Source organism: Trichosurus vulpecula, chromosome 3 (assembly GCF_011100635.1).
Source record: "Trichosurus vulpecula isolate mTriVul1 chromosome 3, mTriVul1.pri, whole genome shotgun sequence".
Taxonomy (NCBI): Eukaryota; Metazoa; Chordata; class Mammalia; order Diprotodontia; family Phalangeridae; genus Trichosurus; species Trichosurus vulpecula.
In genome coordinates this window covers 385145586-385289764 of record NC_050575.1, presented here as the reverse complement: position 1 = coordinate 385289764, position 144179 = coordinate 385145586, and positions in this window count along the sequence as shown.

Sequence of the window (144179 nt, the reverse complement as noted above, 5' to 3'; positions counted from 1 at the left end):
TTCCTGAATTCTTTTATTATTCAGTTGAAATGCTATCTTCTGTATGAAACCTTTCCTAGTCTTCCCAGATCATAGAACCTTCTCCTATAGGTTACCTGAAATCCACTTTGTATGTATCATATGTATTTATGCACTCATTGTCTCCTTCATTAGAATGTAAGCTCCTTGAAGGCTGGGACTGTTATTATTTTTTTTTGCATCCTCCGAGCTTAGTATGGTGGCTGCCATGTAGAAGAGATTATCAATAAATTTGTTGATTGATGTGCTATTTGCTATATATGTGACCTTTGGCACTTCCCCTCTCTTAGTTTTGGTTTCCTCACCTGCAAAATGGGGTGAAGAGTTAAAACTAGATCTCTAAGAATACCTAGTTTCCTTCCAGGATCAATTCAAATGCCATGTCCCAATTCCCCTAAGATCATCTTGCATGTATTTCAAATATAACTATATATGTGTATCTGAGGGGACCAGCCAATGAGCTGCCCCCCATTATACATGAACATGTTGTTTCCCCAATAGAATGTAATCTCCTTGAAGGTAGAGTATGTTTCATTTTTGTCTTCGTATCTCTAGCACCTGGCACATAGTAGGTGCTTAATAAATTCTTGTTGTTGTTGGTCATTCTCAAAGACAGCCAATGACATCAATTAAGGTTCCTAAATCCCGTTGTTATAGAATAACTTAAATTTCCCTCTTTTTTTAGGTTTCTTGAGATATTTTCTCACAAAAATCCTGTGGGGGAGGTGGTAAAAGTATTATTAATTTCATTTTTCAGATGAGGAAAGGGAGTCCACTCAGAAACTTATGTGACTTGCCTAAAGTCACACTGGTAGTATGTGTTAGTGACAGGACTCAAGCCCAAGGTTTTCCTGACTTTTGATCCAGCAGATTTTGGGTAATAATAACCTATTTCCTCTTCAACTTGCTCTGGGAAATTGAACAACTCATTTCTCTGGGCCTCAGTTTCCCTACATATATGAATATGTGTGTGTATATATATATACATATATTCATATATACATACATATACACACAATGATGGAATCAGATTGGATGATTGATCTCCAAGTATCCTCTCTGTTTGATGACTCCATGGCTGGCACTTGTAAACTACCCCCAACAATTTCCCAAGCAAATAGGAAATCAGTTCTGTGGTCCTCAGTTTGCGGGGCGGGCTGTCCCTGAGGACAATGAGTCTTCCTCTTCATCCATTCACCTGCCATTACTGCTGTCCACAGGGCATGAGGGCATGAGTCAGCAGGAAATGAGCAGCCCAATTCTGTTCTCCTAAGCTTACAGAACTGATGAAAGTATTTCATTTAAACCTCACAATGATTGACTTAATCATGAAAACTGCAATTAGCTCTTAGATTTTTCATGAAAATTTTTTAATAAAAAAGGCCTAAAAAGAAATGTCTGTTTTTCATAATTGTGGAATACTCCCAAGGCAGCCATTCAGCCATCTTGAAAATCAATGTTTTGATGACCTTCGAACCCTCTTTTCCTGTTGAGTGTCTCTCCTACAGGTTTGCTCTCCAGGATGAAAACAATAAAAGCAAATATATAACAGTAGAGGCCTGAGGTTAATGTCTTTAACAAGATAATGTTACTTAAGGGAACTGTAAACCACATCATTTTGAAATTCCATTTGTCCATTACAGGCGGGGATGTATGATGAAACCATATGTGTATGCAGGCTGTGTGTCTTACCATGATTGTATTGAATTTACTTGGTGCTTATTTTGATCATGTGTCAGATTGTTAGTTTAATTCTGTAATCATTCAAAATCCCTAAAAGATATACGGAAGAGGGTTTGAGGCAGCAGTCAGGGCTTTGCACATTGTACTGTGCTCTCTGCCCAAGCTAGAATGATCACTACCCTCGAATCAGTGAGCAGAATTCTCCTCAGGGCAGGGTATGGATAGATCTCCTTCCTTGCATACAGAGCAGCATGACAGAGACACCACCCCCTTTATATATACGGCACCAAATGCATGGATGGCAATAGAGAGATTCAGCCAGGCATCCAGATGTTTTGTCTGCCCGATGCCAAACATCTGGCTGTTTGGAAACGTGGGGAGGTATGATGGGCTTTTGGGGGCTTAAGCTGGATTTTGGCATCAGGTAAACAGTCTTGTACTCCTGTAGGTAAACTGAACCTTCATTTACCTTAAAACTGCTTGAAGTTTAATGTGCTTACCTCCAAAATATTTTCATCAAATCTGAAGCTTCTGAGTTGTTTTTGTTGATCATATGGAATGCACAGGCAATCTATCTGTATATGACACATATATGTGTATATATGCATAGTTCAAAGATGTTCTTTCCCAGTGTCCCTTTATAGCATGGAGATGGTTATGAGTTCTTCAGGCTCTTTCAAGTGGAATATTGGCAGTAGCAGATGGTGGTGCAGTGGATAGAGTGTTGAATTTCGAGTCAGCAAGACCTGTGTTCAAATCTTGACAGATACTATTAGCTGTGTGTCCTGGGCAAATCACCCACCTTTTCTGTACCTCAGCTTCTTCATCTGTAAAATGGGGATAATAATGGCACCTACCTCTCAAAACTGTTGTGAAGATCAAATGTGATAACATGTAAAGCACTTTGCAAATCTTAAAACTCTACATAAATACTAGGCATCATTTTTCCTCAATGGCAAAAGCTTCGAATACTGTATTTTCTAATGATACCCAATGGCAGACTGTATCTATCACCTGAAGACCAGCCCAGCTAAGTGCAGAGAGACCCCTTAGCAGAGGGCCAAGCACGACTAGTTGGTGCCTTTTTTCAGCTACCAGAAGACATAAAGATAATCTACTCAAGAACTGCTGTCCATGCTAGTGGAGGGACCGTCAGCTCTAAGTGGTAAAGACGATGGTAACAGTAGCTAGTATTTATATAGCACTTTAAGGTTTGCAAAACATTTTACACACATGATCTCATGAATCCTTGAAGTAAGACCAGAAGACCCTGAGTTTAAGTTAGAAGCTTCCTCAGAGGCTGTCTAGGCCAAGCCCCTTCCTTCCCCCTCCCCATTTGACAAATAAAAAAAAAGCTAAGGCCCAGGGAAGTAAACCCCATAGTTGGTAAACATCAGAGGTGTGATTTAAAGCCAGGGCTGAGGCAGTCGATGTTCTTTCCATTGCATCTCATCTCGAAGTATGGGAAAGGAATGTGCAATCAAAAGATCTTTGTGCCAGAAATCCCATATGATTCATTCATCCCTTCATTCATTGAACATTTATTAAGAATGTTGTATGCTCAAAATCTTGTACTAGGTGTCATTGGGGTGACAAAAATGAATAGGATTCAATTCCGTGGTAGAAATTAATCTTGAAGTCAAGCAGTGTTTTGTGCCAGTGCCTGGCATGTAGTAGGTGCTTAACAAATGCTTGTTGAACTGAAATTAAAAAGTATATTGTCCTAGCTTCCATGGAACTCAGAGCCTATGAGGTGTATTCAAGGATGCCTATACTGTAAGGCAGAGTGTGATATGTTCCATATGACAGGTTTGTTGCTTCAGAGGCTTTGGGAGTTCTGAGCCAAAAGAGATCACTTCTCTCTGGGAGGGAGATGCAAACATCAGGGAAGGCTTTCGTGGAGGAGGTATCCCTTGAGCTATTCTTCGAAGGGTGGGGAGGATTTTGACAGGTGTCTGTTTTATGGCGATTCTTGAATTAAGTAGGTGCTAATCTCAGTTGGTTCCTCAAACAGAAGGTAGGGTGATTTAATCAAAAGAGTCAGAGTCAGAACTAGGGGGAAGAGACCAGAGTTTTGCCCTGCTTTATGAGTGGCTGTTTTATGGAGAGGTAGAAGGGCATTTAAGGTATAGGAAACAGAGTGAGCGAAGGCACTTGCATGTCAAGTTATTTTTTCCCATATTTGGGCTTAATCACAGGATTTTAGAGCTGAATGTGAACTTAAAAACCTAGACTAGATTTTAGTCCAATCTTCTTGTTTGACGAATGATGAAACCAAGGCTCAGAGAATGGAAGAGATTTGCCTAAGGTCAAAGTAAGAAGAAGAGCCAGAACCAGGACCCAAGTTTTTTTGTTCAAAATTCAGCTTTATATCCAGAGCTATACCTAGGAATTTATGAGCCACAGACAAGTAACAGGAACCACATCCAGGGCAAATGACTCAAAGTTCTGTAATGGGTTGAGGAGATGTCATCCCATGACAGGGAAATGGAGAACCTGGGGTATAATCATTGTAGCCATTGTCTGGGTTGTGTGGGAGGAAGCAAGTTAGCACAGATGAAGCGCTCACCTCAGCTGCCAGGTGGTAGCCTCCTACTTTTACTCACTCTTCTCACTAACTAGTGGCTAAATTTTATTGTTTCCATTGAAATTAATCTCTACTAAATTTGTTTCTCTAGGGCAGGGGTGGGGAACCTGTGGCCCCAAGGTCACATGTGACCCTCTAGGTCCTCAAGTATGGTCCTTTGACTGAATCTAGGGCAAAGTTCTGGTCTCTTTACCCTAGCTCTGATTCTGACCCTTTCTACTATATCACCCTCCCCTCTGTTTTAGGGCCCAACTGAGATTAGCTCCTACTTAATTCAAGAGTCTACCCAACATGATCATATTTGCCAAGCTCACCCAAGAAGCTGTTGAACATCCGGCAGGTGCCTTGGCAGAAGAAACAAGTGTGCTGGCTGGATTTTGGGGTTTCTGGAGAGTATTTCATGTGGTTCCCATTTCATCAGCATAACCCTTCATGGCAAAGAGGCCTCTGGCTCCCCAAGGGCTATGGCTTTGAACACAATTATGGGGAAATTCCTGTTTCTCAAAGGAAATGTTTTCACTGAAATGGTCTCTTTCCCAGATGAGATATTTTCAATCCAAGGCCCTTTAGCCTGTTTTGGGGACAGGTAGTTAAAGCAATTCTTAACTGATGTTGAGATATAAAAGCCAAAAATTAAGGTGGTTAATTAAAAAGAGCTGAAATTTAACAATAATAAAAACAATAAAAATAACAAGCTTATGTAATGTTTACTGTGTGCCAGGCATAGGTCGGAGTGCTTTACAGGTTTTATCTCAGTTGATTTATCTAGCAAGGAAAGATTTAATAATAGTTCTCCCAGAATAATTGAAGGCAGCATGGGGTGATAGAAACAAAATGACTGTGGGAGTTAGGAGGTCTGTATTTAATCCCAGTCTTACCACTGACTAGCTGTGTGTTTCCCTACTTAACTTCCTTCCACACTATTTTCTGTCCCTCGCACATTTTCTTGGCTCTATCTCTTTGCATTGGTAGCCCATACTTGGAACGCTTTCCCTGCATACCTGTGCCTCATTGAGTTCTGGGCTTCCTTCAAGATACTCTTCAAAGCCTGCCTCCTGCAGGAGCCCTATCTGAACCCCACTTACCCTTAGTACCTTCCCTCTGAGAGCACACTCCACTTACGCTTCATATATCTTGTATATACATAATTGTCTTCAGGTTGTTGTCCTCAGATGTGAGCTCCTGGAGGGCAGGGATGTTTTTAACTTTTTTTTTTTGTTTTGCGTCTCTGGTGCTTAACCCAGTACCCGATGCATCATGCCTAGTAATACTTAATAGTGTTTGATAAATGTTTATTGACTGACTGACTGTGACCTTGGGCAGATCAGCTCTCTTCTCTGGGTCTCTGTTTCCTTATCTATTTAAAATGAGAGACTTGATGTAGTGGGAAGCACACATGAATTGAAGTCAGGAAATCTGGGTTTGAATCTCTATCATATCCTTAAAAGCTAGGGGAACTTAGGAGAGCACCTCTTCTCTGAGACAGCTGCTTCTTCTGTAAGAGGGATGACAGCACTGGCACCGCCTTCTTTACAGAGATTATGTGAAAAGATTGTCTTATAAGACTGGAAGGACTATAGAAATGAGAACTGGATGGCCTCCCTTCCAGTTCTGACATTCTGTGTTCTAAGGTTCCTCCCAGCTCTGACATTCTATGTTCTAAGGTCCCTCCCAGCTCTGATATTCTGTGTGCTAAGGTCCCTCCCAGCTCTGACATTCTGTGTCCTAAGGTCCCTCCCAGTTCTGACATTCTGTGTTCTAAAGTCCTTCCCAGCTCTGATATTCTGTATTTCTGGGTACCTCCTAGATCTGACAATTCTCTGTTCCAAGGCCCCTCCTAGCTCTGATATTCTATCTTCTAAGGTCCCTCCCAGTTCTGACATTCTGTGTCCTAAGGTCCCTCCCAGCTCTGACATATTATATAATGCAGAATCTACATTATACCCCAAACCAGGTCACTCATGTTATTCATTTATTTATTTTTTTCTGGTCTTGTATTGCCCTGGAATAGGAGCAAAATTTCTATGGTATACAGCTTAATATCTTCGTAGCAGTTTATGGTCTTATAGACAGTTGCCTGGGGCACAGAGCGGTTAAGTTACCCTATACACAGCCAGTACCCATCAGAGGTAGTATTTGAACTCAGGTCTTCCTGACTTTAGGCTGACTTTTTCTATCCACCAAGCCACATTGCCAATAATTAGAGAGCAAAACTCAACAATCACCTTTAGATATTATCTTAAAAGTAAGCCTGGGTAAAACCAGAGGGTTTTTCCTTGCTAAGAATAATTTCTATCTTTCATATGTGAAATATTTTTATCTTCTGTATTCTATACCCAAAGAATTTCTACTTTGGAAAAACTGAATTTTAAGCAAATTTTGTTTACTTTCCCCCAACTCCCCTCCCTCCCCTTTCCTCAATGTTTCTGTCTAGTACCTGAGGGAGAGAAATGCATTTATAACAGGAAACTTTTGACTTGGGAGGTTTTCTGCTTTTGGAGAGCCTGGGGCAAGCTTGCAATGCTGTTTTACCTTAAAAGTACAATCCAGAAGCGGGCTTTTATGTCAAGAAATGGCACATTCATGCCATGTGTGGGATCAGGTTTTTTTTAATGACAAAGAATGCATATTTGTGCTTATGAAAGTGAGGAAATTCCCCCCCGACTGAAGGAAGTGGCTGTCTTTATTTGTTTTAGCTTTGCCAGAATCCATTCACAGAGCCCTATCTCACTTCTCCACTGCCCCGGCTGCCATTTGAATTTAGCCTCCCAGAATCTTACCATCATCCTGAAACCCGAGACCTGGAAGGGTCCTCAGAAAACATTTAGCCTAACCCACTTCCTGATGCTAGAATCTCCTTTACCACAAACCGATAATAAGAGGCTCCATTTAGAAGGGGCCTTAAGGTTTACGAGGCACTTTTCCTATGTTGTCTCACTTGATGAAACTAAGGTTCAGAGTGGTAGTGACTTGGCCTGGGTAAAGCAACAAGTAAGTGTCAGAAGCAGGATTTGAACCCGGGTCTGGCCGATTGTGAGTCCAGCCCTCTCATCACTATATGACTTTGCTTAGTGGCTGTGCAGCCTCTGCTTGAATCCCTCCACTGATAGGGAACTTACTCTTTCCTGGGAGCCATCTCCAGTCATCCTGATTCATATCTGGCCACTGGACCCAGATGGCTCTGGAGGAGAAAATGAGGCTGGTGACTTTGCACAGTCCTGCCTCACTTAAATCCAATCCACTTGCAAGTCATGGTATCATCTCCCTGATGTCATGATCCTCTTTGAGAACGAAGGACGAATAACAACAACTCTTCCCAAGGTAGCCCTTGTGAGCAGTTCTCATTGTTAGGGAGTTTTTCCTTACATTGCATTGAAACCTGTTTCTTTGTAGATTTTAACCACTGGTCTTAGTTCTGTCCTTGAGGGCCATGTAGATTCTGTTCATTGCTTCATCCATCTGAGAGTCCTTCAGATATTTGAAGACAGATGTCATGTTTCCTTCTGGGTAGTTATCAACCTCTGGTGATTGGATTCTTTGGGTTCATTTATTCATTCTTCTATTCATCAAACAATTTATTAAGCACCTGCTGTGTGCAAAACCCTCTGCTATGTATTGGAGGGCATGGAAAGATTAGAGATGACCCTGATTTCATGGAGCTAAGAGCCTGGTATGAAGATAAGACACAACATCAGTAACTAAATAGGAAATATCATATAGTTGCATTGAAGAGTTATGGAGCAAAGTATTATGTGAAGTCCCAGGGAAAAGCTCTTTACTGATGGAGGAGGTCAAGGAAGGCTTCTTGGAGGAAGTGACATTTAAATTGGACTTTTAGGGTTGGGTAGGAATTCATCAGGTGAAGAGAAAGAAAGACATTTCAAATACATGTCCTGATATGATCAAAAGGCGAAACTGGGAAAATCTGGACTATGTTTTAGGTGCTAGTACTGTGTCTTAGGGACTAAAATTTTCAGATTCAGTGTTGTCTTTGCCAAACAGCTGGACCACAGCTGGGTGATCCAGTGAGTAGAATCACTCTAATAATGTCTGTATCAAAGAAAAAATATTCTGGCTATAGTATATCCAAATGAGTTGAGGTTGTGCCCACAAAATCCAGTCTTTTCCTTCTCTTTGCCAACTAATGGGTTACTTCAGTCTAAGAATCCATTGGTTTACTAAAATGATTGCTTATCTCTTCCTTACCCACCACTTTCTATCTCCCAGTGAGGAAATATAGATCATCATCTTCATTTCCAAGATGTAAAAAGGAGGCACTGAGATTTGTACAAAGTTGACCAGCCAACCAACATCCCAAAAGGATATCCAGTTGAGAACTTCCATCACTTCATCAAGGGAGTGAGCTATGATTACTCTGTGCTGTCAGGGCTGAAGTCATAAAATTTGTGTTGGAATGGATCTGAGACATCCCCTAGTCCAATTCTCTGTCTGATGGATGAATCCTCTTTTATGGCATCCCAATATCTCCCAGCCTGTGTTTGAAGAAAAACAGTGATGGTAGTGATGGGGGTGAGGGGGAGGGAGACTCACTGTCCCTTGCTCCTTCATTTGGTTACTTCTTCCAGACTCATTTGGAGCCTCAAAAAAATCTTCATCACAGTCATGTAGGAAACCTGACCAAGTACCTTTTCCTTTTGCTTTCTAGGCAAAGTATATAACTGTCAATATTTATATTTGCCCCATGACTGTTTAATCTAAGCATGTGGGAGATTTGATGGGCTCAGTACAACAACAGCACATTAAAATTTTCAATTATTTTTCTTGGAGGATCTTCATTGCTTTTGAGATGTCTGTGGCTCAGAGACTGAAAACTGTTTTTAAAACATCAAACTAGGAAGCATGAAGCCTTCTTACACTACTGGACTATTGCCAGCGATCATAGTCCTTTCTCCTTTAATGTGGAATTTCTTTCACATGGTGGAAAAGTGCCTTGGGCCCAAGGCTGTTCCTGCGGGTTTAGAACCTAGGAAAAAATACACTATGTTCCCCACTCCCACCCCAGTATTTGTATCAAGTTGAAATTAGGTTGCAATGGTCCTCAAGGGAGGTGAAAATAAGTCATGAAAAAGCAAAATATAGTCTGGAGAGGAGAGGGAATTAGGGGTAGAAGTAGGAAAAAAGATCAATTTCCTGATTTCTAGAATGGATGGGATGGATTATTTAATCTCTAAGGTAATTCCAGTTCTAATATTTTGTATTCTCTGGTCTTTTCTGGCAATGATTATTCTCCTTCCTAAGATTCCTTTTAACTCCAGCATTCTGTGTTCAAAGGTCCCTCTCAGCTCTAACATTCTATGTTCTAAGGTTCTTTTTAGCTCTAACATTCTGTGTTCTAAGGTTTCTTTTAGCTCTAATATTCTATGTTCTAAGGTTCCTTTTAGCTCTAACATTCTATGTTCTAAGGTTCCTTTTAGCTCTAACATTCTATGTTCTAAGTTTCCTTTCATAGCTAATATTCCATGTCCTAAGGTTTCTTCCAGCTCTGACATTCTTTATGTTCTAATTACCTTTCATCTCTAACATTCTATGATTCTAAGATCTAGCTCCTTTTCTTAGTAATTTGGGGTTGGAATGAGGATGTTTTGTGCTAATTATGCACATGTGAGCCTGAGGATGTTTTTTAAGCATCCATTGGCAGATCCATCTCCTTCTCTCTGACTTCCTGTCTTCCTGAGTCACTGCCCAGGAATTTGCCTAGGGATGATCCCCACCCATTGTACCTCGAGAGTAATTCCATTTGTGTCAAGTGCACATCCAACAGTAGGATGATCAGTAAGAAGGAATGACCCACTGCCTACAGTAATGACTTGCACAACCGTTCCAAGCATGGAAATTGGAGGTAACACCAATGATGCATTTCCTGAAAGGGTAAATGCCTGGAAAACAGGAAAGTTAGTTTCTATGTATTTTATAGGGGTCCAGAAGGAGATTCTGGAGGCTGGCAAACTGAATGCTGAACAATACATGTAGGAAGGAAATCACACTATTAATGTGTACCCTCAGAGTCTAGTGAGATGTAACATTGAATTTTACTCCTTAAGGAGTCCCATTTGGGCAGAAAAATTAAGAAAAATATACCAAATTCCAGAGTTTTCTCCATACTTAGCAAATCTAGTGATGCCAAAAAGGATATGATGGCCATTGAGTCTAGACTCAAAGATCTGGTGGAACCTCAAGAGACTGTTACATCTAGCTCCTAACCTTCAGGGAAGTAAAATACTTAACATGGATTTGCTGTCTATTGCCAAGACCTGTCAATTTTGCTTTTGTAGCATCTCCCCTGTATTGGCCCCCTTCTTTCCTCTGACAGTAACAACCACTCCAGTGCAAGCCCTCTTCACCTTAGGCCTGCATTATTGAAATAGCCTGCCAGTTGGTCTCCTTTCCACAGGTATTTCCACCCTCCAGTCAGCTGTCAAAATGACTTTGATAAGGCACAGGTCTGACTTTGTCATATTCCCCACCCCCACTTAATAAACTCTAGAAGCATCAATTATAAAATCTTCTGTTTAGTATTCAAAGCCCTTCACATCATCCTCCTCCTTCCCAGTCTCCATCTTTCTGGTGTTTGTGTTACCTTATTCCTCAAGATGTACTCTTCAATCCAGTGACTCTGGTTTCCTGGCTGTTCCTGGGACAAGACACTCCATCTCTGAGCTCTGGGTATTTTCTCAGGCTGTTTCCCATGCCTAGGATTCTTTCCCTTCTCATTGCCACCCCCTAGCTTCTTTGAATTCCTTTAAGTCCCAGCTAAAGTCTCATCTTTCCCTAGCCCTCTAATTCTAGTGCTTTCCCTCTGCTAATTATTTCCAATTTATTCTGTATATCTCTTGTTTATACAGAGTTCCTTGCAAGTTGTCACCCCCATTAGATTTGAACACCATGAGATCAGGTCTTTTACCTTTTCTTGTTCTCTAGTGCTTATCATGCAACGTCTGGCACATAGGAGATACTTAATATTTATTAACTGATAATCAAGTCACTCTACTTCAGTGGGTCTGTGAAGTGTTTTAATGACATAAGCTATTGAGGTGTCAGATTTTTAAAAATGAAAATACCACAGAAGTATGAGGCACAGTAGATGGAGGGATGATTGTGGACTCAGGAACAACTGGTTTCAAGTCACACCACATGCACGCACACACACATATATATGCATATCTACGTATAAATGTATATATTTACATATATGTGTATATGTATATATGTATATTCATCCATCCATCCATCCATCCATCAATCCATATGCCTATCCATCCATTCATCTGTTCATCTATTCATCTATCTATCTATCTATCTATCTATCTATCTATCTATCTATCTATCTATCTATCTATCTATCTATCTCTACCGATCTACATGTGTGTGTGATCCTGGTTTGAAGCCTAGTTGGCTGCATTGCAATGTCACAAGGTAGTAAATAGCAAGGTTGAGATTCCAGCCTAGTCTGTTGGACTTCAAATCCTCTTCTATTTGCTATTTTCTTTAGTTTCTTTCAGTATTTGAACAGATACAGCCCATCTAGCCCAATCTCCTCATTCAAAAGAAGATGGAACTGCAGGTTAGAGAGTGGCAGGGGCAGGCCTTGAGACTCTCAGGTCAGTAACCTGTTGAGGTTACTTTCTTTTTTTTAAAATTTAGTTGGATTTTTTCAATGAGCAAGCATCTATTTTCTCTTTGTCCCTTCCTATTAGCGGGAAAAAGATAAACAAAGGTTTTGTAACAAATACGCATTGTCAGGAAAAAACAGATTCTTCCATATCCAAAAAGCAAGTCTCATACCTTATTTGAGTACTTCTTCATTACTGCTGCCCTGTGTCCTCCGTTTTCCTGCCCTCGGTCTGAAATTCCTCTGCTTACTTTGGTTAAGGCATTGGATTCAAAAGGTCCCTGTTAGATGCACCTATATTATTTAGAAATTGTTCACTATTCATTACCACTTTTTATGAAATTAATAGATGAGTCAATGGATGAGTCTAGCTAGAAAGAGGACTGGAGGTAAATTATGTCTTTATATATGAGAAAGATCTGGAAAATTGGCAGGAGTATCATCCATACCATTCAACAAGCATTTTTAAAAAATGCCTATCTGTGCCAGGTACTAAATGCTAAGCAGTGGGCGTACAAAGATGAAAATGAAACAGTTCTCACCCTCAAAGAACTTCCATTCTATTTGGGTAAAACAACATGAATACAGAAAAGTTAATATAAAATCATACAAGGTAAATAAAAAGTAATTTGATCCCTATGCCTCCCAGAATCAAATACAAAATCCTCTGGTATTCAAAGCCCTTCCTAACCTGTCCCCCTCCTCCTTTTCTAGTCTTCTTATACCTTACTCCCCATCATGCACTCTTCAATCCAATAACATTAGTCTTCTTCTGTTCAGTGAATGAGACACTAGATCTCAAAGCTCCAGACCTTCCTTTTGACTGTCCCCATGACTGGAATGCTCTACCTCCTCATCCCTACCTCCTAGCTTCCCTTTCATGTTGTTCAGTTGTTTTCCAGTCATGCCTGGCTCTTCATGACCCCATTTGGGGTTTTCTTGGCAAAGATACTGGAGTGGTTTGCCATTTCCTTCTCCAGCTCATTTCACAAATGAGGAAACTGAGACAAGCAGGGTTAAGTGACTTGTCCAGGGTCACATAGCTATTAAATATCTGAGGCCAGATTTAACTCAAGAAGATAAGTCTCGCTGACCCCAGACCCAGTGATTTGTGCATTATGATACCTCCTAGCTGCCTTGAGAGATGCATAGCTTTCAGCAATATGGAGGTGATAGTCCAATAGTACTCGACTCTGCCCTTGTCATACCTCACCTGAATACTGTGTCTAGTTCTGGTCACCACACTTTAGGAAGAGTATTGATAAATTGGAGAGTATCCAGAGGAGAATGACCAGCATGATGAAGAACTTTGAGGTTCATGTCATATGAACATTGGTGGAAGATACCAAGGAAGAGAAGACTCAGGGCAGTGGTGTGCTGGTAAATGTTTAATGACAGCCCTATGGGAAAAAATATGTACCCGTGGCATACTTGGAAATTTAATCATCATCATTCACATTTTATTAATCACTTTCATAAATCTAGGCAGTTAATAAAACAATAAATTGAGCCTTGATTTGTCATGTTTGCTGATTTTTGAGGCACAAATGTTTATATTGAAAATTTAACCATTGGCTTTCTGGAACCTGTTTGAGCTAATTTCAGCATTCCCCTGACCCAAGGAGACATAATGTCAGTCTCCAAGAATTTGAAAGTCTTTCTCATGGAGGAGATATTAGACTCATCCTGTGTATCCCCAGAGGAGAGAACCAGGATGTCAGGAAGTTAACTTAGGCTCAATGTCAGAAAAAATTCACCAATGACTGGAGCTATCCCAAAGTGGATTGGGCCTCCTTGAGAAATGGTGGGCTCTCTCTCCTTGAGAGTCTTCACACAGATGTTAAAGGATTCCTAGTCAGGCATGTTGTAGATGGCTGGTCCCTCCCAACTGTTCAATTATGTGGTTCTGTTCTGGTTGTTATGAGGAAAGTGTTTTGTAAACCTTAAAGCCCTATAGACATGGGAACTCTTTGGAGTAGCCTAGTGATCAAAAAACCCACCCACTCTCACTTTCACAAGAAAATTGTTGGGCTGGAAAGCTGACTGGCAGAAATTAGGTCTTGCCTAACACCTTACAGCCTGTCCCTTCAGATTTGTGAATAGGGAAGGTGTTAATGACAAAACAAGAGACAGGCAGAATACAGAGGATAAAACTGACAGGATAGGAACAAGCAGTTTTCAAAGGAAGAAATCTTAACAATTAATATGAATCCAAATAATTACTTATTAAAGGAATGTACAGTAAGATAACTCTGAGGATCTACTTCACATCTGTCGGGTGAGCAAAGATGACAAGAGGAAAATGACAAATGTTGAGAAACCTGAGGGAAAACAAACACATTAATACCCTATTGGTGGAGTTATGATTGGTCCAATTATTCTGGAAAGCAAGTGACAACCATGCTTGAAAAGTCACTATACTGTCTACACTCTTTGGCTCAGCAATGTATCTATTAGGTCTACATCCCAAAGAGTTTTAAAGAAGAGGAAAAGGTACTATATGTTCCACAAAATTTATAGCAGCTCCTTTTGTGGTGGCAAAGAACTTAGGGTGAGGTGCCCATCAATTTAAGGATGGTTGAAAATACATGAAATCTAATGGAGTGTGATTATGCTATAAGAAATAGTGAGGGTAGAAATGGGGAGAAAATTTGTAATTCAAACTCTTGTGAAAATCAATGTTGAAAACTAAATAAGTAAATAAAAAATTTAAAAAAGAAAAAAAAGAAATAGTGAATGGGGATGGTTTCAGAGAAACCTAGGAAGATTTATATGAACTGATTTAGAGTGAAATGAGCAGAACCAGGAGAACAATCTATACCACAACACTGCAAAGACTAACAACTTTGAAAGATTTAAGAACTCTGATAAATATAATGACCAATACTAATTCCAGAGGACTAATGATGTAACTCACTTTCTGACAGAGAAATGATGGATTGAGGGTACAAATTGAGACATATATTTTTGTATATATGTGAGAATTTATTTTTTGGAGGGACAAATGTGGGGTTTTTAAATTTTAACTATGCATGTTTGTTTCCAACGTGGGGTGTGGAGAAAAATACAAATTATGGTATATAAATGAACTGATGCAGAAGTAAGGAGAACTGGGAGAATAATGCATACAGTGACAACAATATCCTAAAGGAAAACAATTTTGGAAGACTTTAGAACTCTCATCAATACAATGATAAAACACAATGCCAGAAGACAGAAGATAAATGAAGCCTGCTACTCACTGGCTGCCAGAGAAATGATGGACTTAAAGTGCAGAATAAGGAATGCATTTTTGGACATGGCCATTGTGGGAATTTGTTTTGCTGGACTGTGTATGTTTGTTATGAGGATCTTACTTTTATTTTATTGTTCAATTTGGTGGCAGTAAAAGTAGAAGGGATGGGTACATTTAAATTACAAAAGGATATTCCTGGGTAGTATTTAATGACACACACCTAGTGGGTCCACCCAATCTACTTTTCAATAGGACTTCTTCCATCGCTGAGGTTTTTGTCTACTAGGAAGCAAGAAAGGTCAAGAAGAGGAGGGATATTTTTAAAGTATACTAGATTTAGAGTCAGAAGACTTGAATCTAAGTCCTGCTTCTGACTTGGTTTCCTCATCTGTGAAATGATAATAATACTATCAGCCATTCGTAACATACAAAGGTGTCACAATGATCAAATATGGTAAGGTGAGTAAAATTCGATATAGCCATTTGTGTTGGCAACCAAAAATGGGCTCCTTAGCACTTAGTCAACAAGTGTCCTTGACTAGTTTGGCTTTTTCCCCTGAACTGAATGCTGTCTGTATGTTGGACTGGAGTAAGCTTGTCAGCCCCTTCACCTTGCTTCCCTTGCTTAAGCTGATGGAAAGAACCTGTGCTTTCCTGGTCAACCCCTTCACCTTGCTTAAGCTGATGGAAAGAACCTGTGCTTTCCTGGTCAACCCCTTCACCTTGCTTAAGCAGATTGAAAGAACCTGTGCTTTCCCCAGCATACCTTACACCCCCGCAGAAGCTGGATGGTTAAAAGCAGCTCCCGTTGGAGCCAGAGGCCGCTATAGCCACGGCCACAGCCACAGCCACAGCCACAGCCACAGCCACGGCCACGGCCACGGCCACAGCCACAGCCACAGCCACAGCCACAGCCACAGCCGAAGCAGGAGCTGCCAGTGGCAGAGCTGACCTATGGGAGGAAGCTGAACAAGGACTTCAGGCCAGGGGGTAATCTTTTTACCATAGAGGGGGAAGCATGATTTTGCTTTACGCAATCATGCTTCTCTGTAGCCTCCTGGTTACTCTTTCAAGGCGTACTTATTGGGCCTGGAAGCTTTTGATCAATATATCAAAATGGGGTTGCTGGTTCATGGGTTGGTTACTGTGGAGCCTAAATATATGTTTTGATTCTTCTGCCTTCTACTTTGAGAGTTTCTTATATCCGGCGGTTCCGAACCTTTCAGACATGTATATGATCCTCTTTGAGATTATAAACTCTGCCCTCCTAATACATTTGGCGATGAGGATGGGATCGCTAGGTATAAGATCTCTATTTAGAAGCAGAACAATTTCAGAGGAAGAGATGAATATCCCAGGATGGGAGGATCCATTTTATTCCTCCCTAGCAAAAGAATTGGCTAAAAAAGCTGGACCCTGTGAAAACTGGGAACCAAGGCTACGGAGAGGAGATCCTAGGGATTTGGAAAAGTGTTTACAAGAAGTTGGGATTCAGTCAGGGGCATCACTATCTAGGCAAAGCTGGATAGTGTTATCAGCCTACCGGCTAGTATACGAAAGATTGAGATGAAGTGAAAGACATGGGGGCGCTCCTACCCCACAGCAAGAAGGGGAATCTCAGATAGCAGGAGACAAAACTGGCTCAAATGAGAACTTTTCTATTAATGTGGCTAGGAGCAACAGGAGACCAAATAAGCCAAGAGTGCATTCCAACCCAGCCCAGAAAGAGCCTGACTGCCTGCTTCGTCCTAGCCATGGTGGCAGAGGAAGTGAGTGGGGGGAAAATGAGACAACGTTAGGGGCTGAGGCATAAAACACTACTGGGGTTCAGGATGTCCCTCACACAGAGAATAGGAGATGGTTAAATGATCAGACAAGGGCTCGACCCATACAAAGGAGGAAGACAGAAACCCGACGTGAAGATTCAGTTACAAGGGAAATTCAGGAAGATTTCTCACTGCAAGAGGTCACAGATATTTTGAGTAGATTCAGAACCATTAATATCTTGGATGGTAAGACTCAGTGATCAAGGGGCCAGTGGAATATCAGTAGATAGGACAGACTGTATGAGATTCATAGGTATCAGCCATGATCCTCTAGTTCAACAAGCTTTTAGGGAACATCATCAGCAAGGAGATGGTGATAGCAGGACTACTCTGTTGGCGTTAGCCGCTGTGGGATGCAATAAGAGATATGCTACTGATTCTATGTGGCCCACTGAGCACAGACCCTGGTATTCACTTAGAGATTGTATCATGAGACTAAAGGAGGAGGTGATGAAGACTGCCGTTATGATAGGAACCGCAGACAAATATTACAATGATCCAATGGGACTGCCTCATAGGAATTTAATAATTAGGACAGCTCCCCCTGCTTATAAACAACTAATTTTGAATTTATTAATTGGAGAAGTAGGGAGCCATCTTACAACAGTGATAAATAAGATTTTACAGTTACATGACTTAGGTGACTGGGGAAGGGATAGATCTCCTCGAGAGAGAAGGGTGAATAACCAGCAAACTTGGCGCCAAAGGAGAGTAACAAGGAAAGAAATGTTTACTGCTCTATTGAGAGCAGGGGTAGGTTTTGAAATGATAGATGGCATTCCAACCAATGAATTATACAGAATGTATAGAGATAAAGGACTGGATAACAGGAGAGATAGGGAAATAAGAACTGCTCCTGCAAATGCTACAGATGTTGAACCTTCAAACCCAAGTGAATCACATGAAAGGGAATACTAGGGAACAGGCCGAGACCCAGTCCAAATTAAGGAAATACACAGGCTGGATTGCAGACCTCACATTAACTTGACCATATATTGGAAAAATGGGTCAAGTACGGTAACTGAGGCATTAATAGATACTGGGGCCGAGGCCACCCTTATTTATGGAAATCCAGACAAGTTCAGCCATGGAACTCCTATTACCATTACAGGACTAGGAGGGACTGAAATATCAGCCAGGCAAGTTAAATTAATGATGAAAATTGGACAGTTGCCCAAGAAAGAATATAGTGTGGTTATTGTGCCTATTCCTGAATACATCATTGGAATAGACATATTGAAGGGTAAGACCTTAAATTTACCCGAAGGGAAATACCAATTTGCTGTGAGAAAAATGGGCATTAATGCAGTCTTAGTGGGGAAAATCAAGATGGATTCAATCACTTTGCCCGAACCTTCTAAAATAATTACTTTGAGGCAATATTGTGTGCCAGGTGGGCAAGATGAAATTGCCAACACACCATTATGGCACTACATGTATATACATAGACGCACACGGACACGCACACGGACACGCACACGGACACGCACACGGACACGCACACGGACACGCACACGGACACGCACACGGACACAGATGCACACAGACGCACGCACACACACACACACACACACACATATATATATATATATATATATATATATATATATATATATATATATATATCAGCTATTCTTATACTTAAATGCCAGCTTTTTTTCTATGGCTTGTTTTGATTCTTTGCCTTGGACAGGTCCCAGAAAACCATATGCAGATGGGATAGATCCCTCTCAAATTTTCAATGACTTCGCTATTTTTTTTAAAATAAAGATTTTAATATGGATATTCCTGGGACTGGCTCAAGTAGTTTCAGGATCCCTGCTTCTGAATTTGTACCCTTTGGGTAGGGACTTCCTGGAATCTAGGAACTCCATTTTGACAGCCCATTCTGGCCAATGTAGCTAAAGAAACTGGCTTCATTTTATAAGAGCCACCTGGGATGAGGTTTGGTTTGTGGGTTAGTCTATGACTACCAAGGGATGTTAGCTTGTTCCAGTCTTTAATTTTATAACTTAAGCTCCGCTCAGATAGATGTATGAATCTTGTAAACTCCCTTAACACAACTTCCTCTATAAAACCATCGGCCAACATGCTTTGCATAGGTGACCTTATTCCCCCACAGTGCTAAGGAAGAAAGAGATGCTTAGGTTAACTATGTAGTGATGGGCAAGAATTTAAGAGTCTCTGGGACTTTCAGACTATGAAGTCAAATTATCATATCAACTTTCATTTGCCTGAAATCCTTGACCACAGCCTTTAAATCTCACCACTTGGTTTGAAAAACCTCAGAACTAGACAGTCTATTAGAGATGCCTGCCAGGTGGATAGGTGTTTAGTAAGGAGTCCATTCACTCACTCAGTCCACACACAAACCTACTTGCTTTACAGGGGAGATGGAAAATTGAAATAAAATACATATCATTGCTTTAAGCCCATGTCCCCAGTCTTAGTAGAAGGATAAAACCCAAACACTGAAAGCTCTAATAGACAATTTGAGGGGCTCAAATTCATTATTTCATTGGTCTAGAGAACTCCCAATGAGTAAATTCCCCTTATCAATGTAGATCAGCAACTATTTTGCTGATTCAATTCTCATAGAGTTGCTTGAGGACACTCTGGGTTGCTCTGGGTCATTCAACCAATATTTGTCAGAGGAAGGTCTTGAAGTCAAGTCTACCTGACCTTTCTGAGGTTGGCTTTACCAGCTGTGTGACATTATATCTCATAATACAACATAAAATAATAATATATTTTAAATACCTTAGGATCAAGACAGGGATTGGTACTGAGGTTTCATCAGAACTCCCAGGTGATCAAACTTTCTCTGCCTATTTCAGGTTGGCACTTCTAGTCGTAGCTGCCTAGATAATGATAGGTTAAGTGATTTGCCCAGGGTCACACACCCATCCTCTGTCAGAGATGAGACTTGGACTTGCTTTGGTTTCAAGACCACCTCTCTATTTTCTATGCCCATTAGAGAGATGCTAAATAAAATGCTATGTAAGGTCCCTGGGATAAGTCATTAATTATAAGGGAAATTAAGCCATAGATTTAGATAGAGTTGGAAGGGACCTTAGAAGGTTTCTAGTCCAACCTTTACAAAGATTAAGAACTCAGGCCAAGAGAGGTTAAGAGACTTCTTTGAAGTCACATACCTGGTCAATGTCTGAGGCAAGATTTGAACTCATGTCTTCCTTACTGCAAGTCTAGCACTCAATCCACTACTTGAAGGACACATAGGAATTCACCATGTAAAGGGCAATACAGGTTAAGGAAAATATCCTAACAAATATGGAGGAAGGAAAGCAGCAGGTCTATTTTTTTTTGGATGGGGGGGATGGAACACAGTAGATCAATTTAGCTGGAGTGCAGGGTACATTGAAAAGTGTAATATGTGATAAGCTGAGTAGGTACAGTGGCTCCTAATTGTAGAGGACCCTGAATGTCCAGGAGAGGAGTTTGGATTTTTCTCTATTGATGATAGGAAGAAACTGAAAATTTTTAACAGGGGAGACAAGGCCAAATCTATTAATAAGAGAGATTATTCTGGCAATAGAATAAAATGCAGGGGGAGGAAGGAGAGAGTAGGGGGTGGGAAAGTCTGTTAGAAGGCCATTGCAGGAATTTGGAAGGGTGGGAATACCGGTCTAGACTCGAGTGAGTCGGTGGGAAGAGAAGAAGAGGAGAGATGTTTAAGAATTAGAATCGACTGAAATTGATCACTAATTGTAAAGAGAGGTGGGATTAAGGGAAGGGTCAAAGAAAAAGTTATGAACATAAGAGATAGGGTAAATTATTGTTCAGCCTTCATTTTCATATAGGACCAGTGACATCATAAGGTGATGTCTTGACTTGCTCATGAATTAGATTTAAATGGGCAGAGTTGCACAGAGTTGTCAGCCTCACTTTTTCTGCCTGAGTCATCAAAGTCCATGGCAAGACAAAAGTCAAGATGAGTGGTGATGGCCTAGGATGCAGTGGATGACTTGGTGTCTTCCACGTTTGACCATTCTTAAGCACTCCACAGTCCCTGCTTCAGCCTCCTTCATGGCAGTTGGAACAAATTACTCTCATCCACCCATTACACCAGTGGGGAGTCTTCACTTCCTTGGGCGAGACATCCCTCTTCCTCACTGATAGGTTTGAGGCCTCTTGGTTAACCTCAGCCTGATTTAACCCATCTTCCAAGGGAGTTTTCTCATGGTGTGGCCGTTGCACATGCTACAGCTTCATGGAGCACCAGTGAGAGGTGAGTGCCAGGTAAACACCAAAGGTGGATGAGCAGGTCTGAAAAGGGCTTGGCAAGCCCTTACACCAGAGGTGCTAGTTCTCCTGAATACCCCATATACCCCAATAGGGTAGATAGTGGTGCCAAAGATAGATGGAGTGAAGGAAGAAGGAGGAGATAATTTTTGGGACAGATAATCTCTTTTTTAGACATGGTGAGTTTGAGGTATTATTGGGATATTAAGTAAAGATATAATAAAAGACAGGGATGTTGGTCTGGAGCTGAGAAGAAAGGTGAACAATAGAGCTACGGATTTGAGAGTCATCTGCTTAGAGATGATGAAGCCCTAAGAATGAATGAGATGGTCAAGGGAGAAAAGTCAAATGATAGACCTTTGAAGGACATCTGCATTCAAGGGTTGGTAGAAGATGAAGAACCAGTGAAGAAGATAAGGAGCAAATTAGAGAGGCCAGAGAACCAAGAGAATATAGTATCTCTGAGGCCAACAGAACTAAGTATCCCCAGTGCTAAGCACACTGCTTGGCATATAGTAAGAGCTTAATAAATGCTTGTTGCTTGATGGATTGATTAATCTAGTATCCAAGTGATGCTGAACAGTTTAAAGGCTTCAGAGAAATCATGGCTCACTGTCCATTAAGGCACTTTAAAGCAACAGACCCAAGGTCAGGAAGATTGCCCTTAGTCACCCAGATGAACTTAGTAAGAGCAAAGACTTGATTTTCCCTTGTCTTCCCTAGGCTCTCTTTTTCTAATGTCCAAGTCCCCATAGAGAAACAAGTGACTTCTCCTTTTTCCAGGTGCTGCAGTAACAGTCCAATAATCAGAAGAGAGAATGCCTGGCTGGCCTCAAGGCTCCCATCCAGGAACATCCAAATCATTTCACTATGAAACTGAAATGCTCTTTTCTTCTTCCAGTAGGGGCCAATAACCTGTCCTTATCCCATAAATCCATCATTGGCACAATGGTTCATCTGCTCTGGAAGGTTTGGGTTGGCCTTTCTGGTAATTATAAAGTATGACTGTTGAGCAGACAGAAGACTGAATTTATGGCTAAAAGGTAAGTTCTCAGCCAACTGTTTCCTCCAAAGGCCAAGGTCCCACGTGGTCTGTTAGGTTTTCTTCTTTATTAGAGCAATGACCATGGAATCAAAGAATTTTAGAGACTAAAGGAACATTAGAAATCCTCTGATTCAGGGGTTCTTAACCTTGTTTGGGTCCTGGACCCCTTTGGCAGACTAATAAAGCTCATGATGTCCTTTGTCAGAGTAATGCTTTTAAATGTATTTTTCAAAAATACAAAGAATTGTAAAGGAAACCAATTATTTTGAAATTAAAATGTAAATTTCCCCCCAATCCAAGTGCATGGACACAGTGAAATCTTTCCAGACCCTAAAGATTTCATGGACCTCAGGTTAAGAGCCCCTGATCTTGAGTAATTGGCTTATTTTACAGGCCCAGAGAAGGGAAATATTTTACTCAGAGTTTCTTGGGGAATTAGTAATAAGCCCGAGATTAGAATTTGGGTCTTTTGACCATTAGGCCTATGCTTTTCTCCCCCCACAGTGATATGTTGTTTCTTTCCTGTTTAAAGCTCTTACCACCGTGACCCTGGGCTCTAACTGGTGAGCATTCATTTTATCTTGTACTGATCAGGCCCACCCTACCACTTCCAAGCCATCTCCATGCCATGTAACTCATTCTGCTTTCCCATCCTTCATCTCCCCCTTCTAACTTTAGTTCTGAGAACAATAATCAAATTGATACTCTTAAACCTGAAAAAAAAAACTTGTCAATATATTTTCCTATTACTCAGCTCACCATTCTGATTTTCCTAACCAGCATACTTTCCCCCTCTATGCAATATCTTTTCATATTAGAACAAAATCAAGCAAAAAAGTGCCTGCCCTCAGAGAGCTTTTGTTTTCATTATATCAAGCCTTAATTTATCTCTTTGTGATGTCCATTCATTGTTCCTAGTTATGACACTTGGAGACAAATAGAACAAGCCTGTTTCATCTTCCATGTTCTAACCTTTCAATTACTTGAAAATATCAGTCATATTCTTCTAGATCTTTTCTTCTTCAGGCTACAAACTCCCATTTCCTTCAATCAGTCCTCACATATTATGGACCCAAGGCTCCTTGCCATCTGACTGGTTTCTTTTGGATGCGCTTCATCTTGTTAATACCCTTCCTAAAATATGGCACTCAAACACAGAATAAAGGACTCTAGATGTGGTATGACCAGGGCAGAATAAAGAGTACAATTACCTCCTCCTCATTCCTGGAAGTGAAGACTCAGTTATTGTAGCTAAAGTTCAAATTACTTTTTTTTGACTACCATATTACACTGCTGGTTCATATGGAGACTGTAGTCCACTCAGACCTCCAGATCCTCTTCAGTTAAATTACTGTTGGATCAACTTCGTCCATCTTCTATTTGTAAAGTGGATTTTTGAAACCAAGGGCAAGCTTTTACTTAATGCCTATTAAACATCATATTTAATTTGACTCCTTGTTCTGCCCTCTTGGGATCCTGAGTCTGTCATCAATGTGTCAGCTACTCTTCCCAGATTTGTGCCATCTGCAAATTTCGTGAGTATGCCAGGTACAGCTTTATCCAAGCTATTGATAAAAATGTTCATTCGCACAAATTCCTGGAGCTCTCTACTGGAGCCATTACCAGGTGACATAAACCCATTAATGGCTCCTCTTTTAGTCTGGTTATTCTGGCTCCAAATTTGCCTCTCTACTATCATTTAGCCCAAATTTCTAACCTTTCAACCACCCTTTTATAGATTTCAGATCACAGAGTCAGAGCTCTTTCTGGCAGGAAAAAGAGAAGATACTAACCCAACAGACAGCCCACAACATCTTTAGAATCACCACCACAGCTTATTCTGTGTGTGGGCCTCCTCCCAGCCTCCCACCTTTCTGACCTCAAAGCCAGTACCTGTCCAAGTATTTCACCCAATTAATCAACACAGTGACTGAATGCTGAGGATGATGCTGTTTCCTCCTTTTAAGGCCACATTGAACAACCCTTAGGGAAGACCAGACTTAATCCTTTGGCCCTAGAGTTTCTTTGTTAAAGAATGAGATTATCATTCCTGAGTCCTGGGGTAGGGAGGAAGGGAGAGAGGGAGGGAGGGAGGGAGGGAGGAAGGGGGAGAGGGAGGGGGGAGGGGGAGAGAGATATGCAGAGAAAGAGGGAGGGGAGAGGGGAAAGGGAGAGGAAGAGGGCGAGGAGGAGGAAGAGGAGGAGAGACAGAAAAAGAGAGAGAATAGAAACAGAGAGACAGAGACAGGCAGAGAAGAAACAGAATGAGAAGGCTAGAAGTGGGAGGAAGAGGAAAGAGACAAATAGAGAAACAGAAAGATAGAGAGACAGGCAGAGGAAGGAGGGGAAGGGGAAAAGGAGAAGAGGAAGGGAAGGAGGAGGAAGAGTAGAGAGAGAAATAAAGAGAAACAGAGACAGGCAATGAAGGAGGTAAGGGAAGGGGAGAAGGGAGGAAGAGGGGGAGGGGGAAGAATATAAAGAAAAGGAGAGAAAGAAAAAAGAGAGAAGAGAAAAAGGGAAAGGGAGAGGGAGAAAGGAGAGAGAGAGGGAGAAAGAGAGACAGGGAGAGAGAGAAACAGAGAGAAAGAAAAACACATGGAGAGAAACAGAGAGAAGGAGAGAAGGAGGAAGAGGAAAGAGAAATAGAGAGACAGAAAGATAGAGAGACAGAGAAAGGCAGAGGAAAGAGGGGAAGGGGAAAGGAAGAAGAGGAAGGGGAGGAGGGGGAAGGGAGGAAGAGAAAGAAAAGGAGAAAAAAGAGAATAAAGGGAGAGGGAGAAGGAGAGAGAGAAAGAAATGTTCCTCTCTGTTTAAAGTAGAGATAGTAGGTTTTTTGATTTTCAATAGTATTTTATTTTTTCCCAATTACACGTCAAGAAAATTTTTAGTATTCATTATTACAAGATTTTGTGTTCCAAATTTTCCTCTCTTTTCCCCTCCCCTCCCTTCTTCCTAAAATGATAGGCAATTTAATATAGGCTATACGTGTAAAATATATTTCCATATTAGTCACAGTTGTGAAAGAAGAAACATCAAAAGAAAAAAAATAAAGTGAAAATGCATGCTTCAATCTGCATTCAAAGTCCATCAGTTCTTTACCTGTATATGGATAGCATTTTCCTTCATGAGTCTTGTCTAGGATCATTGTGTTACTGAGAAGAGCTGAGTTATTCATAGCTGATCATCACACAACATTGCTGATACTGTGTATATTTTCTTGGTTCTGCTCATTTCACTTTGCATCAGTTCATACAAATCTTTCCAGTTTTTCTGAAATATGCCTGTTTATCATTATTTATTGCACAATAGTATTCCATTACATTCATATACCAGAACTTGATCAGCCATTCCCCAACTGATGGACATCCTCTTAATTTCCAATATTTTGCCACCATGAAAAGGGCTGCTATAAACATTTTTGCACATACATGTCCTTTTTACCTTTTTATGATCTTTTTTTGGGATATAGACCTAGTAGTTATATTGCTTTATCAAAAGGTATGCACAGTTTGACTGCGCTTTGGGCATAGTTCCAAATTACTCACCAGAATGTTTGGATCAGTTCATAACTCCACCAACAATGCATTAGTGTCCCAAATTTCCCACATCTTCTCCAACATTTATCACTTTCTTTTTTTGTCATATTAGACAATCTGATAGGTGGAAAGTGGTACCTCAAAGTTGTTTTAATTTGTATTTCTCTATTCAAAAGTGATTTAGAGCATTTCTTCATATGCTTTGATTTCTTCCTCTGAAAACTGCCTGTTCATATCCTTTGACCGTTTATCATTTGGGGAACAGCTTGTATTCTTCTAAATTTGACTCAGTTCTCCATCTATTTGAAAAATGAGGCATTTATTAGGGACACTTGCTGTAAAGATTGTTTCCCAGATTTCTGCTTTCCTGCTAATCGTGGTTGCCTTGGTTTTGTTTGTGCAAGCGCATTTTAATTTAATACAATCAAAATTACCTATTCTACATTTTGTAATGCTTTCTATCTCTTGTTTGGTCAGGAATTCTTTCCTTCTCCATAGATCTGATGGGTAGATTATTCCTTGCTCTTCTAATTTGCTTATGGCATCACCCTTTATGTCTAAATCATGCACTATTTTTGACATTATCTTGGTATGTGTTGTGATATGTTGTTCTATGCCTAGTTTGTGCCCTCTTGTTTTCCGGTTTTCCCAGCAGTTTTTGTTAGATAGTGAGTTCTTATCCCAAAGACTGGGGTCTTTGGGTTTATCAAATATTAGTTCACTATGGTAATTTACTACTATGTCTTGAGTACCTAATCTATCTCACTGATTCACCACCCTATTTCTTAGTCAGTACCAGATAGTTTTGATGATTACTGCTTTATAGTACAGTTTGAGATCTAGTATTGCTAGTCACCTTCCTTTGTATGTTTTTCCATTAATTTCCTTGATATTCTTGACCTTTTGTTCTTCCAGATGAATTTTGTTGTTATTTTTTTCTAGCTCTACAAAATACTTTTGGCAGTTTGATTGGTATGGCACTGAATAAATAAATTAACTTAGAATTGTCATTTTTATTATGTTGGCTCAGCTTACCCATGAGCAATTGATATTTTCCCAATTGTTTAGACCTAACTCAATTTATGTGAAAAGCTTTTTGTAATTGTGTTCATATAGCTCTGGGTTTGTCTTGGCAAAAAGTATTGTTTACAGTTATTTTCAATGGAATTTCTCTTTCTATTTCTTATTGCTGGGCTTTGTTGGTCAGATAAAGAAACATTGATGAGTTATGTGGGTTATATATCCTACAACTTTGCTTAAGTTATTAATTATTTAAATAGTTTTTAATTGTTTCTCTAGGGTTCTCTAATTATACCATCATATCATCTGCAAAGAGTGATAGTTTTGTTTCTTCATTGCCTATTCTAATTCCTTTTATTTCATTTCTTCTCTTATTGCTCTATCTCACATTTCTAGTTGTATATTTTTTTCCCATAAATTAACTTATTTTTAGTTTTCAACATTCACTTCTATAAGTTTTAAATTTTCTCCATCTCTCTCCTCTCATCCTTCCCAAGATGGCATGCAATCTGATATAAACTCTACATACACATTCTTATTAAACATATTTTCACATTAGTCATGTTGTATTGAAGAATTAGAACAAATGGGAGGAACCATGACAAAGAAAAAACAAAACAAAAAAAGAGCAAATAGTTTTGATTTGCATTCAGAATCCATATTTCTTTCTCTGAATGTGGATGGCACTTTTCATCATGAGTCTTTTGGAGTTGTTTTAGGTCCTTGCATTGCTGAGAAGAGCCAAGTCTACCAAAGTCAGTCATCTCATAATGTGGCTGCTACTGTATACAATGTTCTCCTGGTTCTGCTCACTTCACTCAGCATCAGTTCATATAAGTCTTTCTAGGTTTTTCTGAGAGCATCCTGCTCATCATTTCTTATAGCACAATAGTATTCCATTACATTCATATACCACAACTTGTTCAGACGTTCTCCAATTGATGGGAATCCCCTTAATTTCTAGTTCTTGGCCACCACAAAAAGAGCTGTTATAAATATTTTTGTACATATGAGTCTAGTACTTTATTGAGTGATAGTGGTGATAATGAACATCCTTGCTGCACCTCTGATATTATTGGGAAAGCGTCTAGCTTATCCCCATTATGGATAATGCTTGCTGATTGTTTGGTATGTATAGCTTTTCATTTTAAGGAGCACTTTATTCCTATATTCTCTAGTGTTTTTAATAGGTATGGGTGCTACATTTTGTCAAACACCTTTTTTTAGTGTCCATTGATAATCATATAATTTCTGTTGGTTTTGTTAGGGATATGGTCACTTATGTTGACAGTTTTCCCAATATTGAACCAACCCTGCTTTCCTGGTATAAATCCCACCTGGTCGTAATGTATAATCTTTGTGATATATTTCTGTAACCACCTTGCTAGTATTTTGTTCAAAATTTTTGCATTGATATTCATTAAGGAAATTGGTCTATAATTTTCTTTCTCTGTTTTAACTCTTCCTGGTTTAGGTATCGGTAGTTTGTCATATTTGTGTCATAAAAGGAATTCACTAATATTCCTTTTTTCCCTATTTTTCCACATAGTTTACATAGTATTGGAATTGATTGTTCTTTAAATGTTTGGTAGAATTCGCTTGTGATCCTATCTGGCCCTGAGGATTTTTTCTTAGGGAGCTCATTAATGGCTTGCTCAATTTCTTTGTCTAAGATAGGATTATTTGTGCATTCTATTTCCTGATCTGTTGAGTCAGGTAATTTATATTTTCACAAATATTCATTGATTTTGCTCAGATTGGGATATTTATTGACATATAATTGGGCAAAATAATTCCTAATGATTGCTTTAATTCCTTCTTCATTAATGTTGATTTCACCCTTTTCATTTTTGATACTGGATATTTGGTTCTCTTCTTTCTTTTTTTCTTTCTTTCTTAAATCAAATTAACCAATGGCTTATCTATCTTATTGGGTTTTTTCTTAAAATTAGCTCCTAGTTTTATTTATTAGCTCAATAGTTTTTTTTATTTTATTAAACTCACCTTTGATTTTTAGGATTTCCAATTTTGTGCTCAATTGGGGGATTTTTAATTTGTTATTTTTCTAGTTTATTTTGTTGCATGCTCAATTCATTGATCTACTCTTTTTCCATTTTGTTGATGTAAGAATTTAGAGAAATACATGTTTATTCCCTTTTGTTCTGATTCTTCTTTCCACAACAATGTGGAAACATGTTTAATATGATTTTACATGTATAACCTATATCAGATTGCATGCCATTTTAGGGAGGGGGGAAGAGAAGGAGAGGGAAAAATTCAGAACTCAAAATCTTACAAAAATGAATGTTGAAAAATAAAAAAATAAATATTTTTTTAAAAAGAAGAAACTTTTTAAAAAGGCAATGGAACTTTATAAATATAGTAAATATTTCTGAAGAAAATAGAAAAACAAATTTTATTTTAAAAAAGAATTTAGAGAAATGAAATTTCCCCTAAGTATTGTTTTGATCACATCTCATAAATTTTGGGGTATTGTTTCATTGTTGTTATTCTCTCTAACAAAATTATTGATTATTCCTATGATTTGTTCTTTGACCTACTTATTCTTTAGGGTTAGATTATCTAGTTTCCAATTAATTTTCAATCTATCTTTCCACTGCCTTTTGCTGCATGTAATTTTTGTTGCATTATGATCTGGAAAGAACACATTTAATATTTCTGCCTTTCTACATTTGATTTTGAGATTTTTATGTCCTAACACAAGGTCAATTTTTGCATAGGTCCCATGTGCTGCTGAGAAAAAATCGTATATTTCTTTCTGTTTCCATTCAGTTTTCTCCAAAGGTCTGTTACATCTACCTTTTCTAATATTCTATTCACTTCCTTGGTTTCTTTCTTATTTAATTTTTGGTTGGATTTATCAAGTTCTGAGGGGGGACGGTTGAGGCCTCCCACTACTATAGTTTTTTTCTCTATTTCTTCCTGTATTAGCGTTATAATTTTTCAGAATTACAAGTATTATCTTCCCATCCCATCCTCCCATCTTCCCATTCCCCCCAGCTTCCCATCTTCCCTTTTTCCCTTCTTAGGCTTTTCTGGGGTCTTGATATTGGAGAGCAAATTTTTTGTTCAGTTCTTGTCCTCTCCTTATGAAAGCTTGGAATCCCTCTATCTCATTGAATGACCATCTTCCCCCTTGAAGTATTATGCTTAATTTCTCCAGATAGGTGATTGTTGGTTGTAGTCCTCTCTCCTTTGCCTTCAGGAATATGTTCCATGACCTCCAATCCTTTAATATTACAGCTTCAAAGTCCTATGTAATCCTGATTGTGGCTCCTTGATATTTGGACTGTTTCTTTTGGGCCACTTGCAGTATTTTTTCCTTTACCTGACAGTTCTGTAATTTGGCTATAATGTTTCTTGGAGTTTTTATTTTGGGATCTCTTTCCCAATGTGATCAGTGGATTCTTTCAATGCCTATTTTACTTTGTGGTTCTAGGATATGGGGCAGTTTTCTTAGATAATTTCTTGAAAGATGTTGTCCAGATCTTCCCTTCAATTATGGCTTTCAGGTAGACCCATGATTCTGATGTTATCTCTCCTGGATCTATTTTCCAGGTCAGTTGTTTTTCCAATGAGGTATTTTACATTTTCTATTTTTTTCATTCTTTTGAATTTCTTTGATTGATTTTTAATGTCTCATAGAGTTATTAGTTTCCACTTGCCGAATTTTAACTTTTAAGGAGTTGTTTTCTTCAGTTAGCTTTTGTAATTTCTTTTCCATTTGGCAAATTATACTTTTTGAGGAGTTGCTTTCTTCAGGGGATTTTTGTATCTCCTTTCCCATTTGGCCAATTTTACTTTTTAAACCATTTTTCTCCCCAAGCTGTTAACTCTTTTTTCATAATTCTCTTGTATTACTCTCATTTCTTTCCCCAATTTTTCTTCTATGTCTTGTATATGATTTCAAACTTCTTTTTGAGCTCTTTCTGGGATTGAGATCACTTCCCATTTTTGTTTGGGGCTTTGCCCATAGGTGTTTTGACATTGTTGTCCTTTTCTGAGTTTGTGTCTTGATCTTCTCTGTCACCATAACTTTCTATGGTTAAATTCTTTTTTGTTGGTTTTTTTTTGTGCTCATTTTGTTGTTTTCTGGCCTTTTCCCCTTCTTTTAAATTTGAGCCCTGCTCCTGCAATGGAATGGGCACCATCTCAGGCTTCTTGTGCCAGGGACTCCAGGCTCTGGCTGTTTACCTATTGCTGCACTGATGTTGCCCTGAGGCCCACGGGGGACCCTTGTGTCTGGTGCTGTGCTGAGGGGGTAGGGTGGGGAGTGGCTGGCACTGCTGGAGGGTATAGAAGTCTGGCAGCTTGCTGGTGCTGAGCTGGGGTCCTACTGTTGGTCTCTGGCATATGTTGAGGCTGGTGGAGCATTTCTGCATTTCCCAGGGGCTACACTGAAGCTCATAGCAGTCTGGCCACTGGGGCTTTCATTTATTTTCCTTTTTTTCCTTAAGTACTATCTCTACTTTCTATAAGCATTTTAAACTTTTTTAACTTCTTGATTCATCTCTCTCAGAAATTCTAGTTGAGTTTGTGCCCAAGCTGTATTTATCTCTGAAGCATTGCTTGTAGATGTTTCAGAGTAATTTTCTTCTGTGTTTGTGTCTTGAGTGTCACTGTCACCATAATAGCTCAGTATTTGGGGTCTCTTTTTTGTTTGTCCATTCTTCCAGCCTACTTCTTGACTCCAGCCTAGATGTTAGGGCTGGGCTCTGCCACTCTTGAGGGAAGGTCTGGGCTGGTTCTGTTTCTACTTTCTTTAAGTATTGAGTGTTGTGTTATTCCAGGATCTCAGGGATAGGTTGTGGACCTGAAAATTTTCCATATTCCCAAAGGGGTATGATCCAGGGAAATATCTGTTTGTGGCTTCCATTATTTGTGCTCTGCAAGTTCCTTACCTAAACTTGGGTCTGTGCAAGAGTAGATGCTGCTGGACTCAGTCCCTATCAACCAGCTGGAAAGCTCTGTCAGTTCAGGCCACCCTGTGGTTTGAGATTCTTGCCCTGGTTATTCTTCTGTGATTTGGGCTAAATGCTGAAAGTGAGACCCTGCTCTGAGTCTGGGTTCTGAGCCAAACTGATACTGCTTGCTTCAGAACTTCCTCTGTTTTCAGCAAACCTTCTAGGGCCTCCCCACACAGGCTTCATACCACCTTATACAGTTTTCCTCCAGTTCACCCTGAATCTGTGATGTGAAACTGAGTGGTGAATGACAAAGCTGCCAATTCCTGTCTGTCTCCATTGCAGTGGCACAGTATATGTGTAGAGGTGCCAGCCTGGGTTTGGGACCTCCTCTTACACTGGTGCTCAGTCCCTCCCAGGGCACTAGAGTGCTCCCCATTCAGCATGCTCCCGGCCCAATTCATCCCCAATGTCTACAGATATCCTGTTTGTCTCCCTAAGCCAAGATAGGTTGGACCAAGGACTCTCTGTGACCTTTTCTGGATTCCACCATCCGGATTTGCTCTGGTACATTTTCTAGATCTTTTTGGAAGAGTTTATGGACAGAAGTTCCTATCACGCCTCCATCTTGGCTCCACCTCCTCTGCATGTCTTTTCTTAAGTGAACCATGCTGCTTAGGTAAGTGAGTATGCCTGTATCAATGAATCCCCTAGGCAGGACAATGATTGTCCTTTCACACAAACTTACTTACCAGTTCGCAGAAATATCATATGCACAAAGCTGAGGAGGTTTTTTTTTTTTTCTGCACTGTATTTGACCTTGAAAAGTACTTCATCCTTCCCTGGAAACATATACACACAAACACATCAACCAACCAACTTGGACAATCCTGTTGCCCCGTCATACCTCACCATGATGAGCACTTAAATCAAAGTAAATAAAAACAGTTTTCTCTTGCAGGATCATTCTAACTAGGCCTAGTTATAATCCCAGGGATTTCTAAAGCTTTTAACTAAGTAATTTGTAAGACTGCCTGAGATGCTGCCAAATGTGTGGTAACTTGGCTTTGCTAAGTTCCCAATGATCTAATTAAAGCCACAGGCTGGAATGATTCAATTTAGGTGAATGGTTTTGTTGATCAAGAAAATACAATCCTTTGAACCTCAGGTTCTTGAGGGGAGGTCTCAAAATGGCTCTTGGGAAGATCCAAAGATGGTGCTATCTCATCACTTGGTATGGCAGAAGATATCTGGAGCATTTGTTCATTCATTCATTCGTCACATATCAAGCTCCTATTTAGTGTAGGGCACTGGACTGGATGTTAGAGTAAGGCAAAGTTTAGTTGTGACATGGACCCTGCCCTCACGGAGCTTACAGCCCACCAGGAGGATGTGACAATTTAATAAATAAATTTTAACATTTATTAAGCTCCAGAATGCTGTGTTGAGGGATGTATGAAATATCAAGCTTAGATAAGGCATGGCTCCTGCTTTCCTGGAGCTTATAGTTTATAGGAGATAAGACATAAGCACAGATAAAGTCAACATGATAAGTGTCATCAAAGACATTTTAAAAATGCTCTGTGAGGTATGAAAGGTAAAGTTATTAAAACAGGGAAAGCAACATAGAGAGATGGCAGTTAAGTTATCCTTGAAGGGAAGGGAAGGGAACTGGACAGAAAAGAGGGAGGAGAAGACACTCCAGGCTTATTAGTCATTAAGTAACCTTAATTTTCCTATCCATGAGATTAAGATACTTGAATTAAATGAGGGATTCTTAACTTGGGGTCCATGAATTCAAAGTAAACTTAAAACTATTTCAATATAATTATCTTTTCTTTGTAATCCTTTGTTTTATTTCATGCATTTTTAAACATCTTTTTGAGAAAGGGTCCATAGGCCTCCCCAGACCTACACTGGATCAAAGGGGTCTTGAACACAAGAAAGGTTATGAACCTAGGCATTAAATGATCTTTAAGGTCCCTTGCCATTTTCATATTTTATGTTCTGAAGTTGTTACAGTGGAATGAAATCAGGGGAACTAGGTTAAAATCTGTTTTATTATTTTTTAAAGAACTTAGGTATCCCCTCTCCTTCCTAGGCTGGAATTACAGCAATAACTTATGGACCCCACCCCCATTGACGGAGAAACATTGAAGTGCTCCCATCTCCAACTTTGGCTGATTCATCTCACCTTAGACAGGTTGGGTGCTCCTTACTCCTGGGGGTTGCCATCTTGGCACTGAACAGAGTGTGGACACCCAATCAGCTTTAGCCCTACTGAAGGTCAGAATTCCTTAATTCAAGTGATGGATCAGTCTCAGGCTTCTTAGTAGCAGAGATTGCCTCCAGCCCTGCCCCTGCCCCATCTTTTACCAGCTATGTGACTTTCAACAAGTCAGTTAACCTTTTTAGTCCTTCTTTTCTCATCTGTAAAATAAGGGGAATGGATATATTAGATGGCCTCTGAGATTCTTTCAAGCTCTAGGCCTGAGGTCCAGTTGCTCCTATGAGTTGACATTTTATAAGGTCCCTCCCAGCTCTGCCATTCAATGCTCTAAGGTCCCTCTCATACCTAACATTCTGTGTTCTAAGGTCCCTTCCAGCTCTGACATTCTAGGTTCTAAGGTCCCTCCCAGCTCTGACATCCTATGTTCTAAAGTTCCTCTCAGCTCTGACATTTTATGTCTAAATGTCCCTCCCAGCTTTGAGATTCACGTTTTAAGGTCCCTCCCAGTTCTGACATTCTATAGATGAAGAAATTAGTGTTTCTAAAATAGGTGTTTCATTACCAGACCAGGATTACTAACTGTACTCTGCCTGGAAACTAAGGCAGTCTTTAGCCAGATTAGGACAGATTTTATATAATTACCAGAATCAACTGAACAAGGAGCATACACATGTTTCCTAGGATGAAGGAGATTCCAGGAGGCTGGGAAGTTTGACAGGCCTTCATCAAGCCCATTAGAAGCTGCAGCTTTCCTGATATAAGTGTTCTTGGTTCCTCTGTAGCAGCAAGAAAATTGGGGATAAAATTACCAACAACTTGAGTCATAAATACTTTCTCCTTTAACATTTTTACAATGATATTCCCTCCTTTTAGATGTTAAACCAATGTGTTTCCCCCACAGAAAAAAAAATTTTTAAATCTGACATCTGTTTAAACATATGGGCAACAGGTTAAGTGTAAATCAGACTTATCTGATTATATATATATTTTGTCTGACCACGTATTCCTTCACTTATAGCACTTTGACACATGGATCCAAATACTGTAGAAACCAAACTTCATTCTTTGTGTTATCTTGAAGGATGAGATGTAAACTAAAAAAAAATTTAAAAAACCAAAAAATGGGCTATGCAGGAAAGCATTCAAAATGCCTTTGAACTGGGCTTGATGACTGCCCTGCATCTCCTGGCTTCCCATTCAGGGTATGTATGGAGGAGCAGGAATCTGAGAGGGCTGGGTTTGAATCCTGCTTCTTGATGTCACTAATCACATAACTTTCTTTGGTCTGAATTTCCTTACCTGTAAAATAGGAATGATCATATCCCTGCTGCCTACCTCAAAGAATCATTGTGTAAGTTCAATAATAGAATGTATAAAGAATTTTGTTAGCTTTAAAGAGCTACATAAGTGTTGGCTACCATTAGCATGTTACCAAACTACCTTCCTTTACAAATGGGGATACTTCCTCTTTTATTATTAATATTTATCTGATTCTACTCATTTGACAGTGAGTACCCACTATGTGCTTGGACATTTTAGTAGGGGATGGCAAAAGAAATATAAAAGAAATACAGGACATGGTGTTACTAGCCTATAGAAGCTTATAATTTAGTTGCTGAGATAAAACTCACATTTGTCAAACAGTAAAGAGGAAAGAGGTTGTTGTAGAAAGAGATCTGCACTTGGAATTTAGAGACCTGAGTTTTACTGCTCATTAAATATATGACCATGATAATTTTACCTTTTCAATCATCAGCTTCCCTGCCTGCGAAATGAAATAATAATAATACTGGAAATATTTACTTCATAGGGAAATCTCAAGGCTCAAATGAGAGAATGATTATGAATGTACCTTGTAACTGTAAATACTATGAAAGCATCACCTCTTGTGACTCGTGCTTTGGGAGAGTTAATTTTTTTTCACCTATTGGCTTTTAGAGAAGATTTAACTCACAGCTGTTTGTAAATGAATAACCCAGTCTAATTTGAAGGCTTGTATAAAATCATTGTAATACTGTTATCTGGTTCCTTCCTCATAGATTCCATAGCTACGTTACAAAATGATGTTACTGATATTGCTAGTTTAAATGTTACATTCAGGGATATTGTAGAAGGAGGGCATTAAAAAAAAAAAACTTTCTTCTTTGCCCTCTGAGATAGTTCTTCTGTCAGTCATTGGTCAGTTCTGCGAGAAATGGGCCATCACCTCTCCCTCCATGAGAGTCTGGTGGGACCTTTCTGATTCTCACAAGACTGTCAGGAGCTAGAAAGGACAAGAATATGTATTCTAATCTCTTTATTCTACAGATGAGGTTGCCTGAGGTCCCACAGGGATTTCAGTCTGAGTCTTTTGATTCCAAAGCTAATATTCTTCTACTATCACAGCTTTCTTTCCCTAGGGCTCATTAACCAATCAATCAGCATTCATCTATTAACTGATTACTATGTTCTATGCAAACCACTGGGGACAAAGAAAAGGAAAAAAAAAGCGAGAACAGTCCCCGCCCTCAAGAAACTTGTATTCTGATGAGAGAAACAGTGTGTATGTATATAGGTACGTACAAGATACATATAAGCAGCTGGAAAGGAACCTTAGAGCGGAAGGCATGAGAAGGTAAGGGGGGCTGGGATGATAAATAGGATCGTAGATGTACATCTTAGAAATTATCTAGTTCAAATCTCAAATTTTATAGATAAAGAAACTAAGGCCCAGAGGAGATAAGGGTCTTGCCCAAGGTCACAAAGGTAGTAACAGAAACATGTTCTGAATTTGGGTCTTTGGTCTCCAAACTCAATACTACCACACAATGGCTTCCTTTCCCAGTACTTATGAGAGTCAAGCTACTTCATAGCTAACTCCCATGACTTCTTCCATGCCAGGCATGCCGGTCAGAAGAGAGTGGGAATTTTGACACTCTGCTCCCAAAAGTCTGGCAATTCCTTCTTTAGCCAGGTGGTGCAGTGGATAGAGGGTAGGGCCTAAAGTCAGAAAGACCTGAGTTAAAACATGATGTCAGGCACTAACTTGCATCCTGGGCAAGTCACTTAATCTATTTTTGCCTCAGTTTCCTCATCTGTAAGATGAGGACAATAATAGTATCTACCTCCCAGGGTTGTTTTGAGGGTCAAATAAGATACTAATTATAAAGCATTTAATACAGTGCTTGGCATATAGTAAGAGCTATGCGATATTAGTTATTATTATTATTATCTGTAAAATGGGTATAATCATAGCACCTACCTCCCAGCGTTGTTATAAGGATAATAATTATAAAGCACTTGGCACAGTGTCTGGCACACAGTAGGCACTACATAAATGTGATTATCATCATCATCACCACCATCTTGGGTGTCCTTAATCAAAAATAATTTATTAAGCTCCTATCATGTGCCCGGCACTGTGCTAAGCTTAGATAAGTCTGGGAGTGTGGCTGTTGGCACAGCAGAAGGCATTGTAAAGTAAAATATATTGGTAACATGGAAGAGAGTTTGTTAACCCCAGTAATCTCCAACCTTAACCAAAACACCATCTCCTCAGTTAGTCATTAACTTTTAATGCAAGACTAGGGGTGGATTTACAGCAAATTTCTTTGGAAATGGTTCCTTTTACGACAGTGTAATGAAAGCCAATAGGGAAAGTTTCCATATCGAGTACATCCACTTATTTGCCAATGCTCATTGACGATTGCCCTGTGATGTGGCCATTCTAATGCCATCTGGCAATGTAAGAGAAGCCGCATGCATTCATTCTTTGCAATAACAAACGATTCCACAGCAGAGTGAACAAATTCAAACCATACTTTGTCAAGCTTCAATAGCAAGCAGTTCACAGTCTCTCAGAAAGGACAGGCTGCCCCGTTGCTTTGAAATCCTTCTCTATTTTGTATTCTGCGTAATTGAGGGTTATTTTCTGTTAGCCAATTTTGCTGCCATTTCCACGGATTTCAGGTGATACTCTGGCTGGAGAGGGAATGGCATCAATGTGCTTAGGATGATTGAAGGCATGGTTAGGAAACTGCTGGCCAGAAGGCATGGGGCAGTGTTCATGACAGGCCAGCGGCCTGCCTATATATAAATTAGCTTCCTGATGCAAATACAAACTGAAGGGACATTGTCCTGACCCATGAGTAGCTCCCCACTAGGGAATCAAGAAAGGGAAATCAGAATCCAGAAGCATATTACTCAGCCTCCTTAACCCATGCCAATCTGATTTCCCCCACTGTCTTAAAATCACTAAATTGCATTATCCTGAAGGAAATGTAAGGAAGCTGAGAAGGAGTGGATCCTCACTAACACACATGCTCCCACACATGCAAACACACAAGGATGAGATGCATACACACACACAGAAAAGGATTGTACTCTAGTGGAAGGAGCATTAGGCTTACCGCCAGGAGACCTCCATCTAGGTCCTGACTCTGCCACTTAGTGGCTATGCGACTTTGGACAGTTCCTTTTAATTTCTTGGGTATTAATTTTTCTCATCTGTAAAACGGGAACAACAAAACCTTCCCTTCCTAACTCACTGGAAAAAACACTTTGTAAACTTTAAAGCTCTATAGAAATGCACTGTTATTGTGTGTGTGTGTGTGTTCGTGTGTATGTGTGTGTGTGTGTGTGTGTGTGTTTATATAGATGCTTATGAGGTGTGATTTAAGTATATGGACGAGGATTAGACTTATGATTTCATTCATGTAGGGTATTCCCAGATGAGGAAACTCCCTCTACCAATGCATGCCTGTGCCTTCTCTTTTATTTATAACCTTAACGAGTTACCTAGAACACTGAGGTGCTCAGTGATGACATCATCATCACCACCATCATCATCATCATCATCATCGTCACTAACATTTATGTAACTCTTACTATGTGCCAGGCATTGAGCTAAATGCTTTATAATTATTATGTCATTTCATAATCTCAACAGCCCTATGAGGTACGTCCTATTATTACCCCCATTTTATAGACTAGGAAACTGAGGCAAATAGAGATTAAGTGACTTGCCCAGAAACTAAGGCACATAGATAATAAGTGACTTGTCCAGGGTCATAAAGCTTATATTGAGTTCAGAGACAAGACTTGAACCCAGGTTTTCCTGTTTCCAAGGCCAGGTCTATACTCTATGCTGTTTGGAGACTCTTAAGGAGACAGAACTATTCTAAACATAATTGAGTCTACACAGATACTGCACTTCCAAAGTAATCTCCTTGGGAGATTAATCCGTTGGTTCTACCTGGAATACTTTGGAAAATGACTTGACAGTCAATTCAAGTTGAGTATGTTCAGGTCAATTGAGTTGAAGTGAACAAATATTTATTTTTATTGACATCCTAAATGGTTGCGAAGTTGGTTCTCCAAAATCAAATCCGCCCTCAAAGGACAGTCACATGTCCCTAGAGGCCAAGCCTGGTGAATTAGGTGCCAATCAAGCCCGGAATAGAATAGTACTGGATTGGAAATGAGGCATAACAATACTGATTTCTTCATGTAGTTTGAAAATCATTCTAATAGAAGAAGTCCAGACATGTAGGCAATGGATAGCTTCCTTGGAATGAGTGCGTAGCCACCTCTAGGAGACTGCTTTGAATGATAACACTCATTTAGATGGATAAATCTGACATGTTGTTTCTAGGCTAATGTACCAATTACTTTCCCTGGCAATGAAAGCTTTTTATAGTCTATCTCTAACTGGTTTTCCCAGATTGATTTCTCATTATCTCCTCATGCACTCTATGTCCTAATCAAGAGATCCTACTTGAAACCCATATTAAACAGCATTCTACTTGCTGTCACTCGCATCTGGAATATACTCCTTAATCTCCTTTCCTCAACTCTGGCTTTTAGAATCCCTGGATATCCAGGGCCTTTTAAGTGCATCTCCAGGGTCTTCTCCTACAAGAGATTTTCCCTGATTAGTCTAGCTCTGAATGTAATGCAAGTCCCAAAGCCCATTGGTATGGGACCCTCTCCTCATCGATCAAAATCAATGCCCCACACCTGTGTGAAGGTCGGGGTGGAGTTGTCAAGAGCCAAACAGAAGAGAGTGCCAATCTGTAGCCAGAATGGACTTTGTTTTCTTTGAATGACTCAGCTCGCCTCGTTGAGCTTCCCTGGACGCTGGGGCTTGCTCTTCCGGGGCAGGACCAGAGCTTCCTGTGTGATGAGTCCTGGCGCTGGCTGAGGGGAGGTGTGTTAATGTGGTCTACGCTGGGGGAGGGGCCAAGTCAAGAACCAATCGGCCCTGGTCGTTCAGGTGGCGCTTGATGATGTCAAAAACTCTATAAGAGGGGAGAGGACAGCTTGAAGATCCTCCTTTCCTTTTCCGGTTGGAGCCAGAGACGCCTACAGCCGAAGCTGAGCTGCCGGTAGCAGAGCTGACTGGAGGCTAGTGGGTAATCTTCTTACCGTAGAGGGGAAGCATGTATACGATTTTGCCTTATACCATCTCGCTTCTCTGTGGCCTCCTGGTAACCCTTGTAAGGCGGACTTATTGGGCCTGGAAGCTTTTGATGAAAATATCAAAATGGGGACGCTGGTTTGTGGGATTGTTACTGTGGAGTGTAAATACATGCTTTAGTTCTCCTGCCTTCTGCCTAGAGAATTCCTTATATCCTGCAGTTCCGGACCTTTTAGGCACATATGAGATTCTCTTTGAAATCATAAATTCTGCCTTCCTAATATACAATCTCTCCAGGTTCCTTTGGCACTGCAGTCACTTTGGGTGCTTCCGGCTTCCAGCTTTGAGGGAGAAGATGAAAAATACCAACCTCACTTCAGGTCACTAAAAGAAAAGCCTGGAAAGAAGCTGACATGAGAAGAGCTGGCAGTCTCCACCATATCCCAGTCCCTAGGGGCTTTGGGGAACTTTTCCTTTGGTGAAATTCAGGATTCTCCCTTTTTATTGAGCTGAGATACCTTGCTACCAATGGGAAAGCTCCTTGACTTTGCATTGTCTGGTATATACTCTCCTATGTATACTTTCTCTAACTTCTGCTTTTGCTATTAACTTGGATAAATTTTTTTAGCTTCCTACTAGGTATGTTTATTGTGCAAATGGTATTTGTGGGAAGGAGGTCAAGCCTTGGATATAAAGTTTGGGGTCTTGCTCCCTCCCCCCGTTAATGCAACAGCAATCAAAAGTTAGCTTGAACCTGAAAACTACATTTCCTAGATTAATAATATTTAAGGGAGGAGATAGATATAATTCTAGGCTGGCACCCTCTCTCTGAGGAGAGTTTAGTGGGCAAACCCTGGCCCAAAACTCCCAGCTAAAATCCCACTTTCTACAGAAAACCTTCCTCTAACCCTTTTAATTCTAGTGCTTTTCTTCTCGTAATCATTTCCTCTTTATCCTGCTTTGTATATATTTGTTCATATATATATTATATGTATGCATGTATACATACATACACACATGCACACATATACATATATATGTGTATATACATGCATAAATATATGTATATATATATATACACACACATATGAAATCTTGCTTGGTATATATTTGTTTGCATGTTGTCGCTCTCATTAGAGTGTAAGCTCCTTGAAGCAGGGACTGCCTTTTCCTCTTTTTGTATCCCTGGCACTTACCACAGTCCCTGATACATAGTAGCTGTTTAATAAATGTTAATTGATTGAAATTGTTTTCTCTTTTTTTCCTTTCTATGTATCCCCAGCACTTAGCACAGTGTCTGGAACTTCAGAGATGCTTGAAAAAAGCTTGCTAAATTGAAGAAATTCCAGTTTTTGTATGTGTTTTAAAAAATGGATTCTTTTTATAGTCAAATTTCACACATATACACAATTATACCCACTATGTATTCATATAATAAAAGTATATACATATGTATATACATTTATGTATACATACATACATACATAGGGAAATCTAAAATCAATTGTTAAAGGGAGGTGATATTTTGCTGTGAAAAGAGCTAAACTTGGAATCAGAGGAACTGGGTTCAAATCCTGACTTCGATTTATTAGCTAGGTGACCTTGGACAAGTAACTTGAACTTTCTGGACCTCAGTTTCATGATCTGTCAAATGAAGTAGTCCTTTCCTAGAACACAGATTCCTGGGGATGGGGGGATGGGGCCCGCTGTTGTCCCAATGGATTTTTGCAGACTTGGCTATGGGGAATTTCAGTATTTCCATTAATGTTATGTTTGAAAAATCCCATAAGTATTTTGAAGAAAGGCTTCATGAGTAAAAGTGTCAATGTTAAGTTTATTTTCAGTTTTCCATTCGATTTTCAAGAGTCAAACAGGGCTGGTTGCTATCAATTTTGGCTTGGTTTTTGCTTGGGGGGCCCTCGACTCAGGTTTTCCTGGTCACTGTGAGACACACACTGATTATTTTAATTTTTCCCAAAGCTTGAAGCAAAATTCTTGCACTTGAAGTGCCCAGGCCTTAAAGGTGTGATGAAAGCAGACTCCTGTGCACAGGCCTCAGTTCTGCTGCCTAAAATAATACTCCAGGATGCTGGCAGGGGAATAGGACACTTCCTGTGAGTGTTTCAATTCACATTCTCCCAAAAATAACAGCAAGACTGTTAACACCTGCACTTTCCAACGTTTCCTTGCTAACAACAGGGAGATTGATGGGGTCCATTCAACATGGACCTTTTTGACCTCATTTATGAAGTTGGGAAACGCAGGAAATTGCTTGCTAATCCAAATCTTGATAATTCTAGAATCTTCATCTTTCTTTCCTCCTTCTCCTCCTCCTCCTCCCTCTCTCCCCCCCCCCTTTTTTCCTTTCTCTCTTCCTTCCTTTCTTCTCTTTTTCTTTATTTTTCTTCCTTGCTCCCTTCCTTTCTTCCTATCTTTTTCTTTCCTTTTTCTTTCTTTTTCTCCTCCCTTCTTTCCCTAGAGGAGGCTCCTTAGAGCAATTAAAATGTATACTAACAGCTACCTACAACAGCTGCCCAGGCATCACTGACATAATTTGAACTCTACTCCCTGCCTCCTGATCACCTCCTGGCTATAGCATGGGCCCCTCTGAGGACAAGTTCTGTACTTCAGAGTAGAAGATCCCTGTTTCTCCCTTTTTCATTTTGAGTGGGACACAGTGAGTCATACAGGATGAACAGATAAAATTATGCTATTTCTCCCCAACCCCTAAAACCTATCTTCCAAATTTCCTTATGTTTCAACAATTCGGCTAGCAGCTGCTGTGGGGGTGAAAAACCAACACAAGCCCAGCAACAAGAACACTGCAAGCCCAAGTTCTTTTGATCTGCTTTACTAAGGAAAGCAACATTAAGGGGTTAACAATCTTACTTTAATCCAACATACAAATATCATTCACTCAGCTCAGGGGGAAAAGCCAGCACCCTGAACTTCAGAGCAAATACAAACAAATTACAAACATTAACAGACAGACCTTGTCTGATTCAAATCTCAAAGAATAGTTATCAGGGTTTAACAAAGTCCAAACGTCTGGGTTTACAAGCTAGAGGGCTCTTACAAGGCTACAGGTGCCCAGAGTCTCCACATCAACACACCTCCAAGAGTGAGAGCCCTAAGCAAATAGTTCTGTTCTCTCTTTTTATGCCCTCTTTAGCTATCATCAACCGTCATCTGAGCCACCAGAACTTAAACTCTTACTATTGGCTCTGGCCTTAGCAACTCCCCTTAGGACCCTGAGGGCTTCATGCCCTCATAGGCTTAGCACCTAATAGATAGGGGTTTGGGCCTGGGGCTTAGCACCTAATAAGACTCAATCAAAGAGACCCAACTTAATTGACATTACACCTTATTATTGAGGGAAATTCTGTATTATTACAAAATTCCTTATTGTTCCCATCTTTTCAGTCTCCCAGGTTTTCACAACTTCATTGTTACGTGACTCCTTACTTTCTCTCACCTATCTAATACATTGTCAGATTTCATCCTTTCTCTTTACACGTCTCTCACAGCTGTCCTCTACTACCCTACTTCATGACATCATCATTTCTCTTCTAGACTATTGGAAAAAGCCTCCTAGTTGCTTTCCAGTCTTCCCTGGTCAATTCACCCTCCATGTAGCTACCAAAGTGATTTTCCTATAGTTCAGTTCTAACCACATCAACCACTTACTCAATAAACTCTAGTGATTTTTTGTTGACTCTAGGAACAAATATTATTCCATCTTCATCTCATCCTTTTAAAAATATCTATTTTGGCACAAATTTGACTATTATTATATAATGATTATATACATATATTTGATTATACAGGGTCTGACACATAGGAAATCTCATTAACATCTCATTAACCATTTCACGGAAGACCCTTTGTTGTTCAGCAACTTCTTTTTCTGGGGTATGCTAAAGGAGAAGGTGTACTCAATGAAAATCACAGATGCAACACACTTGATTGAATGCATGAGGAGTGAATGTGCTAAAATTGATGGCAATGTGGAGTTATTGCATCAGGTTTACATGAATCTTGCAAAGCGCATCAACCTTTGCATCACAAATGATGGAAATCATATTGAAGATGTTATTTGTTAATATTCCAATGAAATAAAATGTTGTTGAAAATTTCATTCATTTCATTTCTTGAAAATATGCATTTTTGCCTATGTGTCCAGACTTTAGGAACATCCTGTATATTGGTATATATTATTAGTGATATGTTATTTAATTCAGTGCAATTAAATATAATCTAAATTATATACTTTATTAATTAAAATAATAACATAATACAAATCATATGTTAACACATTAATTATATATTATTAAAATATATTTCATTATAGAGATGATTTGGTGCATAATTTTAGTGGAGTAGTAAAGGCATATAATTTATAAGTAAATTATAATTATATAAATAAGCACATGTCCATGATATATGCTCAGCAGTTTTTAAAACTTATAGAAACGTGTGATCACAAAAGTTTTTAAGTCACCACTTCAAACATTGGGTGGGAATCCAAAAGTCAAAGGGTAGAGTACAGGACATATGTTTCAGGCATGGGAAACAGCATGAGGCATGCTACTGGGGGGCAAGACAATTGGGGACATTGCTTAAGGGACGGGGAGTAGTCTGTGTGGGAGGGAACATTGAATGCATGGAGGGGAGCTCTATGAAATAATAATAGTCAACATTTCTACAGAACTTCAAGGTTTGCAAAGTACTTTAAAAATGTTATCATTTGACCCTCACAACAACCTGGTTGGGCAGACATCGCATTTCCCATTTTACAGATTATTCTTTCCACAGTAGTCAGGAGGCCCAGGTTCTCATCTTGTTCTCCCACTAACTTGCTCTGTATTCTTGGGCAACTGATCAATCACTCAACAAGTATTTATTAAGCATCAAGAGGTGGTGGATAGAACAGTGGGCCTGGAGTCAGGAAGACTTGAGTTCAAATTCGGCTCAGGCAGTGATTAGCTGTGTGATCCTGGGCAAGTCCCTTAATCCTGTTTGTCTCAGTTTTCCCAACTGTAAACTGGGGATAATAAAAGCATCTACCTCCAGGGTTGTTGTGAGGATCCAGTGAGATGATTGTAAAACACACGGTGTCTGGCAGATAGTAGACTTTATATAAATGTTAGTTATGTTGAGTAGTACAAGCTTCTCCTTTCTTAGACTTAAGTTCCCTATCTGTCAAGAGGGGGACTAACTAGATGATCTCTGTGCCAGTGCCACTGAAGGCCTCAAGAAGGAGGCATTTTTTATAATTTCAAATTTCCCAGTATTCATTATAGGAAATACACAGCCCAGGTGAAGAACTCACTGGCCAACATCTTGAAAATAGTTTCTGTTGCCAGACTACTGGCTACTTGCAAAATGGCACAGTAAATACAATTTCCTGGGGCAGTGTAGCTTTACGTGGGTACACCCCCACCCCCCACAAAATCATCTTTGCAGAAAGCCATTGGGGTTGGTTGATAATCTTCAGTGAGCTTGAAGAAAAAATAATATTGTCTCCCCAACACCTCTCATCTGTGTTCTTTTCTTTCCACTCACTCAGTCACACCTCCAATCTAAACCTTCCTCACTTCTTGCTTGGATTACTTCAGTAGCCTTCTGATTAGTTACCTTGCCCCAAATCCTTCCTAACTCTGATCCATCTTCCACTCAGGTGCCAAAGAGATCTTCCTGTCATCCTTCTATTCATTGACTTCCCACTGCCTCTGTGACAAAATATGAGCTCCTCTGTTTGGTATTTAGAGAGCTTCCCAATGTGATCGATTCTTTTCAGTCTTCCCATTTTTCTTAAACATTACCTGCCTGTACACACCCTGTAGTCCTCTCATAGTATCCTTTGTCTATTCCTCATCCATGGTTCTCTATTTCCCATCTTTGTTCCTTTGCACTGGCTGTTCTCCATACTTGGAAGGATCCCCCTCTTCACCTCTACCTTTTCACATCTCTGGCTTCTTTCAAGATTCATCTTAAATACAATGTGGCAGAAGACCTTTTCTGGTTATCCTAGCTGATAGTGGCTTCCCCTTTAAGGTTACCTTATATCTACTTTGTGTGTATCTTGAATATAACTATATACATCATGTTTCCCCCTTTAGAATGTAAGCTCCTTGAGGGTAGGGCTGTATTCTTTAAAATTTGTGTCTGTGGTATTAACCTAGTTTTAAGGACTGAACAAATTCTTGTGGATGGATTGATTAACAAACAAGACACTTTTGGTGGAATTGTGAATTGGTTCAGCCATTCTGGAAAGCAGTTTGGAACTATGCCCCCAAAGTCACTAGACTGTCACTTCACCCTTTGATCCAGTGGTACATCCTGGACCATTGCCAAGTCATTTTGACTTATATCTTGCCACTGGACTTTGAGGACTCTGGAGGAGAGTGAAGCTGATGACTTTGCACAGTTCTGCACACTTATGCCCAAATCACACACGAGTCAAGATATCACTCTCATGATGTCATTGGTCCTCTTCAGGAATTAAGAACAAACAACAACAAGGATTCTTTCTAGTTCTATACCCTAAAGACATCAAAGAAAGAGGGGAAAGGTCTTTTATATACAAAAATATTAATAGCAGCTCTTTTTGTAGTGGCAAAAATCTGGAAAATAAGGGGGTGCCTATTCATTGTGGAATGATTGAAAAATTATAGTCATAAATGTAATCTAATATGAATCTAATTGACCACTGAAACAATAAGCAATAAACACAACATCAGCAATGATCGTGAATATGCCTATGTAGTTCTATATTACAAGGTATGAGAGACTCTCTGTAAAGAAGGTAAAAGAAGCATAACATTTATTCAGACACCAGAAAACCATATCCCATAACCAAATGTTTAGCTCCCACAGCTAGTCAGCCCACTTTATCAAAACAGCAAGGAACTTAAAACACCATATCACAGCCTGGAACCTGGCCATCCCAAAAGCTCTCTGAACTCCTGCTGGGATCTTCCCCAAAGACAAACTCACAGTACAGCTAAGTCAGCCTGTTCAGTTCTAACAATCATGAGGGTGGCCATTAGCAGCCATAACATCTCTCTCTCTCTCTCTCTCTCTCTCTCTCTCTCTCAGCATTTTCTGTGACATAACTTCATTTTCCTGTCAGGAAGCTCCTCCCACAACATATGACTAGGCTTCCTGTGACATAAGAAGGTCACATGGCCTATCAATGGGTGGGAAAGATCTTCAAATCTAATTGCTACCATAAACACCATATTGTGTTGTAACAAATTATGAAAGAGTAGGTTTCAAAGAAACCTGGGAAGATTTGTATGGTCTGATGTAGAGTGAAGTGAGCAGCACCAGAAGAACAATTTAAACCACTACAATATCTTAAGAAGGGACACTTTTGAAAAACTTAAGAACTCCAGTCACTGCAATGATCTGCCATGATTCCAGAAGATTAATGCTGAACCATAGTACTCACATATTGATGGAGGCGCAATGGAATAACACAGAAAAATATATTTTTTGGACATAAATGATGTGGGAATTTGTTTTGCTCAACCACATGTATTTGTTACATGGATTTTGTTTTTCTTTCTTTTTTTCCCAATAGGAAAGGGGAAGTGGGAGGGAAAAAATAATTGCTTGATAGTTGAAAAAGATAAAATATAATTTAAAAAACACACTTGGCTGTGAACTTATCCATTCTGAGTCTCCATTTCCTCAGGTGCTAACCATTCCAAAGAATGAGCATCTGGAAAGAAAGTGCTGGCAAAGTATCTAGATGTCCCTTCTTTACACTTAATAATTGTTCATTAAATTGAATTCCATATGGAGTCAGGGAAATGATTCAGTCTGACAAATTAAAAAACTAAAAGATTTTCAAAGCTATGAAAAGATTGCTGAATGTGGAGGTTTCTCCCTCTTGATCCTCCTGGGGAAGAGTCTCTCCCTTTGCCCCCCAGTTTAGGTAAGTTTAAGCCTTGAAGGAAAGCTCAGTTTAAGAGATTTCCTCATTTCTGATTCCTCAGCCAAGAATGTTTTTCATTCCTGAATTGAACAAAGGGATGCGCAGCACTGAGTGGTTATTGTGTAGTGGAGTGAGCCCCAGATTTAGAATCAGAAGAAGTAGGTTTGAATCTCAGCTTGGGTACTGGCCACCTACATGATCTTGAGCAAATCATATTCCTTCTTTGTGCTTCAGTTTCCTCCTACAAAGGAGGAGGTGGGACTAGTGTATCTATGAGGTTCTATCCCTTATCTTCTTGTGAAGAATATTTAGTAATCACTTTGTCTGTCCAGCTAATTCAAGGAGATATTAGATCCCTGGAGGGGGCAGAATTCATTGTTTTCACAGACTTTTTTTTATTATGTATTGTTTTCTTTGAGAAATAGGTCCACAAATTTCAAGATGGGGAGAGAGTGGGAACCCCCCATGAACGCCTTCCTTCTCAAGTTGGCCCTCAAGTTACAGGCCTCAGGTGTCTTCAATCCAAGGCAGGTGTAATGGTCTAATTCATCTTCCCCTTATCTCTTCATTGGTAGAGCAAACATCTGAGTTTTGCTGAAACAGATGAGTTAATTAACAAAACATATTGTTAACAGGACATAAATGAGACCAGTGTTGTGAATTAATTAGCCAAGTTTGGAACATTGATCTTGGAGCAGATCTAGCTCTGAGAAGTTTTCCTACTCATGTGGTAAGGGTCCTTAATCCAATCAGGGGACCTTAGAGGACTTTGCTAGGGAGGGTATAGGTCTAACATAAATCAACTCCAAAAGAATTTCTTAAAGAGTGGTGAAGAAAAATGACTCACCATGGAGACCTAAAGCCACTGATCTTTCAATGGGCCAATGTCTACCTCTGACCAAGCAGCAGGATGCCTAGAAGGGCTGCCAATATGGTGGACTAACCCAAGGATTTGATGGTGGGACCTTGTGCCAATAATTTATTTTCTTCAGGCCTCGGTTTCTTCATATGTGTAATGAAAGATGTTGGACTACATAATCTCTGAAGTTCCTTCCAGCTCCAACATGCTGTGGCTGTGATGAGAAAGGCAAGTAAGTATGTTATGACCTAACTCAGACTAGGCTGGAATCTAGGAGACCCGGGTCCTAGTCCTGGCTCTTCTACTCATTCACAGTGGGATTGGGCAAGTCCTCTTAACCCTCTGAGGCTTGGTTTCTTAATTTGTAAAGTAGGGATGATAGTCCTCTTACTTCTTAAGCCATAGGATTTTTGTGATAATCAAATGACTCAAAGTACTTTGTAACCAGAAATTGTTGCATAAAGATTAGGGATTATTTCATTCTGTATCTTTGTATTCCCAGTGCCAAGCATAGTTCCTTGCACCTAATAGGCACTTAAGAAATGCTTTAAAATAAAAAAAATTCTACAATTCACAAACACCAAATGCAGTGGGTATTTTCATGCACATAGTTCAGAACAGGAGATTTATATATGAAACTATTGGTCTCTAATCTATGTAGCTTGCTTTTAAGACAGGCTGGTTGAATTGAACTCATTTAGAGCTGTAAAGTACTTAGGGGATGATCTAGTTCAACTCCAACATTTTACAGAAGAAGAAACACACCCAGGGAGGTATGGTACCTTTGGAGGAAGAAAACCTATATGTGAAGGCCAGCTCTGTTGCTGACTTTGTGACCTGGGTGACTTTGAGTCACTCAATTTTTCAGAGCCTGTTTCCTCATTTTGTAAAATGAAGGAATTGGATTAGTAGATTATCTGGTCCATATCTGACATTTTATAGATGAGGAAATAGACTTATGGATGACTGCTACCTTTGTAAGAGGTGTTTGTCACTGATTGGTTACCTGGGAGACCTTGATTGAAAGTCACTTCACTTTTCTGGGCCATAGTGTCCTCACTGTGCAAAATGAGGGAATTGGAATAGATGCCTCTCAAGGTTCCTTATTGCTCTGAGCCTATGAAACTCTGGATCTAAGTGATTTGTTCAGTCACACAGCTGAGGTACCAAGGCAATATAGCGCAGTGGATAGAGTACTTGATCTCCCCAAAATCTGGGTTCAAATAAGGTCAAGAAGACCTGAGTTAAAATGCAACCTCAGACACTTTCCATTTGTGTGGCCTTGGTTGAGTCGTTTAACCTCTGTTTGCTTCCGTTTCCTCCTCTGTAAAAAGGGGGTTAATAACAGCATTTATTTCACAGAGTTGTTGCAAGGATCCAATGAGATAACTTGCATAGCATTTTACTAAATTGTTATTAAAATTGAAAACAGCTTCTTAAGAAAAGAAGATAACATTTCTTACTAGATGTCTGACCCTGGGGTAGTCACTTAAGTTCTCTGTATTAGTCTATGTTTCCTCATCTGTTGTTCCACTGTTTCAGTTGTGTCCAAATCTTTGTGGCCCCATTCAGGGTTTTCTTGGCTGAGATACTGGAGTGGTTTGCCATTTCTTTCTCCAGCTCATTTTATATGCGAGGAAACTGAGGCAATCAGGGATAAGTGACTTTCCCAGGGTCACACACTAGTAAGTGCCTGAGAATGGATTTGAACTTAGGTCTTCCTGACTCTAGGCCTGACACTCTATCCACTGTGCCACCTAGTTGCCCTGACATCTCTGCCTCATCTGCAGAATGGGGTAATTAATAACCTCTACTTACAGAGCAGTTTCAAGGCTCAAATGAGTGTTGTATGTAAAGTTTCTGTTTTGCAAAACTTAAAATATCCTCCCAATGTCTGCCATTGTTGTAGAAATGTAGAAATGTGAACAGTTACTATTGATAAGTGGGGTGATGATCTCTTACTGCTCGCATGTTATTTACATGGCATATATGGTGAAAATGGATGAACTGAAGCCAATATCCCTTAGGGACTGAATTCCAATATCCAGGGAAGAATAAGCCTTCTTTTCAAATCCAGCACAGAGAGAAGTTCATTTGTAGGGAAGTGAATTTTTTAAGAATAAGCCAAAAGCTGTCTCTTTACTTGCTCCAAACTTCTCTGTGACTACCCTTGGCCTCTTCCATGGTTCTCATGCCAAGCTAAACATGTGTATGTATAAGGTGAATATGCACCTAGGCCTACATGTGTGTGTAAAAATAGAAAGAAAGAAGGAAAAAAGGCAGGTCAGTTTCAGACAGAATAAAGTCACACTATTCCCAGGCAGGCGATGATGATTTCGTGCTAATCAGAGGGGCCGAGAAGCCCCCTCTCTGGTCTGAGCATTAGTCAGTTTGGGGAATATTCCTGGAGCTCAGGGATAAATAGCTGCATAGTGCCTGCTGTGGATGGGCAGAGAGGGTCCCACCTACCTCTGTTAATGGGATTTCACACTCTGCTCCATGAAATGCCCTGAGGATCTCATACAGAATGCAGCTAATGTACCAAGCCTGCCAGGAAAACAGCCTCCATAGAACTGGCACCTTCGTGTACCTGATTTTGTTGGGCTTTTTGTGCCTTCCCTCACAGGCTCTAGAATTAGAAGGCCTTTTATAGGTTACAGAAAAGAAAATGGAGGCCCGACCAAAGCCATGTAGGTAAATACTAATCAAAGCCAGGATTTGAACCCAGGGTTTCTGATCAGCCTTCTCTCCCACTATGCCCCTTCCATAAGCTTCTTCTCAGACCTAACCAGTCTCCTGACTTCCAAGCAGCCTTGTGTCTTCCTGTCTCAATTTATTTACTTTGGGCCCCCTAGGGCCTTGCCCCTATTCCTATTCAAAAGCCCAGCTCAGGTCCTATTTTTTTCCTGAGAAACCTTTCCTTTAGCATCAAGAAGACCTGAGTTCAAATCCAACCTCAGATACTTTCCAGTTGTGTGACCTTGGTTGAGTCATTTAACCTCAGTTTGCCTCAGTTTCCTCCTCTGTGAAAAGGGGGTTAATAACAGCATTTATTTCACAGAGTTGTTGCAAGGATCCAATGAGATAACATGCATAGCATTTTACTAAATTGTTATTAAAATTGAAAACAGCTTCTTAAGAAAAGAAGATATTTCCTTAAAAAAAAGGAAAAGAAAAAAGGAAGACTGAGTTAAGAGTCTTGTCCAGGGTCATGACTCCAACCCATGGCAAGTGGTTAAGAGGGTCTAGAGGAAAAAGAAAACCTAGAAGTCATCTGCTTCAATCCTCCCATTTCACAGGTGAGGAAAATTAGTCCCATAAAGCTTGAGAGGCTTGCCAAAGTCATAGAGGCAGGATCATTTTAGATTTAAAGCTGGGAGGGACCTTAGTCCAACCTCATCCTAGGTTTAATTAGTTAATTAATTAAATGTAATATTTAATTTAATATTATTTGTAGAAATATCAGAAGATATTTATTTAATATTTAAAAATATAGTCCAATATATAAACAATAATATTTAATTTAATAATAAATTAATAATTACTTGATTCATTTAATTAATTAACCTCATTATAATAGGTTTTATTAATAGAGTTTTGGACTTAAACCCAGACCCTCTGACTCTGAGTATTTCATTCCTTTTAATATACCTTGCTGCCTCCTTCCTCTGTGTTCCTAGGGCATTTACCGTAGGTACCACTTACTCTTAGCTTTAATGGATTTTAGAGACAAATTAGGTTTGGAACCAGAAAGCCTCAGTTTAAAATCCAGCTTTCCTGTTTGCCACCTGGGCAGCTTGAGAAATATAGTTAACCTCTCTGGGCTTCAGCTTCCTCATTTATAAAATAAAGGATTAGATGAGGTGCTCTCTTAGGCATATTCCAGGACTTGATTCTATGAAAACTACACTGTCCAGCCCTTCATTTTACAGACCCAGACAAAGTAAAGTCTTTGTCCAGGCCTGTTTTGCATCCATGGCACAGTTAGAACCAGAACTTATCTTTCTGCATTTCAACTGAGATAACTAAAGATGTAATTGATTGGAGTTCCTGGATTTCAGGTGTAATTGGAGAAGTGGAGAGGGAGCATGGCCTGGCAGATAGGGGATTCCTCAACAGAGTCATAACAGAGCATGGTTAAGTCACTTAACTTGTCTGTCCCCTAGATAACTAGGAATCGCAGATGAGTGGATGATTTGAGTTAATGGAGGGAATTTCCACACCAGAATTTTCCCTACAATGATGACCCTTTCAATACAAAATAATACTAACAGTAGTAATAATTTTTTAAAAATTGACTAGTGACGAAATTAAAGAACAAGTGAAGGCCAGTAGCTAAGTGAATCATCTCATTACACAGTAAGTCTTCTCACATTATTAAGAGGCAGCATCCATGTGATTCTACTTAGGTCCTCTTTAGAATGGTACAGATTAGTATTAGAAACCCCAGTACACTGAAGCAGCAATGACATAGGGGAGTAGCAGAAAATTCTGAGATCAATACATGGGTTTAGCTGCATGAGCGGATAGAGCACAGGACCTGAAGTTAGGAAGACTTGAGTTCAAATCTGGTCTAAGACATTTACTAGTTATATGACTTTGGATAATTAATGACCTTTCATTTTTTTAAACTGTAAAGTAGGGAATAATAATTGTACCCACATTCCAGGTTGTTGTGAAAGTAAAATGAGATAGTATTTGGAAATTGCTTAGCGTGGTGTTTGTCACATAGTTTTATTATTTTCCTTCAGTTGATTCAGTCATGCCCAACACTTCATGATCCCATCGAGGTTTTTTTGGCAAAGATACTGAAGTGGTTTGTCTTTTCCTTCTTCAACTCATTTGACAGATAAAGAAACTAAGGCAAACAAGGTTAAGGGACTTGCCCAGGGTCACACAGTGAGTAAGCGTCTGAGGCCAGATTTGAACTCAGGAAGATGAATCTTCCTAACTCCAGGACCGGCCTTTTATCCACTGTGCCATCTTGCGGGCCCTGTCACACAGTAGGCACTATATAAATGCAAATGCTAGCTATCATCTCCATCACCATCATCGTCAACATCATCATCATCACCACCACCACCACCATCATCATCTGAGTCAAGTTCTTGGAAGGTAGCTATCTTTCAGTATTTTCCAAGTATTGACTTTTACTCTTGGAGAAAACCTCTTGGTTACCATTGAATCTTGGTTTATCCAGTCCAGGAAGTATTTCTTAGGATTAACATGATCTCCAGTTCTAAGCTTCTACTCAGCCATGATGGCCCAGCTCACAGTCTTACCTCCTTCATGAAGTTTTCCTTGATCACCCTAGTCCACAATAATTTCTCCCTCCCATTTCTCCCATTCATTCATTATAAAATTTTGCAGAACACTTGGAGCTTAAGGTCCATCATTAATCTGGCATCAGTTTGTATACGTAATATCTCACATATCTAGAGGCAACATGTGGAAAAAACACTGTACTAGAAATTAAGAGATTTGGGTTTTCCATTCTTACCACTACTAAATGATCTACATCACTTCAACAGATGTAAATGGGGCAGAAGGGACTCTGGACACTGAAAATGAAGTACACACAAGTGTAGACGCTGCTAAACATGTCTTTGAGATAGTTAACCATCTTGTCTGGCTGCCACATAGAGGTAGTAATGGGGAGATAAGAATGGAAAGGTTTGAGCCCACTTGTCAAGGAATTTAAATACTAGGCTAAGGAGTTTGGTGTGCAGTGGGAAGCCTTTGGAGGACTCTATTGGGGCAAGATTGCCATGGCATCACCATGAAGGAGTCATTCAAATGAACAGTTCCCAAATTATTTATTAAGTTGCTGCAAGGGACTGAATATTATAGTAGGGACAAAGACAAAAAAGAAACAGTTCTTTATCCCAAAGAGTTAAAATTCTACTAAGATGATGCTACATGCCACAAGATAAATAAACATAGCATTTATACAAAGCAGGTAAAAAAATGTTGTTGTTGTTGGGGGCACAGAGCTAACAACCAGAGGACATTAGAACAGACCTTATATAGGAAGTCACATTTGAGATGAATCTTGAGGGCAGCAATCATTCTCCAAGGGGTAGACGTAAGGAGGAAGAGATGTGGGGGAGTTCCTGTGAGAAGGATTGAGTCTGAAGATGGAATATCATGTACAGAGAAAGCAAGAGTAAGTCAGTTGGAAGAGAAAATATAATGTGTGATGGGGAATAAAGTGAAATCAGCATGGAAAGGTAAACCAGAGGCAAACTATAAAGGACTTTAAATGCCAAAGCAAGGAATTTATATTTCATTCTAAAGGCAATGGGAAGCCATAGAAGCTTCATGAATAGAGGGAAGTCAGACCCATGCCTGAAAATCAGTTGGGCATATTGGGTAGAAGATGGCTTGGATAGTGGAGGGTCTGGATCTGGGGAGAACAGTTAGGACTTTTGTTTAGGAGAAGAGCCTAAATAAAGGTGGTGGCTATGTGATTGAATGGTGAAGGTATTAGAGACAGAGAAACTAATTAGGAGGCTAAACCAAGGCCAGAAAACTAACTTAGAGCACTTTCACAATGGCTGGATCTAGTCTAGTCAACCCTCTAAAGCTGATCAGATTTATCTACTATGGAAATCTATACTAGGGGTATGGCCTCTTGTGTTGTACTAACTTTCAGAGTGACAAAGAGGAAGGAGAACAACTCTACTAGCTCCCCTCCTAAATCAGAGTGATTTTTCCAAGATCTCTGAAAGAGTTCTAACTGCTGCTCTTGTGTTGAAGACAAAAAACGGGAATTGGCTAAAAGAAGATGCCATTTTTCTCAAAGACAGTGGAAGGAAGCATATTGACTGTTGTCCAGGATATCCGGAACTTGGCAGATTCCTTTCTCTTCCAGAGCTTGTTCCCCAAAGGTTTGTTTATTTTTCAAAGGCCAGTTCCTCTTGGACAGGTGTCCAGGGAGCGGCAAACTTGATCTGGTTATGGACAAAAATGTCTGCAGAAGACTCCATGTGCTGTGAATTATTGGCGTTCTTCTAATGGGAACTGGGAGTTTCCCAGCAAAAGGTAATAGTCTGTGGATTATTATGTTCTGAGAAGGGCTGGCTCTTTTCTATAGTTATCTTAGAATGTATATTATTTTAGTTCTTGTAGTTGAAGGCTCAAGTTTGGGATCACTTAAGTAAAGATGGAAAAACCCTCGTAGGGCCAGACTGCTTAAGAACTTTTGGGTTGGGCATGTGTTTTTATCCCAGTAGAAGACAAGTAGAGCCATAACGAGGGCAGGGTGACTGGGACTTTGTATCAGGGTGCCAAAATTTATATGACACTCCAGAACTTGGTATTCTTTCAGCAGCTAAAAAATGAAATAAGTAAACAATTGAATGTAGCACCTAGGTAGCAAGAAGCATTTAAGTGAGTGGCATCTCAGCCTAGTCCCTCCCTGCTCCTTACCTCCCTGCTCCTGCCTCTCCAGCAGCAGCCTTTTGGTTTCCTGAGATCTTTGACTCACTCTATTCCCCTTCACCAAGGCAATATCCCTGGCTCTGAGGTCTTTCCCCAAGGTATAGCCTCTCCCTTCAATTTATTCTGTCTTAAAAGTGCCTTTTGTATTGTTTCTACTGAGTATATTTTGTGGTACTTGCCCCAGGAGCCAGCCAAGTAGCTAGTTAGTTGGTTAGTCAACCGATATTTATTAAGTATTTACTATATGCAGGTACTATTGTAAGTGCTGGATGTTCAAAGAAAGGCAAAAAACAGTCCTTTCTTCCAAGGAGCTCACATTCTAATAGGGGAGACAAAAACTCATGAATAAGTAGGTACATGCAAGATACATAAAGCTAGATGGAAGGAAGTCTGAAGGGAGACTGGGAAAGGCCTCCTGCAGAAGAGAGGTCTAGAGCTGAGTCATTGAGGAAGCCAGGGCAGAGTCGAAGGAGCAGAGAATTAACAGGCATGGTGGAAGGCCAATACAAGACACAGGGCCCAAAGATGGAGGATAGTGTTCAAGGAAGATTGTGTCAGCCAGCATAAGTGAATCTTAGAGTTCTCAGAAGGCAATAAAGTGTAAGAAGACTGGAAAGAAAGGAAGAGACCAAATTCTACTCATAGCTCTGAAGACAAGATACTCCCTGAGGTCATAAGATATGGCAAAAAAGAAAGAAAAAAAGAACACTGGAAATTGATTCAGAAATCCTGGGTTCAAATTCTGAATCCACTATGACTTTGGCAAGTTCCTTTCCCTTTGTGGGTCTTAAAATTCATCACCTATAAAGTGTGGGAATTGAACTGGATGCTAAGGTCCTGCTGTACTACTATCCTGCAGTCTTATGAACTGAGATTTTGGTTCTATACCAGGGAATACCTTAGAAAAGCATCCTGCCAATATCAATAACATTGTGAAGACAGGTCTGAAAGATGCAAGAACTCTTATCAATGGAATGGCCAAACATGATTCTAGGATATTGTTGATGACACATGCCATCCATTTCCAGACCAAGAGATAATGAACTCAGCGTGAGGAATGAGATGTATATTTTTGGACATGGACAACCTAGGACTTTATTTTGCTTGACTATTCATATTTATTATAAGGATTTGTCTTTCTTTTTTTTTCTAATGGGAGTGAGAAGGTGGGAGGGAGAGAAAATACATTTTTACCTGAAAAAATTAAATTAAATTTTAGAAAAGCCTACCAATTTGCTGGCCTGTTCTTTTAGTTCTGAATGGGAGCAGGAGCTTCAAGGAGGGGAGAGGAAGAGCACTTATTCTTAAGGTGAGGGTGCAACATCCCCCTCATTTCTCCAGGTTGTTGGTTGGGGTGGGTGGGATACAATGCAGATGATGACATTTGTAAATACGGAGGCACTGGCATTCAGAAAAATCAGCCATCATGGTGGGGCTGAGGAGGAGCAGGTTTACTGATTTACTTCTAGGAGAACTGCAAATTTTTAAAATCTTTTTAAAGAGCAAGCTGGCAGTATGCAGTAAAAGTTACAAAGATAATTTTACCTTTGACTCAGTCATTCTATTGTTGCACATTTGACCTGAAAATGTGACCAGAAAACAAACAGAAAAAGGATTATCTGTTCAAAGATTTTCATAGCAGCTATTACATATAATTGTAAAAATCTGGAAAGAACTTGAATGTTCATCAATAGGGAAATGGCTAAATAAATCGTGGCATATTCATACTATGGAATACTATAATACAGTTGATACCAAGTGTGAAAAATACAAAGAAATCTGGAAAAATCTTTATGAAATACTGTAAAGTTAAAAAAAAAAACCAGAATGAGAAGAATGAAGTCTATGCTAATTAGGACCATAAAGAGGAAAAAACTGAATGAGAATGAATGGATAAGGAATCTTGAGGGATACTTAGAGTAACTGAAAAATCGTTTTAATACTTTAGGCATTGAAATTAATCATTTAAATGTAAATAGAAACTAAGCAATTTTGGTTGGTTGGATTTAAGTATTCAGTGTTAAGTTGCAAATGCACCAACATGTTATCTTGGACAGACCTGCTTTGCACAGAGTGGACACTAAATAAATGTTTGTTGAATATGCTTTGCATTGAGTTGCTTAATTGAATGGAATTTGATGTGAAAATGGCTGTTATTTTGCCTCTTGGGTCTTGGTTATTATGTTTATAACACCTACTTTGCAAGGCTGCTGGAAGGAAAGCATGCTCCAAGTATTAAAACACTATAAAACTGGAATTACTAATGAGGATCACTGGAAAGCCACACAGGTAATAGAAAAGCAAGGATTCCCACTCAGGTGCCCTGATACCATATCCAGAGCTCTTTCCTTTATACCATGAATCTGACCAACCAATTGAATCTAAGTAGGTTCTAATTAGCCGATAATGGAATCAGCAGTTCCACCTTTGAGATAACATATTATTAGAATCGTTTAATTTGAGGGCTAAAAGGGACTGTGAAGAAGATCTAGCTTAAGTTTCTTATTTTATGGTGGAGGAAACTGAGGCCCAGAGAATCAAGGTCACAATCTAGTAAGCAGGGGATCTGGGACTGGAAACCTAGTCTCCTGGTTCTCAATTCAGGGCTCTTTCCATGTCCTTATGTTCCTTTTAATGGTAGGGAATTCAGGTGCCGGCACCTGGAAGGATCAGTCAGTGTGAGAGAAAAGTCAATGATGCTACCTAGGTTGGGCCCCTGGCTGATTGGGAGGATGGTGGGTTCTTTAACAGCAACAGGAAATTAGGAAGAAGGGAGGGTTTAAGGAGAAAAATAATGAATTCTGTTTTGGACATTTTGAGTTTGAGATGACTTTGAGGCATCCAGTTCTAGATATCTAAAAGGCAAGTAGAGATGTGAGATTGGAAGTTAGTAGGGAGGTTAGGGCTAGGCAAGTAGATCTGAAAGTCATCTTCATGAGATGGTAATTGAAACCATGGGACTGGTGAGATCCCAATTGAAATATTATAGAGGGAAAAGCGAAGAGCGACCAGGGTGGAGCCTTGGGAGACACCCTTTATTAACCATCTACTGTCTCTCACTCTTAATACATGACCAGCCCACCTCTTCTTATGGTCAACCACACATTCGATAACATCTCATACCAGTTTTTGTGAGCAGTTTGTATTCAATAATATAATGCAAAATAGCCCTTACTTTTTTAAAGGAGATCCTCAATGCTTTAAACAAAAGCAGCCATATACTTCTCTAATACCCTTTGGGTGAATTGAAATTCTGATTCTTTAGAAATTTGATTCAATGCAATACAATATCATGGAATGTCTGATGTTTGGGTTTTAGTAGATGGCTCATAGTAGCACTCCCTCCTCTCCCCCAGAAATCCTCTACACTCTTCATTTTGCAGCTAAATTGTTGACCTAGATGGTGGGAGGGGCCCTGGGGGTACATTCCTTCCTGCAGCACTGCAGAATGATTTTGGGCTGGGAAAAGACAATGACCTTGAGTTATCCCCCATTATCAGCTCCTCTGTGGGGTGAAAGCTAGAGAGATCTGAAAGAAGAAGAAAGCCAGCAGAGTGTAGGGCCAAAGGGGTATCTGGTGAGTGTCATGGACCAAGAGAAGGACAGAAAACAGCTGTCTGAGCCGGCACATGTGGACGGCAACAGCCACCAGCCCTCTTTCCAGTTTAGAAACCAGGGAGGGTTATATGAACTCTCAACCCAAATCTGATTCTTCCCACAGATGGGGATAGAAAGAGCACTGGACTTGGAGTGAGAATGTCTGTCACCAATTAGCTGTGTGAACTTGGGTGGGTCTCTTCCCATTCCTGGGCCTCAACTGTCCATCTGTCAAATAAGGAGGTTAGACTGGATCATCTCCAAGGTCACTCCTGTGTCTATGATGATGTCAAAGAGCTACATTAGAGACACTCTGTTGAGACTCTGCAGAGAGGGAAGAGGGAAATTGCCCACCAAGTATTCTAACATTTGAATTGTTTTATGAATAACAATATTTTTGTTTTGATTATAGTTATTAGCAATAATTCATCAAAATCTTGGGTGGGAGGAGGAAGAACTCAAGAGGATGAGAAAACATGAGAGGCATGATAATTGTCTTCAAAGGGCTTGTAGAGTCCTCCATATCCTGACCCTTCCTACTGTCCAGTCTTTTTAAGCTTTATTCTCCTCCCCTACCTCCCTACCCCATCCACGACCTCTGCCCTCTTTGCTGTTCCTTGTACAAGACACAGATAGATTTGGGGGTTCCAATGAATTTGGAAGGGAAAAGTACAATTTTACTTCAATGTAATTGGTTTCTTTTCATCCTGTGTATTTTTTTAATTTTTTTATCTCAAAACATTATTCTGAGAAGGGGTAGATGGGCTTCACCAGACTACCAAAGTGATACCCCCTCAAGGGGCTAAGACCCCCTGATCTAATCTAAACCCTCACCTAGCAGAGGAGGAAATAGAAGTGAATTCAACTCAATACAATCCATCAACAATTCAACATTCAATCAATCAACAGGCATTTGTGCCTGTAGCTACGTGCCAGCCACTGTGGTAGGCACTGGGGAACAAAGTTAAAAAAATCCATCTCTGCCTTCAAGAAGCTTCTATTCTCCTTGAATTGGTCAATCACATTCAGATCGTAAACAGCAGAGATGGCATCCAAACCCATTTCCGATGCCCTTGTTTCATCATATTCTTCTTGTTAATATGTTTTCTCAGAGGTTTGATGTATGGTTTCTATAGGTTGTCTGAATCAGCAGGGGGAGGATCCAACACTATTTGCTGGTGGGTGTCCCCAAACCTAACCCTTTGCATCTACTTCACAGGGAGAGAGAGAGAGAGACAGAAAAAGAAACAGAGAGACAGAGAGACAGACAGAGACAGAGAGACAGAGACAGACAGAGAGAGACAATGAGAGAGAGACAGAGAAAGAGAGAGAGAGAGAGAGAGATTGTTTTTTGGTGCCCCCCAATAATAAGACACTATCCACCAGGTAGTAGCCATCTGGGCAGTCTCTTCTTTCATTAGGGGTGAAAATTGTGTCCCCAACATGGATGATGCAACCACGCCCTTAAGATTCCATGGGCCATCCCAGACTGATTTGGTGGATTTCAGTTCAGTTGTGCACATTTGTTCTAAGTAGAGAGAATAATGCAGGCTCCTGGCAGAGCTCTCTCATTTGATATGGCCTCCTTTCTTTTAAGGGAAGCATGAGGGAAAAAAGAAGACTGGCCCAACAGAAAAGACTTGACAAGAATAAAAAGCAGAGGGAGAGAAGGAGTGACTGCACACTTGTATTTCTGGCTTTGACCCAGTAAATATGACCAGATTCACTAATAAGGCAATTCATGTTATGGACCTGTGCCTACTTCAGAATATGAGTGCAAACATAGCTCTAAAATGCTGAATGTGAGTAATTTTAAAACTACTACATTTTGGACAAAGGGCACCCTTTAAAAAGCTCCATCCCATAAATCTATAGTCTCTGTGCATTCTTGATAGTGTGGAAGCAAACTCCCCTGTCAGATAACTGGACATGGTTAATGTTTTCAAGTCTATAGGCTACAGCTACTATATTGTAATCAAGCATTTAACTGGAAAGAGGCAAAGTCTTTTCACACACCTCTCCACCCAAAGAGCTGAGCCGCCTCCCCTGTGCCTTCTATTGGGATCCTCCTACTGTTCTCAGTTAAATGGATTGCTGGAGGATTAGACTTGGGAAAAAGTAAGAAGCAGGAGGGGCATGTGAATGTTGAAATTGTTTTTTTTCTTTCTTCTTTTTGGAAGAATTTTATGACAGTGAGGAAACAATCCCTGCTGAGTGGATTTTCTGGGAAGAAGAGTGCTTTGCAATACTAATGATTCAGCCTGCAGCCAGGGAGAGGGGTCTTTTTCTGATTTCTTCTGAGGTTCTGGATTGAACAATTGCTGGCAACAAAGCCCAGAGAGATATGCGGACCACGGTCTTGCAAAGTTGACTTCTCCACTTAGCAATTCTGTCTCTGTTTTCTTGGATTCAAACAGTAGCCAGACTTTGGAGCAAGGCTTAGGAGAAGGGACTCTTCCCAGGCTCATTGCAAAGGTAGGGCAGACGGCTACTTTCCAGAGGGAGGACAAGTAGGTAGGCTGACCCCAAGGGTGAGAAAAGATCGGTTGGGCAGAACCTCGGAGTTCATTTAATCTAATGCACAATGAAATAGGAATTACTTCTAGTACTTCCCTGAGTTGTTGGTCATCCAATTTCCATGAAAAGACCTGAAATACGAGGCAACCTCCTACCTCTCAAGGTACTCCATTCCCCCTTTGGAGAGTTCCAACTGTTAGGAAGTTTTTCTTCCAACATCGAGCCCTAATTTTCTTCTGCAGCCTCTATGACAATCCTTCAAATACTTGAAAACAATTCCTTTGTTCTTGCATCTTCTCTTCTTTAGGCTAAACATGAATACCTTCAATTGATCTTTGTATGACACTTGTATGGTACTCCAGATATGGTTTGCCTAGTGCAGAGCAGAGAGGGAATGCCACTTCCTTTTTCCTGGAGGCATTTGTTCTCTTAATGCACTCCAACATCCCATTAGCTTTCTTTGTGACCACAGCACACTGATGATGTAAAGTATTATTTAAATGCTAGCCTTCATCATCATCATCATCACCATCATCATCGTCACCATCATCATCCTCATCATCATCACTATCATCATCACCATCATCACTATCCTCATCACCATCATCACCATCATCACCATCATCACCATCATCACCATCATCATCATCATCACCATCATCATCACCATCATCATCATTATTACTATCATCATCACCATCACAATCATCATCATCACCATCACCATCATCACCATCACCATCATCATCACCATTATCACCATCATCATCACCATCATCACCATCATCATCATCATCATCACCATCATCATCGTCACCATCATCACCCTCATCATCATCACTATCATCATCACCATCATCACTATCATCATCATCACCATCATCACCATCATCATCACCATCATCACCACCATCACCATCATCATCACCATCACCATCACCATCATCACCATCACGATCATCATCATCACCATCATCATCATCACCATCATCACCATCACCATCATCACCATCATCACCATCATCACCATCATCATCACCATCATCACCACCATCATCACCATCATCATCACCATCATCACCACCATCATCACCATCATCACCATCATCACCATCATCACCACCATCATCACCATCATCATCACCATCATCACCATAATCACCATCATCACCATCATCATCACCATCATCATCACCATCATCACCACTATCATCATCATCATCATCATCATCATTACTATCATCATCACCACCACTACCATCATCATCACTAGTAATAGCCAGTATTTATATAGAACTTTAAGATTTGCAAAAGACTTTACAAATATTTCATTTGGTCCTTGCAATATGCCTGGGAGGTAGGTGCTATTATTAATCTCATTTTACAGTTGAAGGAATTGTTGCAAACAGACATTAAGGGACTTGCCCAGGGTTACCCCACTAGTAAGTGCTTGAGGCAGGATTTGAAATCAGGTATTCCTCACTCCAAGTCCAGTGCTCTATCCACTTTGATAATACTGGTGGTGGTGGTAGTAGTAGTAGTAGTAGTGGTGGTGGTGGTGGTGGTAGTAACAGTAGTAGTAATAGCAGCAGTAGTAGTAGTAGCAATAGTGTAGTAGTAGCAGTAGCAGCAGTAGTAGTAGTGATAGTAGCAGTACCAGAAGTAGTAGCAGTAATAGTAGTAGCAGCATCAGTAGTAGTAGTAGCTCTAGCAATAGTAGCAGTAGTGATTAGTAGTAGTAGCATTAGTAGCAGTAGTAACATAGCAGCAGCAATAGCAGTGGCAGCAGTTGTGGTGCAGCAGCAACAGTAGCTTACAGTGTATGACATTATAGTAACCCCAGATTTTTTCATATATTCTGCTATTTAACTATCGTCTCCCCTGCATTCTGCTTTTAGGACTGGTTGTTTGAACCCATGTGCTATACTTCATATTTGTCCACACTGAATTTTATCTAATTAGATTCAGTACAGTATTTTGTGCTGTCAAGGTGTTTTGGATCTTGACTCAGTCGTCTGGTTTGTCACCCGTGTCTCTCAGTTTTGTGTCTTTTGCAAATACATGTCATCTACTCCTTTATCTAAGTCATCAATAAAAATGTTCCGTGGGGGAGGTCCAAGTACAGATGACTGAGGTGTTTTACTGTTGACCTTCAGCCAAGAGGACATTGAACCATAATCGACAAATCTGCAAACATTTATGAAGTGCCTACTGTGTGTTAGAATCAGAGATACAAAGAATAAAGCAATTTCTATTTGAAAGGAATTAATATCCTAATGGGGAAGACAACAATGTATACAGAATAAATATAATCAGAATGAACAGAAATATAAATAATCAAACATGAATTAGTCGCGATAAAAGTCCCTAGTATTGGGGAATTGAGGAAGGCTTCATGCAGAAGGTGATATTTTAATTGCATCGTGAAGTAAGAGAAAGATTCTATGAAGTAAAGAGAGCGAAGAAGATTCTAGGCATGGGAGATGGCCACTGGAAAGGTATGAAGATGTATTGTGCATTGAGATGTATTGAGAGAGAAGGAGGCTAGTATGACTAGATCACAGAATATGGAACAGGGAGTAATGTCCAGTGAGACTAGAAATAAAGGTTGCACATGGATCTTGGGTCTGCACATTCAACCAGCACTCAAAAGTTCACCTATGAGTTTTCCATCATTCCTGACTGACTTACCCTATAGAATTTTATTCCACGGGTTCCTATCTATTATTCTTAACTTGGGGTCCATTGACCCCTGCCTCCTAGGGCAGATTACAGGGGTTTTTAAACTTGGATAAGAAAAAAATCACACTTTTTACCTACCTCTAACGGAAATTTAGCATACCCATCAATTACTTAAAAATATTACTCCAGGTGACAAAGGTGATATGGGTGACAAAGAGGTGCATAATACAAAAATGCCAAGAATTATTGATTACATTGGCACTGCTAAAATCTGGATAAACTATGCCTGCAATATTCCCCAATATACCGGGTAGGCAACTCTTCAGAAAAGGAATTAGGTTTAGCATGGTATAACATGCTCTTGAAGAAGTAAGCCATTTTCTTTCCTAGATGTTCACTAGTCATCTAGTATGAGGCAGCTAGATGGAACAGTAGATAGTATGTTGTACCTGCAGTCAAGAACACTTGAGTTCAAATTTGACCTCAGGTACTACCTGTATGATTCTGGACAAGTCACTTAAGTTCTATGTGCCTCAATTTCCTCAACCATAAAGTCGGGATAACAATAGCACCCACTTCATAGGGTTGTTGTGATTATCAGATATCTGTAAATCTCTTAGCACAGTGCATGGTACCTAGTAGGTGCTATATAAATGCTTACTCCCTTCCCTTCCCCACTCTCATCATGTCTTAAAGGATACATTTGGACTTTTCCAGAATTCTGGGTTTTACAACCAACAAGATGGAGGACTAGATTTTGTCTTCTATTCATACAACATTTTAAGCCTCTTCAAAATAGGAATTATGCACAAGAGATAAAACAATTTCAGCTGCCCGCATGGTCTAGGGCAGAGAAATGGAGGGTTTGGGGGTTAAAGGCACTAATCTGGATATAAGGATCCCTCTGGGTGCATAGTGACTTAGAAAACTACATATTAATATCATTTATGTTTTAGTGAATTTGTGTTTCTTTTGTTATATATTTCCCAATTATACTTTTATCTGGGCCATACCTGAGAGTGTTGTGGGCCACATATAGCTCTCAAAACTCTAACAATGTAATAATCCAATGACTTACCAGTAGATAAAACCAATCTCTAGTTCCTAATGCACTTATTCAGCACCCTTCCCCCACCACCTGTCACACTTTAGCAGGGCTGCACAAGCCAAACCCAGGGGCTTGCAACAGAACTCAGCTCTTATCCCCTCCCCTTGCTCCCCACCCCAAGGGTCATGAAAAAAACAAATGGCAAAAAGTTGTCCTACCCAGACAGTAGGGTGGTAGCACTCTGAGTAGCAACAGAACTGAGGAAAAGAGAGAACTAGGGCAGGACCTGTGTGTGTGTGTGTGACAGAGAGACAGACAGACACACAGAGAGAGACAGAGACACTACTAAGGCTAAGGAAAAGATTACAGAATCCAGCTGGGCCCATTCTATCCCCTACATGTTATCTGGGACAGAAACTGGGGCCAGTGAAATGTGAATTGTCCATTGTGGAAGAAAGCAGAGATGGCTTTGATGTCCAGCCTCCAGGAAAACCACCTACCAAAGAGGAAGGAGTCAGAAAGTGAGAAATAGCAGGGGGAGGGGGAGAGATTGAAATTACCAAAGATTTTAGTTGGAAGAAAACTCAGTTAAAAGCTTTGAGCATAAGTAAATAAATCAACAGTGAAAATGTTAATAACAGGAGAGAATATGCCCTCCAGAGCAAGTAAAAGTCCAGATATCTATGAATAAATAATTTAAGACAAAGAAAAATGAATCAATTCCCAAAAGATCATGGAACCACAGTGAGATATTTCCAAATGATTTAAAAGACAAATAAGAATCTAGAAAGAATCATTTGTTGCCTGCACAGCAGAAATAATTGGCAGAATTAAAAACAATACAAAACTTAGATTCATGGTGGCAAGACTCACCAAAGAAATAAAAGAGAAAGACTGGGAAGAAGTGAAGCACAATCTGGAAAAAGAGAAATGGAAAGAAATAACATTAAGAGAAAACAAAATCTCTATATAGGCAAGGCATATTAATTTTGAAAACAGGATGCATAGAGACAGCTTAAGGAAAAAACATGAAAAAAAACCCTAAACAATATAATGCAAGAAATGATGCAAGAAAACTTCCCTGAACTTCTGAATGTAGAAAATAAAGTCTCAATTGAAAGACTCTACAGATCACCCCTTTGCTTTGGGGCAGGGGAAGGGGAGGATAAAAGAGAGGATGGGAAGTGTGTGTGTGTGTGTGTGAACCCTATGCTAAAAATTCTAAAACATGTAGTGGCTGAATCTAATAATTTCAATGGCAAATAATAAATCCTGCAAGCAAGCAGGGGAAAGAATTTAAAGACATATAGGAAAGGAGATTCAAAGAACACAAAACTATTCTGTACCTACCAGGAACTGCAGGAGGGAATGGAATAGTGTGTTCTGAAGAGCAAAGAGAGTTCAAGATACAATCTAAAGAGACTGAATCTAAAGCTTAACCATTAATGCAAAAAGATGGACATTAAAAAAAGAGAATTTGCAGCATTTTCCAGAAAGAAAACAAATCTTGAACAAACTACTTACTTTGCAAACACCTCAGACAACAGAAATATAAAAAAAGATTTTAAAAAATGCAGCAACTAAAGATAACAACAAAATAACAACAAAGATTAAGAGATTACTTTCTGAAAGTACACAAGGAAACAAAGGTCAAAGCAAAAATCAAAAGAAAGAGATGGTGGGAAAACAGGCTGGAAATATTATGGATTAAACCTCATAACACCTTTCAACACCAACAAGTGACATTTTTCTGGGACAAAATTACAAAATCAGAGGGTGTATAAAAGGAGATGGGGAGGAAGAAAATATGTAACATAGTCTAATGAAGTCAAAGGTTAACAATGAAGGGAAATTAACTCCTGTAGTAACCCAGTCAGAAGAGATCCTACAGGAAAATGAGTGAGGGGACAAAGGGAGGGATTGAAACAAAGGGAAAGAAAGGGGAAAATCTTGGTTCAAAGGTAGGTGGGGTGTGTGATTAATGAATGCTCCCAGGGAAGAGATATTCTCGGTAGAGGGGGACCTTACAATGGGTATGATTTGCTGGGGTTTGGTGCTTAGAGAGTTCTCTCATCCTGCCTCAGGAGATGGGGAGTCAAAGATCTTGGGGGGCCACTGACAAAAGTGTGGAAAGGAATGGAACCAGGAAGGAGATTCAACGCAAATGGGAGGAGGTAGGGAATGATCATAGGGAAGGCAAAGGTTAGTAATGAAAAGGACAATCAAGGGCACAGGAAAATTCCTGTTATGGGACAATATTTTTTTTCTATCACCTGCAGAAATAGGTATTTCTAAGAACAAGACACAACAGAGAAGGGGTGTCAGGGGGCAATTATCTATACAAGTTAGTAACATTGGAACTGTTTAGAAGAAGGAAATCCAAATAGGTACCATAGGAACTTTAATTCTATGAGGAATGCAGAGATTGAAGGATTAGATAACTAGAAGATCCATAAATCAAAGAATCAAAATCTAGAATAGACAGAAAGGGAAGATAAATAATAAAGAGAAAGAGGGAAAAAATTCTTCCTAGAAAAAAATGTCATGGAAAATGAGATTTGAAATAAATAATGAATAAAACAAGTTGACAGTAGCTGGGTGACATAGTAGTTAGAAGACTGGGCCTGGACTTAGGAAGACTCATCTTCCTGTATTCAAATCTGGTCTCAAACGCTGGCTGGGTGACCCTAAGCAAGTCATTTAACTCTGTTTGCCTCAGTTTCCTCATCTATCAAATGATCTGGAAAAGAACCACTCCCGTATTTCTGCCAAGGAAACTCCAAATGGGGTCACCAAGAGTTGGACACAACTGAAAATGACTCAGAAATACAAGTTGAAGGAGAGGAAAGGAAGGAAGATTTTACTTGGCTACTTAATTTAGGGGGAAAAGGAGAGGATAGCTTAGCTATAATGGGAAAAAATGAAATTAAATTAAGCCAAACTCCAAAACTAGGTAAAGAGGTAACAAATGGAGGTCTTGAGGGTGAGGGGGAGAAAGGCAGTAGAAATAAGATTGCCTTAAAGTAGATTAAGCTAAAATACTGAAGAGATAAAGTGTTGTGTTTACAGAGTAATCCTATAGGGGAGAGGAGTCCCAACTGAGAATTTTCACAGGTATCAAAGTCAAACTTGCTAGACCAGTGGCATCCAACTCCAAGAGGAATGGGGCCACTAAACCATACTGTAAGGATTCTGGTGGATAGTATTGACTTAGAAAGACATTATTATCAGCATTAGCTTAACCATGAGCTAATTGACAAATATCTTTAAACACAGGTATTAACATTATCTATATTTTATTATATTTTTATTTATTTTGTTAAATATTTCCCAATTGCATTTTATTTTTTTTAATTTATTTTTTATTTTTAATTTACAACACTCAGTTCCACAAATTTTTGGGTTCCAACTTTCTCTCCCTCCTACTCCTCCTCCCAACCCCCCAAGATGGCATGTAATCCAATGTAGGTTCTACATATACCTTCACTTTGAACTTATTTACATAATAGTCCAGTTGTAATGAAGAATTATAACCAATGGAATGAATCATGAGAAAGGAGAAATAAAACCAAAGAAATGTTAAAAAAAAGAGAGCAAAAAGTTTGCCTTAATTTGCATTCAGACTCCATAATTCTTTCTCTGGGTGTGCATAGCTTTTTCCATCATGAGTCTCGTGGAGCTGTCTTTGAACCTTCTATTGATGAGAGGAGTCAAGTCCATCAAAGTTAGTCCTTACAGTTACTGTGTGTCTGTAATTGTGTATAACGATCTCCTGGTTCTGCTCCCCTCTCTCAGCATCAGTCCATATATATCTTTCCAGATTATAATGAAGTCTGTCTGCTCCTCATTTCTTATAGCGCAATAGTATTCCGTTACATTCGTATGCCACAATTGGTTTAGTCATTCCCCAATTGATAGGCATCCTCTTGATTTCCAATTCTTTGCCACCACAAAAAGAGCTGCTATAAATATTTTTGTACATATAGGTTCCTTTCCCACTTGTATGATCTCTTTGGGATACAGCCCTAGAAGTGGTATTGCTGGGTCAAAGGGTATGCACATTTTTATAGCCCTTTATAGTTCCAAATTGCTCTCTAGAATGGCTGAATCAGTTCACAACTCCACCAACAATGCAGTAATGTTTCAATTTTCCCACATCCTCTCCAGCATTTATCATTTTCCTGTTTTGTCATGTTAGCCAATCTGACAGGAGAGATGTGGTACCTAAGAGTTGTTTTGATTTGCATTTCTCTAATCAATAGTGATTTAGAGCATTTTTCATGTGCCTATATATATGTATATATATATATATATATATATATATATATATATATATATGTATGTATCTTTAATTTCTTCCTCTGTAAACTACCTGTACATATCCTTTGATCATTTCTCAATTGGGGAATGACTTGTGTTCCTATAAATTTGGCTCAGTTCCCTGTATATTTTAGATATGAGTCCTTTATCAGAGACACTGGTTGTGGTTCAGCTGCACTTGAGAGTGTCATAGGCTGTATGGTTGATACATTTATATAAGACTAGAGCTGGAAGACTGTTCTCTTTCCTTTTTAGAACATTAAACATCAGACCTTCTCTAGGCCTACAGAACCTCTGCCATTTCCTCAAGATCATTCAGATGTCATTGACAATGTCTCATCAGCTACATACTACCAGCCTTTCAATACTTGAGAATGTAGTTCATTTGAGCCAGGTGACTTAAATTCATTAAGGTCAGCCAGGGACCCTTTTACTATCTCCTTAATAGAAGGAGATTTGGGTATCAAATCCTTCATAAATATAGTCATTTTCAGTGTAAAGGTCACTATCTTTGGCAGGTAAAAGAAAGTAAAAAATAGCAATTAAGGGTTAGGCCTTTTATTTGTTATAAATTATTGCTGTCCCACCTTCCCTTCTTTTTTGTCTTTAGCTTTTTTCAACAACTTCTGCTCACTGTGAGCTTTACTCAGTCAGTCAGCAAACATTTATTAAACATTTATTCCTGACATTTTTACAAGATTGCACAACACATTCATTGTTACCTCCTACTGCTTCCAAATTCTGTATATATGTATATATAAATATTTAATATGTATGATAAATATACGTAAACATTTACATACATTTAAAAATTAAGTTGCTTGAAATAATATTCCAATAACTTCTATATTTTTCTCCTTTTTACACAATAGTTTCCCTTCACGTAATATAGGATTCCATTCATTCATTATTTATTGCCTGTTGGACATCTCCAACTAGATATCCCATGGGTATCTCAAATTCAATATGTTTAAAATAGAATTCATCCAATCTTTCCCCAAACTCTTATTTCCTCCAAGTTCTGTCCTTAGAATTAAATCTATTAATTTTCCTTCTTTCCTTGGCTGTGCAATTTTAGTCCACGGGATCTTATTGATTCTTCCTCTGGACCCTCTGAAATCTACTTTCCCCAAATCTAGGAGGCATGTAAGATTTGACAGTACCTGATTGTCTCCCCTTTCTCTGTCATAGACTCTAGGAAGGAGAGATCATTCCTCTTCCACCACTGATGTTGCTAGCACAACATTCTCAGCTTCCGTGGGAGGTTGTGAAAGGAACAGTGGGAGAAGACAGATCTTGAGCAGAATCAAGAGACAGAAATTTGGAGGTGATTTTCAGGGGGTTGGATTTGTGAAGGAAGCTACTATTTGAACTCAGGAGAGGAGAAATTCAGGAGAATGTTATGAAAAAATGGAAAACTATGTGAACTGAAGGAAGAGAAGGGATCAATCTGTAGAAGAAAAGGAGTGAGAAGCAAGGAAATGAGGAGTTCTTAATGAGAAGTTGAAAAGAAGGTAGTTGGTAAGAAAGGTCAGTAAGGAAAGGTAGCTGGTAAGTAAAACAAATTGTCTAAAATTAGAAGTTATTGAGAAAAGTCAGTCAGTCAATGAAAATTAATATTAATCTACTATGTGCTAGGTATTTTGCTAACTGCTGGAGATAGAAAGAAAGGCAAAAAACAGTTCCTGCTGTCAAGAAACTCAGAATCTAATCAGGGAGACAAGGTGCAGACAGTCATGTTTAAACAAGACGTATACAGGATGGAAGAGAGGTAATCAACAAGGGAAAAAAATCGGGCATTGCTGTTAAATTGTTAAGATTCACACCATTGAAGTATCAAGGAGGAGATTAGGATATGAGAGGTGTAAACATCCATAAGTACTTTTTAAAAAATGCCGAGAAATCCCAATCAGTATGGAAAGGGGAGAGGATTTGCACACACACACACACACACACACACACACACACACACACACACTGCCCTCATGACATTCAATGTCATTCTCAATTCGCTCACTTGTAAAAAATAACATTATTTTATTTCTTCCAATTACATGTAAAGATAGTTTTCAACATTCACTTTTATAAGATTTTGAATTCCAAATTTTCCCCTTCCCTCCCTTCCCCACTCCCCAAGGTGGCATGCAACCTGATATAGTCTACACATGTACAATCATATTAAACATATTTCCACATTAGTAATGTTGTAAAAGAAGAATCAGAACAAAAGGGAAAAAACACGAGAAAGAAAAAACAAAAAAGGGAAAATAGTATGCTTCGATCTGCATTCAGACTCCACAGTTCTTTCTCTGGATGTGGATGGTATTTTCCATCATGTGTCTTTTAGAATTGTCTTAGATCATTGCATTGCTGAGAAGAGCTAAGTCTATCAAAGTTGATCATGGAACAATGTTGCTCTTACTGGATACAATGTTCTCCTGGTTCTGCTCACTTTACTCAGCGTCAGTTCATGTAAGTCTTTCCAGGTTTCACTGTTTTTTTTAGTTATAAAATCATAGGATCGGAGGATTTAGGATTTAGAGATCATCTAGTATGACACACTAACCTCATAGAGAAGGAAACTGAGTCCCAGAGAAGAAAAATGACTTACCTAGGGTCACATCTAAGGTATCAAATGACTAAGCTAGGATTCACACTCAATTTTTCTGGCTCCAAATTCAATGCTCTTCCATAAGGAATAACCATAAGAAATAACAAAACTGCTATTTGAACCCAGGTTCCATACTCTACCCTTTCAACACACGTTCTTCACTTATCGTAATTTGCCCTGAGGTTCAGGAGGTGCTCAGTGCTTCCAAAAACAATTGTAGAACACTTATCAATATTATTATGAACTGAAAACAAATAGGGTATCAGCGTTCAAAGTCTTTTGGTGTTGTAGAATGGGAATGAGGAAATCAGTTCCAAATCTACCACTTACCAACTGTGGGACCCTGGACAAGTAACTTGAACCTCAGATTGCTCATATATAAAGAAGGTAGATGCACTAGACCTCCAAGTGGTTTCCAACTCTAAAGCAATGATTCTAATGAACTCAACAGTCTCCAAAGTCCCTTCTGGCTCTCCAAGGATGCTTCGGTTGCTAACTGGCCTTTTAATCTTGGACAAAGTACTTCCCTTTTCTGGGCCTCAGTTTCCCCATCTATAAAAATCAAAGAGTCACACCCAGAAAAGGACAACTCCTTTCTAGCTCTGAAGTTCTTTGATTTTGGAGTCAAAATTTGTACGTAGAAATCAAAATACTCTTCTTTTTTGAATAGAAGTAAATTTTTAAAGACTTGGAGAGGATCAGAGATTTAAAGCTGGTAGGGATTTTAGATGCTATCAAGTGCCCTCTTTTTACAGATGAGGAAACTGAGCCAAGCAGAGATTAAGGGACTTGCCCAAGGTCACACAGCTAGTGAGCGTCTGAGGTCAGATTTAAACTCAGCTCTTCCTGCCTCTCAATTCACTTTCCCTATATGCCACATTCTCCTGCCTTGTGTTTTTAAGACACTCTAGAAGGACTGCTATCACATCTAATAGGTGCAACTATTGGTGGAAATCAAGCGGGTTGAGTCTCCCCCAGGTATGGCTACCCTTAAAAGAAAATGTACAGGGTATAGGAGACTCTGTTAGTACCCCAAAGGCTAACCAATCAGGGAGCAATGAATCCCTCATTAGTCCAGAGCTGGAGCTGGGTCCATGGCTTACCTGTCCATTTTGAGGGAATGGGAACATGTCTGTTTCTCTTTACTCCACCAATTACCCTTGATGGCCACACAACGGGCTGGCTGGAGCAGGCTTTGCCTAGCTAGTTGTAATTATCCAGCATTCCTTTAACAGATCATTATAAACACAGAGAGTTCACTGGCTTTGGTTTTTCGCTCTGCTAACGTGCATAGCCTTTCCCCAGGACTTCCTGTTTGGCACTTGACTATCCTTCCCGAGTCACAGCTTCATCATGGTATTTCATCTGGCCATTCCAATATGTCATAGTCAATCTTAATTGGTAGAGGAGTCAGCAAGCAACATCAGACCTATTAAAATTCCACTTCTGTGCTTGTGATTTTCATGCATTTTCTCACACTCTGCATGCCCTCTTCTTCCAAAGAATTAGAGCAACTCCTCCCACAAGTTGGGTGCGTATGCAGAGCTATAACTGGGACTAGCTTTGCCCCAGGGCGCCACATTTAGAGGGTGATGAATTTAGAAAGCACCAGATATACAAACCACTGTCAGTACTTGCAGCTAATCATAGCACTTCTGCAGCTTAGAAACAGAGTTTAGCCCTGGGTTAACATGAGTAGCAAGAATGGGATGGTGCCACATAGTGAGTGGGGTTGAATTTCCCAGCCTGCCCTACTTCCCAGAAATCCTCTTCTTTCCCCTCCAACTAAATGTGCCATTTGCCCCAGGAATGGTTTGTAGTACTTTCTTGGGCTGCAGACAATCCCAGCCACAAATCTCCATATGAGACTGTCTCTTTAGACTCTTTCTGATTGGTGCTATCTCTAGGGGTCACTCACATATAGGAGATCTCCTATCTAGGGAGGATTAATACCTGACTACACGAGATTGTCAGGCAGAAGATTTTAGCTGAAGTAGATTGATTCTTGGGGGCAGCTAGGTTGTATAGCAGAGCGAGCACAGGGCCTGGAGTCAGGATGATCTGAGTTCAAATTTGGCCTCAGATAGTTACTAGCTGTGTGACTCTGGGCAAGTTACTTCACCCTGTTTGCCTCAGTTTCCTCATCTGTAAAATGAGCTGGAGAAAGAAATAGCAAACCACTCTAGTATCTTTGTCAAGGAAACCCCAAATAGGGTCATGGAGAGCCGGACATGACCGAAAGGACTCAACAACAAAAAAGATTGATTCTTGGGTAAGAGGTTTTGGGAGGAGGATCTGTGAGTAGGAGCTAAACTACAGAAAGGCCTCTTCCTAAGGAGAGCCTATCACATTCTTGTCCCTCAAATACCTATGGGAAGTATACATCCCTGGGAAGTACACTACCAAGGTAAGTGAACTTATCCACAGCATTCAAAACTTCTCCATTTGCTGTAACCGATGGTTTCACATATGAATGCTGTGGTGGTGGCTGATGGAGCACCTGTGTTTTCTTGATGTTAATTGTTAGGCCAAAATTAGCACAAGTAGCAGATAATTGATCCATACTTCATTGCATCTCAGCTACAGAGGCTGCACTGAGTGCACAATCTGTAAACAGAAAATCATGCACCAATACTCCCTCTACTTTGGTCTTGGCTTGTAGCCTTTTCAAGTTGAATTTACCATCAGTTTGGTAGCTGACTGTGTTCATCTTCACTGAAAGCATTTGCACATGTATGACACACATTTGAGTTAAAGCAACATTATTAACATTGTCTCATTTTGTCATCATAATCAACGAAATAACAAATCGAAGCCTAATTTGTAGCATTCACCAATTTTCAAGGTGTAAATGCTCACAGCAAAAATTTAACAACAAAACATAATAACCAGCTCTTAAGAGCTGGTGTAAGCTGGCTCCAGCACATCTCTACTTGGCATGGGCTCTGCTCCTGGACCTGTTGGTGGCTCCATCTCCTCATATTCTTTTTCTTTGGTTTGGTTTTACATTAGAAAAATTAATGAACATTTTATTTTCTCTTCCTTCCACCTCTACTTCCCCCACTGAGACAAAAGATAAAAAAAAGAACAAAGCCCCTGTAAAAATATGTAGAGTCAAGCAAATCAAATTCCCATATTGGGCATGTAAAGATATATGTCTCATATTTCATCTTTAGTCCATTTCTTCTGTCAGGTAGTCTTCATCATCAATACTCTGGAATCTTCATTGGTCATTACACCGATCAGAGTTCTAAAGTCCTTCATAGTTGTTCATCTTTATAATGGTATTGTTTCTGTATAAGTTATTTTTTCCAGTCTGCTTTCCAGTCTGCATCAGTTCATATAGCTCTTCTTATTTTCCTCTGAAACCATCCCCTTTGTCATGTCTTACAGAACAATAGTATTGTTTCATTCATATGCTATCATTTGTTCAATTATTTCCCAATTTGGGGGCAATCCTCCCTTGATTTCTAGTTCTTTGCCACCACAAAAAGAGCTGCTATAAATATTCGTGTATATATAGAACCTTTCCTCCTTTCTTTGATCTCTTTGGGGATATACTATAATACGTTTAGCCATTGTTCAGTTAACGGGCATTGCCTTAGTTTCCCGTTTTTAACCACCAGAAAAAGAGCTCTTTTAAATATTTTTATCCACACATGGGTCCTTCTCTTCTTATTGTATCTTTTTGGGATATAGGCCTAGCAGTAGAGGTATGGCTGGATCAAAGGTTATGCCCAGTTTAGTAACTTTTTCAGTATTATTCCCAATTATCTTCCAGGATGACTGAAATAATTCACAACCTCACCAGCATCGCCTCTTCTCCTGCATCCCTTCAAATATTTGTCATTTTCCTTTTCTTAATCATCTTTGCAAAACTGACGGATGGGAATCTCAGAGTTGCTTTAATTTGCATTTCTCTCATTATTAGTGGGACACCTGTGTGGCCAAATAGATGAAGTGCCATCAGGACTGGAATCAGAAAGACTACTTCCTGAGTTCAAATCCAGCCTCGGACACTTACTAGATGTGAGACCCTGGGTTAGTCGCTTAACCCTGTTTACCTCAGTTTTCTCATCTGTAAAATGAGCTGGAGAAGAAAATGGCAATCCACTACAGCATCTCTGCCAAGAAAACCCCATATGGGGTCACAAAGAGTCAGATATGATTGAAAAATGAGTAAACAAAATTTTTAGTAATTTGTAGTAATTTTTTATGGTTGGAGATACCTTGGATTTCTTTCTACAAAAACCACTTGATCATGTATCAATTGAGACATGGCTCTTATTCTTATAAATCTGAAACCAATTCCTTATATATCTTTAGAAAATGAGACATTCATCAGAGAAACTAGCTGAAAAGATTTTTCCTCCAGTTCACTGTTTCTTTTCTAATCTTCACTGCGTCTCCTGACCTTTCAAAGTTCCCAAGGTCATGGCCCTCTACAAATCTCCTTTACCTAAAACAGGAAAGAACAGAGACAAAGTGGCAAAGTACAGAGTCACATGTTGGCCTTGAGTGGGGAGGGCCTGAGGACCCTCCCCTTCATAGCATTGTCTCTTGTCTCTCAGGAATGCAGCCAGGCAGGAAGGAGGCAGAGGTCCTCCCCCTTGCCTTCCCTTCCCCCCCATTCCAACGGTTCTTTAATTCTTCTTAGCAGTTAATCTTCAAGACTCTATTTTATTATTTGCCTACCCTATCCCCAACCCAGTTCTATACTTCGGTTAGGAGGGGTTCCTCTTACTCTGCACCAAACACACAACAAAGGGATTTCTGGTTCTTCTTTTTTCATTCTGGTCTAAACTGAAAATAATAAATGTTGGAGGGGCTGTGGGAAAACAGGTACATTGATGTACTGAGGCTGGTGGACCCATGAATGGATGCAACCATTCTGGAAAGCAATTTGAAATAATACACAAAAAGTTAACTTAACTGGTTTTTTTTCTTTGTTACAAGGAACTTCTCACAAAGTGGGAGTCATTTGCAAATACTTGGAAAGTAAAAACAAAGCACACCAGTAAGACCTTTTTTAAAAAAGAAAAAGACAATTTGAAAAGAAAAAGAAGACTAGGAAGGTAGGAGGGGGCGGATTATGAAAGGCTTTAAATACCAAATAGAAGATTTTATATTTGATACTTGAGCTGATAAGAAGCCACTGGAGTTCATTGAATGGGGATGTGGAAGTAGGTTATGTATGTGACATAATTAGACCTGTGCCTTAGGAAAACCAATTTGATAGCTACATCTACACTATTCTGATCTATTAGCCTAGTTATATGTCAAAAAGGTAGGGAGACTAATTGTTCCGTGAGTGAGCTCTGTTTCTTTAAATAGTCTATAACCTCCCTAAGGGCAAACTCCATGCCACATCCTTTTTGGGGGGGGGGTTCCTTCAGAATGCCTTGCATAGTACTGGAAACACAATAAATACTCGCTGATTAATGCAAATTCTTTAACTTAGTAAAGTTATTCATTTCCTCCATATTATTTCTTGGGTCATCCTACACACACTAAAATTAATTTATATTTATATATGGCTTCACTATTTTTACGGGCTTAAAATGAAGCTTTGACACATGGGAAATAAGGAATTAAGAAAGATTGAAATAATGGATATAATCTGAGAAACACATGATCAAAAAAGATTGACTTGACCAGTCAACCAAAATTTCTTTGATTTGCATTTCTCTATGGTGAGAGCAAGGGATATAAGACTACCCCTGTGCTCTTGTGGTATCCTCTAGATATTTCTCAAAGAAAAATTGAGGAAGGCCCCCAGCATGGTGAGCAGGCCTCCTTGGAGCAAGACAAGAAGAATCAAATCCATCGTGGGCCAAGAAATCCAAATGATGACTCTCTGGGCCAAGTAAGGGAAAGACAATTGTCCTAAATCAGACTTGTGGAGTGGACATCTGAAAGGTGCTCTCACAACAAATAGAGAATCGTTCTGCTGCCTTTCATGGTTCTCATATCAGCTCGTCCACCCCCTAACCTCTCTGCTCATCTCCACTAGCTCATCTCTAACTGTTTAGTGGATTATTGATATTGACGACTATTGACTGTTGATATTGACTGGGACTATTGATATATGACCATTGGTAGCGGACTATCTTTAACAAGATGTCCTGTAGTCGACTGTAACTTAACACATCCAAAACGGAACTCATTATATTTCCCCCCAAACCCTTCCCTCTTCTCAACTTGCTCATTACCATTGAAGGTACCACCAAATTCCCAGTCACCCAGGCTTGAAATCTATGTGTCATCCTCTCTACTCTTTCTCATCTCCCATAGTCAATATGTTACCAAGGCCTATTGACATTACCTCCATAATATCTCTCCTATATTCTCCCTTCTCTCTTCTGATGCTAGCACTACCCTGGTGCAGGCTCTTATCACTTTATTTCTGGGCTATTTCAATAGCCTGCTGGTTGGTCTGCCAGCCACAAGTCTCTCCCCACTCCAGTCCATCCTCCACTCAGCTACCCAAGTGATGTCCCTAAAATGCTAGTCCACCATGTCCTACCATGTCTCTTGTGATGCCTTATCATATCCAGTATCAAACATAAAATCCTGTTTATAATTCAAAGCTCTTTGTAATCTGTCTCCCACCCCCTCATCTTTCTAGTTTTCTTATAACTTACACTGCCTTTCCCCTCCCCCATCCATACTTTATGATCCAGTGATACCAGCATCCTTGGATGCTGGAACAGAATTTTATATCTATGTGTGTGGCACATACTAGGAGTTTAATAAATAATTCTTAATTGACTGACTTCCTCCATCCCCTACTCAGCACTCTACCTTTGCCAACTTCATTCCATACCCGTGCATAACTTTACTCTCTATCCCTCAAATATACCAGACTTGGTTGCTGGCACTTGTTTCTTCTAGATCATAGCAGCCCCAAACAGACTTAGCCCTTGGGTAGAGGAGTACTCACAGAAACAATCACAAATATTCTCACCTCGAATCCATACCACACTTAGACATTTGAGACATCATGGTATAGTGTAAAGAACAGAGTGCAGTGGACTTAGAGATAGGAGATCTGGGCTCAGATTAGGGCTCAGATACTATCTGTGTAGTCTTGGGCAGGTTACTTAGCATCTCTGTGCCTCAGTTTCTCCATTTGTAAAATGAGAGGGTTGATCTTGATGGCTTGTAAGGTACCTCTCAGCTCTAAATCTATGACCCTGTAATCTAGTTTCCAATCTTACCTCAGGAACTCTCTAGCTCTGTAACCCTAGGCTAGTCACCCAATCTTTCTGAAGGTTAGTTTTTCTAGAGTGTAAGATGGGAATAACACTATTTATTGTGGGGAAAATGCTTTGTAAGTTTTAAAATACCCAAGAAATGCGAGGTATTTTTTGTTCCCCTTGGATTTTTCTTCTTACTGGGGTTAAAAAGGGAAACCCAAGCACCTCATCATAATGGCCACTTTGTTTTTAACATTTTTGGGACTCGGTTTTGGGTCCAAATGGAAGGAGGATGTTTTCCTCCCCCGCCCCGAATAGGAATCAGTCTGGCTGGCTCAAAGAGAAGAGTAAGAGCTCTGGAGAGAAGTCCCTATGGATCTCCCTGAGTTTCTGCCCTCATCCATCTCATCTCATATTTCTTTTCCTACATGAGGTAGATTTAATGAGCTATCTGGGTACTTGGGGATTTCAGGGTTCTTGAGTTAGTCTGCAACGCCAACCCCACACCTCTTGTCCTTTCATTGGTTCAGAACTCTGGCCTAGAAGCAACATTCTCTACTGGCCTGGAAGTTCCAGGTCCTGAGATCTAGTCCTGATTCTGCCATGAATTCACCCAGTGACCTTGAGAAAGCCCGCCCTTCTCCAGGCTTCTGTTTTCTCCATTGCAAGAAAGGGGGGCAGGGTGCAGGGCTAGATTCAATCCATTTGACAAAATACCAAATTTTGATAAAACGTGGTCCCTGCCCTCACGGAGCTTAATGTTTACTAGGAGGAGAAGTCATAAAGAAGGATGCTTCAAATACAGGATGTACAGAATGTAGCATTTTTTTATTCCTTGAACTCCTTTCAGTCAACAACAAAAAATTGCATTGTGAGCTCCCAGGTAATTTAATATAGCACTCATAATATTCTTTTAGATTTATTCATTAAGTGATTAGAGTAAGTAAAATGGTAACTTCCCCCCACAAAATCTCCAAATTAAAATTTTAATTTATTTTTAATTTAGATTTTGATATATATAATAAAATATAAAATTTTAGCACGAAACCCTTGAACAGCATTGTGAAGGATTGCAAATGATTAAATGGCAGCCATTGGACCAGGTAATCTCTATGGGCCCTTTGAAATCTAAAATCCCATGATAACAATAGCTCGCATTTATGTAGGGCTTTAATGTGTGCAAAGCATGTTGTATGAACTGTATCTCATCTGGAATTCACAATTATCTCCATTTTATAGATGAAGAAACTGAGGCCAAAAAAAGGTTAAGTATCTTTCCCAGGGTCTCACAACTTGAGTCTTCCTTAGAGAAAATTCAAATTTGAGTCTTCCTGATTGTAGGTCCCGCACTCTAGCCACTAAGCTACAAGATGCTCTTTGATATATGTGTTGGAGGAGTATGAGGTCTGGTGTGTGGGAGCAGCGGGGAGTTATGACTGGGAGAGAAGCAAAAACATCTTATTGTATGAATTTTCCTCCCAAATACCCACACTGGATATGACAGAAAGTAATCTACTCAGGCCTTGGGCATTTAACAAACATTTCCCTAATGCAATCAAAGTAAGATCACAGGATTTTAGAATTAGAATGGACCTTGGAGCTCATCTCATTCGCTTCCCTCTTTTGGTAGAGGAGGAAAGTAAGGCTCAGTGAGATTGACAAATATTTACAAAGTTTCTGGTCTCTACTAGTTAGTGTGCTGGGTGCTGGGAGTGCAAAGAAGAAAATAACAATCACATGTTAAGTTGGATGATATCTGCAACTTTTTTTAGGAAGTAGTGTTGGAGGGCTTGTGGAAAGGCTGGCTTTCTAACACACTTTGTATTGTTATGTTGTATTGTGTTGTGTTTTGTTGTGTTATATTGTATTGTTGTCATTGAGTACAACCATTCTGGAAAGCAATTTGGAATGATACAAATTAAAGGGCTAAACTATCCACATACCCCCTGACCCAGAGACCACTGCTAGGCATATACACCAAGAAGGTCATTGAGAAAAAGTAAGTCCTCATTACACCAAAATCTTTGTAACAGCCCTTTATTTTTGGTAGCAAAAATTCGGAACAAAGTAGATATTGATCAGTTGAGGAATGGCTAAAACATTTGTGGTACATGAACATAATGGAACATGATTGTGCCATAAAATGATGAGCATGATGTGTATTGAGAAACACGGAAAGACTTACATGAACTGATGCAAAGTTGTTGGCATGTTGTTTCCGCTATTAGACTGTGAGCTCCTGGAGAGGAGGGACTGGTTGGTTGGTTTGTTTGTTTTCTTTCCTTTCTTAGTATCTCTTGGGCTTGGCACATTGCCTAGAACACTACCCATTTGATGCGTGATGGCTGAATGACTGGCTGGATGGATGCCTTGTGCAAATGAATCACTGAATCACCCCAGATTCCAATGAAACAATGAGGCATCCAAAGGTGACTCACACCTTTTGGAAGACACCAGGAGTTCCAGTTACCCAGCTAATTGAGAAAAGCTCCTCTCAACCACATAGTTAGACAAATGTTCATACCTTTTCCTCAGCCTCTCCAATGCATCTCCCTTATCTGTCAACATGATCCTCCTGGAAGCATACCTCCTGGGTTCTCCATATGGGGAAGCTATATCAGCTAAGCAAACTGCATAGGACACACCCCTCCTTGCACACTCCCCCATTTGAAAATTTTGGTGTCCTCAGTAAATGGAGTAGGAGAAAGGAGGGAAGGAAAGTGAATTCTGAACACACTATCCATGTCCCCCAATTCGGATCCAATTCTGGATTCTCAGAGGGGTCATATTGTATTTTCACTAGCTTTCCCAATACCATACTTGGAAGAGTCTCAGGATAGCCCATGCAGTACAGCCTTACACATGAACAGGCCAACATCACAATTATACCCAAACACAAAATCTCTTAAGATTCAACAGAATAAGAATATTTCACAATATTTACCCAAGCTCATTGCTTGCTTAATACTCAACAAGTATTTAACTTCATTCTAGAACAGCCTTTCTGTACCCAAGAGCAAAGAAAATGGACTGCCTGTTTTGGAAGGAAACCTGGTCCTTACAGTGCTTCCCAGGCTGTGTGGAGCTCTTCCTCAAGGGATGTAGGACCTGGGGTTGACCAGGTGTTATCCCCTCACTCTCACATGAGACACCACATTGACTTGGCTTGGTGCCTACAGAGTGATCTGAGTCTCAGGCAAGGATGGGATCAGCAACCCTAACACTCCTGCTCTGGACTCACATTCAGCAAACAGTTTAATCTCTGGGAAGCTCCTAAAGAAAGATAAAATGAAGTTAAAATACTAATAAAAATAATTATCTTTATTATATTGTTATGGGACATTATTATTGTTAATATTACATTTTATAGGAGAGACAACTAACACATATAGAAGTACATACAAATAAATGTGGAGAGAATAAAAACAAAGTATAATAAATAATAACTATAGCTGTTAACAATTATATTTTTCAGGAGAGACAACTAGCATGAATAGAAATGAATACAGAATAAAAATAAAGATAATAAATACAATGTATTACAGTTAATAGGGGCTTATAGATGGCACAGTAGATAGACCGTGGGACCTGGAGTCAGGAAGATTCCTCTTCCTGAGTTCAAATCCAGCCTCAGACACTTATTAGCTGTGTGACTCTGGGCAAATCACTTAACCCTGTTTGCCTCAGTTTCCTCTTCTGCAAAATGAGCTGGAGAAGGAAATGGCGAACCACTCCAGTGTCGCTGCCAAGAAAGCCCCAAATGGGTTCATGAAGAGTCAGAGACAACTGAACAACATAATAGATAATAACTATTATTGTGAATATTATATTCTTACAGGAGATACAGTCAGCAGAAATAGAAATACGTACTGAATGAATATAAAGACAACAAATGCAAAGCAGTTGAGGGCAGCAGAGGGGAAATGTCTATAGGCAGAGAAACAGTCCATTTCCCTTCAGTGTTGACCATTTGTGATTTTGGTGACTTTGGGTCAAAAGTCATTTTATTATATAAAGTGAATTAAAAACTTTAACATTCTATGAAATAGCCTATTGTTATTATTAATTATTATCATTATTATTATTGCTGGAGGAGCTTTTAAAGATCATAGAATCCTATGAATATTGGGATTGAGAGCTGGTAGGGATCTTAGGAATCAGCTAGTTGACACACGAAGAAATCCTGGCCCCTAGAGGACAAGTGACTTGTTCAGGGTCATACAGTGAGTCCCATAGTGGGGATTCCTAATCTCAGAGAGCAAGGCCTCCAAATCCCCTACGGTCACCATAGGCCCTCATAAGATGAGTCAAGAAGAAGATCATGGCCAGAGATCCCAGAGGAGCAGAATTGGTGCTTCCCTACTTGTGTGCTTGTTCTAGGGACAGCCATAAAAGATGACTTGGCAAACGGCAAGCAATAAATTAAGTTACTCAGTGCATACATACACTGTGCAATCAAAGGCATTGTCTTGGAGACCAAGAGCAATATCCTTTCCAACCCTGGGTGGATTTCAAGGAACAGTAAGGCAAGCTGCACTTGATCCGGGATTTAATCAGCCAATAATCACTTTGCTCCATCCCTCCCCTTTCCCAGTGTCTTCTGGCTTCTCTTTTCCCCTACACATCCCCAGAAGGACCATGCCCATGCACAAACCCCAGGGCCAGCGAGCTCTTTGGAAGACTTGCTAATCTTGCCCTCCGGCCTTGCTGGGAGAACAGTTCAAACAGCATTCTGTCTCCAGACCACAAGTTTACGGATCTCAGAAATTGCATTTGCTCAGGCCAGGCTGAGAGCCTGGCGGACACTGCAAGAGACATTTTTCTCTGTCAGGCAACAGAAAGCAGCACAAAGAGCCCAGCTGTTAGGCTTCATAGACTAGGCCTCTAATTAAAACAGTGGAAAATTAGATAACTTCACAAATTCATCACTGCTGCCACTGGCTGTCAAAAACAAGAAAAAAATAGAAAAACTTCAGAGTCTGCCACCCATCTTTTGTTTATATGGCTAACCGGTGTCTCCAGTGACCGTGTTTCACCATGTCCATGAGTATAGTTTTATTCACTTTTTTGATATCCCAGTTAGCTATAAAGATTTTTATCAAATGGGGAGCAAACCTAGAGAACTTACTAATAAAATTATTTTCATATGAGTAATAGAGGAGGCAGTGTGACTGCAGTTAGGCCGCTGGGTTGGTCTCTTGGAGTCACAGGATTAAAATATAGGGCCATAGACTGAGAACTACGAGATACTTCAGAGGGCATCTACTCCAATTGCCTCATTTTACAGATAAGGCACCTGAGATCCAAGGAGTGAAATGTATTTCCCACAGTCACACAGATGGTAAGTAGGCAGAACTGGTATTGGGACACTAGTCCCAACTAACCAACTCGGCCTTTTACTACCTATATGACCTTGGGCAGGTTAATTTATCCTTTTCAATCAAGTCAATTCTTCTAAAAGTTGAAATTCCCTTACATGAAAATGTCAAGCTATTTTTCTTTGTATCTTCAGCTCTTAGTACAGTGTCTGATACATAGTAAGTGTTTAATAAATATTTTTGGTTGAGTATCTATAAAATGATCATAATAGAATTCAAGATGGAAAGGCCCCATATATAACAAGATATTAATTCTTTTTGTGGCAGCAAAGAACTAGCCGAAAAGTAAATACACATAGAATGGGGAATGGCTAACCATATTGTGGTACAGGAGTGTGATGGATTATTACTACGCTTTAGAAAGTGATGAAGATGCAGATTTCTGAGACACATGAGGAGACTTAGATGAACTGATGCAGACTGAAGCAAGGAGAATGAGGGAAACAAGATATAACAATGATCAAAACAAGGTAAATGGAAAAAAAATTTAAATGAACCTGAATGACTAAGTTCAGTTCTGGAGAAGACTTGAGGCAATGCACTTCCTTCCTCTCTTTGCAAAGGTGTGTGGGTACGTGGGAAGGTTGCCTGCTATGGGATGTGGAACATTGTTGTTGTTGTGTGTTTGTCCTTAGAGGACCATGACATCAGGGAAATGATGATATGACTTGCAGTTGACTTTGATTTGAGTGAGGGAGGGCTGAGAACATTGTATATATTATCAGATATGAATAATGTGCTGTCTGGGGTTATCGAATTGTTTGCTAGATAGGGGAGGAGAAATGTTACACTAAGAAATGAAGGTAATATAAAGGCAAAAGATAACAAGAAAATAATATTAAATTAGTACAAGACAATATTATTGTGCAGTACAACACAGCAAACATGAGTAGTTAAGAGAAACATGAGATGATTTATATGAACTGATACAGTATAATGTAAGCAAAGAACCAAGAGAAAATTACGACAATTATAGAAATGAAAAGAACACTGACAAGCAGGTGAACTCAGATTATTTACAATATAACTAATCATGGTCCCAGCTTTAAATGTATGATCCTATGGATAGAGAGAGATGGGGAACTATAGGAGTGGGATGTTGTATCTGCTTTTGTTCATCAGTTTCGTCTAACTGTTTTTCTTTTGTTCAAGGAGGGGTTAATGACTAGTGGGTATGGAAGAAAATAATTGTAATAGAAAATCCCTCAAATTCATCCCTATAATATTGGGAAGAAGTAGCATACAATAAAATAAAATGGTCAAAATGCTGTTTGTAGTAATTACTTTATAAAGAAATGTGAGTTATTTTATAATCTTTGAACCTTGGTTTTTTTTCCTCTGTAAAATGAAAGGGTTGGACTAGATGTCCTTTCCAGCTCTAGGAGGTCAATTCAGGGTCGTAGAGTTAGGGCTAAAGTCCGGCTCTCCTAACTTTCAGTCCAAATGCTTTCTCTTTTATACTACAGTGATCGTGTATCTTAGGTTAAGAAATGACTCTGACATTTGCTGTATATGTGTGAACTGGGATAGTTCCTCACCTTCCTTACCTTCTATAGGTCTCAGTTTCTTCATCTATAAAATGAGGAGAATGGACTGCATGGGCTATAGTGTCTTGGTGAATTTGTATCTACTATGGCAAGGAAGAAAAACAACATGGAGTCACAGTGTCATACCATTCCAAGATGGAGTCGCTGATGTGACCCAGCTTGCTCAGGACTCAGGCAGGGACTCAGCATGTTTCTGAAACTGACCATTGGCTCTGGCCTGAAATTTTTATTATGTCCTGAAAACCACTGGCCCAGCTTCACTCCTAAGCCTCTTAACAGTAAAAACAATATGGCTACATGTCAGGTGGTCAGGTAACCTTCAGCCCATTTTTATTCTCAGAGACAGAAGAAAAAGAGAAAATAAATCAGTCCTATAGTCCTTCTAGACCAGGACATTCACCTCCAATGGGCAGGGGGACATAATCAGAAAGAGTATGTTTTCCTTCCATGATATTAACTTTCAAAGATCAGAGGTCTCCGATCCCTCATTCCTCGAGAGACAAATTCATAATAGGTTATTATCTAACCCCTTCTTGAAGAGACGTTTACTGTTTGTGACTGAATCAAGCCAGAATAGAAAAAAAATGACAATACTCCCCAGATTACTCCATAGAGAGTGATTTGGCTAATCCAATTCCTGGAGAAATACTTTATAAAGTTAGACAAAATAATAACAATATTGGTGTGGAAGAATAAAAAGTCAAGAATATGAAGGAATATCATGGAAAGAAATAAGAAGAGGCGGGGCTTGGCACAAGCTGATCTCAAACTATACTACAAAGGAATAATTCTTTAAAAACTGTCTGGCACTGGATAAAATGGAGACTAAACAAGATAAGCAAAATATAAAAACAAATAAACATAGAAGCTTAGCATTAAATAAATTCAAGAATGCAAATATTGGGGAAGGAACTCTTTATTCAACAGAGGCTTCTGGGAAAAAAAATGGAAAGGCTGTCTGGTGAAGTAACTGAACTCAATTGGAGGCAGTACATTATGGAGACCTGCTTATTACTTGTATGACCTTGGCAAGTCACTGCCTTGGGGGAGGGAGAGGTTGACTCAGGAGGTAGTGAGCACCTTTTCACTTGAGGCCCCCTCAGCAGAGGCTGGATGGCCCCTCATCAAGTACATTGTAATGATGACTCCCTGTTCAGATGCAGTGTCAACTAGTTAGTTTCTGAGGTACCTTTCAACCCCAAGATTCTGTGATTGGAAGAAGATGAGTCCTAGATAATAAGGAGGTGGTGACATGGGGAGGAGGGGAAGGGTGATCAGAAGAGGACCTGGAGAGAGCCTAGGGAAGAAGTTGTGAGGCTGAGCCAAGGCATTACTCAGCCTTACCCCAGGGACTGCTAGGATGAAGTGTGGGGGAAATAAATTTTGGCCCAAAAAAAATCAAACATATCAAAGCCTCTAAAACGACATAAGAGTTTTTAGTGCAAATTGAATTAAAAAGACATTACCTCCAAATAAAACCCAAACCTTATCTTGAAAAATGTCATGTATTAAAAAAGCAAAGAGTTATTACTAATGATCTACATTCAAACACTTTAAGATTTTAATAATGCAATTTTACTGGATTTTTAAAAGCCATAGAGAAGTGGATAAAGGGTTAGTCTTGGAGTCTAGAAGCACTAGGTTCAAGTCCAGAACTCAAGTATATCAGAAATGTGACCTTGAGCAAGCTGCATATTGTCTTAGTGCCCTGGGATAGCTTTCTTTTTTAATTTTTTTAATTTTTTAAAATTTTTTTATTTAATATTTTTAGTTTTCAACATTGATTTTCACAAGATTTTGAGTTACAAATTTTCTCCTCATTTCTACCATCCTCCACCCTAAGATGGAATAAATTCTGATTGTCCCTTTCCCCAGTCTGCCTTCCCTTCTATCACCCCACTCCCCCCCCACCCCATCCCCTTTCCCTTTACTTTTTTGTAGGGCAAGATAGATTTTGGTACCCTGTTGCCTATATAATCTTATTTCCCAGTTGCATGTAAAAGCAACTTTTTTAAACATCTGTTTTTAGAACTTTGAGTTCCAAATTCTCTCCCTTCTTCCCTCCCCACCCACCCTCCTTGAGAAGGCAAGCAATTCAACATAGGCCACACATGTATCATTATGCAAAACACTTCCATAATAGTCATGTTGTGAAAGACTAACTATATTTCCCTCTATCCTATCCAGTCCCCCTTTATTCAATTTTCTCCCTTGACTCTGTCACTTTTCTAAAATGTCTACTTTTGACTACCTCCTCCCCCAATCTTTCTTCCCTTCTATAATCCTGCCACTCTTATCTCCTTCCCCCCTCCCCCCTACTTTTCTGCAGGGTAAGATACCCAATTGAGTGTGTATGTTATTCTGAGACAAGTTTCCTCATCAGGGCTTCCTCATATCTATGAAGTCACAGGTCTGTGTCCTTTCCATCCCTCTCCCCACTCAACACATCCTGCCCTTGATTGAATCTACCACTGACACTAGCTGTGTGACTGGGAGCAAGTCATTCAGCCTCTCTGAGATTTAGTTTCCTCAACTGTAAAATGACATGGAAGGGACTCTTCATGTCATACAGTTCATCTCTACAATTTTGCAGATGAAGAAACTGAGGCTTCTAGGGCAAGTTACCTTATCCTTCATCATCAATGGTAGCACCAAATCTTAAACCCATGTCTTCTTACTCAAAATCCAGCACTCTCTCCAATGCACCACTCTGCCCTTCTGAAGTAGCCTGGTCAAGAGACTCAAATGAGATGAATGTAAAGTGCTTTGCATGATTTAAAGTACCGTATGCATGCCAGTTATCATCATTATCTGCACGAACATGTTATTGGATGAAATGACCTTATGGGTGTCCGTATGGCAGAATGGGGAGCTAATTCCATGCAAACAATAAAAGTCCCTAAGGTCCCAAAGTCATGTTGAGCTGTTTGTTGATTTAAGGAGGTTGAAAAACCAACAGGATCTCCATGCAGCCAGGAAGCCAGACACAGAGCATACTCTCTGCCATCTCTGGACCACAGATGATTTATGCACAAATTTTCAGGAGTAACAGTTTATGCAAATTGGATCACGTTTTAAACACACTGGGAGAGCTCACTTACTGAAAGGAATTAATATGGTAAATCTTTTCTAGAGGACAATTATTTTACAAAGTGAATAATCATCTATTTACTTCATTTGTTGTGAAATGGGATTCTCATTTATTTGCTTAAAACAGAATGTACCTGCCCTTAGAAACAAGCACAGGCTTTTAAGGGATAACCAGAAGGGCTTTGAAATGTAGGGGTGAGGAGATTTGAATTACTACCTCCCCCACCTTGATGTAGTGATAGAATCTAGTCACAGAAAACAGAGGTGTCAATGTAATAAAAGGTGTTAACACTCAGTGATCCCTTTATGAAGTGTGAACACCTTTCTCAGATGGAATTAAAGGCACCATGGTCATTGAAGAGGAAAAATGTTGGCCATGCCCCAGTGATTTTAAACTGATAAGCCCTGGAGACAGTCAGGCAGTCCCACTGGGGAAGAACTCAGCTTTTTACCTCTGTTGGGGAGGGACTTTTCTCTCTTCTCCCTGACCCCATTAGCCATGTCATCTAGCAGCAGAGCTATTTGCCCAAAAAGAGACATGATATCTGGCATTTGGAGAATCAATTTGAGACAGTTCAAGCTGTAGTGAGAAAGAAGAGACACACACTCCAGACAGGCATGGATACAGAGAAGCACTCATTTGAGGTGGGATGTACCTTCAAGGAGCAGGACCTCTGGCAGGAGAAAAGAGAGCTGGCAATCGACTCACTAAGAGCTCTCAATCTGGAGTTGGGCTAAAGAGATGACTACTGGAGGAGAAAAAGGACATGAGGGGTTTGGTGAATAGAGAATAGAGCCATATGAATAGGTCAAAGGGGAGAGATGGATGTAAGCGATCTTACATAGATAGAACTGACAAAATTGGACCAAAAAATCAATAAACTGTTAATACTCTTTGTCCCAGAGATCCCACGGCCAACCATGTGCCACAAGGAGTTTAAAAATAGAAAAGTCCCCTGGGTACTTAACTATTCGTAGAAATCCTGTTGGGAGGAGAAAAAAAAATCTGGGAAAAAAATGAGTGTCCATGGACTGAAGAATGGCCAAACACAATGTGGCATATGACTATAATGGAGTCTTATTGTACTGTAAAAAATAGTGACTAAAAATTTCTCAGAAAAGCATGGGAAGATTTGTCTGAACTGATACAAGAGTGGATTAAACAAAACCAAGAAAACAATGTACACAATGACAACAATGATAAAAATGAAAAGGTACTAAAATTATGCATGTGTAATTGTAACAAACAAACTTGGTCCTGGAAAAGAGATGAGTGAATGTCTCTCTCTCCTTTTATGGGGCATATGAATGTGGTTGGAGGGAACAATATCCGTATAGCATATTGTATATACTGTTAGATTTGATCACAGTTAGTTTTTTTTAATTGTTTTTCTTCATTATAAGGAAAAACTTACTTGATAATAAGAATGGCTATATGCAGATATGTCTGTGGTGTTAAAGAAAAGGAATTGATTTTTTAAAAAAAGATATATACATATGGTTTTAATGAGCAAAATACAAATTATTTTAAAAATCATTAACTCTAAAGTGATTTTTTTGTCATCATGTATTTTCTTTTATTTTTTAAATTTCTTTGTTTATTTTTAGTTTACAACATTCAGTTCCACAGGTTTTTGGGTTCCAAATTTTCTTTCCCTCCCTCTCCTCCCCCCTAAGATGACATGTAATCCAAAGTAGTTTCTACATTTACATTCACATTGAACTTATTTACATAATAGTCCAGTTGTAAAGAAGAATTATAACCAATGGAATGAATTATGAGAGAGGAGAAACAAAACTGAAAAAGAAGGAAAAAAAAAGAGAGCAAATAGTTTGCCTCCATCTGCATTCAGACTCCATAATTCTTTCTCTGAAAGTGCATAGCTTTCTCCATCATGAGTCTTTTGGAGCTGTCTTTGAATCTTCTATTTATGAGAGGAGTCAAGTCTATCAAAGTTAGTCCTTACAGAGAACATGTGTCTGTAATCGTGTATCGTGATCTCCTGGTTCTGCTCCCCTCATTCAGCATCAGTTCATGTAAGTCTTTCCAGGTTGTAATGAAGTCTGTCTGTTCCTCATTTCTTATTGCACAATAGTATTCCATTACATTCATATACTACAATTTGTTTAGCCATCCCCCAATTGATGGGCATCCCCTTGATTTCCAATTCTTTGCCACCACAAAGAGAGCTGCTATAAATATTTTTGTACATAAGGTCCATTTTCCACCTGTATGATTTCTTTGGGATATAGCCCTAGAAGTGGTATTGCTGGGTCAAAGGGTATGCACATTTTTATAGCCCTTTGGGCATAGTTCCAAATTGCTCTATGGAATGGCTGGATCAGTTCACAGCTCCATCAACAATGTAGCAATGTTCCAATTTTCCCACATCCTCTCCAGCATTTATCATTTTCCTGTTTTGTCGTGTTAGCCAATCTGACAGGAGAGATGTGGAACCTAAGAGTTGTTTTGATTTGCATTTCTCTAATCAATAGTGATTTGGAGCATTTTTTCATATGACTATAGATATCTTTAATTTCTTCCTCTGAAAACTACCTGTTCATATCCTTTGACCATTTCTCTTGGAGAATGGCTTGTATTCCTATGAATGTGGTTCAGTTCCCTGTGTATTTTAGACAAGCAGCCTTTATCAGAGACACTAGTAGTAAAGACTTTTTTTTCCAGTTTTCTGCTTCCCTCCTAGTCTTTGCTGCATTGGCTTTGTTTATACAAAACCTTTTCAATTTAACATAATCAAAATTATCCATTTTGCATTTTGTAATGCTCTCTATTTCTTGTTGGATCATGAATTGTTCCCTTTCCCATAAATTTGACAGGCAAACTATTCTTTGCTCTCCCTAATTGCTTATAGTATCAGCCTTTATTCCCAAATCATGAACCACTTTGACTTAATTTTTGTATACAGTGTAAGATATTGGTCGATGCCCAGTTTCTGCCACACTGTTTTCTAATTTTCCCAGCAGCTTTTCTGTAGTGAATTCTTAACCCAGAAGCTGGATTCTTTGGGTTTATCAAAGAGTAGTTTGCTATAGTCGTTGACTATCATGTCTTGTGTATATACCCTATTCCACGGATCCACCACTCTGTTTCTTAGCCAGCACCAAGTAGTTTTGATGTCATCGTGTATTTTCAATTCGACAACCCTAATCAGCATTTATTTAATGCTAAGTATTGGGGATACAAAACCAAAAATGAACAGCTACCCTCAAGGATTTTATTGCAAGTATGAAAATGTAGTGGAGTTTTCTTTTTACATTGTAAAAGGATTCTCATCTTCAAAGAGCTGGGGAACCGAGAGACCAGTGAATCTAGCTAAGCTGCTTTCTAGATCAAAACCATAAGATCTACAATACATTCAATTCAATAAGTGAGCATTTATTAAATTCTTACTGTCAGCCACTGCTAGGTGACTACAAAGTCAAAAATAAAACAGTTCCTCACCTCAGGGATGTAATCTATACAGAATAAACAAATACAAGAAAAAATACCACATAATTTTTGGATGAAATTAGGAACAACCGGGCATATTGGAAAAATGTCAGAGGCACAGAGACAGAGAACAGAATGGCGTGTATACAGAGCAGCAAGGAAGCCCACCAGGTTGGCTGGAATGTATACAGTGTGAAGGTCACTTGTGGGAGACAGACTATACAAGGTTTTAAATGCCAAACAAAGGAGAGTGGATTTAATTTTAGGGGCAATAAAAAACCATTAGAGCTTCTTGAACAAGAGAGTGATGTGGTTGGATCAGTGCTTTGGGGATATCGATTTGGCAGCAATGGGGATTCTATTGGGTAAGGGGTTGAAGGAGAGAGAAAAGAGGTGAATGCAGCATATTTCACAAGAATGTGTGTGTGTGTATGTGTGGGGTGTGTGTGTGTGTGTGTGTGTGTGAGAGAGAGAGAGAGAGAGAGAGAGAGAGAGAGAACAGAGAGAGAACAGAGAGAGAGAGAGAGAGAGAGAGAGAAACAGAGAGACAGAGACAGAGACAGAGAGACAGACAGAGACAGAGACAGAGTCAGAGAAACAGAGAGAGATAGAGAAAGATAGACAGAGAGACAGAGACAGGGACAGAGTGAGAGACAGAGAGACAGACAGAGAAACTACAACAGTTCTTAATAGGTTTGGGGATTGATTAGTTGTGGCTTTGGGGGGATAGGGTGGGAGAACTTGGGTTTGCTTCTATCTAGAGGAAAAACTGCTTAGCTGAGTGGGATAGATTGTTTTATAAGATCCATGATTCGTTTTCAAAATTCAGATCTCATTGATTTTTTGCAATTGAGAACTAAACCTAATTTCTGCATTTAAAAGAGAATAGGGATAAGGACCAAATTTGTGATTTTTGTTGTTATAGGACCCTTTTAGGACACGAAATTCCTTCTACTGATGTAGCATGGCAACTTCTAGTCTCAACTAAGCTCTCAGCTTCTGCAAGAAACCTTTCCTTCCCCACTTAATGCTATTGTCTTTCTTCTAACTGTGTTATCAAGACCTGAGTTCAAATCTGATCTCAGATACTTACTAGACGTATGACCTTGGGCAAGTCACTTAACCTCCATCTGCCACAGTTTTGTCAGCTGTAAAATGGAAATAATAACAGCACCTACCTCCCAGGATTGTTGTGAGGATCAAATGAGATAATAGTTGTGAAACCCTTAGCACAGTGTCTGGTACATAGTAAGTACCACATAAATGTTAGCTGTTATTATTTATCCTGTAAATATTTTGTTTGCGTGTCCTTGTTTACATGTTGTCTACCCATTAGACTCTAAGCTCCTTGAGAACAGGAATCTTTCTTCCTTCCTTCCTTCCTTCCTCTCTTTCTTTCTCTCCTTTTCTTTTTTCTTTTTTTTCTTTCTTCCTTTCTTCCTTCCTCTCTTTCCTTCTCTCTCTCTTTCTTTCTTTACCTTTCTTTCTTCCTCTCTTTCTTTCTTCCTTCCTCTCTTTATTTCTTCCTTTGTTCCTTTCTTTCTTTCTTCCTTCCTTCCTTCCTTTTTTCTTTCTTTCTTTCTTCCTTTCTTTTTCTTCCTTCCTTCCTCTTTTTCTTTCTTTCTCTCTCTTTTTTCTTTCTTCCTTTCTTTTTCTTCCTTCCTCTTTTTCTTTCTTTCTTTCTTCATTCCTTCCTCTCTTTCTTCCTCTCTCTTTCTCTCGATTTCTTTCTTCCTTCCTTCCTTCCTTCCTTCCTTCCTTCCTTCCTTCCTTCCTTCCTTCCTTCCTCTCTTCTTTCTCTCTCTCTTTCTTTCTTTCCTTCCTTCCTTCCTTTCTTTATTTCTTCCTTCCTTCCTTTCTTTATTTCTTCCTTTCTTTATTTCTTCCTTCCTTTCTTTCTTTCTTCCTTCCTTTCCTTCTTTCTTCCTTCCTTCCTTCTTTTATTTCTTCCTTCCTTCCTTCCTTTCTTTATTTCTTCCTTTCTTTCTTTCTTTCTTTCTTTCTTTCTTTCTTCCTTCCTTCCTTCCTTCCTTCCTTCCTTCCTTTCTTTCTTTCTTCCTTCCTTCCTTTCTTTCTTCCTTCCTTCTTTCCTTTCTTTCTTTCTGTCTTTCTTCCTTCCTTCCTTCCTTCCTTCCTTTCTTTCTTTCTTCCTTTCTTTCTTTCTTTCTTTCTTTCTTTCTTTCTTTCTTTCTTTCTTTCTTTCTTTCTTTCTTTCTTTCTTTCTTTCTTTCTTCCTTCCTTCCTTCCTTTCTTTCCCCAGCACTTAGCACAATGCCTGGCCCATAGTACTCACTTAAAATGCTTGTTGATTTGGCTTGGAGAACAAATTGACAAGAGGCTTGAGGCAAGGAAATCAAATAGTAGGCTTTTGTAATAATCCAGTTGAAAGGTGTTAAGGACATAGAATGATTGTTGTGTGAGAGAAAAGAAATAACTGAAAATGAAAGGAGCCTTTAAATAGGCAGGACTTGATTGGATATGAGGGGGTGAGTAAAAGGGAAGAGCTGGGGATGACAACTTGGGTGCCTAGAAGAACGGTGACAAGACGCTGTTCTGTTTGAACATGAATGATCTTATTTGCAGGGGAAGGATTTGGGGTTAGATGTCCTCAAGCCTGGAGGCCACCATCATTGTCCGCCTTTGGGGCCAGTCCACATGAGAGGGTAAGTGGAAGACCCACTGAAACATAGAGAACTGGGGAAAGTCCATAACAGGACTTTCTTTTTACACATTCTCTAACTCCTTGAGAACTTGAGGAAACTACATTTTTATCAATCCATCTCAACTATACCTTCTTAGCCCCTTTCCTAGTTCTCTGAATACCGTTGTCATATAGGAGGTTTGTTTTAATGTTTACCCAGAAGTAATTCTGTGGCACATGCCCAGGTTGGACAGAGAAGAAGCCTGTTAGTCCCTTGGAGTTTTCTTGGAGTCAACCAATGGTAAAACTCAATCAGTTAGCATCAGTTTTCTGGAATTAAAGAATGCTGCAAATGATCAAGCTATAGCATGTAGTTATTTGTACTTAAAGTGCATTTGCGCATGTTGGGAAAATTATGGTAAAATTTTGAAAAGTTGTATCATTTTTTGCATCAATTGACACACCTGGTCCTTCTATTGTTTGTCTACGTAGCCAATAATGGATTTAGGAAGTAATCTGAAGATGATATTACATATTACATTATGTATAATACAATATGTTACATCATATTATACATTATTATGTATAATATATGATATATAATACACTATTTTTGAAGATAAGCAAAGAACGATGTAGAAGCTGAGTATGTAAACCCTGAGAGAGGCAGCAAGACAGAAAATGCCCTGGATTTGGACTCAAAGCACCTGTGAATGGAATCTTGGATTTGTTACTGGGCTACCTTGGGCAAGTCACTTAATCTTATTGGGTTTCTCCATAAAATAAAGGATTTGGATAAGGTTAGGGGTCCTTGACATTTTTTAGTATAAGGGACCCAGTTAGCAGTTTGATGAAGCTAACAGTCTCCCTTATCAAAATAATACTTTTTAAAATGCATAATTGAAGGAAATACTAAATTTTGTTTAAAGGTTAGTCAAAATAAAGATGTCATTTTTTTTCCCCCGTTCAAGTTCATGGATCCCTGGAAATCTTTCTATAGACCAATTGTTTCTACACCCCAACTCTGGACAAGATATTTTCTGAGGTCCCTTCCAAATCTCGTGTTCTGTGTTCTTAATTCATTCCCAACCTTGACATTCTATGGTCTAAGGCCTCTTTCAACTCTGACAAATCCATACTTTAATTTCTGACATTTTATGTTCTAAGGACTCTTCTAAATCTTGTAATCCTGTGATTGATTCTAGAATCTTTACCTGGTCAACACAGGGCCTCCCATCCCTTCCCTTGGAAAATCTGTTTGCAAAGCAGGAAGCCTGTGGCTCCGACCCTCAGTCTGATATGTCACTGATGGCTTTTGGAGTAGCCTTGTCACCAAAAGGTAAAAGCATTAGGAGAGTTGATGTGACTACTCCATACCTTCTAAATCTCGGGCCTCCCTTTGAACTCTGACAGTCACTTTGCATAGAGCCATGACTGCCAAAAGAGGTTGTTTGAAGTGTTTTCCTGCCTTTGTAATGTTGTTTCCTTTAGGGGAGGGGGAGATGGGTGATTGATGTGGAAGCCTCACTTTTTGGCAAAAAAAAAAAAAAAAAAATCTTCCCACGTGGAGAAAATCAACCAGTATAGTCTTTCTGATTTCAATGGTGTGTATATGTGTGTGCGCAAGCGTATGGGTGTGGGTGTGGGTGTGGGTGTGTGCTTATCTTTTTGTAGTTTTTTTTTTTTTCCCTAAGGCATACAGTAGTTCCTAACAACAACAACATCTCACGTTTGTATAGCAAATTAAGTCTTATAAGGTATATTCTAGAAGGCAGTTAGGAGGCTCAGTGAATAGAGCACTAGCCTAGTGTCAGGAAGACCTAAATTCCAATCTGGCTTCAGATGCCTGCCAGCTGTATGACCTTGGGCAACTCACTTAATCCACTGGAGAAGGAAATGGCAAACCACTGCAAAAGTTTTGCCAAGAAAACCCTATGGAAAGTGTGGTCCATGGAGTCCAACGAAGAGTTGGACTGAATAACCGAACAAGAGCAATAGCCGAGCTCGAATCTCAGCCCTGGCTTGGTCAAATCACGTTATTGCTATAATTCTCGATTTCCTCCTATATAAAATAATGATGATGGTGATAATGATGATAATTATCATTGTTATTAATTTATATAGTGCCTAAGCACTTCACAATTATTATCTCATTTGATCCTTACAATAACCGTGGGAGGTAGGTGATTAATATCCCTATTATTATTATTATTATTATTATTATTATTATTATCCCTATTTTACTGTTGAAGAAACTGAGGCGGAGGTTAAGTGACTAGCCCAAGGTCACACAGCTGGTAAGTAAAAATGAAGGAATTGCACTCATCAGTCTTTAAGGTCCCTCCCAGTGCTAATATTTTCTAAGATCTAGGTACTTGGATTTTGACCTGAAATTCACTATCCTATAACAGTTCTGCATGGTAGATAGTACAAATATTATTTCTTCATCTGTCTGATAGGAAAAATTAATTAAGTTTAGAGCAGTTAAATGATGATGATACAGTGGAAGGCACACTGGATTTTGGAGACCATGACCTTCAGACTGAATCTATTGCTTGCTCTCTCTCTAACCTTGGCAAGCTCCTTAATCTTTTTTGTTTCCTAATCTGTAAAAAGGAGGGATCGGACTAGACGACCTTTAACCTTTTCAGTTCTAAATCCACTCACTTGGCCATGGTCGCCTAGTTAATCAATATCAGATGTGGGCTTTGAACCTAACATTCTCCACCACACCATGGAGTTGCCTCTTTAAAAGAACTGGCTCTTTCTCGTTGTTCTTTTTCCTTAGGAAGTATGTATGTATGTATGTATGTATGCATGTATGTATTCATCTATCCATCCATCATCTTTCTTTCTATCTATCTATCTTTCCATCTTTCTATCTCTCTATTTCATTTGTTTATTCCTTTACTTATCCATAAATCTATTTTCTTATTTAGCTATCTATTCATTAATTTATTGGCTTGTTTATTCATCTATTTATTCTTATCTATTTACATCTTATTTACTTAGTCCCTCATTTATTTACTTTTACATTTGCTTTTCAAATGAGAATGAAAGCTCAGGGTTATAAACAGCTTAAATACAATAGATAACCCCATGATGTGATTCTGAGGAGCTCAGAGCTGGGGGGGGGGGGGGACATTTTGGAAAAGCAGTGGCAGTGTCAAAGCAGCTGTATGACATTGGGCAAGCCTCTTCCTTTCTGTTTCCATACCTATAAGATGGGCGGCTTAGCCTGGATGATTGCTAAGGACTGTTCCAGCTCCATATTCCCCAAGTAAGACTCCAAATCACTTTTTTTGAGCATCGGCTAGAGGTAAAATCTCATTCTGGGCATTTTGCAAATACGAATCAATCAATGAAGAAGCATTTATTAAGTGCCTACTATGTGCCAGACCGTTGATGGCCTGGGATACAGAGGATGACCTTGGCCTTTCTAAATTACAGTCTTTCCCAGGCCTCAGTTTGTTTGATGTGGCTTCCAAAGTGATCTTCCTAAAAGCACTTCCCTCCCTCCTCCCTCTGTCAAGAATTCTAGTGGTTCCCTATTGTCTCTATGAGAAAATATTATTTAATTTTCATTTTGCTCTTTTAAAATTTCTATCTGTGTATGTGTTATAATGTATGTATTACATACAATGGTGCAGATATATAATTTATAAATAAACAAATATATACATATTGAGAGTACATGTTCAAAAAGATGACCCCAGGAGAGAGAATGAGGCTGAAGACTTTGAGCCGCCCTGCATCCCATAAATTCAATTCATGCACAAGGCAAGATGTCACCCTCATGACATCATTGTTCCTCCTTGAGAACAAAGGACCATTAACAACAACAACCATGTGCTTCTAATCAGAGACACAGAGATGGAAGTGAAACAGTTCCTGTCCTCGAAGAGCTTGTACTCTAGGAGGAGATGGGCGTAAAACCAGTAAGGCTCGATGAGACCAAAAAGAGACCCAAGCCATGTGTTCACAGTGTTTGGTTGTTCTGTTTTGTTGGTATTTTCCTTCTAAGCTTTAGGGCAGTTCCTAATAATAATAATACAATAATAATAATAATAATACCTCACATTTATATGGCAAATCAAGTCTTATAAGGTGTTTTCTGTGGGATAGCGCAAAGAGCCCTGCGTAGAGAGGGAGGCAAACAGAACTCAAATCTCAGCCTTGGGTCAGCTACTTATTACCTTGGACAAGTCACTTAACTGCTATGATGCTCAATTTCCTCATTCATAAAATAATAATAATCCTAGACAAGGTACTTGTAAGAAAATTGGAGAAGAGGTCAGAAGAACAAAGGGTTCTAGATTTAGAGCTAGAGAGGAACCTTAGAGGTCAGGAAGAGTCAGGGAGGGAGGGATCAAAAAAGGCTTCATGTAGAAAGTGGCCTTAGACTTCACTTTGAGGGGGAAAAGTCATTATAGAAGATGGAGTGCATTCCAGGCATGAGATACAGCCAGTAGCAAAGGCACAGAGGGGAGAGATGGAGTGTCATGTGTGAGGAACATGAAGAAGGCCAATTTTACTGGTTGGATTGGAGAGTGGGAGATGGAGGAATGAGAATCCCTCCCTTCTTTTATAATTGAGGCTAACATCATTCTGGTGCTTGGTGCCCATCAATTAATCACTCAATCAACAAGCATCTATTAAGCAATATACATATAAATTCAAACAAAGTATGGTATATTTTGGTATATATGTTATATATAATGGTACATATAAATGGATGGTATTTTGGGGAGATGGGAGAGGTGCTATCTGACTTTGTGTAAACACTCAACAGTCCTCATATTTGGTTTGTGTTTTTTTTTCTTAATAGTATTTTTTCCAAATACATGTAAAGATACTTTTCAATATTCATTTTTGTAAAATTTTGAATTTCAAATTTTTCTTCCTCCCCCTTACCCAAGACTGCAAGTGATCTGATGTAGGCTATACATGTACTGTCATGTTAAACATATATCCACATTAGTCATGTTGTAAAATAAGAATCAGGACAAAAGGGAAAAACCATGAGAAAGAAAAAACAACAAAAAAGTGAAAATAGTATGCTTTAATCTGCACTCAGATTCTGTAGTTCTTTCTCTGGCCATGGACAACATTTCCCGTCACAAGTCTTTTGGAATTGTCTTGGATCTTTGTATTGCTAAGAAGAACTAACTCTATCATAGTTGGACATTGCACAATGTTGTTCTGCTTCTGTTCACTTCACTCACCATCAGTGAGTCTTTCTAGATTTTTCTAAAATCCACATATGGCTTATATTCATCTGGTTCTTTCTGAAATGTATGTATGGCCCAATCAAGCATTACCTCAACCAGCTCAACAGTGTGGTCCTCAATTCTTTTGTGGCCTTGATTACCAGACAATTTGAGTCCCCTGGTGACCAGTTGGAGGGGGAGTGATATGGGCTGCTCTGACTTAGGTGGCTGGCGGCTTCCTTCATAACAGATATATCTGTTGACTTGATCTGGTGAACTAATTTCTTCTTTAAAAAATAGCTCCAAGCATGTCAGGAGTTTGCTTCAAAATCTTCAATGTCTCCCTATCATCACTAAGACACTAAACGTGTCCCAACCTGGCATTTAGGTTCCTCTGCAGTCTGGTGTCTGGTTACCTTTCCAGCCGTATTGTCCAGCATTGCCCTTCCTGCACTCTTTGCCCCTCAAATTGAAATCAAGACTGTTTCTCAGACTCAGTCTTTCATTTCCTGCCTCCATGCATCCACCCCTAAGTCTGAGATACATTTGCTCTCCTCACATTGCTAACTATTGAAATCCTGCTTTCTCCTCAAGGCTCGGTTCAGGCATCACATCATCTAAGAAACCTTCTCTGTTCCAACTTAGAGTGATCTTTCTGACCTGCAGGGTTCCTTCTAGCTCTAAATCAATGACTCTTTGATCTCTTGACCTCTTCTCCAATCTTCTTAAAGTACCTTGTCTGGGTTTCTCTTTTGCCCCCAGCAAACCTTATTTTTTGTTATATTTACCTTATGTGTCTATTAAATCCTTCCTAGTACAGCTGAATGCTCTTGAGGTCCAGGACTAACTTTTAAAAACCTCTGTGCCCTCAGCCCTTAACTCAATGCCTCACAGCTCATTGGGGTTTTATAAACATTTTTTGAATCAAATTGAAATCACATATTATCTGTCCTTCACATAAAATAAACAGTAACAAGAGGAAAACCTGATTTACTTGGCTGGGGTTAAGCTATGTCCTTCTTCACACATTTATGGTGTCAAAAGGAGGCTAGAGGAAATACTTGGGAGCAAAGGTCCTCTGACTGGGTGCAAACATCCACGGTAGCATGGTTAGGGGAATAACACTAAAATCCAAAGTGTTATGCACTTAAATCTGGCAGGAACTTTAAATGTCGTCCAGTTCTACTCCCTCATTTTACAGATGAGGAGACAGGTACCTAAAGAGGTCAACTGACTTGTCTAGGGTCACATAGGTGGTAAGAGGAAAACAAAGATAGGAACCTAGGTCTTCTGACTTCAAATCCAGTTTGTTTTTAAGAGTCAGAATTGGGTTTGGATTTTGTCTCTGTTGCTTCTTAACCATGGGACTTAACCTCTCTGACCCTTAGTTTCTTCCTCTGTGAAATGGGCTAAGTCATTTTCTCCTGCAGGTAGAATATAACAGAGGGGGGAATGGGGTTTGAGGAAGTCTGAAATGTTGCTAATAACACCTTGTCTCTCTATAGCACTCTTCTCTCCCTGGCCCCAAGCACCAGCCAAGGTATAAATAAGCCAGTACAACTCGAGAGAATGACTATTGCATCAACACTGCAGATCCTTTCCGAAGAAAAGAGCCAAGAATTTTTTTTTGAGTTCAGTATTTGGCCTTAGATTGCCTCATGGATTTCTCAGCTGGGGAAGCTGTTTCTTCTCATGGAAGGACTTGACAAGAGATGATACAAGACGGTATGATGTTGTGGGCAAAGAAAGGAGAAAAAATCCCAGTGGAGTGTCAAAGGAGAGTTGAAATCCCTAATGAGGGGAGGACTGGCCATGTCCTTCATGCCAGCAAGTCCACACAGCTGTGGAGTGGATGCTTGTATGGTGAGGCCACACTTACTCACATGATCTACCCCACCCCCCCCCATCCCCTTGAAGCATCACCCTATCTCCCAAGCAACTGAGAAGGGTCTAATCATTTACTCAAATCAATTTGTGATTTCTCATTTTCCTTCCTATGTGTCCAATTTATACTCCTAAGGGAGTGATGAGGTAGGAGGAAATGAATTTTGATGTATTTATATATAAATCAAAATATGATATGTATAGGATATTTATGTTTAAATATGTGTAAAAATAAATATATGATATACCTGAAATAATAGAAGATATTTTCTTCTGTTGATCCACAGTTAGAGGATGTCAGGAACATTTCATTTAGTCCTGGACATCTCATTTAGGGAGGGACAGCGACCATTCATTTATTTATTCATTCATTCATTATCTTAACAAGCATTTGTGATGCAGTAGAGCTTGGCCAATGGGATCCATCTCCTCAGAACATGTACAAAATACTCTTCTCGGACCCCCATTACAATTAAGCTCCCATAGTGTTCTAGGTCCTGGTACTACAGAGACAAAACCAAAAACACTTCTTACCCTCAAGGAGCTTATATTCTAAAGGAGGAAATCTGTGAGTACACGGATAACTAAAATATGTACAAGATAAATACAAAGTAATATTGGAAGTGGTGAGGGGAGGCACATAACAACCAGGTAAAATAGAGAAAGATTTTCTGTAGAGAAGTAGCTCATGGTGTAGTGGATGGAGTACTGGCCCTGGAGTAGGAAGATCTGGGTTTGAATGTGGCCTCAGACACTTCCTAGCTGTGTGACCCTGGGCAAGCCACATCACCTCTATTTGCCTTAGTTTCCTCAACTGTAAAATGGGGATAGTAATAGGATCTACCTCGCAGGGTTTTGTAAGGATCAAAAGAGATAATATTTCGAAAAGTGCTTAGCATAGTGCCTGACACATGGTAATTGTTACATAAATTCTTATGCCCTTCCTATAGGAGGCAAAGGGGCTTGTAAGTGATGTTGTATGAGGCACCATCGAAGGGAATGGCGATTTTTAACTTGGATGGGACAAAACAGAAGGAGAATGAGAGTCTTTCAGATATCTGACATTAGCTGTCATCTGAAGGAGGAATATGTTTATTTGACTGTATACTTGAGCTGCAAAAGGCAGCACTAGGGGTAGGTAGAGGTTAATAGGGAGGCAAAGTTCAGCTCAATGTGAAGAACTTCCTGACCATTAGCCGCCTTTTTGACAATGAGCTAACTTGGCCACCAGAGGTGTGTGAGCAAAAGCTAGATAATAATTTGTTAAGAGTGTTGCAGAAAGGATTCACCCATCTGGCAGGGAGTAAAAGACTAGATGAAATATAAACTCTATGATTTTATGATTGATTCACATCTGCTTCCTCAGAGACCTCATGAGATTAGAATCATGGGATTTCAAGCCTGAAGAGACTTTAGAGATGATCTAATCCACTTTTATAGATGAGGAAGCTAAGGCCTACAAATGTGATGACTTGGCCATAGGTGAACGGGTAGAAATGAGTAGAACTTCCATTTCAGTTCTGGTCATCTGATTATAAATCTAGGGCCCTTTCCATTACACTACCTTATCTACAACGGTTGTTATCATTGGTCAACTTTCATGAGTACTAACTAGGTAAAAGAACCCATGTTAAGTGTTGATTTTTTATGGGGAATAAAAAGATGAATAAGACATGATAATTTCCCCCAAGATTTGATGGTCTGGTTGGGGAGATGAGCCATATACTTGTAAAGGTTGGTATATTTTGTGCCAGTCACTAATAAGAGATAGTAAGTGCTATTGGAGGTCATTGAAGAGAAGGGTCCCTGAAGACTGTCATGACTTCACTATGATGATCCAAAAGTCTCAAAGTTAAGAGGGAGGTGACATCAATGCATCAATGAATCTGTGATCTCATTGGTATGAGCCATCTTTGCATCTGTGCAGATCACAGCCCATCTAAACAAAAGATGATAAAGTTAGGGCCAAAATGGACTTTAGTGACCATTGAGTCCTCCCCCTCATTTTTTACACATGAAGAAACTGAGTCCCCCAAGAAGCTAAGTGATTGGCCTAAGGTGTCATGACTAGTAAGTATCAAAGCCAGGCTTTAAATCACTTGACTCCAAGTCCAGGGCTCTCTCTACTATACCATTCATACCAGATTGATCTTTGTTCATGTTCTGTAGTAATTCCTTCTACTGAAACTTCCTATTGCCTTTAATGTAAAATACAAATTCAGCCCCAATTGCTGGCAGATAGATAAACACCTATGGGTATGTTGCATTGCTCCTAGTATAGTAGAAGCTTCTTGAGGACAGGAACTGTATAATTTTTTGTATTAGTATGCCCAGCAGCTAGCATAGTGTCTGGCATACAGTAGGCACTTAATAAATGCTTGTTGATTGATTGACTTGTTGAAGGGAAGTAACATTGCCCAAGATGACACAGCTAGTAATTACTAGGTCTTTTGCCTAGCTCTTCCTTAGATAAATACAGCATGTTTCCCTCCATACCATTGCTCATTTGGCAGATGACAGGATGCTGTTATCAATTGATTAAAGGATAATTGATCTCTTCAGTTTCATGACTTTCCCTATAAATATAATGAAGAACTCCTTCATACCTTAGGAAATGGCTCTTTATCAGTCTCTTTAAAATCATGAGCATCATCACACCAACCCAGGCACCAGTCTTCCAGTGGTGAACCTCTGTAGATCTATCGAGACTGGTCCTTGGACGACAAATACGGTCCAAAGTCCAGCTCACACTCAGAATCTCAGAGTTGGAAGGGACCCCAGAATTCATCCAATACAACCTATACTCAGACAAGAATTGTCTCTACAACATCCCTGATAGAGTTCAGTTAAGAAGTAACTGGCAGGCTTTATGTTCTGTTGGCATAGCTTACAGGAAACCAAAGTCACCTCCACACCATAGGGATGAATCAGAATGGGGAATTTAGTGGCGCCTATAGCCAAAAAGACCAACAGGATAATGGACATCCTCAGGAAAGGCCTTGGAAATGAGAACAAAAACCCCCCTTTCCCATAGAATGTCAGGGTTGGAAGGGGCCTTAGAGATCATATAATTCAACTCTGTTTTATAGAGGAAGAACCTGAAGCCCAGAGAGAAGGAGCTTGTCCGAGATTGTGCAAGAAGCAAACCAGAAGCCAGGGATTGAACCTCTGTCCTCCGTTTCCAAATTTATTGGCCCTTCCACCATACTACACTGCTTCTTCTATTTCTCTGTATTCTTGAGGTATTGTTTTTGATAATTCATTCATCATTTTATGGTACAGACTATTTTGAATTGTTGGAATGAGTCAGGTATTATAATGGCTAGAGGGCTAAGGTGTTCTCTACCTATAGTCCTCTTCCTCCTCTGCAAAGAAGTGGGGGTAGTAGGGAGGAGTGTGTGTCTGTGTGGGTCTCATATATCCCCTTGGAGGCCAAGCTTAGTCATTATAATTTCACAATATTTAGTTTCATTGATTTCGGTCATGTCATTCTTTCTACTTACATTTTACATTATGTAGCCTTTTCTTGGTCTGCTTACTTCCCCTAGCATTGATCCATATAAATCTTTCAAGGATTCTCTGTATTCCTCACATTCATTCTTTCTTACAGCCAAGAAATGTGCTATATACCACAATTCTCTTTGCCATTCTGCAATGGATGGGCATCAACTCTGTTCCCCCCCTCCCCAAAAAAGTGCTGCTAAAATATTTTGGTATATAGAAAGCCTCTATTTTTGTCATTACCCTCAATGGGGTCTGTGCTCAAAGGGTCATTTAAAAAGATCAATGAAAGCTGGGGATAGTCCAGTATATGGAGTAGGTAAGTAAGGTATCTTTCGTCCACCGCTGACATATGGCCAACATCCACATAGTTCATGATTCTTCCCTAAACATTTCCCTTGGTGAAGAAAACCAGATTTGCTGGGTAGGGAAAGATAAGCAACAGTGGGTAAAGGGAAGACTGTGTCTGCTGGCACTCAGTAATTCTCTCTCTCTCTCTCTCTCTCTCGTTCTCTGTTTATATATTCTTAGAGGACAGGAAGTCAACTTGACTAAGGTAGAAGCTGAAATTCACCAGGGTTATGGACAAAATACTGTGATCTAAAAAATAAGGACATTGGACTTGAGGGGAGATTTTTCTGACTGAGTCTGAGTTCTGCCACTGACCCTGACTAGGAACCTTGACCTTGGGCAAATCACTTAAACTCTGAGTTGAGTTTTACCAACTACACTGTGGAAAAAATGGTTCAATACCCACCTTGCAAGGTTGTTGTGGGTATAGAATGAAAGCACATGATTCAGAGAAGAGAACATTTTACTGGGAGACAGAGGACCTGGATTTTCTCATCTCTGACACATACTAGCTATGTGTCCTTGTCACTTAATATCTCCAAGACTCATTTTTCTCACCTGTAAATTGGGAATAGCAATACTCGCACCACTTATCTAATGTTAAGTTCATAGGGTTATTGATAGGAAAACACTCAGTAATCCTGACAGTTCTGCATTAATGTGAGCTACTACAGCATTTAATAGTTGCCATGCAGCTCACATTTAGATGGCATTTTTATAGGAGTTTTTCAAATATTGAAGTTCTAATTATAAAGAGGTAGCTAGGTGGCTCAGTGGATAGAACTCTGGGATTGGAGTCAAGAAGACCCGAATTCAAATGTGGCCAAACACTTACTAGCTGTATCACCCTGGGGAAGTCACTTAACCTTTCTTTGCCTTAATCCACTAGAGAAAGAAATGGCAAATCACTGCGGTATCCTCGCCAAGAAAACCCCATGGACAGTATTGGTGTGATATGGTCCATGAGGTCACAAAGAGTCAGACATGACTGATCAAGTGACAACAACAAAATTATAAAAAGAGGCCTTGTGGTATAATGTATAGAAAGCTGGCCAGGTAATCAGGAAGATCTGGGTTCAAGTCTTGCTGTGAGACTATGAACAAGTGACTTATCCCTTCTGAGACCCCAGAGAGCTCTCTAATACTCTGTGTCATACACAGAGTAGATGCAGACCTGAACCAAAGCTCCCTAAACCACAGAAATTACATTTCAGGGACCCTCTGCCCACCATTCCCTCCCCCAAAAGTGACATATTCCTCTACTGCTAATTGAATGATCACATTCAATGTCAACTATGCCTATTTATTAAGTTACCTAGAATTTATTAAGCACCTACTATGTGTCAGGTAGGGCAGCTTGGTGGCACAGCAGATAGAGCTCTAGGCCTGGAGCCAGGAAAACCTGAGTTCAAATGCATCCTCAGATACTTGCTAACTGTTGGACCTTGGGCAAATTGCTCAATCCTGTTTGCCTCAGTTTCCTCATCTATAAAATGAGCCAGAGAAAGAAATGGCAAATCCCTCCAGTGTCTTTGTCAAGGAAACCCCAAATGGGGTCATGAAGAGTTGAACATGACTGAAATGACCGAACAAGAGCAATATATGTCAGGCACTGTGCTAAATGCTGGAGGTACAAAGAAAGGCAAAAATAGTCTTGACCCTCAAAAAGCTTTCATAGTGTGTGTGTTTGTGTGTGTGTGTGTATGTATGTGTGTATAAAATTGTTTTCCTGTTAGGAAAATACATGTGTGTGTATGCATATGCATATATACATATATACATACATGCGTGTATACCATATGCCCATAATACATCTACACATTGTGCATATGAACGTATATGTATTGCATGTTTATGTGTGCATATGTGTGTATTGCGTCACATGTACACATTATATACAGGCCAAATTGGAGGTGATCAACAGAGGGAAGGCACTAGCTAGGATTGACTTCCTATAGAAGCTGGGGTTCTAGAAAGGACTTGAAGGAAGCCGGAAGGCAGAGGTGACAAGGGAGAACATTCCATGCATGAAGGACAGCCAGTGAAAATGGCAGGAACAGGGAAATGGGGCCTATCTTTAGCTCTGTTTCTGTGATTTCTATTAAGGCGTTGATAATATTTTAGAGCTCTTGAAAGAGCTGAAATGACACCGTATGACCTTTATTAATATTTGTTGTTTTCCCTTATGCCAGAAGGAATGAAAACTTCCGAAGGACAGGCACCAGGCCTACTTCTTTCTATACTTGCAACTTTGCTGAGAAGAAAATTTGAACATTAATCAAGTTACTAAGTTAACAAGGTATCAAGTCAACAATACTTTTTTTGGCCAGCTTTGTCTGAGCCCTGTTAATGGTCAGGTTCTATTTTCTGTAGGAGAAAGAGGGCTAGATTTAGATTCAAAAGGCATGAGTTCGAATCCCATCTCTGTTACTTGTGAAATTAGATAAAACATTTCTTCTTCTCCACATCTCCACCTCTGTCTGTGACCAAGAGGATCATATTAGCTGCTCCCTGAGGATCCTTTCAAGGGTAAGTCCTATAATCCATTGAGGAATGGAGGCCATTTTGGATGAGTCTAAGGGGGAGCTCTGGGGTTCATATTGGAACTTCCAAATACACAAATGTCTTGAGCTAAAGACATGGTTGAACTGCTGACCAAGGAATAAACTTGGACACAAGAATACAAGGGTGTTTTTGTTAGTTATAATTGCTTCATTCTTTGTATTTATATTTGTGTACACGTACATATATATCATATGCATACACATACACATGTAAGTATGCATGTATATATTCTATATACACATATACATACATGTGTATATCTATTTATCTGTGTATCCATCCACATATCTATCATCTATCTATCTATCTATCTATCTATCTATCTATCTATCTACCTAACTGTCCATCCATCCATCATCCATCTATCTTTCTACCTATCTATCTCTATCTATCTATCTATCTATCTATCTATCTATCTATCTATCTACTTTTATCTTTCTATCTATTATCTCTCCATCTATCTATCTTTTTATCTATCCATCTACCTCTATCTATCTATCTATCTATCTATCTATCTATTTATCTATCTATCTGTCTACCTTTTATCTATCTATCCATCTATGCCTAGCACCTCACACAGCACCCATCATGTAGCAGGAACAATAATTCTTACTGATTGATTGAGTTTTTGAATAAAGCACATTTCCAACTAGTTGAGCTTTCTCTTGATATACAATGCCCAGAGAAGAAGAGAGTCACCAGGTAAGAAGGGATGGGAATAGAACCAGAGACATGCTCAATACTAGAGAATTGGTAAGACATCAGAGAAGCCGGGACAAGAAACACTCAGAATGGGATAAGAAACAAAGAAAACACAGAAACCCCAAGTTAATTCTGCCTTGTCTTTTCTCCAACAGAAAATAGATCCAAAATTAAGGTGTCGAGTTCCTCATACTTGCCAACTTGTCATTTTCCGGAAAACAAGAAAATTACATTGTTTGTGGATTAAGTAATTGGCATGTGATTTTATCTCCCCAAACCACCACTGTGATGGAGCTTGTGATGCTGGCATTCATACGATAAAAATATTGTATCTTTATAACTGTGGTAGAATTGGAAACGATAGAAAGCTTCACTTGATCCAATTAGCTGTGGCCTGTCTTTCTAGTTTTGCCAGAGGCTAAAAACCCAAAAGTTAAGTTGTGGAGACAAGCTGGGTCCAAGTCTATATAAGCTAGTTGTGTGGCTTTGTGTAGGCTGCTTTATATTGCTGGATCCCCAATTGTAAAGTGAGGGAGTTATGGGACAATGGAAAGGTTGCTTTACATAGAGTCAAAGGAGCTGGGTTCAAATCTTGGCTCTTATCCTTACCACCTATGTCACCTTGGGTGAGCCAATTTCCTTTGCTGGGCTTCAGTTTCATCTGCAAGATAAGGGCTTGAGGGTAGGTATGTGGTTCAATAGATGGAGCACTGGTTTTGAATCCAGGAAGACCTGAGTTCGAATCTTGCTTTAGACACTTGCTAGTTAGTGGCACTGGACAAGTCACCCCACCTCTCTGGGAATCAATTTCTTCATCCATAAAACAAAGGGCTTGGACTTAATGGCCTTTAAGGACAGCTAGTTGGTGCAGTGGATGGAGTGCCAGATCTGGAGTCAGGAAGACTCATCTAAATGAGTTCAAACCTGTCCTCAGACACTTACTAGCTATGTGACCCTGGGCAAGTCACTTAAACCATTTGCCTCAGTTTCCTCATCTGTAAAATGAGCTGGAGAAGGAAACAGTAGCAAACCACACAAGTATGTTTGTCAAGAAAATCCCAAATGGGGTCACAAAGAGTCAGACATGACTGAAACAAATGAACAACTAACTCTCTCTCTCTCCACACACATACATGTATTTATAAACGTAGGTATATGTATATATATATGTACACACACACACATATATATACATATATACACATTTACATATATACAACTTTGTGAGAGAGGTGTTACTATCACCCTTATTTATATTTGAGGAAATCAAGGCTAAGAGAGGTTAAATGACTCACACAGCCAAAACGTGGCCCCAAGTCCAGAGCTCTACTTGGCCACCTCAATGACTGATCCCTTCTGTGAGCACCTTTCACTTCAAGAAAGTGTATGCATGAATGTGTGCGTGTGTGTGGGTGTATGCATACGTATATGTTTGTATGTGTGTGCGTGTGCATGTGAGTGTGTGTGAGAGAAAGTTATGGCTTTGAAGATCACACTTTGAAACCTTGATGTCCCCCCAGGCTAAGTCCGGCCTCAAGCTGAGCGAATCCCGTCTCCCTGCCCTGAGAAGACAGATGTCAGCAGTCTCCTTGAGCGGGCGACAGTAATCCATGGCTGACAGGCTAATTCAGCGAAGCAGCTGTTGGTCCTCTGGGCTTTGAGTCTGGTTGGCGCTTGGACATAGATCTCTCAGCATTTGACAACAGAAATACTTTGTGCTGATTGACAAATGAGCTGGTACCTGAAAGATGCAAGCCAAGTAATGTCACCAAGTGTTAGCCTAAGGGCCCCCCCGCCAGTCCAGAGGAGATAAAAATAAAAGGAGTGGGCTCTGTCTGGGAGACAGTGGCAGCCCAGCCAGAGGTCTTCAGAGAGGCCTAAAAATTAGTCACTCTTCACTTCTAAGCTTAGGCTTGTAGAAGTAGCTTGTTGTGTGGTCTTGTGCCAGTCACTTCACAGCTTCCCTTCCCCTCCCCCTCCTCTTCCAACTGCCTTCTTTCTTCTCCCCATTCTTAGGTTTTTGCATTTGGCACAGTATTGACTTTACCTACCTAGACTCAAAGCACTGAGCTGGCACCTCCTAGGCACATAGTGAGACACACATTCCCTCAAAGAATGTACAGTCTTGAAGAGCTATACAGAAAAAAAGTCAGAATGCCAAGGGTTATTGTCTCTCTGGTGTCAGTGGTTAGAATAGAAGACATCTTTACCCTTTTCCCCCATGACTAGTACATTTTTGTATGGATGAGGGAGGAGTGACCTATGATTTCATTGCACTAAGAAACTCCAGGAGGGGAAAACCTCTCTAACAATGCAGATTGGCATCCACTGGACAATTAATATTAAAATTTCCTGGGGTACAGAGAGGTTAACTGATTCATCCATTCCCACAGGGAGTATGTGTCCAGTGCATGACTTGAAGCAATGTCTTCCTAACTTCCAGGCTAGCTCTCCACCCCCCGCTTTATCTCATAGTGTTTGGCACAGAATTAAGTCCTTAATAAATAATTGCAGGTTGATTAAATAATTAGATTTGGAGATCTTTTAACACATGGATTGTCTTTTGCCTTTCTTTGTATCTCTAGTGTTTAGTTCAGTGTCTGGCATGTGGTAGGCACTTAAGAAATGATTATTAATTCACTGTTTCTAAGGGCCTCAGGGATTCTTTAGTGCAGAGGTCTCAGATTCATGCTTTCTCTTCACCTTGCCTCAGTTCTGTGGTGATGGGGAATGTGATAAGGAAATGTTTAACAAAATAAATAACAACATAATGCAACATAGATAATATTAATTTGTGGGTTTCAAAGTAAATATGTGGCTTCATGAATTGTTTTTATTTAAGTTTGTCATGGCAACTCTAGTGTGATATGTGTGTGTATGTCCTTCATTTATAGATGAGGGAACTAAGATCCAGCATGGGAAGGTGACCTGTCCAAGGTCATGTATTTAGTGTTATTTAGTAGTAAAATAAATGTGTTCCCCCTTATATATGTGTTTAAGACAGAGGTAATTCTGATTTAACGGAAAGAGGATTGGAAATCAAAAGGCTCCCTTTGGGGACAGGAAAACACCTTAGTACTAAATGTTGTTTGTCCTTTGTTTTTGAAGAGGACCAGTGACATCACCGGCTGAAGTCTTGACTCACATGTGAATTGGATTTAAGTGTGGCGGCCTCACTCTCTCTTCCAAAGTCAATTGAAGTCCAGCCGCAAGACAAAAGTCAGGATGACTGACGATGGCCTGGGGTGCAGTGGATGACCTTGTCCTCTTTGAAGTCTGACTAAGCTCTAAGTGCTCCACAGCGCCTGCTTCAGCCTCCTTCATGGCGGTTGGAACAAAATGTTCTCATTGGATCTTTTCATCAGAGGAAGTCTTTACATACTTGGGGTAGACACAAAATTATATTAGACTCAGCTTAAATCCAGTCTTCAGTAAGAGACCTTTCCCCATCCCCTCAACCACTACCAGGCTATTCCTCTGAGATTACCTCCCATCTACACTCTATATGTCTTGTACATGCATAATTATTTGAATGTAATCTCACCCATTAGAACATGAGCTCCTTGAGGGCAGGGATCCTGTTTTTGCCTTCCTTTGTATCCTTACTTAACTGCCTGGTATACAATAAGTGCTTAATAAATGCTTGTTGACTGGCTGATTATTTCTCTTGTCCTTTGAGGATCAGAAATAGCTTTCCTCTCAATGACCTTGGGAGGGAGGGAGGAGCGACTTCTATTCATTCCGACTTGACAGAGGAGGAAACATCAGAAGGTGAAGTGACTTACCAATGGTCACGCAGCTCATAAGCATGGCCATCCGAATGTTTCTGACCTATACATCCAAGCACTCTTGGGACCGGACCCCTCAGCTGCCTTTGACAATGTATTTTGAGGAATCCTGGTGAAGAAGGTGGTAGGAGATCAAGGCTGGATGGGGGTACAGTTGAGTGGATTGGAATAGAATGAAAGACCAGCCCCAAAGAATGGTGACCACTGGATCTGAATTAGGTCTCTAATTGATTTCATGTTCAGGTAAACATTTTTGGTCAGTTACTTGGATCAACAAGATATTTGAATGTGTTTTTTTTTCTATTTCTTGGTCTTTCTCACTATAGAGCATTCTCACTTATATTCTAAAGGTTAAGAACATTATATTGTTAATAAAGCCAATTAAGGTTTACAAAGCCCTTTCCTCAAAACAATCCTGTGAGATAGAGTACTATTATTATAATCACCATTTTACAGATGAAAGAAAGGAGATAAGCACTTAGTAAGTGCCTACTATGTGCCAGGCATTGTGCTAAACACTTTAAAGATATCTCATTTGTTCCTCACAAAAACTGTGGGCGGCAGGGGGCTATTATTAGGCCCATTTTACAGTTGAGGAAACTGAGGTAGAGTTAAATGACTTGTCCAGGGTCATGCAGTTAGGAAGTATCTGAGACCAAGATTTGAACTCAAGTTTTCCTGACTCTCAGCCCAATGCTTTATCTCCTGGGTCACCTATCTGCCTAGGCCCCTGAAGCCCAGAGAGGGTAAATGGAAAAGCACCTGAGATAGGTTAGTTTGAGTGATTTAGAGCACTGTATTATTAAAATTGGGATAATTGGTTTGATCCCCATATGATCCAGTTAGTTTTCTGGGAAGGTCACAGATTACAGCCTTATTGTGAGTATGTTTCTTCTGGTCACAAGAATAGCCAGCAAGAGGCACTGGATGGCTACAGGAGAAAGGATTCCTTACTGATAGCAGGTTATCTTTTTACGAAGGACAGCATATGTGTAGGACACTTCAAGAAGCATTTATCAAGGGCCTACTAGGTACAAGGGACTGTCTAAGGCTCTGGAGAGTCAGAAATGGAAATAAAACTGGTCCTATACTCACAAAACTTACCCTTGAGTTGGGGGGGGAAAGAAGTATGGATTATGGCAGTGTTCTCAAACTGTGGGCTGGGGATTTCTGGGAGTCCACAAAACCCTTTAAGGGGGTGCATGAGGTCAAAACTATTTTCATAATAATGCTAAGATGCTTTAATTTCTAGTCCGGCAAATATTAATAGATATAACCCACATGAACCAAATGTTTATCTTTTTTGGATGGTGGGTTCTCAATTTTTAAGCATAAGGGGTGCTGAATCCAAAAAAGTTTGACAACTGCTGTATTATGATATCACATAGCTTTCTGGGGCTTACGTTGTCACAAGAGCAAGAGTAACCAAGATTCTGTTACTGTGTCTAGGTGATGGCAAAGATTTCAATGAAATTCAGATGGTTGGTATCGAAATTATCAAACATTTGAAAATTTGGTGTTCTGAAGTTGGTACTTCCATAAAAGTTTTCACCCAAGATTCTTGATTTGTGCTTGGTGTGTGAAGTAGCTAAGTAACTGTCTGGATAGATAAATAGACACATAGATCAATACATACATGGAGAGGGGGGAGAGAGAGAGAGAGAGAGAGAGGGAGAGAGAGAGAGAGAGAGAGAGAGAGAGAGAGAGAGAGAGAGAGAGAGAGAGAGGAGAAGGAGGAGGAGGAGGAGGAGGAGGAGGAGAAGAAGAAGAAGAAGAAGAAGAAGAAGAAGAAGAAGAAGAAGAAGAAGAAGAAGAAGAAGAAGAAGAAGAAGAAGAAGAAGGAGAAGAAGAAGGAGAATAAGAAGAAGGAGAAGAAGAAGGAGAAGAAGAGAGGAAGGGAAGAAAATAGAGGAGAGAAAAGAAAGAAGAGGACAGAGAGAGAGAGACAGAGAGAAAGACAGACACACAGAGGGATATTTGGTTTTAGCAAGATAAATTGTTTAAATACTTAGTATGTGCCAGGTACTGTATTAAGTGCTGGTAATAGCAAACAAGACAATCCTTGCTTTCAAGGAGCTAAATTCTAATGAGGGAAAATAGTGCAGAGAGGGGAATTTGAAATGGGAAAGGGAAAATGGAAGAGAAAAACAGTGAAGTAGCAGTCAAAAAAGAAGTAAGGAAAGTGAATATAGGTATGAGTGAGGCTGGATGGCTGGAGTCTGTCCTAAAATGGTGTTCCAGGAAAGGTGACACCAATAGGGAGAGTTGGGCATCGGAGGGAAGATATTGAGGAAGAGAAGGAGAAATTTTAATGATCAACATTCTCTGTGGCCCGGTGGAATGTTACAAATTATATATTCAACAAAAATTCGTTAAGCACCTGCTGTGTGGAGAGCACAGTCCTGGGCACTTGGGGAGAGGGAGATGTGAAGTTTAGCTAGATAGGATCTCTCTGTAGAACTTAACAGAATTAAGTTAAAAAAATTTGATGTCTTTTTTTTCTTACCAGTCACAATGCTTTAGACCTTGGGGGACTTGCTGGAAATCTGACATGTTTCACTTGGCACCAGATATAAAACTTTATCTTTGCCAACAATAAGAAAATAAGATAATGTGGGTTTCAGATCTTGATTCTTAAGAGAAAGCCTCAGGGGTTGCTCTTTCTGTAACATAATGGAGAAAACAGAGGGGCCAATTCCAAGAATTGTTTGCTGGGGTCCATTGGGTGCTTTTATAATGCCTTTATAATGAGATCTAATTAGTCTTCAAAGACATGGTGAACCAGCTGCCTGACACCCTCCTCCCCCAACCGAAAACAGTAACAACAGTCTCAGAATTTTCCCATAGAGAAAGCTGATTATGTCAGAGAGAAAAGAAAAAAAATATGGAAGAAAAGTCTTTTCTACCCAACTTTTCATACTCCAAAATTCCAGGCACAGTGCAGGCCACCACTGTTGTTCCTTCTTCTCACGTGGGTCAAGACTTAAGACTTTACAGCTGGTTCCAGCCACCCTTACAAGCTAATATGAGAATTTGGGGGTAGGTATCACCTATCATGACTGATCAGCCAGTTACTAATCTAAATGAGGAAACAAGTGCTCTTAGAAGTGCATACATAATAGATATAAAGAGAATAAATTTAAATAAATTCAAGGTAGTTGAGGGAAGGGAGAGGAGGAACACCTATGGACAGACAGAAAAAGAACCTTTCTCCATTGCTTGACTCTGGTTCTGGTGATCTGAGCAGGATAGATAAGTCAAAAGCCATTGTTTCAGGGAACTGGGGATCAAGGTTCAAATGAGTAGGTCAGAAACAGATGCAGATTAGAATAGAATGGAGTATCTGGTCTGCTGACGTGGGAATGGTCAGCAGACAGTCGACACATTGAATGGTATCTCCATGGCTGAAGGCCCATTTCGAAGACCTCTGGGAATTTCAATGGCAAGATCAAAGCTCACCTACTTTCTTCCTTATCAGAGGAAGGCTTCATCTGGCACCTGAGCTATCAGAGCTCGGTGGGTGGAACCCCTTTATGGATTAGCAGAATGGCTAAAAAGCACCCAGAAGCTGCTGGCCTGGGGCAGTGGCAAGCTGAAGGCCCAGAGTCCCAATGGTGCTTTTTTTTTTCAATACAAGGTAATAACTAACTCCCTTGGCCTTCTCTTCTAAGGAAGGGGTAATTTGGGAACGCAGAGCACCATGGGTGGCAGGATCAACCACAACAGGGTGCCTAAGTGAGAGGGGGGAGGGATTAGGACAGCTACAGCATAGAATGAAGACACTGAGCTCCCAGGAGGGGAGCTGATTAGGGGTAGGGGTAGACCACATTTCTGTGTAGGAAAGGGAAGATGAGAAAGACAAGCCATCTACGTAAGGATTTTGTTTCAAGATTGCTATGCCTGCTTACCCTCCAAGAAGAGGCCATGACACTGATCATTTAATCCTTATCAGGTCCTGTCCTTTATCCTACCTCACCCCTGCTCTTGCTCAGCCTGGGGGAGTAAAGTGAGTGCGTCAGCCATGTGCTACAAAGGGGTGACAGTAAGGTGATGCGGACAGAATGCTGAACCTGGCGGGCGTCAGGAGAAAACTGGGTTCAATTCCCAGCTCTTGCACTCATTAGCCATAAACCTCAGTTTCTCCATATGTAAAATGGAGATAACAGTATTTAAGTCACAGTGTTATAAGGGATCACAGATTTAGAGCTAGAAGTCACCTTGGATGACTTCCAGTCCAATCTTCCTCTTTGTACAGATGAAGAAACTGAGGCACAGAGTGGTAAAGGCCTCGTCAGATTTCTCACTAGGCAATAAATATCAGAAAGAGAATCTTAACTCAGATTACTCTGACTCCAGATCCAGTGCTCTTTATGTATGTAAAGTGCTATTATGAACGTTGGATATATTTAAGAAGAGGACTTTATGAGGATATTTTTGCCCTGAGTGGCTTGTGATCTGTTCAGCTTAGCAGTGCCATGCTGATCAAATATACCCAGCAGCCAGCCTGTACCCCTTGTGATAGCGGCTTCATATGCCAGCTGGGGTGGCTAGAGAAGGGTCCTGCATGACCTCGGCCAGGCTTATACAGAAGGTCAATCCCTCATCAGCTTCCCAGCCAAAACACATGAGTGAGTCCATACCCCACCTCAAACTATCCTGAGAAGGCCCTGACAGCATCAGCACAGACCTTATCTGACCTGCCCTGACCTGCCCAGAGCTGTGACCCCAGTGAAACACAGCTACAAGGAGTGAGGTTGCTGGGGCACTGATGGTCATGGAGATTCTGGCAAATCATGCTGGTGGGAAGAGTGTGTGTGTGTGTGTGTGTGTGTGTGTGTGCGCACGCACATGTGTGTGTATGTTTTAAGGTGAGCACAGTTCAGTAAATGAGGACGCCAGGCTAAATGGCTTCACTCATTTCAGGGGTTCTTAGCCTGGAGTCTCTGAATTTGTAAAAATTTTTTGATAACCAAATTTCAATATAATCGGTTTCCTTGGGAACATTTATACATTTAAAAATGTTTCCCCAAAGGGGGTCCATAAGCCTTTTATGGTCCTCTTTGTGAATGAAGAACAAGTAACAACAACAGCCAGACTGACAGAGGTGCCCATGACCAAAAAAAAAGGTTCAGGACTGAGCTTCTGAGTTACTTGGATGCAAAAATATGCAATGGGCCACAAGGAGCAAAAACATATGGAAAATATATTGTTAATAAAAAACCGAAGAGGAATAATAATATTAATGATAAAGAATAATCTTCTAGGTAAATAGCAATGAAAATAAGTTTGGGTATTGTCTGGGCTTGACTTTCTCAGCTCCTCAAGCTATAGCTTTGAGCCCCAGGTATAATTGTTGGTGTTGAGTCTGACTCTTCATGACCCCATTTGAAAATTTCTTAGCAAAGATACTGGAGTGGTTTGCCGCGTCCTTCTCCGGCTCATTTTATAGATGGAGAAACAGGCAAGCAGGGTGAAGTGACTTGCCCAGGGTCACACAGCTAGGAAGTATCTGAGGCTGGATTTGAACTCAGGAAGATGATCACTCCAGGTTCAGCATTCTCCCCACTGTGCCACCTAGCTTCCCTCCCTGGGGTGATTAAAGACAAGTAAATGGGGAGTTTTCATACCCAAGTGGTTTCAGGATGGGCAGCTCTTCTTCTTCCCTAAATCTGCTTTGTACCTAACCTGAGAAGGACTAAGAAATGAGTTCCCACTGTTTTTTGCCAACTCTGTCTCCAGCCTCCCCCAGTAAGAGGTGCATCGAGTGTAGAATTTGTGGTCCAGCTCCATGGATCTCCTGTTTTCTCCCTTCACCAGATGTTGGCTTTGTAAATTTCCCTAGGTTGTTGGTTTTGTTTTTCTGTGTAAGGCTCAGCAAGACCAGTGAAACTCATCCCTTAAGAGCTGGCCATCAGGTGATGGTGTTTCCCTGGGGAGAATAACTCCTCAAAGCATATGGTAAAAATATAAAGAAGGGCAGCTAGGTGGCACAGTAGATAGAGTGCCAACCCTAGAGTCAGGAAGACCTGGGTTCAAATCTGGCCTCAGACACTTACTAGCTGGGCAATTAACCCTGTTTGCCTTGCTTTCCTCATTTATAAAATGAGCTGGAGAGGAAATGGCAAACCACTCCAATATCTCTGCCAAGAAAACCCGAAATGGGGTCGTAAAGAGTTAGGCAGGACTGAACTGACTCAACAACAAAAGGTATGAAGAACTTGTGAGCTGTGTCAGTGAATTCAGTGCCCATATCAGTGGATCCTCTAAATTATAAAAAACAGCCATTATTATTTTAATGTGGGCTTTGGGGAAAGATTGGTCAATGAGGTCCCAGTCCTGAGAGTGAAGCAGGTTCATCAAACACACAGGATCCCAGGATTCAGTGCTCATTGACCAGCTCCCTCACCCTCATTACACTATTAACAATTTCATGTCTCTCCCACATTAAGGGTGGTCTGAATAGGATTATATGATTTAGAGTGTAAAGGACCCTTAGAGATCATCTGGTTCACCCCAATTTTACAGGTGAGGAAACCAAGGACCAGAGAAAAGGGAAGTAGTGAACCTGGGAATGACATCTTTCCATGGAGCTACAGCTTCCTTTTGTAATCTGGTTTTGATTATGACAAGAATATCACTTTACCTGGAAACAGGGAGAGACCCCAGGGGCCCTCTAGTCCAAACAAGAGCCCAAAGAATTTTCCTGTAACATTGGCCAAGTAATCATTCAACCTCTGCTTGAAGACCTCCAAGGTGAGGGAACTCACCACTTCTCAAGGTAGGCCAGCACTGACAGGGGTTATTTCTAACAGTGTATCAAATTCATTAGTCATTGAACAAAGATCTCAAGTCTAGATGAACTGAAATTCATGTTTGAGATGGCGATTCTGCATAGCCTCTGCTCCCTTTCCCATGTGCCATAGCTGATTAGTGGAGATTGTTAATGGGACTGACCAAGACGAAGAATCACTTGCTATTTTCCTTTGCTTCATGAGTTGTTATTGCCAAGGGTTTAATCTCCTACTAGCCAGGCTAAGGGTGTTATGTTGGCTTGGTCCTCAGACAGTAGACCATCTGCTTCTGGGACTATATACACATATGCATGTACACATATGTATACATATATACAATGCATACATATGTATATATACACATATGTATATGCATGTATGCACGTGTGTATGTATGTGTATATGCATGCATGTATGTGTATGTGTTTATGTACACACACAAAATACACATACATGTGTCTGTGTATATATATGTGTATTTCTACATATTTATCTGCATATATATATTTCTACATATATATCTGTAGGTATATATGTATTTCTACATATATTTGTATGCTTATATACATATATACATGTATATAGATGTACATGTACACACATACAATATATAATGCATGTGCATATATATCGATATTGATATGATATAGATATATAGATATGGATGATATAGATATAGATGATATAGATATAGACACAGATACAGATGCAGATATAGATATAGATATAGACATAGACATAGACATAGACATAGACATAGACATAGACATAGACATAGACATAGATATAGAGGAATTCAGATGAATTAACAACAGGTTCTCCACAAACCAAGGCGCTGCCCCTGCTGCTGATGTGATGGGCAGAGGCCCTGCCCCCGCTAACGACAGTTCACCAAACTCAACCTAAAATTAGGTGCTGGTTCTACCAAACCGGTGCAAAATGGCTGAATCCCACCACTGGATATAGACATCTTTTCTTTGTATCCCCATCACTTATCACAGTGCCTGGAACATAGTAGGCATTTAAAAAATGCCAGGCACTGTTCAAACAAGATGTATACAGGACAAATGGGGATAATTCCAGAGAGAAAGTGAGGAGGACTGAGAAAGTCTTCTTGTTGAAGGTAGATTTTAGCTGAGGCTGAAGGAAGTCAGGGAATCCAGGGGGCAGAAATGAGGAGTGTCAGAACTCCGGGCATGGGGACAGCTAATGAACTTACCCAGAACTAGGTGTGTCTTGTGAGAAAGTCAGCAAAGAGGCTGGTGTCACTGGATCACAAATTACTGCCCAATTGTGTTCTTAAAGTCCAGATCCATCCAGGTCATTCCTCTGGCAGCTCCCTCTAGCCTCTAAGATCAAATACAAATTCCTCTTTTTTGACATTTAAAGCCTCTTGCAATCTAATTCAAGGCTACCTTTCCAGGCTTATCGAATGTTTCTCTACTTGACGTACACCCTAGTTCAGTCAAATTGGCCCCTTTACTATTTCCCTTTTTCCCTTGCATGTGCCTTTATACAGGCTACACACAGGGAATAGGGAAGTATTTTGTTAGGGGACACGCAGGAAATTAGTGAGAAAATAGCTTTGTCTTGTCACGTTACCCGGGTGTTCCCCAGTGTTCTAAGAGATAACAGGTATAGCAGATTCGTAGCCGTTCCTAAATGTTCCTTTTTTTCATGTTTCCAGCAACTGACAATGTCTTTTCTTCTCTCCTCTGTCTATTAAATGCTCCCCACTCTTCCATGCTCACCTCCAGGCTCACCTCCTCTCTAGAACTTTTGGAGGCTAATACAACGAACACTGGTTGGATGACCCAGAATCTGGATGTCCCAAGTTCGATACTGAGCATATACAGTGAGGATTTCTAAGTAATCCACTCTAAAATGATGTTTCCAGAAATAAGTTTCATACGGAAGCAGAAACTTCTTCTACATTGACTACCCTGGAATGGCAGCTACAAGAAGGCATTTCTGTTGGTCTTTCTAATTACAAAGCATTTTAAATCCATTTTCTCATTCAGTCACAGCAGCAACACTACATGAAGGGTGGTGCCAGCATTTTTTTTATGAGCAGCATTACTGAGTCCATTTCATAGAAGTGGAGACTGAGGGTCTGAGTCATGAAGTGAGTGACCCAAGGTCACACCGGGCTATGATTCGAACCTAGACTTTTTGAGACTGCTTCTTTTTGACTTCCCTCAGTGCTGGTGGGACAACATGGGGCTGGAAGGTACAGTGGTTCAGATCCACAGTCCCACAGTAGAATTAAGACCCCAAGCCCAAAGAGTCAAGTGAGGAGCAGAAATCGAGACTCCTCCAGAAAACAAATAAACAAGAGGGCTTTAATGGGCCGTAATGGGTAGGAGCAGCCTGGTGGAAAGTGAAATGCAGATGGGCTCTTGGACTTGTTAGCCAAATGATTTCTTGTTTGTTTATTTGGTCTCCATTTAGACTTCAGGTCATCAGGGGTTAACAAGCCCAGTATGGGAGGCCCAGCTTAAATGGTTCTTCAACTGGCCTGGAAAAGTCTGCAAACATATTTGAGCAGTTAGAACAGATTTCAAATGCAATATTTTTGATAGTTTGTTATAATTGCATTTGGCTGGCCTGTTTTCAAGAGATCAAGTTTCCTCCCAGGAAATCTCTCTAGTCATGGACCCTCTGCAGCTAGCATTTAAAAGAGGGTAGGATGCCTGCCTCTGGCGAGCTCTGCTTTCTCTACCTTTTCCCTGGTGCACTTTAGAGCAGGGTGTGGTGCCCATGACTGATGGGCAGTGGAGAGGGTAGGATCTCTCTGTTGGTATCCAAGTTCTGTCTTTCCTGGGAGGGTCTGTGTGGCTTGGGGCTCTAAAGGTGCTTGGTTTCTGACTTTATGGATTCCCAGTACCCACCCAGATATTTCCTTCCTTACATTAGAACATAGGACCCAAAATGTCTGAGCTGAAATGCACAGTGGGTGGGAACTTAGCATGGTGTGGGAGAAAGAGCTCTGATTTTGGAGGCGGAGGACCTGGGTTCAAATCTTGCCACTGACACTTGGGCAAAGCACTTGGGTCTCAATTTGTTCCTATGAAAATGAAGTAATAGGACTAGACGATAATAGCACTGCAGATGCCATGCTACTATGACAGTAGAGTGGGGAGTGTAAAGTTTAGAGTCAGAAGGTTCAAATATTGTCTGTACCTCTTATTATCTGTGTGACCTCAGGTAAAGTCACTGAACCTGTCTGGGCTTCATCTTTAAAATGATGAACCAAATGACCTCTAAGGTCTGTTCTAGGTTTGAAGCTATGATCCTATGATGTCCAAGGTCCTTGGAACTCTCAATCCTATGAATACTATGATCTCAATGGATCCCTGCTTTCATGTCTTTTTATGTTCCCATCAACTGGCAACATCTTTCCTTCTCTCCTCTGTCGATTAAAATGGTCTCCATACTTGGACATTCAGCTCCAGACTCACCTCTTTCATAAAACCTTCCCAGGCAGTACAATGAGCAATGGACAGATGACCTGGGTTCTCATTCTTGCCCCACTAATAGGCACCCATGTTTCATTGGACAAGCCCTTTGAGTTCTTTGGGTCTCAGTTTCTTCACCCTTAGTAAGCCTATGAAATAGAAATTCTAGATTCAGAAGGTCTAAACCAGCTGGAAAAGCTTCCAGTGTGGGTCTGGAGATGAACTGTGTATTCCTGTACGAGCACCAGCCAAACTGAGTTTGAGAAAGCCCATTCCTGCACTGTGGGATTCTTCACCCATTTTTTATAATCCCTGAGCAGGACAGTGGAGGTGGAGGTCTCTGTGATGGCGAGAGGAAGGAGGAGGGCTTGGGTGCATGTAGATGTGCCTAGGATATGCATATCCCAGTAAGGCAGGAGTTGGAGAGGGGACTGTGGGACCTACCAGCTAGGGCAAGAAGCTTCCACCTAAACAGGTGTGTGTGTGTGTGTGTGTGTATAAGAGAGATAGACCCCTTTGGCAGTTCAGTGAAACTAAAGACCCTTTCTTAGAATAATGTTTTTAAATGCTTAAAACAAAATACATAGGATTACAAAGGAAACCAATTACATTCAAATGCAGTTGTCAAAATATATTTTTTATTTTAAAAAATATTTATCTATTTTTAGTTTACAACATTCAGTTCCACAAGCTTTTGAGTATTAAATTTTCTCCTCCTTCTTCCCCTTTCCCCTCCACCAGAATATTTTTAAAACAAATAAATGGACCCAAGGTTAAGAACTCTTGCTGATTGTGAGCTCCTTAAAGGCAAAGATTGGGTCAATTTTATATTAGTATCTCCAGCACAGGATCTGTAATACAGTATGTGTTTAACAAATGCTTTTCATTCATTCATTCATTCATTCATTCATTCATTCATTCATTTATCCATCCATCCATCCATCCATCCATCCACCCCTCCATCCATCCATCCATCCATCCATCTATCCATCAATCCATCCATCCTTCCATCCATCTATTCATCCATCCATCCATCCATCCACCCCTCCATCCATCTATCCATCCATCCATCTATTCATCCATCCATCCCTCCATCCCTCCATCCTTCCATCCATCCATCCATCCATCCATCCATCCACCCACCCACCCATTCGTTCATTCTCTTCCACAGTGTGTCCCAACAGGTTCCAACAAATTCAGAGATATTCTGTAAATGGGAAAGGGTTAGGAAATAATATGCCTATAATCCCAAGGTAGAAGAATATGGTCAATATTTTGAAATTGAATGTGACACTTTCTGAACACCTCTCTCACTACTGCTGTACTTCACCTCTGTCTGTCAATATCCTACCCATCCTTAAGACCCAGCTAATGAGTCACCCTCTCCATAAACTCTCCTCTGATCTCCCTCCCCATGCCCTTTGCTAGTAAAAAGTATTTCTCACACATTTGTATTTAATAACTGTGGGACCTAGGGCAAGTCACTTTATGTCTCTCAGCTTGCCTCAATTCCCTCATGGATGGGTATGCTAATAGCTTTAATATCTACTTCATAGAGTTAGATTTATCATGTGTATGAAATTCTTTGAAAACTTTAAAGTGCTATGTAAATGTCAGTTACTATCATAGAAAATTATTTTTCTTACCTTCTTGGATGGAGTTTAGATAGAAACTAGCCTGGGACAAGTCATTAATGTACTCCTATACCTTTAAATTCAATATTTTATACGTGCTTTTTGTAGTTGAATAATTATGTTAGATTGTGAGTTCATACACCGGGTTTTTTTTGTTGTTGTTGAGTCATTTCCAACTCTTTGGAACCCCATTTGAGTTTTTGTTGGCAAAGATACTGGAGTGGTTTGCCATTTCCTTCTCCATCTCATTTTACAGATGAAGGAACTGAGGCAAACAAGTTTTAAGTGACTTGCCCAGAGTCACACAGCTAGTAAGTGTTTAAAGTTGGCTTTGAACTCAGGTCTTCCTGATTCCAAGTCCAGCACTCTATCACACCATCTAGCTTCCCTCTCCCCCGTACCCCATACTTACTGAAAGTATATATGGGGTAATTCTTGTAGGAGACTGAATAATGGGCATAATATATGTACTTCATTTTGATGGTCCAGGACTTCATCTCTGATCTCTGTATTTTGAAAGTTTTGTTTTATTTTGGTGCCATGTAGCTTAGAAATTATGAGTATTTAGTATATTAACATATAATCAAAATTCTCTTCTTGAGTTTTTATGGATCAACATTATATCCAGACAACTATCAGAAACGGTTTAGTCTGATAATGCTCTGGTTTCAGAAGAGTTTATAGGCTGAATTCTCAAGGATATTTTGAGGTCTATATTTGTAGAAGGAGAACTTGTTTTTCAGTTCATGAAAGGGATCGAGTTTCTGGTGAATCATTCTAGCCACCGGGCCTTGTCTTCCCAGGTATGTAGTTGGTGCTGAGTTTTTGCAGCCTGAAGTGATATGTTCATGCATAATCTGCCTGGAGCACTAAGTCTGGGCTTCTTAAGAATAATTTTTCTGTGACTTTTGGTGGTAACCACCGTGTTCTGAATTGTTACCATACACTCCTTCTTTTCCATAAACAAATCCCCACAATCTTACCATGTGTTGCTTCTTCACGCAGCTATCACCCATGTAGGGCCTTTTGATTCTACTTCTGGATCCTACTCATATATAGGCTCCATCTAGAGGTAAAATGCTTTTGGTCACATTTAACAAATCTGGTGGCTTGTATCTATTGGTATCATCCTTTTGCTCAGTGAAGTGATGCTTGCTTCTTCCAGATGAATTTCTATAGTTTTTCTACCTGTGCTCTGAGAACATCTATCAAATCTCTTTCCTACCTTTTGGTGAGCAAGTGCTCTTTTTCCTCAAATGCTTTAGTCTGATAGTCTCCCTTTCATTAACATTGTACAGGATTTTGTTTGGATACTTTCCAAATCAGTTGTGGCCCATTTTAGAGTTCTAAAAGTGTACATTAAGACTGGCATTACAGTTATTAATTGCTTTAAATATGTTCTCATTGATATTTATGGCATCATTATTAGTAGCAGTAGTATTAGTATCAGCACTTTCTGGTCCTTGGACTTACCCTATTTTAATGTCTATTACAGGGCAGCTAGGTGGTACAGTGGGTACAGTGCCAGGAGTCAGGAAGACTCATTGTTTGTGAGTTCAAATCTGGCCTCAGATACTTTCTAGCTGTGTGACCCTGAACAAGTCACCTAAACCCTGTTTGCCTCAGTTTCCTCATCTGTAAAATGAGCTGGAGAAGGAAATGGTAAATCACTCTAGTATCTTTGCCAAGATAACCCCAAATGTAGTCACAAAGGGTTGGACACAACTGAAATGACTGAACAATGAAAATAAATGTCTATGATATTTATTTGTGCACATCTCTTGTTTTACAATCCAATAAGGATGAATTCTTTGAGGGCAGGAGATAGACTTCATTTATTAAGCACTATTAGGTACAATGAGCCATGTGAGGCACTAATGGAAACCCTTGGAATGTTTGAAGATGAGGTGTATCCACAGTGTAACTAATGTGATTTTAGGCTGCAGTAAGAAGGCATGGTGTATGGAAGCAGAAGATCAGAGTACCATTGCCCTCTGCTTGGGTTGGGTTACATCTAGAATATTGCCTCGAGTTCTGGATACCACATTTTACGGACACCAACAAGCAGGAGCACATCCAGAGGGGGCGATCAGAATGATGAGAGGATTTGAACCCATGCCATAACAGGAAGAAGCAATGGAGAACATTTAGTCTGCAGTAAAGGACACTGAAGGGGATTATGAGATTTATCCAATGCATGGTAACTAACATAGGAAAGAAGGATAAGACTTGAGTTGTTTGGACTCAGAGGACATAACTAGGACCAATGGCTAGAAGCTGCAAATGAGCAGATTTCAGTGCAACATGAGGAAGACATGTATTAAATAGATTTTTATTGTTAGTTTTTGCCTTTATATCACCTACATTCCACCCCCCATATCCTTTCTCCTCTCCTATCCTGGAGAATCATCCCTTAATTTTTTTAAAAAAGGTTATTTCAAAAAAGGGGGAAAATCACTAAAGTCAATCAGTATATCAAAAAAAGTCTGGCATCATATATGAGGTACCATACCCAAAGCCCCCCTGACTCCCCGCAAAAGACCAGGGAGGACATATCTTTTGTATTTCTTCTCTGGGGTCAAGATTGTTCTTTAGATGTTGGCAATATCATTTTGATTTTTTTGTGGTTTTTGTCCTTTCCATTTATATTGTAATCATGGTGTATGATATTCTTCTGGCTCTACTTATTTCACTTTGTATCAGTTCACATCTGTCCATGCTTCTCTGAATTCATCTTATTTATTATATCATACAGCACAGTGACATTATATTGCCACAATTATCGTTTATATATCACAATTTGTTTAGTATTCCTTAATCAACAGGCATCTACTTTGTTTCCTGTTCTTTTCTAACACACACACACACACACACACACACACACACACACCATGTTGTTGTAAATATTTTGGTTTATATTGAGCCATTCTTTTTGTCAATGACCTCCTTGGGGTATATATCTACTAGTGGAATCTCTAGGTCAAAGGGTATGGACATTTTAGCTACTTTCCTTTCATAATTCCAAAATGATTTCTAGAATTATTGTACTGATTCATAGCTCTATCAATATCACCGGTCTCTCTGTAACCTTCCAACACATTTTTAGATTATGACATTAAACCTCTGAGTTGTTTTGATTTTTATTTCTTTTTAATATTAGTGATTAGGGGTCTTTTTCATATATGGTTGTTAATAGCTTAACATTTTTCTTTTAAGAATTTTTTTCATGCATCTTTTGACCCCTTCTCCATTGGGAATGACTTTTGGTCATACATTTCTGTAGGTTGTTTTTATATCTTGAACACCAAGCCTTAACAGAGATATTAGATGAAAATATTTTCTCCCAGTCCATTTCTTCCCTTCTTATTGTAATTGCATTAATTTGTTTGTGCAAAAAAGCTTTTCAATTTATATAATTAAAACTATTTTATCTTTGATAATTACCCATATGCCATGTTTTTTCAGAATTCACCCTTTATTCAAAGCTGTGAAATATGTATATATATATATATATGTATACACACATATGTACCATTTTGTGATATTACCTTTAATATTCAGGTCACATTATCTATTTTTAATTTATTGTGCAAAACTATGTAGAATATTGGGTCTAAGCCTAAGTTTTATTAGACTGACTTTCTGTTTCTCTAGCACTTCCTACCAAATATGGAGTTTTTCAAAGGCAATTTATGTTTTCAGGTTTATCAGACACTGGATTATTTATTGAGCTCCATTATTTCTGATTACGAAGAAGAAATGTTTAATAATTATAGTTATCTCAAACACCTGGAGGTGCCCCCACCTGCTTAAAAGATCCTGCTCTACGTGCAAGAAATTTTGTGGTTCTACATTTCCTCACGAGCCCCCATCAATGTGTTTACTTTCATTAGTTATCCAGGGCATACAATTATTTCAGAGCAAAAGCAAGTATTGAAATAGAATAGTAACAAAAGTAGCAATGGAACGTTTCTCCCATAAATGATGCCCTTAAAGGTAGATATGTCAGTGTGAAGAGTGGTCCCAATTAGGGAAAACCGATGGAAATGTAAACACAGAAAACAAGTATGAGTTGGACTAGATGACCTTGGATATCACTTCCAACTCCAAGGTTCCGTGATTCATTCATTCATTTATTAAATATTCAATCTAAACAGAAGCAATCCGGTTGTGAAATATCACTGCCTCATCAGTAATATGATCTCTGTCCCCACCCCCTTGCATCTCTCTCCTGGTATACAGGGAAAGTTTATAGCTCAGTTTGGTGAAAATGAGAGAAAGAACATTTTGGAGAGAAATATATTGATAATTTTAGATCAATGGCATTGGACCTCTGTGATAAACTTCACAATAGTTCTTTTAGGCTCTGACCACCAACTCTGAATGGGGGCATGTTCAAGCATCATCAACAAAGACAACCTTTATTTTTTATCAGAGAAAACTAGGCAACTAGGTGGAGCAGTGAAAAGAGCCCTAAGTGGGGAGTCAGGAAGATCTGAGTTCAAATCCAGCCTCACACACTTAGTAGCTATGTGAGTTAATTCACTTAACTTCTGTGTCCTCAGTTTCCTCATCTGTAAGATGGGGATAACAATGCCTCCTTCTCAGGGCTGTTGCGAGGTTTGAATGAGATAATATTTGTAAAGTGCTTAGCAAACCTTTTATCATCATCGTCACCACTACCACCACCACCACCATCACCACTGTCATCAAAAGAACAGTTTTTCAGAGAGCAAAGCCTAAGGGGGATTTGGGTAATGAGAATTCAATAGCGCAAACAAATATATTATAATGCCTGGCAGTAGCCCTTTCCAGAGGTAGTCTCTGTTTTTCCCACCACGCCAGAGCATAGCTTGCCCTCTGGGCTGTAGAGTCGATGGCCAGCTACCCTCTGGCACTAAGTAAGCTTGTTTGGGTGGTCTTCATTCCGCCACTGGTGGGCTTCTTTTCCCATGTCAGTTCATAAAACCCAGCTTCATCTAAAACAACTGGCAATCTCAGCGTAAAGGGTGGCCCAGATCTGTAAATAGCAGGCGCTGTTACGAGGCAGCAGGATTGAAATGCATTGGCAGTCTTGAGTGGGGAAGCTCAAACAAGCGTCTCTCTGGCTCCTTGCCTGACCTCTCCCTGCTAGCATTATCCATCCTGAGCTTTTATAAACGTGGAAAAAAAAATCAGACCTTTTTCGGTTTTGTTTAAGTCAGAGCTGGGGGAGGAAATGCGCGCTGGGCTCAGGGTCAGGGGTGGGAGGGCTGTTTCTCCTGCTTCCTTTCAAAAAGATCCTGGGGCTGGGAGGGGGAAAAGGCGGGGGAGGGGGAAGAGATACGGTAGGTGCGCTGGAGGAGAGATGGCAACTATGGCAGAGAGGCTGAAAAACACGATCGCATTTTGTTTTGAACAATCAGCTCCTTCCAGAGGTTGGCATTGGGAGTGATGGGGCAGATCCTGTCTCCCCAAAACCTTCGGTCGCTGCACTGGCCTCCCTTGTGGAACTGTTTTCCTGATGAGAGAGTTGTATGTCAAGAACAGCTCTCAGGACTTCCCGTCCTACAAACCGCTCTAGAAGCAGCATGTTGTTGTAGACTGAGTGCTAGAGCCAGCAGTTCTGGGTTCAAATCCTGCCTCAGTAACTTAATGGCTCTGTGACCCTGGGCAGGTCACTCTCTGCGGCTATGTTCCTCACCTTTAAAATGAAGCGATTGTACCACATGGCCTCCAACGTCCCTTCTAGAGCCAAGTCTATGATCTTTTTCTGCTTGTCCCAACGTGAAACCATAGGTTGGTTTTGCTACTGATACTCGAACCTTCCCCTCCCCCCGCCCTCCACTGTAGGCAATGACAACTGACTCAATGACACCCTTGTCACTGAGATGACATTCCAGGACAAAGATTACAGCCTGGAAGGCTTGATTTGCTTTCCCGTACCCTTCGTCAGGCTAAGCAGGACTGGAGGGCTACGGACAAAATCTAACATTAGGCACCATTTCTAATTTGGCTGTGGTCCTTTTCTTTGGGTGGCCCTGGTAGGTATCTAACCAATTAGCTCATGAATATTCCCATATTTCTTATGCCTTTTTCTAAACCTATGTATTAAGTGCAAGGATATTTCCTCCTCTCTTCCCCCTTTCTTATTTGAGTGATGGGAAAACAAAACGTGTCCACCCCAGGGGATCATTGTAATGAGCGAGGCAGCTAACTGAGAGGTAGGATGGAGAGGAAAAATAGAGAGCAATCAGGGGAGAAGAGAGGGACTTGGAAGTGGTTCACCTCCTTTCATGTCAGGGTGCTGAGATCCAATATTGGAGCATTCTAGTGACTTGCCTGGTCTGCCCAGGGAAACTAGGGGGCTAGGTGGACTTGTTATGGAATGATGAGGAATAGCAGGGAAAGAGAGGAGGTGGGAGAGGGAGAAGGAGAGAGGAGAGAGGAAGGGAGGGAGACAGGGAGAGGGAGGGAGGGAGAGAGGGAGGGAGAGAGAGAGAGAGAGAGAGAGAGAGAGAGAGAGAGAGAGAGAGAGAGAGGAAGAAAGAAAGAAAGAAAGAAAGAAAGAAAGAAAGAAAAAAAAAGAAAGAAAAAGAGGCAGACAGAGACAGAAACAGAGAGAAATGCAGAGAGGCTGAGAGAGACAGACACCCACAGAGACAGGGAAATCAGCCTTTCCCTCTACCCTCTCTTTCCACCTTAGAATGGCAGGCTGCAGAGGTCCAAGACAGGACACATAGGAAGAGACCTCTGCCAAAATAAGCCTTGTAACCCAGGACTGTAAATGACCCTGACATTTATGCAGCTTTTTTAGCATTAATGTTTACAATGATTTCTGTTTTCCCCCTCATTTTAATAAAATCTTAGTATGTTAATACTGTGAACAGGGTCACTGAAAAGAATCTCAGCAACAACCGTCTTTTGCCTTTCTTTGTATCTCTGGTGCTTATCACAGAGCCTGGCACATAGTAAACACTTAATAAATGTTTGTTGATTGACTATCTAATTTAATCCATACCTGAAAAAGAATTCCTTCTGTACCAAGTGTTCTTAGCTTTATGTGTGTGTCCGGCACCCCTCTGTCAGTCTGGTAAAGCCTGGTAAAGTCTCCTCAGAATAATGTGTTTAAATGAATAAAATATGTAGAATTATGAAGAAAATACAGTTATTGAAGTATTTTTTTAAGTTCGCAGACCCCTGGTGAAGAACTTTTCTCTACACCGTTCTAAGGAGTGGTCATCCAGCCTTTGCTTGGACACCTCAAATGGGAGGGAGCTCATTATACCCCCAGCCCCTCAGGCAGCTCATTCCACTTTTGGATAACTGGTAGAAATTTTTTTCCCTTTCATTTGTTTCTGTGTTGCTTCCATCCTGCCTTCTGGGGCTCTGCAAAAATAACGAATCCTTCATAGTAATTGTCTGAATACTCAAAGGCAGCCCTTATATCCTTCCTCCTCCCCCCAAGTCTCCCCCGGGGTGGACAACTTTAGTCTCTTGGGGAATGCTCACTTGACATGGTCTTGAGATTCTTCATCACCCCTCTGTGGTTGTTCTACAACTTGTCAAAGCTTATCTTAAAAGGTGATATTAGCAAATGAACCTAGTGTTCTAGATGTGGATACACAGAGTACTGCAGGATTACTTTCTTTGTTCTGGGTCTTATGCCTCTCAGTGCCAGCTAAGAGAGTATAGGATAATTTTTGTCTTTTCTGGCATACTGTTGGTTTATATCGAGCTTACAGACCCCTAAACTCCCAGATGGTTTTTTAATGAGTTGCTGAGCTATCACATTTTACTTGTGAAGTTAATTTTTTTGAACCCAGATTAGTACTGTATAATTTTTTTCCTCTTTTAAATTTCACTCTATTAGATTTTGCCTACCATTCTTGTCTGTTATGTATCCTGAGTCTTTGCTGGTTCCATGATAAAGTGCAACTGTTTCTCTTCCTTGGCCTGTCCTTGGACCACCACTCCTAGTCTCCCTTCACTGTTTAACTCCTCTCTGGGAGCTACCTTCATCCACTGAACGTCCACATACCCCAATCCTCCATTTCTTCTCTCCCCTGCTTCTTTGTGGGGGTTGAGGATTAGGGATACGAATTTGCTTCCTCTCATTGTATGTTCACATACTCCATGTTGTACTTCTTGGCCAAGAGAACCAAGACAAAACTTTCATGATGGAAGCCTAGGATTAGTGAAGATGCCAGTGCTCTTTGTCCAAAGAGGGATTCCCAGGCTTTCCTGTATGCTAAATTAGCTTTTATTGACCCGGTCTTTCTCTGTTCCATTCATTACCCCACTAGCTTTTCTGCCAGCAGTGCATGAGATCTTGGCCTGTGGGCCAGTCTAATGTCTCTGTTCAAGCATCAACTCTCAGACATACGAAGATAGAAGGAAAATGAGAATTCAAAATCCAACCGGGATTGCTTTAGAGATTACAGAACAGACCACAGCGTGGTATAGATTTTGAGTTACAGGACCTGAGTGCAAACATTGTTTCTACTACTTATGATCTTTATGAGCTTGGAAAGCAGTCAGCAAAGCCCAAGCTACCAAGCTTCATTTTACTCCTTGGTCTCTATCCATGTCCTCCGCAGCTCATAAACTGTCTTATCGTATCTTTCCCCATCTCCTTTCTCAAGTTTTGGAACCACAAACCATGATATAATCAATTCTTCCATTGTTCCTGGATCCCTCAACTTTACAGTCTTGATCTTTGCCAGTTGTGAAGGGAGGGAGGGAGGAAGGAAGGACAACAGGAAAAAAAAGAAGGAAGGAAAGAAGGAAGGGAGAAGGAAGAAGGGAAAGAAGAGGAAGGAAGGAAGGAAGGAAGGAAGGAAGGAAGGAAGGAAGGAAGGAAGGAAGGAAAAAAGGAAGGAAGGAAGGAAGGAAGGGGCAAGGAAGGAGGGAAGGAGGAAGAAGGAAGGGGGAAGGAAAGAAGGAAGATAGGAAGGAAAGAAGGAAGGAAGGAAAGAAAGAAGGAAGGAGGGAAGGGGGAAGGAAGCAGGGAAGAAAGAGGAAGGAAGAAAGGAAGGAAGGAAGGAAGGAAGGAAGGGGGAAGGAAGGAGGAAGAAAGGAAGGAAGAAAAGAAGGAAGGGGTAAAGAAGGAGGGAAGGAAAGAATTAGGAAGCAAGAGGAAGGAAGGAAGGAAGGAAGGAAGAAAGGAAGGGGGAAGGAAGGAGGGAAGGTAGGAAGAAAGGGGGAAGGAAGGAGGGAAGGAAGGGGAAGGAAGAAAAAAGGAAGGAAACAAGCATTTATTAAGTATCTACTATGTTCTGGGCACTGTGCTAAATGCTTTGAAATATGATCTCATCTGGTCCTCACCAAAGGTCCATTTTTGCCGTTGAGGAAACTGAAGTAAGCAGAGATTGTGACTAATACGTCCCCTGCTGGTTACCTTGAATTTTACGTTGTATGTATTTTGTGTGCATGGTGCAGTGGATAAAGCACTGGACTTGGAATCAGGAAGATCAGTGTTCAAATCTGACCTCGGACACTTACTATCTATGGGACCCTTATCCTTATTTGCCTCAGTTCTTCATCTGGAAAAGGGGAACACATTGGAGAAGGAAACAACAAACCACTCCAGTATCTTTGCCAAGAAAACCTCATAGACAAAAGTTCGTGGGGTCATATAGAGTCTGACCCAACTGAACAAGTATAACAAATACACATGTACATATACGTGTATGGATGTATGTATATACATACATGTATATGTATGTGTGTATGTACCCTATATATACACAAAGTAAATTAATGGTAAATAATAGAGGAAATGTTGACCACATAATTTCTGCTTGACTCAGTTTGTATGTGTGTACGCACTTATACATATACATATACCCATACCCATACATACATACATATACATACAACGTATATATAATGTATATGTATATACACACGCACACACATATACACATACACACAATATATATAATGTATATACATATATGCACACATGTATGTGTATGTACCTCTTTCTATTTGTACATGTGTGTGCATATGTGTGTATGTATGTATATCTACATCTATATCTCCTCTGATAGCATGTAAGACCCTTGAGGGCAATGACTGTCTCATTGTTGTCACTGCTTCTTGTATCCCAAGTGCCTTGTACCATGCCTTGCATATTTTAGAGTCTTATTCAATACATCGATGGATGGATTTTTGATGAGGAAAGTCTAAAGAAAAGTTACCTGCCCAAGGTCATAAGTAGCTGCTCCAGGATCCTAACCCAGTCTCTGTTTCCAGATTCCTTCCAGTTCTAATGCTCTATGACTTAAGCCTCAGGCTCAGCCCCAGAAGCAGAATCATAGACTTGAGAATTTTGCAGACATGGAATCCAGTCAGATACATGTATCAGTGCCACCATCAAAAACCTCCATGCCTCTCAAGCCACAGGACTATGAAAAGCAAAGCCAAGAGATACAAGGTTTTTTAAACATTAAGATTAAGCCAAGTTTTTTCTTCACTTATGCCACGTGAAAGTTGCCTATAGTCCCAACTTATCAAGTCCTCCTAAGATTTTAAGCATGACTGAAATGTTTTGTCATCCTGGGCAGTTCTCCCTACTTTGCCTCTAGCCTTCCATGAGTCCAAGGAGTGGGGTTGTGTGTCATGGGGGGATCATATTTTCGAACACAAAAGGCAAAATAAAATCCCTCCAGAGTGGGAGATAACCCCCTGGTTGGCACTCCAGAAAGGACTGAACTGATCTCTTGGCACATCAACAAGCTGTAACATCTGCCAACAACACTTGGTAATTGGTTAGAACTGCAGTTTATCATCTTTTTGAAGGAGGGTAGTTGGTTGGGGATTTTATCATGATCACCATCTCTCAATAAAGGACAATAAGCTCTGGGTTAACTCACTGTCCAAAGACATGGGCATTTTCTTAGAATCTTGTAGTAAATTCGTGCTTTTGATTAGAGATACAGTTTCTTAGAAAGAGTATAAAACACATCCTATTATAAAAATCCTATGTCTTGGTGATTGTGAAAAAAGAGTGGGAGTCAGAAGGCTCCCAGTCAGCTTTGCTACTATCAATCAAACAAACAGGCAATTATTAAATGCCTACTATTGTGCTACAAAGACAAAGAAAGAGATGATCTCTATTTTCAATAAACACTGGAAATTGAGGGGGGATTGGGAAAAGCTTTATGCAGATGATGGTTTTCCAACTTCATCTTAAGTGAAGAATGGGACTCTGTATAGTAGAGGGAAGGAGGGAGTGCTTTCTAGGCATGGGGCATGCAAACGCATGGAGATGGAAGATGAGTATCACGAGTAAGTAACAGAAAGAAGTCCACTTTGACTGGATCATAGAGTATAAAATGTGGAGTAATGTCCAACGAGGTTGAAAAGACAAGTTGGGCCAAAGCAGTAGAATTTTGAAAATGGAACAGAAGAGTTTATCTGAGAGACAACGGGGAGCAACTGAAGCTGACTAAGACAGTTACGTGATCGTATCGGTGTTTCAGGAAAATCGCTTTGGCAGCTATGGGCGGATGGACTTCCTTGCTTTGGGTGTTATTTTCATCCTTTGTAAAATGAGGTAGTGGACTAGAGATGGTCTCTAAGGTCTTTCTCAGCTACAAAATTCTATGGTTCAAAGAGAATATTTTTTCTTTCTAGGTCTGAGTTTTTCCCATGACTTTGAAAAGGACGTCATTTGCAATAATTTGGCAGATGTTACTTTCCTGTTATCCCTTGGTCAGTAAATTAGTTAAGCTGTTGGTCAGATTGATTGCCTCCTAGGCTAATTAAGAGGATGAGATGAGATGCTATATGTAAAAGGACTTTGCGACTGGAAAGTATGAATATGAATTATTATTTCTATGCTCTGCACACAAACCATAAACTTGAGAAATACTCTATTCTTGAGAAAGCTTGCTTTTCAAAACAATACTGAAAGGTTTGGGATGGAGTCCAGGAAAGTTACCCAGCCTAGAGAAAGGATAGCATGGCAAGAGGTTTGCAAAATTCCACATGGAGGTTTTGGATCATCAGGTCTGAAATTCAGAAATAGAAAAGATTGCCTCTGCAGAAGGAGGTAGAAAGGAAAATGTCATCAGGAAGAGAGACGGTACAGTGGACAGAATGCCAGACTTGGAGTCAGGAAGACTCATCTTCTTGAGTCCAAATCCGGCCTCAGACCCTTACTAGATTTGTGACCCTGGGAAAGTCACTTAACCCTGTTTGCCTTTGATCTTCATCTGTAAAAATGAGCTGAAGAAAGGAAATGGTAAACCACTCTAGTATCCTTGCCAAGAAAACCCCAAATGGGGTCAAAAAGAGTCAGATGCAACTGGAAAACAACTAGACAACATTTGTATTAATAAGTCATGAAAGATCACAGAATATAATAGTTTGAAGGCACCTTAGCACATGGAATGTCAGAACTAGAAGGAACCTTAGAACAGAGAGCATCTAAAGACATAGTATATTTCAGATTTGAGAATGACCTTAGAATGTAGAATGTCAGCTGCTAGTGGTTCGCTTCTCTCTTATAACAGCGAGGGCTAGAAGGGACCTTAGAACACGGTATGTCAGAGTTAGGAGAGACTTTAGAACATAAAATGTCAGAGCTGGAAGGACCTGAGAACTGGAAGAGATATTAGATCATGGGATACCTGAGCAAGGAAGTACCTGAGAACATGGAATATCTAAATTGGAAGGAAACTTTGAAATCCTTTAGGCAACCCTAGGGGCAGCTACAAGATGCAAGGGGAAATTAGGAGGTAAAGTAGATACAGTGCCAGGCCTGCAGTCAGGAAGACTCATCTTCCTAAGTTCAAATCCAGCCTCAGACACTTCCTAGCTGGGTGACCCTGGATAAATCAAAAAACCCTCTTTTGCCTCATCTGTTAAATGAGCCGGAGAAGAAAATAGCAAACCATTCCAGGATTTTTTTGCCAAGAAAACCCCAAATCAGGTCACAAAGAGTCAGATACGATTGAAATCACTCAACAACAACAGGCACCCCTTTCCTTTTAGGGAGGAGGAAACAAAATCTCATTGAACAGAATGGCTTGCCTACGGTCATGCTTCTAGCATCAGGGATAGGCCCAGAACCATGTACATTCTTGTAGTCATTGAGCATACTGTTTTACTGTGTATGCTTACCTTCATCAGTTCATATAACTCTTCTCATGATTCTCTATCCATCCTACTCACTTATTGTTACAGCACAGTATTGTTCCATTACATTAACGGACTACCACTTGTTTAGCCATTCCCTTAATTGATGGATAACCACATTCTTCTAGGTCTTTGCAACTACACACACACAAAGTGCTGTTATAAAGATTTTGGTGTATATCATTACTTACTTTTTTTCTTGATGAAAGACATCCTCTTTGTTTTCCATGGGGAATTATCTAGGGGAAAGTAGCAGGCCGGGGGTAGGAGCAGGGATCAGGAAGTAGAGGGGGACTCTCACTCTGTTTGGATCCAGGGGGCCTCCTTTGGTATGTGGTAGAGCTGGAATGGGAGAGTTGTCTTGACTTAGCTGCTCACTGTCCCATGAAGATGCATTTCCCATTTATTTAGAGTTTTCATTTAGCATTTACTGAAACATTACTGTTCTTGCATCAACCCCTTCACTGAGGCTTCATTTCAGTCTTACTCATAAACAGATTGTAAATGAGCAATCAGCATAAACCCCATTTTATTGTGATAATCTGAGGGAAACCAGGCACTGATTTCTACATTTCAGTCCAAACAAACATACCTGTGGACCATCAAACAGGAATCTCTTCCATATTTTTCGATTAGGCATTGAGAAACATGCTTCATTATTCTTTAGCCAGAGGGATGGAACTGGTTTCTTTGGTGAAAGCAGCATTCAAGGGCTGGGTAAAATGATCTGGGAGTGGTTGGCAGAGACTTAGCCTTTACATACAGATGTTAAAAAGTACACATATCAGGAAGCCTTTGATTTGGCCAAAGCAAAAGAAGATTGGGGAGATAGTGATCTCTTCACCCCCAGACTTCCAAACGGAGACCTGGATTCCAGGTTCTTTGAGTCACAAACAATATTCCCTCTCAACCCCATTCACTCTGGAGCACATGAGACATGGGATTCAATTTACTCACCTCTGTGCTGGGTCAGATGGTTATTTTTGCCAAGCTGCCCAGCATCATTTTATCATAATAGCAACAAAAGCTGGCATTTATATGTTGCATTAAAGCATTTTACACATGCTATCTCATTTGATCCTTATCGCAACCCTGGGAGCTGCTACATTGTTCCCAATTTATGGATTAGGGAACCGAGGCTGAGAAGTTAAGTGAATTGCCTAGAGTTATATAGCCAGGAAGGATTTAAACTTAGGACTTCCTAACTCCAAATTCATAAGCTTATTAGGGTTACTTGGTTGCCACTAGTCATCTGACAAAGTCGTAAACATACAGCCAGCTTTGTTGAAAACCAACTTTAATAGCCAATTTTGAGGAACTTGGTATATTCTACTACATGTAGGCCATCGATAGGAGGTTGGTCTTGCAATCAGGGAGAACTGAGTTCGAATTCTACCTGAGACCTCTGTGCAGTCCAGCATAAGACACTTCACTTGTTTCAGGCTTAGTTTCGTCATCCGTGAAATGTGGATGTTAAAAACATGTACTTCAAAAAAAATAAAAAAATTAAAAAATAAAAAAAACATGTACTTCATAGGGTTGTTGTGAGGATCAAAGATGACAGCACATGTAATGTATTTTGGAAACCCTAAAGTGCTATAGATATTGCTGTTCAGTCATGTCTGACTCATGACCTCATTTGGGGTTTTCTTGGCAAAGATACTGGAGTGCTTTTCCATTTCTTTCTCCAGATCATTTTACAGATGAGGAAACTGAGGCAAACATAGTGAAGTGACTCACCCAGGGTCACCCAGCTAGGAAGTGTCTGAGGCTGGATTTGAACTCAGGTCTTCCTGACTCCAGGTCTAGCACTCCATCTGCCATGCCACCTAGCTGCCCTATAAAAAATTAAATATCAGTCAAATAAGATTTCAAATGTCAAAAAATTAATTATGGAGCAACAGTAATTCCACTGCGTTTTGAGATTATCATGGTTGTTATCATTATTTTTATAAATTAAATATAAAATTGTACATTTTTAGGGGGGAAGAGAACAAGCATTTGTTAAGTGCCTATTATTCACCAGGCACTAAGAACTTTACAAATATTATTCTCATTTAATTCCCACAACAACTTTGGGAGGTAGGTCCTATTATTATCCCCATTTGAAGAAACTATTATTCCCCAGTTGAGGAAACTGAGACAAGCAGAGGTTAAATGACTTAGCCAAGGTCACATATCTAGTAAGTCACATTTGTGAGGTCATATTTGAACTCAGGTCTTCCTGACTCCTGGCCCAGTGCTCTATCCCCTTTGCCACCTAGCTACTTCTAGGAATTCTGGACCTGGAATCAGTAGAATTTGAATTCAAATCCTAACCCCAGAAACTTACTGAATACAGGAATTTTTGTGGCACATGAACCTAGCCTTGAAGAAATTAGAGATCCCAAGAAAAGGAGGGAGAACGTTCCAGGTCTGCATAGAATACCATGTATGGGATGCTGTGGTGATGAAACATCATGTATGGGAAATAGTAAGAAAGTTGATTTGACTGGAACACTGTATATGTTAGAGAGCTAACAAAGGAAGGAATTAGCACACCACGGCGCCTATTAATTTAATCCTGACTAATATGAGGCAGAATAAAAAAACATAGTAAACTTTATTTCTTCTGATCCCTGCCTAGCAACTCCATTATAAGGCTTTTTCAACATGGAATCATTGACTAATACAATGTCAGATTTAAGAGGGATCTTAAGATAGAATGAGCAAGCTAGAAGGACTCTGAATATAGACTATCAGAACTGGAAATGACCTTAGAACGTAGAATGTCAAAGCTGGGAGAGACCTTAGAATATTAGAGCTAGGAGGGCCCTTAGAACACAGAATGTCAGAGCTAGAAGAGACCTCAGAACATAGAATGTCAGAGCTATGAGGGATCTTAGAATGCAAAATGTCAGAGCTGGGAGGACCCTTAGAATATAGAATGTTGGAGCTGGGAGGAACCTTAGAACATAGAATGTCAGAGCTGGGAGGGACCTTAGAACACAGAATGTCAGAACTGGGAGGACTCTTAGAACACAGAATGTTAGAGCAGAAAGTCATATTCAAGATCCAGTCCCTCTTAGTTGACATATGGTGAAACTAAAGAAAGTAGTGACTTGCCCAATGTCCTACAATAAGGTTTGTTGGTAGATCTAAAATTACAGCCTAACATACTGATTACTATTCCATCATATGAAGATGAATTGAAGTCCTAGTTCTGCTATAGTTACTGTATCACTGTGAGTTGTCTTGAAGCCTTACTTAAGAATTTGGATTGGGTCCATAGTTGACACCACCCTAGCTATCTTTAGCTCTATTGTCTGAATATTAGTGTAACTCTCCTTTGAAATGGAATAGTTGTTTAGTTACAAGATATAACTGAGCCAGTGTTACCCAATGCCAAGCTGATATATTCATTCCTACATCTTTTAAAGAGGAAGTATAGGTTAAGAGACATCCAGTAGTCACCTTTGGTCCTTCCTGGAGTCAAACTGGGAGCTGGATAAGTGATACAAGAGTGAGAGTATTTTGTCTTATTTTTAAACATCACCAGATGAAGTAATAATAGAAGAGCCTAGGAAAAAGAGTTGGATAAGACTAAGTATATATGAAGGATAATAGAAATGTATAACAAAATAACATAATAATAATAGTTAGCATATGTATAGTATTTCGAAGTTCACAAAGCACTTTTCATAAGCTATTTGATTTTCACAACAATCATATGAGGTAGATAATAAGAGGAGATCTACATGGGAGAAGACATAATTGTGGGAGCACTTAAGGATATATGTGTTGTATATCTGAAGGAAAAGAAGATAACCAAATGGAAAAAAATGTCGGATCCAATAAATGCCAAAAAGTGGCAAACGTGGGAACATCCACCTCTCTATACCTATGTGCCTACTTTCTCATCTGTATTTAACTTTTATGGGAATCATCCATTCAAGGAATCCTAGAAGGAGGTTAATAGGGAACTAATAAATTCTTACAAGAGATATTGCATAGTAGACAATATCTTTAATCCCACATAACTGATGGAAAAACATAGCAAATGTAAAACCATAGTGTTCATACCCTTTCACCCAGCTCTTCCACTATTGGCCACTAAGAGATCAAAGAAAGAAGAAAAAGATGTGTATGTACAAATGTATTTATAACATCTCTTTTTGTGCTAGCAAAAAGCTGGAAAATAATCCCAACTGTAAGGGATTGGTTAAACAAATTGTGGTATATAAGTGTAATGGAATATTATTGTGCCATAAGAAATGACAAAAGACAGGTTCAAAGGAAAACTGGGAAGATCTCTCTGAAATGGTGCAAAAGTGAAGTGAGCAGAACTAGGAAAATAATTTATGTAATGACAACATTATTGTGCACACCTGAACAACTTGGCAGTAGGTGGGGACCAAAATTAAAATAGGCTAAACTTCTTCAGGCCACAGGAAGGCTTTTAGTG